A 144,179-nucleotide genomic window follows, 5' to 3' on the forward strand; every position below is an offset into this window, starting at 1 on the left:
AACCCAACACCCAGGGATGTGTTGCTAGAGGGTCACTCAACTGGAATAACTTTCTCTGTAGCATCACGGCAGTGGAGCGGCTGCTGGGAAAACTCCCAGCATGGGTCAGCCCGGAGTTAACTTTCCAGGCAAAGCTGTAGGAAATAAGAAGTGCTACGAGGGAGAGCGCAAAGGCTCGCGCGTTTCTGCTCTCCTGCATCCCAGAAGATCAAACAGACGGGGATTGTCCTGCGAGGCAGAGCAGTTTGGGGAAAAAAAACAAAAAGGAGATGCTTCTTTGCAGAATAGCTGCTCCAGAGATCATGGGTGACGTTTCCAGCAGGGCAAGGCATGCTACACAGTCATGTCCCAGCTAAAACAAGGAATACATGGGCTCGTTTCCAAGCGCTCTGGCTTTGGGCCAGTCGCTTAACTCTCAGCATCTCAGTTCCTTTAGCTGGAAAAGAGGCGAGCTGTTCTTCCCGGCCTCTCTGGCATCTCCTGGGATGTTCGGACTTTGGGAGGTGAGGATGGGCTGTATGCTCACAGCCCTACCGCAGCGAGCTGGCAGTAGCAGGGTGCGATGGACGCTGGTTTTCAGGAACCCGGTCCCATGCTCGCAGGTGCAAGCCTGTTTTCTACAAGGTCAGGTTCGGGAAGCACCATTTGAATGATTGATGGCCTGCTTTTTGGGGGGAGCTGTTTCCTCCTGTTGACCAAGCGCTGGAAGCTACCTGCTGCTAAGGCCAGGATGCTGGGAGCACTGGGGTGGCTCTGACGAAAGCCCTGCACTCCTGACTTGCCCTCTCCGAGGAAATTTGGCACCGGCAGTGAAGGTCAGCAAAAGGAGGCCTGAATGCAATGCCTTAAAAGAAGTCAGGAAGGGACATGTCTGTCTGTCTGTCTGTCTGTCTGTCCAAGCTATTTTGCAGCCAGCAGCTCCCTTCCTTAACTTAGAGACTGGTTCTGAAAGCATCGCGTTGCGAACAGGTCAGACGCCAAGTTCACCTGATCCAGAAGGGCGATCTCTTCGAGACCCCCTCGGGCATTTCCCAGGCTGCCCAGGCCCAACAATCCGCATGCAGGACGCGAATGGCACCGGCGGGCATCGGAACAGGATCGCCCAGCTTCTGGAAAACCATTTCTGGGACAGGAGAGCTACCAAAGACCCAAAGCACCTGAGAACCCAAAGCATCTTGCTGCTCCCACTGCTCTCCAGGACCCCCGTCCTCTCCTCCCAGGAGCTGGGATGTTTTAGAGCTCGCAGAGCCGATTCGCAAAGCTAACTGCAAACTAGAAAACCTTATGTCAGGAAGAAGTCACAAGGCATCCTAACCAGAAACATATTTGAGGAGTGAGTCAGTGGAGGGGGAAGCAAAAAGAAAGTTGCACCCTTTTTACTTGATGAAAAAAGCATATGGCAACAGCCAATATTGTGAACGACGTTCCCCGCTCCGGCAACCGAGCCAGAAAGAAAACTCATGACTCAACCGTTGCATTTCATCCAAATCTAAAGAAAAAGTCTCGTTCAGGAGGGGTATCTTCAGGGAGAGTCAGCAAGAACTGATTTAGCTGGTTAATTAACTAAATTGTTTGGAGAGGGGAAAATTATTTTTCAGAAGCTTTTAGGCCCATTTTAAAGCCCTGATTTAAACACAGCTTAGACTGTGGAGAAACAAGTGCACTCTGCAGACATATATCATGCACAGAATATATTCGTCCGTGCTCGCATACACACACGGTTTCTCCTGAGCACAGAATAAACTCGGGAGGACCTTAACGCTTACACAGAAACAGCTTGCATCCAGAGCTCCCCCTTCCCCCAGAAGGCTGTGAACATGTCACCATAAATCATAAATCCAAGGAGGCCAAAAATGCCATCACGATTATGAAATATAACTAGAAGTTGGCCAAACATTTACTGCAAAATCTGTACAACTCTGATTTTCGTTGGGTAGCTAGAATAAAAGGACGCATTGCAGAATGCAGGACCGGCACGGTCTGCAGAGGTTTCCAGGCACTGCCACTGGCTAAGGCTATCCAGAATCAAAATTCGCTGCAGAGAGAGGCAGTCAGAAGCAGCCAGTCCTCAGTAGTTTTTTTTTCCCAAGACTTTGTGGTTGCAGATGTCAAAGCTGTAACGCTCGGTCAGCCCAGTGACTTGGGCAAGAAAGTGAATAATCCCTAGAAAGCAGCCCGGCGGTGCTGGGGGGGGAGCTATCGCTTGCGGGAGGTCAGACAAGACACAGCGGTCCCTCCTGACCTGAGCCATCCATCAGCGTCCGAGGTTAGGTGGCTCTGGGTAGGGAAGTGAAGGCTCCCGTGGCCCTAGAACTGCAACCCAGCTGCTTCTGAAAGCACTGAAAACGGGCTGGAGACCATGAACCAGAGAAGCCCCAGCATCGGGACAGGCTCAGAAAGGGGTTTCAGTTCCCCTGCAGACACACGTGTACGCCCTGGGCTCCCTGCTCCAGTTCTGGAGACCCCACCTAAGCGGACAGGGCACGGGCTGCCTTGCAGGACTGTCCCCGGCCTGAGTGTGGTCACCGGAGCAATTAAATACCACCAGGAGAAGCTATAGCGATATTTTGGGTGAGCAGCAGCCCCTCAGTTCAGGTGTGCTCGCGGTGGGTAGGAAGGGATCACTCAGCCCTGAGGAATACGAGGGCGCTGGGGGCCGGAGAGGGCTGAGCCCCTCGGGGGAGGCAAGGGCCGCAGCTCCCGTCCCACTCGCTGCCATCCCCCTTGCGCCCACGTCTCCTGACGGGAGCATCAAGCTACAACATGTGTTTAACACGTGCTGGCTGATACGCATCAGGCTGTTCCACAACGCTGCCAAGCTTTGCCTTGATTTAATCAGCGCTTCTCCTGCCTGGTTTTATTTCCCCCTCCGTCCCCCAAACGCAGATGTGGTCTCTCCAACGCGAAGGAGATGGCAGGTTTCTTTCGTGACAGCACAGCACGCATCGTTGGAAGGAACATTTCTACCCTCTTCCCTTTTCTGCAACCACCACAAAGCGACCTCACCTCCCTCCCTTCCCCCTGCTGTTTTTTAATATTCCAGTTTATATGAAAATTAAAAACCTCCACACTCAATTGCATGCAAGGGGCAGTCTGGTAAGCATAAAGGAGAAAACCTGAGGAGCGTGCCCGGAGACATCGCCGTCCCATCCCAACAGCGTGCTTTGCAAACGCAGAACTGTCGTTTCAGCGTAAGCCCTTCCCGCAAAGTGCAGAAGACGAAACACCAGTGCCACATCCGAGCTGTTTAAAAATTCCTTTTCCAACACTCTCTCACCTTCTCCAAAGCACACAGATTAACCGAAGGACCCTTCACAGTCCAGTAGCGTTAAAACGAGGTGTGGAAATACCGGTGACAGGCAGCGGTGGCATGCCTGGAGCCCGCCCCGTGAGACACCAGCGGGGAGACAAATGGGGTTTGTTTGGGAAGCGGTCTGGCCTTCTTTGTAAATCAGTCTAACCATTTCCTTACTGAAAGCGCACCTAGCAATGCTGAAAGTACGTTATTTTTAAACATAAGTGTTGGTTACTTAAAAGTAATTATGAATATGAAAATAATTTCTGACAAATCCTGCAGTATTAAACATTCTGGGAAGTTATCGGAGCAGGACATCGGCATTTTTAGACTGAAAACCGCATGCTCCTCATGCGGCCCTTCGGTACAACGGAACGGGAGCGGGATGAAAAGGTGGAAAGATAAAACATTTGTGCACGTTTCGGAGGGCTCTTCTTGCAGAGCTTTTTGCCATTTTGCCTTTCCACGCCAATTCACAAGGGGAAACCCCTACCCTGGGAGCCGGTCCCCGCGACAAAGCGCAGGGCTTGCGGCGGCCCCGCGGCAAACGGCGGCGAGGGGGGAGCCCCGCTCCCTGTGCAGGCTGGGCTCGGCGGCACCGGCCAGCCCGGCACCCAGGTTCCACAAGATCCACCGCCCTGAGAGCACGGCCATTTGCACCAGCTCAGCCTTTGCCCGCCCCGCTCACTCACAATTGCCTTTTCCGCTGTTGAGGGTTAATCGAAATGGTCTTCGTCCCCAGCCTGCTGGGTCCTTACCCTGCAAAACCTGAATATTTGGAGTCCAAAAACCCCAGTGCGTGTTAGTGACTCAGTTCTGAAAACACAAGCTGTGAAAACACAGCACAGACGATGTGGTCCGTCAGCCTCTTTCCGGTGGTGGCACAAACTCGTTTCTCGTTTTGGGTAGGTGTGAGAGGCAGCAGTGGACGCAAAGATATCGCAAATTCCAAATCAGCAGAGCCGCCCTCCTTTCCCCCTTCCTGTGGCTTCGGTTTCCAACCAGCCTGGGCTTCGCAGGCAGAAGGATACGAACACCACAGAAAACCAGAATTCAACCACAGTGTGGTTTCTCTGCTCGAGAGATTCAAGGGGTCAGTGCTGGCCAACTGGCAACCGAAACGCCAAGGGCTTGTATTCCTCTCCCCCCTAATCCATATTATCCATATTCACCGAAGAAAAGGTAGGAAGAGCAACAAGCACTGAAGGCACACAGAATATGATCCCAAACTCGCTGAAGTCAAGGGAAGACCTTTGTTTCAGCGGGGTTGGGATCTGGCTGTGAGAGAAGCGGCATCAGCGGGACCACGTCGGTAGCTTGAGGTGGTCTGACACATCGCCAGCGATGTCAGATCAGAGGGAAAAAATCTGGATGCCTAAGGCACTGGATAAGATGAATTTCTACTTGAAACAGCTATTCTGAGTTCAAAACCCAAGCTAAAGGAGCCTTCTTATAAACTGAAGAAAGAAGTAAACCCCCCCCCAAATTGAGATGCTTTGGCAGAAACGTGCTTGAAAATCATGTTTTAAAATGGAAGTCAAGGATCTTGAAATGGTTAAGACCCTTTAAGTAGCTGCTCTTTGAGTACACAGTATGGGACCACTCTGAGAGGAGACACTGACTCTGAAGGAGATACTGAAAGAGCCATAAAACCAGCAAGAACAACAAACTGGACGTGGGGTCCTTGGAGCCCGAGGTCTGGGCAGGGCTGCAGCCTGCGGAGAAGCTTGCACTCCACCTCTCCCACGTCCATGCTTACGATCAATGAGGCACCAGGGAATGGGCAGAGTAGCTGCAAGAAATGGTATTTTATTTGAGAAACAAAGAGAGAAGTTAATCTGTGGCAGATGCCCGCAGAATTGTCAAATGAAAACCCTCTCTTTGGATAAACCAGCGAGGATTTCAAAACCACAAGAGATTGCTTCTGGGCCATCTCATGTTTGCAGGGGACTTTTCACTCTTGAAGGGAAAGGATTGGCCAAGGCCTGCTAGGCAAGAGCTGCAGCTGGGGAGCCAGGGCATTTTGAGGGGAAATGTTGGAATTTGCTTGCTAATGGGACCAGAGAGCACTGACCTCCGGGGCGATCTGAAACTTTCATAGCCAGGCATTTCTCTCCATGTATTAGGACTTCTCTTATTCCTTGGAAGAGGAGACCATGTCAACACACTGTCAGCATCAGGCGCTGTGCATGCAGTTTTAAGTGCTTCTGCGATGGCATGCAGAGAAACACAAAACATTGTGACATCCATAGCGAAGTGTGGGTCAAACGGGCCTCAAGGGATGGAGGAGAAACCCAAAGAGCAAGGAACCAGTCTTGGGAGAGGCCAGCCCAGATCCACTGCTCGCTACCACGCCAAAATTCATTGCCAGTGACAGCAAATGCTCGGTCCCAGAGTTAAGCTGACTGATGGCAGCGACCGGAGAAGACAAACGCAGTGAGAGAGAACAGGCAAACCCATCCTGAAAGCTAAACACTTCCAGCTGGGCTTTGCTGATGCTGAGCTTTCAGGAGAAGTTTCTGGGATCACGACGGTAATACTCTTGGGTTTCAAAGTCTCCACTTTAAGTCTTGAGGATGCACAGGTCATGCTCAAACAAGCAGAGTCCTGAAGCAAGCTTCAGTTCCAGTGGATGGAAACCAAAGCAGAAATGGAAGCCAAAGGCTTCAGAAGAGGCTTGAGTGCAACGGGCAGGAGAGAAGCTGTGCTAAAAAATACCTACAGAAGAGGGAGGGAAAAGCTAAACCAAGAGAAAGTTTGATTTTGTGGAAAATGATTATTAAATGCAGATCAAACATGGAATGCAAGAAAAATGTCAGGCTGAAGTCCATCCAATCAACCAGAAAATGGGGTTGTCACACAGGTGACATTTTAAAAAATAGATTTTTGAAGCTTTTTGCAAGATCAGCAAAGACAGTAGGCACGGCCTCTGGGGAAGCAATGAAAAGTGGTCGCTACAATTGCAGCTGGAGAGCAACCGGTATGATAATGCTTGGAAAACTGAAAATAACTCTGTACGTGTGGCAGTCTATTACTGCGTCTCGACGTGTAAAAGCTTACCGAACCCCTGACATTCACTGAAGACGTATGGCAGAGACGGGGGAGATGACCTGTAACACACCATGGGTCAATCACCCGCAGTCCAACTTCAGTAGAAAAATGATGTGCGGAGGCAGAAACCTAATCTCCAAGCTAGTAACGGGAAAATGGGAAACAACGGATTCCAAATAAACTTGCCGGGCAGAGGGCACACAAATATACATTAACTATCTAACTCAAACAGTTGACATAGTGATTCATGAACTCAACTTGAAAAAAAAATCAATCCCCACCGATTTAGCTCCGGGCAGAGTCAGCTGGACTGACAAGCGGCATGGGGAACGAGCACCAGGTCAACAGAAAACCACGAAGGAGGAAGAGGTGGCAACCATAAATACATATATGAGAATGGGAAACATGTTTCAGCTCAGCCTAATGATCCTAATTAGGAAAGGAGATAAAATAATTGAAGTTGGCCAGCTAGACTGTCACGGTAAAATAAACCAAGGGCCTCTAACTCCAGAAACACAGGCAATAAAAGCAGAGAGCGAGCACATTCAGGGGAAGGGAGGCTGTGGTAAAACCATGACAGAATAATTAGGAGCAAAGGGATGGAATTCAGTAAAAAGAGGAAAAAAAAAATTACAGCTGATTATCTGCAAAAATGACCTCGAGGCAAAAAAACTGTAAGCGTCAAATTTGGACAAAGTACTCAAGGACAAGTTTCAGAAAACAGCTCAGTATCAGTCAGAAGACCGACAACAGCCCAGTACATTTCCCTTATCTTGGTTTCTCAAGAAAAACCACCAGTCAACACAGCTTGTAAAGCTAAACATCATTCTTGCAGAAGAAAACAAGTCAGTAATTGGAAGCCAGGACATTCCAGCTCTATATTATGCCACGGACCATCTGACCAGAAAGTTTTAAGCGTGAAATTTAGACTCCAGCATGCAGAGACATGACCCTACTTGAATCTTTGTTATGCTGCAGAATAGAAACGGGGCAAGCCTTTTTCTAACAGCTTCAAAATTCAATGATCAAATAGTATTTCATCTTTGCAGGAGGGTAAGAGATCTTTTTTGAGGATTAAAAAGCTGAAAGTCTGCCCACAGCATGCTTAACAACTTTGCATACACTTTAGAATAACTCCCCATTTATTCTTTCGGGGTATGTTTTATCTTTGTAATTAAGCTTGGGGATTAGGAGATGCTCCATGAAGTTACAAATTAGAACAGAATCATACATACATACGTCCATTAACTCGGGAAAAACAGAAAGCGATGAACAGGCATTGGTCCTTATTATCCCTTCTCCTACCAGCAATATGGTTTACTTCCCAGTGCTATCTTCTCCCTGATTTACCAAGGGGTACGTACATAAAAGTAGGATCTCCTCCCTTATATGGAGAGCAATCAGCAAGTACCGGCATGTCCCGACGTGAGGGGAACAGCTAGTCCATAAATCTGAAACGCGTTCTGGACAACAGCAGTTTACGCAGACCACAAGAATTACAGGAATTAACCCCCTTTTGTTTCCAGCGTTTAAAAAGAGACCTAGTGTAGATCCAGTAGCGTAAAGGGATATCGCGGCGGCGGCGTGACCCAACTCAAAGTACTGAAACACAAACCATGCACATTTGGAAATGTTTTGCATGTTCTAAATAGAAAAGGAGATTCTCCTTTTATGTTTGAGTTCTCCTAATTAGGAAGAGCTGATTAAACAACTTATCTGGAAAGCCAGTAATGTAAACAAGAGGCTGTTTTCTGGAGCGGAGGTGTCGAGCTTCCTTCTCTTAGAGGGTTGATTTCAACTTTTTACGATTGTTCATCAACCAAGGTAAACATGTCGGGCAGAAGCGTTACAGTTCGCCGAGCCTAGATGGACTTTTCCAGAGATCCACACTGAAGCATGGTCTTTTACACTGTCCGAACATCTTTGTTATTGTTTATTGTATTTATACTAGTGCTGCTTCTGTCATCGTCTTCCCTTCCCATTCCCCTCCACTCCTCTCCTTCCTTTTTCTTTGCCTTGTTTTTTCCCCTTCGTAATTACCCCTAAATCCCTAACCCCCACACGCAAGCCTAGCTCCCAATTCCTTCCCCATTGGCACCATGGACTGGGGAAATAAGCAACAGCCCAAATAATATTATTTGGGAGGATAATATTCTCTCTCCCCCCAGAAGTTCAGGAAGGGGCACCTGGGTGGTTTCCACGTCTCCGAGCTGTTTGCTGGCGTGGGCTGATGGTTGTCACATCTCTTTACACTGAGAACACCGCTATTCGCCAACACCACAGCCTGAGGGTTGGTTTTTTTTTAAACAAAAGTTTAGATTCTGCAGCTTCTACATATGCCATACGGATCACAAATACCTCAGCCAGAGGCAGCCCAGACACTTCTACTCCGGAGTTTTAAAATCTCAGCAATGACCTTTTAGTGTTTCATTTGGAGATTACTCCCTTTCATCACAACACTTCTCTCTTGACTTCTCCTGAATTAGTTTCAGATACAAATCTAATCTAAGCTCTGGTATTCTTAGGCCTCACCGAGTTTATTTTATGCTGCTCTCTTTCCTCTTGATAGGTTCCTTGCACGTAAATATACATACACATACATTTTTATACAAACGCGCACACACATACGTACATTTAATAACGGTAAGCGAAAGACAGCTGGATCCTCTGCAAACCAAGCCTAACGTGAGGTCAAAACCTTCCTGTGCCTGAGAAACACTGGGGACCGAAAAAACAAAGGCGGTTACTTACCTTCGAGAAGAATGTGACTGATGTCATTTGTGTGAAACCACAAATATTTATTTTTAATGAAAAAATACTTAAAGTGTGCCACAGTGTCCATATATTCATTTGGATAGTAGTACAAAGATATGTATTTCTGAGAAAAAGTCTTAACACTGTAGAAAATAAACGTGGTTCTTAAATTATGTCAAAAGAAACCAGTAAAAAAGTAATGTTTTATACACCGGAATAAAATGAAACAATTAGAGAGAATAATAAATTATAATTACAGTATTTCAAATATTTGCTTCATGCTTTTTTCAGCATTAGTTTCTAAATGTGTCACGCATAATACGCCCTCAGAAGCCAGCAGTCAGAATGGTCTCTCAATGGTACTGTGGATAATAGCATGTGGAGCTGAATAAAGTCCTAGAAAAATGACACCACCGTTTGTTATTTACTGATACATAAAACATCAGAACATGGCAGTTTTAGGTTTGTATCTAACATATATTTTTGTTAATGGAAATTAATTTAGGTTTTTTTTTTGTTTTTAATCAACTAATCTTTTATACTTTAATGAACTAAACAGCAATTATGGTCATTAACAAGTATGTCACCCAAGCACACTGCACGACCGTGCTTACGGGATGCTACACGTTGTATTGGCTTTTTATACAGTCAAAGTTAACAAGAATTTGGAATCATTTCAGGTCTAATTAAGCACTGCAAAATGTTTAAAACCGTAAAGTGCTTTTAAATACAAATCATTTTTGCTCTTTAGAAATAGGAAAAAATCCAAACATGCACTTAAACCTGAAACCTCCATGCCATATATACTGCAGTTCAACAGTAAAAGATCAGTTTTGTGCCATTTGTTTTAAAATTTCCTTTCCCATCCCGCCCCATCCCCAGTCAAAAATTCAAATAGTGTCTAAACTGGATTTCTCGGTATCTTCTTGGTCGTGTTTGTACATGAAGGTCAGAAGGAAAAGAGCAATATCCAGCGATGACCAATAGGCAGTGTGTGATGTGACTGCGGACCAGTATCTGCTCTCCACAAGACCTTCCCTGAGCTCAAAATCGATCCTGTGCTCCAGTTCCACTAGAAATTGAAAAGAAAGAAAAACGCTGTTAGAATTGTACGTCAGCAGGAGAAAAAAACACCGGCATGTTTGTCCATCAGCTTTGGGTTCCGATTCTACTTGCTGTATATAAAATGCACATAGTATCTCTGTGTTTACATTTAACAGCACACTCACCTAAGTTAACTGTGATTTTTAATAATATGTACCTACATTTTTAGGCACATACATTTAGCACAAACCTGACCTAAGAGTGGCGCTTAGTTCAGGGGGAAAAAAACCTAAAACCTAAACCTAAATCTTGTTAAAAGCTGGCATTTTTTTAAGCAGCTTTTTTTCCTTATAGTAACTATATAAACACATTTATTTATGCTCCTTATGATAACTACACAGAAGTATCCAGCAAATGTTGAGGCCCCATTAGGAAACATTGACTTTTAGAAGGTGGATGCTCAGAACTTTCCGAAAGAAACGGACTCCTCGCATCTTTAGTGGCTATACAAGGAGACTACACCCAATATTATAAGCCCTTTCTGAAAACCAGCCGTCCCTACACAGCACTAGCCCTTTTCATTTCCAGATTATTCCAAATATATTTCAGCAGTTATCCTTTCATTTCAATGGCTGCTTTGATTAATACCACATTCAAAGCAATTTTCACTGCATGTTTAACTGGGCCAATGCCTAACTTATTGTTAAGGCACTTTAGCAGTTAGAAAACCTCTACAAGGAGCAATAGAATAAAAAGGACAAAACTAAAAGCCTGTTTAGCTACAAAAGCCAAAACCCCATATTGAGTAAAAAATGCAGCCATTTATCAAAGCCAGTTTCAAGGAATTTTAATTCTTGGCTCAAAGAGCGCATAAAGGGAGCATCGCACAAGCGCTGCCTCGGCAGTCGTGGCCCAGCAGCACTCGGGGAAGGACATGCCTCCGTCTTTTCACAGGAGCCTTGCACCGCTTTGCAGAGGCGGCAAGGAGAGGGAGTCAGAGCCTTCGAATACCAGGAGACAACCGCAGTCGTTTCCACTAAGACGTATATATTCAGAAAACCAGCTGCCCTGCAGGAAGGACGCCCCGAACGACTCCGTCTCCCTCTGACGAGAGGCCGTTACAGGAGCTTGGGAGGCAGCCAAACCCCACCACAAGCCGTGCGGCCGCCTTCTCAGAAGCCAATACTTAGGCGGCGGATTGCATCATTCGGCTTGCAGCCTCGCTGGCCTCCGCTCTACGTTCTCCTTCTATGGAGCAGGGACGGGTTTTCGGCAGAGAGGGATGCAGGAACCGTGCAGAAGGCCCTCGACGTGCCAACCCTCCCCCTGAAAGGACCTCAGCGGCAGCTCCACAATATTCGCTGTCATGCCACTCTGTTTTCTTTGTTTAAAACAAAGTCTCTGTCCTCAAATACTGACGCAGACAGGTTATCTGTTAAAACTAGCGGCGATGAACGGACGGCAATGTATCATGTGAATGCTATCACAAGATACAACATACTTGTGACTCCTTAGATTGCAAAAACCCCCGCCTTGCAACAGTGCCAATGAGAAGTTTAGAAATAAAATCAAGTATGAATTCCTGTAAAGGAACAACCTATAACTTTTCCAAAAAAACAGCTTCTAAAATTGCCCTTTCTGTTCTGGGTGGTTCAGACCAGGACAAGGGTGGCTTCTGTCTCCAGTCATACGTGCCTTTAAATCCAGATTGCTTCAGAATTGCAAATGTACGGGGAAATTTAAATAAGTCCATTTTATGATAAATTTAGCAATTATATTCCTTTTCTTAGTGGGAGTCTAGGAACTCCTGATATGCAGATCTCGTTAGCCAAAACTCATACAGGCGTATATATGTGTAAGTGGTGTACACGTATGTACAAACATATACCGATAAACCTCCTTTAAAAGAAAAAAGGATAAAAGGGAGAACAAAGAGTCAGTCCTTGGACAGCCTTAAGAGATACAAAAAGCAGGAATGGATTCAATATTTATCACTTCAGAGCAAACCAACAAAATCAAACAGCGGCCTGTGTTGTTACGGTATTTGCAGCCTCCCACAACATACAGATGCAGCCCGCTAAAGGTCGTGTTTCCACGGGGTTTGGAAGCTGGACTCCTCACTGACCTGCGGGTTCGAGAAAGCCCGAGCTGCTGTGCGGGAAAGGTGGCGTCCCAACGGTTGTGGCCTTCTTGTCATCCCCCTCGGCTCCCTCTTTTCCCGTCTCGAGTGTCTGGGGGGTGGTTGTACTAGATCGACCAAATCTCGAAAAAAGCATCCCGCCGAGGCCTTTCCCAATACTTGCAGCTCCTGCATTCAGCACGGAGGGAAAAAAAAACAACAAACCAAGCACAAGGGCAGCTAAATCAACCCGCAAATTAAATTCACTGTAGCACCCATCAATTAGAGTTGAGTGACAGATGAAGGAAAACACTATTCATGCTTTTCTAGGGTGGGAACAGCTTATCTGACTTCAGCGTACACTGTTTGTCGTGAGACTAATCTAGCGTATAAGCAAAGTCTGTAATTTGGAAACTGTAGTTAGGGGAACAGAAATACATGAGAACATTTCTGCAGCAAGAAATCTGGTACTTTTAAGGATAACTCCTCTTTCATGAAAAGTCTAAGATTAAGACAAAAATGCTTTATAAGAATGTTAGTACCTTCTGCACATAAAAATCCCATCAGGACATTTAAGACACTCCTCCCATTAAGGGTCCTTACGTTGGCATAAGCCTTACAGACATTTAGACTGCTATGTCATCCTTTCAAAGGACGATTTTGGTTGCTCAAGAAGAGGGGTGTAAAAGTTAGGAACAGATCTGGGATGTTTTCTCCCGACTTTGCTGCCACCTTATGGACATGACCTTAAAGTTACTATAGTAACACGGCAAAAAGCAACCCCGCTTTGAAATACTGCCTCTTTCCACTTAAGGACTAAACTGGTTTTATATCCTTTACGTATTTGATTGGGAAGATTCCTGGCACTAGGTCACATTAGCCTTCTTCCAAATCCCACACAGAGAGCTAAAGAAAAGCCTTGAGTCAACAAAAACTGCAAGTGCCTGCTCAAATATAAGCTCCAGTGAAAGTGAATTTAAGCTCAGTTAAACCAGGGCTTATTTTGAATCAGAAAGCCAGAAGGGGACAGACTTCATATTAAAACAGCCTGAATTTTCTACTGTAAAATCATGAGTTAAATGGAACTGTAATAGCTTACACTGGAGAAAAATCACTCTATTTGCCAATATCAGAAAATGTAGTCACAAAAAAAGCTTTAATTTCTTTTTTTTTTTTTTTTTTCCCCATGAAGTAGAGCGGAAACTATTAAATCACCAGGATGTTACTTCAATAAGGCAGACAACAATAAGGCAGCAATAGCATAAACTCCCTGACCCACATCCTTGACTCCAGTGTACGTAAACTGTCTTTTCTTCAAAGTAAGTGTCAGCTGGGATTAAAACAAGCCATACACCTATACAAAACAAACTGAAACAGCCAGGAATAGCTTGCTTATGGTTGCACCTCAAACAGCAAAGCTCTACAAGAAGGTCCTATATATATTAAAAAAAAAAGACATAAAGAACAATTACCTAATATACTCGCTTTGCCTATGTTTGTTATAGACTCCCCGTAGTGGCGTCGAACCATCACTGGTGAAGTAGTTGGGCTGGGTACAGTTGAAACACTTTCGCTATCAGTAACTGAGGTAGGTTCTTTTGTTGGGTTGAGAAAACTTGGCTTCATATGCTCATAAGGTAGAGGGTTTGCAGTGTTGTACCAGTGGATCTGGACAGGCGAAATGTTGCTGTAGTGTTTCAGAATTAAAGGTTCTAACCTATAGGCCTGCAAGAGTAATTCAGAAAAGAAAATCCTGAGTGTCAAGACTGAAAAATCACATTCCTTTCCCGTACAGAGTCCTCTCCAACCTCAAATCCAAAATATCTGTAACGAGAAAGTGACTGAATGGTGGCATTATGTTCTGGTTCACTTATTTTCCTGGAAGGTATATTAGCTGCCTAGCTGCTTGCGCACTCACATTTGCACATTTCTCTGCCACACTTCTACTACGCATTGTTACGAACACACAAGCTACTGTTAACAGATGTTATGCATCGACAGAGCAAACTTTATATACAATTAAACTGATTCTGCACAACACAACAGAGAGGGAGTAACTGGCTACATAAACATTTTGTTTGATGACTCTTCATTGATCCCTATGCAAACCATGAATTGGTGTACTTATTAAAAAAAATCATTTTCTATTGATTCTTTTCTTTGTTTACTTAGATGTATAAAAGCATTCTGCACTTCTTTATCTTAAAACCAAGTAAAGTTACTATTTGCAGAGCGGGACCACAGACTGCAGCCTGGCCAATCATCCTCGATGTCCCAGGAAAATCCTGGGTTTGAAGTAGCTGGAGCTGAACAAGATCTTGAGATGAGCAGAACCAGCAAGTTTGGACTGAAGTCTGAATACGCTCAGATTCAGGTAGAGTTTAAACACAAAATACTGGTCTACAGTAAGCATGAAATCCCAAATCCAGCTGGCATCAAAGAAGTTGCCAAGGTGATGCAGATCAAAGGTCCGGCATCCTGCCTTTGATAACAACGAACACTGGCTGCCTATGGAAGCGTATAAGGACAGGGCAAAGCTGTACCAAAACTGCCCTCCCAAGTACTACCCCACTCTAACAATCTGCTACTCGGACCCCTTGGGGAAAAACCAGTGTCTTTGTTTTTCTACAGTATCTGGTAAACTACTTGTGAAGGCTTTTTTAACAGCAGTAGTATCTTTGGACAGCTGATGTCTGATGGAAGCCAGCAAGTTAAACACAAGTTGGAACTTGACTGAGCAGGATCATATCTTACGTCTTTGCAAAAAAAATAAAAAGCAGAGCAATCTCAAACCTTATGCTTATTAGTATGAAAAGAGAAGCAAAGTATACGGTATTTAAGGCAATTATTTGTAGAAACTGTTATTCTACAGTTACAAAAACCAAGACATTGTCCAACAATCATCAGCAAATAGCCCTGTGCTGGAACACACTTGCATTGATTCACACGCTTTGAAGATCACACGTTATCACACAGCTGATGCTTAAAAATAGGGAAGGTAAAAGCTTGCAACTGCAATTAAAACTCACCACTGGATCTGTTGGATGAAAAATATTTAGTAAGCGGTTACAAATTGTTCTGGGCAGAATATGATCTTGACTACCGCTGTTTCCTGGACGGATGCCACGCAATGCCAAAAACACTGCTAATGGAGATCCCATACAGAAGAAATTCTCAACCTAAGGAGAGATTTCATCCACGTTAATCAGGATGGAAATAATGCTTTCTGACATGGCTGGATTTGATTTCTCTCTTTCAACTGATTTCTCAGATTCAGCTGAGGGACTTGTATAGTATTAGTAACTCAAAACGGGGAAGACTACTATAACACACATACTATAACATGAACGTTAAGTTTCCCATTTCCCTTTGCTGTGAGAAGAGAGTTACATGTTGTGGTGCTACATAGTTGGAAAACTGAAAAACAAGTCGGATATTTGAACTGAAAGAGGTCTACCAACACTGGAAAGGCTGGCACGAGAAGACTATGGAAGACGCTAAGGAAATGTGATGAGTTTCACAAGATTGAAGTCTCATTTCTCATGAAACTTCCCAAAGCTTACCACAGCTCCTTAATCTTACCCTAACCAAGTACTCCAGGAGTTGTTTTGCTACACACACCCTTTGATGAAGCAGAAACGCAAGCTACACCGAGTATTAAAGACAACTTAGAGAATACTTACAGTAGTCACACACACATACAGGCTGGTGTTATGTACAACCTGTTAACAGCACCTAGTGTTAAGTGAACAGAACACTGCTCGTCAAAAGTGCCACCACGTCGCACGTTAGGAACCACTACCTGGGACAGGCACAGCACACCGAGAGACTCTGCGGGCTACTCTCACACCGTCCAAAGCTACCGTGACTTTGCTCTAAAAGGACTGCCTCTAACACTGAGAGGCTACTGAGTAAACCTGAACTGCAACTGCTAGCCCATCTGGCAAAGGTCACTGAACATGCATCAGTGGTAACGACTTTTGGTCACTACCAACCTGGGCCGGGATTCAACAGTGACCTAGAGGTGAATGGCTTCGTATCCCATTACCAATCCTCAGACATCGTCTCCTAGAAACATCAAATGTAAAACTCTGTAGTCAAAAATATTTTCATAAGTCAAAATTACTTTTTAACCTTTAGAATATTTTCTGATAAGAAAAATTAATTTTACCATGATCAGACCTTCACTGCAACTTTCCCAATAGTGGTGCCCAGTTTGCAGGGGACCACAACTGAGCAACTCCTAGTGCTCTGCTACTTCTCCAGCAAGAGAAATTGCTGAATTCTTACTAAGTGCATGTGGAGGATGCTTGGATTGCCATGTGCCTTCTCTGTGTGTCAGCGCATGGAGCGAGGGTGTAGAAATAATGGTCCGTTTCATCTGTAAGATTCCAGCACTGCACAAAACATTCCTCCTCCTCTGACTTGGCACTGACACCCCACCTCTTCCTTCCAAAAGAATGCACAAGTCCCAATTCGATGAAAGAAAAAAATCTAGGTCTTCAGCAAAGCTATTCAATGTCATATGCTGCAAAGCATGGCTCTGTCATCTATATTGTTACTCTAGCCTAGTGCAAAGCTGCTCTCCTTTCTTATAATCAAGATTTACAGAGCCCCTTACATTTTTGCAGTTTGGACAAAAAGCTTTCTCATCTTCAAATACAATAGAAACAGATATTCACAGTGCAATCCTTTAAACTGACTAAGTAACCTTTAACCCTGTCCACCTGATATTCCTGTATCGGGTGCCTGGAGTACACAATTACAGGCTTTCTGCTTTAGAGAGAAATCAGAAAGTGACTGCCAGCTTACACTTGACGGCAGATGCTTAAAAGCTGTTTTCATGAATTCACCTTAGGCCACTACAGACTAGGCAAAAATCTCAAAATGTAAACAGTTTCAGTGGTTACGTGGTGCATGGCTTTTGTTCCATTGCTTCTCTTGATAAACACAGGATGAACAGTGTCTGCAGACAGATGCTTTCTTCTTGGAGGGCACTGTTCTTTGCTATGTATTTTCTTACAAGCACAAGACTTTCAACATGGTCTTCCAGCTCTGGAAATGCTTACAAAGACAAAGTACCAGGTGGTGGGTACCTTAACGGGTGGCACCAGGCTGATACCAAAGCAGTGAACACTAAAAATCAAAAGGAAGTCTTCCAAAAATAAAGTCGGTTAAATTGCAGCCGTTAGACTCTCGGTGCTGTTGCAAAGTGCCTGAAGAGAAGACTGCCATGGCATGAAACCTACTGGGAATAGAGGATTAAAATCTTTCTAGAAAACATTTAGTAATTTTGGTGTTTCTCCTAGAAGCAGGAGTGGGGCACTTCACATATACTCCTGTAAAAGTTTAACAACAGAGAAGAAATGTTTAAGAACATGACCTTCCAGGATAGCGCTTTTCTCCTGGGTATGATTCATAAACAGAAGACTTAATGAATTTATTTGTATTTTAAGCAGAAGCTGAGCCAAATAGTCATCCATTCAACTTAAGACTGCAGTATTTGCAGAATTTAAAAAAATAAAAAAGCTGAGCGAGCCAACAGAAGTGATGCAGCGCACTTCTTTTGCGCATAGGGAAGTGTGGGAGACAAATGAACGTGTTTAGTGGTGATGTTAAAACAGAAGACACTAAAGGCAATTACAATTTATGTTTCTGGACTGCCTTTCAGCCTGGAGGATCCCAAACGTCTCCCCAGAGTGGGGAAATACAGACCTCTGCAGCAGCCTCTACCTGTTCCTGCACCCAGGAACGTTCTGCAGCCTTAGCAGACAAAGGGAACAGAGACTTATACCAGTATTACATGGGAAATTTAACTGGGCGGTCGTGTGTGGAGCTACTACAGCACGTTTCTGCATTCAGTTTAAAGGCTTCCTCCTCTCAGATAAGGCTGAGCATCCCATTAAGCTCTCATAATTTCTGTACATGTGGTAAATCACTAGTATCTTATAAATAATTTGTGATGGTTGTTATCAACATTGACATCACTGTCAGACGATGCTACAGAGAAACCACAAGGTCAAGTACAAGCTGGAGCTTCTTCCAGAAGAGTTTCTGTAACCCTGGGTGAATGAGAGGTGCTGAGGAATCCTGAAGCACTTTGGGCCAGCACATTGACAAGCCCGGATTTAAATGAATTTCCATCTCAGTACTAGGGAGCAACCGAGCTGCTCTCCTCTTCCCTACTGTGATTGAAAATCATGCTACAACACGGTTATTTTCATGCACCACAGAGTCATAAAGAGGTAGATCTTGCACCATTCCCCATGTTTTTGTGTTCTTCAGCTCCTTTAGCCTTTAACTCCGATCCCTCTTACGTAGCTGGCAGGGAGAAGGCTGCGATTGTAAGCTTTACATTTACAACGGGGTGTTGGCTTTGCTTTTAACCCACGCAGGTCCTAATGATTTAGCGGTTTATTCAATTGTGCCATCTGAGGAGAAGTAGAGGAGAGTGCGCCATAAAGATACCTCATCCTCAAGTTCTCATTCTGATGTCTTGTCCAATACATTATTACAGTACAGGACACTCCATATCTTCAAGGTTTTTTTTCCTCTCCAACGGGTCAGTTAAACACAGATCATTTCTTCTAATATTAAATACCAGCCAAGTTAGCGGCTCTATTTATTCTTACACTTGTCTTGCCAAAAGCTACCTTTGTGCTTGCTCAATGTGAAGCAAGCTTAACTCTGCTTAATGCACGACTAGTGACTTTCTCTCATCCTGGGAAGCTTAATTTGTTTCAGTCCATAAAAGAGCCAACACATTGTACAGTGGCTAGCCTTTTTCATTACACCTGTACGTGCCCATTTCGTCATGTAATACAGCTCAGGGAGATCAGTGACCAAAGACTCCTGCGTCGCACAGACCAAAGTAACTTGTGGATCAAGCACTTGTAGTTAATAGCAGTGGAAAATCACCTAGCAGTAATTTGGATCGATACAGTCCTCTTTTCTTACCCCTTTCTTTTCCCCTCCTTTCCTGCTCCCTCTAAAAAGCATCTGTTCAAAAAATCTTCAGTTTAAACACAACTGAGTGAAGAATAATCTTTTGCAGAGCTGGAGGAGTATGAGCCTGACTCCAGCTTCCTTGATGGTAGAGATAATAGCACGATACACGCTTTTAAGCAGTGATGAAAAGGAGAAGGCTATGACAAATTGAATTATGGTTAGTTTCCTCTTTTTTATGGCTCAAGATTGACCTTGGCTTCTAGGAGTCCTTCTGAATTCAGAAGGAAAGAAAAATGGCAAGTTAAGAAACAATAATCTATTTTCTTCTCATCTATCATGTCACATTTTTATGGTTTAATATTTCAGGATATAATCAAGCAACTAGAAAGTGTTGCACATCCCACCAAGAAGCTAGAAAATGCCTTTTCCCAACGATATGAAATTGTAGCAATTTATACAGCTGATTAGCAAGCAATCTATTTCATGAGACTAAAAGTAACCTGTGCTAACTGTCAAACCAGTGTAATTTGGAAGGAAAATCCACCGCTGGAGGAAATTCAATTTGCCCAGAGATGTGACATGTTAGAAGTAGTCCCCAAGGAAAACGGATTAGTCAACAAAGCAGAAGTGAAATTGTGCGAGATACGTGATTGATGTAATTTGCCACACGGCTTTTACCTTCCCACATAGTTGTATGTGTGCGTGCAATATATTAACAATCTATATACAGGCTTATATATTTACAGATAAACATATATATTTGTAATAAATTGTAACATGTTTCCACACACGTACAGACACTTCAACCAATACATTAAAATCATTCTACCAACATCGTTTCTAGGGACGTGGGAAAAAAAATGTGAGTAGAGTAACTCATATTGCAGACGTATTTTTACAGCAAGTAGGACATTCAGTAAAAACCTCTTGAACATACATACCTTAAATTTTAAGACAGGTGGTTTTGATATGGTGGATGCCTTTAACCCATGTAACCTCTCTTCTATCTCTCTCAACCTAGAAAATAGAGATCTTTCTGAGATCCAATAAAAAATGTAGCCTTAACCTCTCTGATCCAAACAGGCATTCCTGTGGGGTCCAACAGTTTTGTCTGCTGGGAAGAGAGAGCGATGGCATCAGTATTTCTTAGAGGCAGTCCAACTGATTAAGAATCAACGTCTGCAAAATCCTGCTTCTCTGACCACAGAAGGAATCAATCAAGACATGACAGTTTCCTTGTTCACCACCCCAAGCATCTGCCCACCCTCCTTCCTCAGGAGTAGGTGACTCACCTCTGGTTTCCTTGGTGTTTTAGCAACCAAGTCACCTGTTTTGTTATGGTTTTTTTTTTTTGTTTTTTTTTTTTTTTTTTTTTTTTTTTTGTTAAAAAAAACAAAGCCATGGGAAACTCCATGCCCATGCATTATGGAGCTCTGTATCGTGGTGGAGTATCTGGAGGACAGCGTCCCACCCTTTCAACTATCATTAAAAGAAGTTGTTCCCCTGTTCTTCTAGTTAGCCTGAATTTAAAAAGCAGCTACAATAGAAAGTACCTCATATGGACTGGTAGGACTGTCCAGCCCCAGCACTATGCCCTCTTCAGAGCAGGAAAACACCATCTCCTCAAGTTCCACAAAAGCATTATGGAAACAAATACGTTAAGCTTAACCTCTGCCACCCTGGTTAAAAAGAAGCAAGCCTGGAGCTGAAACTTCCCAAAGAGCAGTACTTTCAAAAAAGTTTGCATGATTTAATAAGCATGATTCAGTCTTAAAAAAGAAGGCATGCAGAAGTCTTGAATCTTGTGAACTGTGGTCAAAGGGTTCCAATACACAACCTCACATGCTGTAGGTATGTTATTCTACAATGTAGAATATTTATATGTGCTACGACACAGCCTACTCAGGCATAAGCATTTCCAGAAATCCACTCTGTGTTTGCCATCCTCAAAACACCAGAAATCCAGAAGTTGTAGGATGTCAGTAGTATATTTTCTATTGAAAATTGACTGAATTGCACTAAGATGGCTCACGAACTGGAGAGCCACTCCAGCTATACAGAAGTGCCAGTGTCAAATGATACTCGGATTACTGTTGTTTGTAACCTGAAGCACTTCAGAGGATGCCTAAGGAGCTGGAGCGTGAGTGTGAAAATGGTAATTTTTCCCTGATCATACGCTAGTGATATGCCTGAAGAGTCATCCTACCACTGGACAACTTCATAAGGTTTCTTACGTCCCTTCTCTCAGGAAGACCGCACTTTATCCAGCCTTGCAGCTGATAGAGATGTCCTGTACCAATTCCTGATTACACACTGTCCTGGTTTTGGCTGGGATAGAGTTAATTTTCTTCCTAGTAGCTGCTATAGTGCTGTGATTTGGATTTAGCATGAGAATAATGTTGATAACATGCTGATGTTTTAGCTTTAGTTTTTAGTTTTGCTAAGCAGCGTTTATACTAAGTCAAGGACTTTTCAGCTTCGCATATTCTGCTAGCGAGGAGGTGCACAAGAAGCTGGGAGGGAGAATGGCTAGGACAGCTGACCCAAACTGGCCAAAGGGCTGTTCCATACCGCATGATGTTATGCCCAGTATATAAACTGGGAGGAGCTGGCTGGAGGGCAGCGATCGCTGCTCGGGGACGGGCTGGGCATTGGTCGGCAGGTGGTGAGCGGTTGCATCACTTGTTTTTCCTGGGTTTTGTTCCCCTCTCTCTCCCTGTTTTCCTTTTCATTACAATTTTAAAAAATTGTTATTATTATTGTTTTATTTTATTTCAATTATTAAACTGTTCTCAACCCACGAGTTTTCTTACTTTTGCTCTTCAGATTCTCTCCCCCATCCCACCGGGGCGGGGAGGGTGAGCGAGTGGCTGGGTGGGGCTTGGTTGCCAACTGGGATTAAACCACGACACACACATACTGATTTCAAGCACTGCAGGAGATCTGATGCTATATTAACGCTTCCAAAGTACCGCCAATAGTAAGACAGGTTTCAAGAAGGGGCCCAAAAGAACTGTGATCATGATTTATCCTCACCTCCCACTGGAATGATTGAAGCTTAAGCTACTATTATTAGATTCTCTATCTACGGGCTTCTCATAGCACCTCGATGCCCAGGTTAGAACAGGGAAGTCACCTGAACACTGTGGAGACATCACGATGATCTGCAACGTCCCCTAACACTGGGAATCCCTACCAGTGCTTGCAAGGTGCTGAAACCAAGACCCTGTTTGTCACAGTGGGCAGTGCTGCTTCGCACTCCCAACGGCACAAACATTTCTAGATGGCAGCAGGAAGAAGCTGGTAAATGATCTGCAGCAGAGTAGTAACCCCATAGACCCAATCACAGCAATTACAGCATCTGTATCCAGCTGGTGGAGCTCAATTTCCAAGCTGAGCCTAGGAGAAAACTTCTCATTTTCCTCTAGAAACGTAGGAATTTCACTGCTCAGGTTCTGCGCAGTATTACAGCTCACTGGCCACCTGCAAGCTACTTTGTTGTGTTTCTCCTCAAATATCTGGAAGGCTAATGGCCTCTGCTCCCAGCGATCAGTGAGCAGTAGCGGGTTGCTTGGTTCTGGTACAGCCCGTAGGACGTGGATTCAGAGCTCCTGTTAGCAGTGCTAACTCCCTGTGCCTGCTCAGTCCTGTGTTTAGCATTTACCACTGCCATTCAGCACCAGCAGAAGAACATCAGCCACGAAAGATAACAGCCATGGTGGGTTCTGGAAACACTCAAAGGGTGTCATCTAGGGATGTGGTTTTCTCCTTTAATAATGAGAAGCGGATGCATTACCGTTGTTTTGTTATGTAAAGTTCTTCAAGTAAACGTTGCTCCTCATAGCTCATCCAACGGTCTTCAAGCTCCTCCTCCTCATTCTGCAGCAACTGTTCATAAAGCCTAACCGGGTTCCAGCCAGTCATGATGTCGTAGGTGATGACGCAGCCCAGCGAGTGGGACACAATCGAGACTTTCCCTCCTTTCTCCTCAAACTCTGGATTCCGGGAACAGAAGAGTGTGTATAGCCGGTTCAGCTCCTGCTGCAGCCCTTTCACCAGCTGTTTCAAGAAGGTAAGGAAAGAAAGTTTAATATCAACATCTTATCACTCCTGTTCATGTTCATGCATGTTCACGTACTACACCGACCAGCTTCTCAAGCATGCATCTAGGATGAGCATGATAATCTGTTCACTTAGGCTGGGAAGATGAGCAAAATCTTATGGTCAGCAGCAACAGCTTGGTTGACGGTCGCTGACTCCAGTGGTTCATCTCTCCCCTCCAGACCCAGCAGCAACCACCACACCGGACACCCTAGAACTGCTACACTACACAGCCCAAGGCATTAAATTGAAATAAACCCTTAAACAAATGACAGGTATGCTTAAAGTGCTTAACAGCATCCTCTGAGGTGAGCAATAGCAAGGTACTTGGTTTTCACTAGCGGTCCATCAGCACAACAGCGACTATTAACACAGCTGTATTTCCCTTATTGCTTGTTTCTCTACCTTTTCACAGCTCAATGTTTCTCTCTGTCAGAGGTTCAGCTCCTTTTTTAACCTAAGGAAGCTGGCAGGAGCCCAAGCGACACACAATCTGGAATCAACTCACATCTCTGCCACAAGCTTGGCGCATAACCCTAGACAAGTCATACGCTCTCTTCTCCATTTCTCAAAGTGAGCAACAGCATTCCTACCTCATTGCAGGGGACTGGGGAGATAAATCCACTAAAATGGATACGCTCAGATACTACAGTGACAGCCTAAATGGGTTCTGGGAAAACATCCTCAAATTGCTTTTGGATCTTCATAAAGCATACCTGAACTCATCACATCTTTCATTATTCTGCCTGCTGCTTGGCTATAAGGAGATGCAGCTTTCTGTCCTACCTCCCTTCCTACCATACTGCGCCTATTGTAACTTCTTCCAAAGGAATCAGAATGAAATGATGCTGCTACAGAATAAAAAGCCTCATCTCAGGCAAAAGGAAGATATGGGAGGAGAAAAAGCACAAATCATAGAATACCAGGTTGGAAGGGACCTCAAGGATCACCTGGTCCAACCTTTCTAGGCAAGAAAATGAGACAGGCAGAGCCAGAACTTGAACATTTGATATAAACAATGCTATAAAAACCAGTTTTCTGGTTACAGGTTTCTAGGATGGGTTTGGGGGGAAAACCAGGAATGCAAGAGGGTTCTCAAACATCATAGGCTAATCCTATAGTACTACTGCGATAAATATATATGGTCCTATGCTAATTGAGTCTCTGAGAGACTTATCTGCTTCAAATCCTACACTAGGGTACACATGCACAAAAATGTTCAGATTCACAGAAAGTATTTTTTAGAGAGAAATGTTGAAAGCCATGAGATCTAGGAACCAGACGATACAAAAAAAGGCAGCTTTGCTTGTGAAACTCAGCAGGGTAACTGAGCGATGCTTCCAGGCTGCGGCGGAGAGGAGGACAAACAAGAAATTGCAAATCATTCCCTTGTTAGCAACAGGAAATTAAAGCTATAGAACATGTAATTTGAACATGATTTTTCAAGAGCCTGAATCATTACTGAATATAAATATGAATGGCACCAGGACTGTCAGTGTTCGACACACATTTTACTGAGCGAGAATCCACACATCAAACCCTATGCCTAAAGCACTGTGAAATGATTAACAAAGCCTTGCAACAGCTTGCAGAAATAAGTATCATCGTTCCCATTTTCAAGTCTTTTTGACTGTGACGCTGCCTATTCTTGCGTTTGGCTCTATCCAGACTTTGGGCACTATTTTCACACACGAACAAACAGGCAGAGGTTTTAGCAAGAGATGGAGCTGAAAACAGAAATCGGGACTAGCTTTGGCTGGCTGGCATTTTCTCCGTTTAAAAAGGTTTTGATTAAAACCCAAAACAAAATAGCAGAGATCTGCTGAAATCGAAGTGTTTTGGGATTCCTGCCAGGAGCTCAGTGAAATGAGGGAACGCTGATACCCAGCAGTTTGCGTGGCTGGCTGCCGTGGTACCCTCCAAGGGAGCCAAACCACATCACCCTGCCATCGGGGACCTCAGCAGGGAGCCCGGCACCCCCAGCCGTACAGCAGACCCTCTGGATGGAGCGCTGGCTTCACGTTTCAGAGCTGGCAGTGTAAAAAATGCCGAGCAAACTAGTGCTGGGCTCACCACAGCTTCCAGCAGCCCTGCCAGTACAGCAGGGAGATGAGTGATGCCATCTTGTTTTAAAAAATCCTAAATAAGCTGTATTAATATATCTCAGTGTCCTCAAATTTTTTCTCTGATGGGAGAAGTAAGGTGCACAACAACTCAACTGCTTCCCTTGGTTTCTTGTTGCATAAAAGTTATTGCTCCCAATGTCCTGCCCAATTTGCTCAACAGCCCAGTACCCTCCTCTCCTGTCCCCTGTTCCTGCACAGCCCATTTCCCTGGAAAAGCAGATATCCTCCAGGAAGAATGATATTATGTCAGCCTTCCCCAAAGCCCATAGGCCCAGAGCGAGTAACTAATCTTCTGGCATCACGGCATTTCATTACAAAGGTCTTGTTCTCTTGCAATCTGAGGGCATAAACCAGAATGTTCTTGGAAAGTCCTGGTCGGACACCGAGTCCAACCCTGTTTTTAACTGGCCTGCTCCTTAAAAACCTGCTGTTACTGAGAAGTTAGGCAAAAACATGGACAGCAACTAAGAAACTGTGCATCGATTTCCCAATAGCTGCATATTTGGAAGTTCGCAGACCAGAGTCCAAGCATTTAATTCAACTAAATCATCTGAGCGAGATTGTTTCTGAACTCCAAATCGCTGGTTCCCTAACTTAGTTGTAGAGTAGAAGGTCTGCTGTAGTGAAGCCTCCAGATTTTCAGGCACTACGAATGGTCTGGTTTGCTGCTACGACAAAAACAGAAGCCCTCCACCTGCAGTGAGCGCTTAGGGATGTTTCTATCTTGCCAACAGTTCTGCATCAGTACTAAGCTTAGAAATGGAATCTTTCGGTATATAGTAAGAAAAAAAAAAAAAAGAAAGAAAGGAAAAGAAAAAGCATATTCATTTTAAGCCCCAGCTAAAAAATTATTTGGTTAAGCAATATATGAAGTTAAGATAATATTCATTCCTGATTTACTTTCTTAGTCTTAAAAAGCATACAATATTCTAATTCATAAAAGAAAAGCTTGGTTTGAAAAGGGCTTTAGCCCAGCAAGTGTAACATGAAGTGCTTTCGAACCTCTTTTGTAGTTACAGCTTGATATATAACCTAACACTCTATATAAAAATACCTCCTAGAAACACCAATTGGCTTATATTTGTTAAAATCGGTGACTTTTTTCATTGAAATTAAACATGAAAAATATAACTACCTATCAAATTTTCTCTCCTAAACAGCATCACTGTAATTAAAACCAACTTTTTAAGAACTAATTTTTTTTTTTTATCCACAGCTTGTCTTTCTGCTCTCTCTAAAGGGTCTACGGGAGTCTGTTTAATTAAAAAAAAAAAGAAAAAAACCCAACAAAATAACAACTCGCCCTCAGCCTCCCAAAACCACAACACCCGAGTGGCTGCTCCACGGCTATACCTCCCCGTTGGGTGGTAAGCACAGGGTGCCTGACCCCGAGCTCGCTGGCAGTCTCTCCTGCTCTCGCTGCACCTACGACCCATGAATTCTGGATTAAGGGAGCCCTTTCCCCACGGGTTTCCCTTGTGCTTCTGCCAACCCCGAGCCTCACCGCCTGCCGGTCCGTGGGATCTATTATGTGCTTAGGAAGCACCTGCTGTTTCTGCCTGAAAACAGGAAAGCGGGAATCATCCAGGGGAAAAAAAAAAAAAAGTTTAATAGCGGAATGCAACATGACCAGACCCCTCTCTCTCTTTCCATCTCCCCTCTTGCCTCCTCCCTCCCAGTTCCCACCTCATTTTGGGGACCAGTGGGACTGAACATTCACAACGAGCCGTTTCTCCACCCCCCACAGCAGCGCTGTTCTTTGGCAGCCCCCCCAGAAGGGCTTTCACTAGGGCTTTCCCCACAAAAAGACTAGAGCTTCCTTGAATTTTTGCCCAACCCGTATTACCATCTCCTAAGGCTTCTCCCACAGACTAAACAAGCTCAAACATCTCACAAAAGAATAAATGTGGCAGCAGTTGATTGAGTTGATTTTTTTTTTTTCCTGTGCAGCTGCTCCCGCAAACGCTGCTTGCTGCTCTGACTGCTAATCCGCTGGCTGCTCTGCTCCGCTCCGTTACCCGCGGCTCTTCCAGGACCAGTGAAATGCGGCACGCTTCTGTGTCTGTTACCGAACAGATCAAACCACCGTAACAAAGGGAACATTTCCTACTTCTTCAAAAAATAGCTGTATCAAATCCCTTCCTCCCAGCTGACCTTTCTACCACAGCATTAGTTTAGCATCAGCCTGAGGACACTGCAGTATTTCGAAGAAAGGTACAGAAAGTTTTCCAGTATTCCTATTTTCTTCCCCAGAAAAGTCCTTCCTCCCTGTTCTGATTTTTAGGGAAACATTTCCTAAGCACTTTTTGCAGACCAGTTGGTTCAGTGCAAGAGTTTAGTGCAGGATTAAAATGCTGCAAGCCTTGTAGATGTACCACTGCAAATAGTCACAGATACCCACAGAAAATGAAACACAAATAAAGCAGGACTTTGAAGTGCCTGAAGCCTTTAATGCAATCAAATTTCCGAGCCTGATTTTATGGTAAGTCATAATCAGGCACATGAAGGACCCCACAATTCTCAGGCTGGGGAGAGAGCCCTGATGTACTATTAAATTTTCAGACCTGCTCCATGCCAGCAGAAGCACAGACACTCAAGACAGCCTTTGATACAGTTTGACAGAGCAGCATCCAAGAAATGGATGTGTTTCCTACGTGTTCTAGTCTGGTCCCAAAGGGCGAGAGGGAGACTTGATTTCCAGCAGTCAAAGATCTCAGCAAAAAAGGGGTGAATGGAGAAAAAATGCTACCGGACAGCTCAGCAGATGTGGTACGGTGCTGTTCCCCTGTGAAGCTCTTCTAAGAACGCGTTTCATTTTTGCTTCATGAAAAGGAGATTGATTACTAGTTGCCTGAAGCTCCCTTTATCAGCTGAAGTTTTGCCAATAAATCTTCCTTGCAAGGAAACTCAAGCCCGTAGGATTAAGTTGCTCAGAAGTCATCAGCTTATATTCTGACAAACTGAGGTTAAATGCTCCATGCCCTTCACAAACCAAATTAAGGCAGAGTAAGGAACGGTCTTTCTGCGCATTCATGGAGAGCCAGCGTGACAGCCGGGCAATTGGAGGGGAAGCCAAAAACCAGACCGTTGACCCAGGAACGGGTTGCCGGACCTGATCAGGCCAAAAATCCCCTCTGCTTTCCAGTTACATGCCTGCTTGGCATATGGCTTCCAAGAAGTCACAAAATAACAGCCCATTCCACCCATTCAGAAACCCTGGTGGCAAGGGCATGTGTTTTATAGAGACAAGACGGGAGTCTGAGTCAGATGAGAGACACCACTGTCATCTCAGGCAGAAGAAGGAGCTGTGGCAAGGCTGATAATAAGGGCAGAAGGATCGTGTCTAATCACCTCCTGGGCACTGGGTAAGCCTGAACCGCTGGATGATGATGGGGAGCAAGTAACTGTGTAAGCAGTGAAACATCCAGAGCTGCTGGCTGTCTCAGCTGAAGCCCTTTTGCGCAGAACATTAACAGCATCCTCTGCTGAGCTGGAAAAAAACAAACCTCTAAATCCCTGGCACCAGCATCCAAAACAGCTGTTCATTCCACCTCGGATGCAAAAGCAGCCTTGCAAAGCACCAGTGTAAATAAGCATGGCTGTTTCTTGCAAAGCAGAAGGCAGTCGGCTGTGTGGGTGGTGGACAAACACCTCCTGGACCTACACCAAGGAGATCTGGGCAGGAGGAAGAACTTCACCCCCTGCCCGTTCTAGTGGGCAGATCGGTGGGGTCAAAGGGGCTTTTCCGTGCACGCCAAAAGTACCAGGGTAGAAAATGACATTTTCGCCTCCACGAAATGAGTTTTTTCAAGCAAACAAGGAGCACACAACCCTCCTGGCACCCTGAGCACAGAAGTAACGCAGAGCTTGCGCTGCTCTTGCTCAAATCCTCAATGACCTGCTTGCTGCCAAAACTTGGCTACAGCACTCCAGTCCCAACCTCTTTGCTCTGTCAAAGCCAACAAAAACACTTGCTCTCCTCTTGGGCTCTGGTGATTGTCCTCTTCCGAGACTGCTCTCAGCTCTGACCACCCGCTTGCTGTAACTTTCTGAGGTCTTTTCTCTCTGCCGTCTCCACAGGACCCTCACCCACTGGACAGTCTTCTCACATGAACAGCTTGAAGCCCAAGAGAAAAAAAAAAAACAAAAAACAGACAGCTACATATGAAAAGGGAGGGCAGGAAACCTGACCTCTGCACCCCCTCCAGCTTGAATAGCATGAATGTTTTAGTAGGCTTCGTGGGAAAGGAATTTTAAGGAGATCCGAGGAACAGTGAGTTTTGCAAGCAGCTCCCTCTAAATGTCAAGAGAACTTCAGGAGAAAGTGCAAACTTGTTTGAAATTCAGCAAGCAGGCAATAAGAAGGTGTGCGAGCCAACTGGAGGTAGAAGAAGGTCCTTAAAGGCCAACGGAAGATCTGCAGCTCAAGGATGGATTGTGAAGGGCCACGAAAGCAAAGACAAGGAGTGTTTGCTTCAGGTGAACCAGGAGAACGTGCCAGCACACGGTGCAGAGATGGGGAGACTGCTGATCCTCCAGAATACAACAGTTGTCGTGCTCCCTGACGGCATCACTGATGGATGCCAGAAGATTGTCACAACAACAGATGAGAGGCCAGAACGAGCCTTAGCTGTGGGAACAGACAGGAATGGCTGCGTGTCTTAGTGACGTTATAGAAAAAGGATCTGCGGGACTGCCCAGACCCGAGTCTCTCTCTCGGTACCCCTCTTCCTGTTGAAAAGCTGAGTCTAACCCACTTCTAACCAAGCCACTGTGTTCAAGAGTAAGTTTAGGTTCAGGCAGATCCAGTAACATATCACTTTATAAAGTTGAGAATACGTTCAAGAACAGTCAAATGAATTAAGCAAGCCATGAAAGTGCTGCCAGGCAGCTCCTTTACTATTAGGTTCAACAGAATAAGCAAAACCAGTGTTGAAATAGTCTCCGTTAAATATTTCCTCCTTCACATCACTCTTGTTTTCAAACACACATAAACCAGTTGCCTTTTATTGCTGAAAGAAGCACGTAAGAGAAGGACATTTCCATTGCAAAACCTCATATCAAAGAGGGATGAAAGCTCTAGTCAAAGTTAATACTTGTCCCAGATTTCAAGAGCAGAGTCATTAATTCCCCTTTTTAATATGTGTATAATAGCAAACCATCAAGGCGTTTCAAGCCATCACGTCCCAGACCCTGGCTTCTTCGTTTCCTGACCTCAGCGGGTGAGAAACGCTTGATACCCACCGCGTTTCCCTGCTCTTCAGCTGCGGCGGAAGCAATCCATAAATATCTCCTCCTAATCTTCTGAGGCTGTTGCACTAAATCTTTAGAGATCTTGGGGTGACAGATGTAAATAATATTTATCCTGTACTAAAGGCATTTTCTGCCAAGACATATATCAATAATTTACAGAATTACAATTAGCCTGCAAGTAAGCACAGTGAAGATCAGTAAAATAAGCACTTACTCTAATGAAGGCGACAACACTAAATTTACTATGCATCAATTAGTCTTTTTAATCTCTGTTACAGCCATTTATTATTAAAGAAATATGAAGCTACAGTGACACGGATGTGAAACGAAGTCACCCACTGAAGACACTAAAACCCAAGGTTATGTTACCATAGATGGCACTAGCAAGGTCAGAATTAAGTGTGAAACGATTGTTCATTTAGAAATAGGCAGGTGTGCACCAAAATATCAGTTTAGTGCTTTTCTTTATTATCTGTGTAATGTTTAAAGAGGGATTCTGTTTTACTCATCATGGACCACTGTAGAGATGAGGACCTGCACAGCACAACTCGTTTGCAGCCATACACACCCACCACAGCTGAACCCGGTGGCTGCAGACACCCTCCGGGCTGAACTCCGAGCCCAGACTGTCTGAGATGTTCCTAGGGCTGTACTGAATTATTAATACCTGCCTGGTACCACATTACATGTCAGAAGTCAGAGGCACCTTTGGGATATCCTCCTACCACGCTGCAGAAGAAACAATACTTGAAATCAGAGAGGGGGTTATCCACCACGCTCCCGTAACGCTTAGCGGAGCAATCCAGCTACATCTGAGACAGCTCTCTGCTACCTCCCGAGAAAGCTGATATGACAAGGCTTCTTCTCCCCGAAAAAAGATAGCAGCTACCCTCTTGCAAATCCCTTAATGAGTTGTTTAAAGAGCGGTCAAAACCTTTAAAGAAGCAGTTGCGTTACTTCTAGATGTGGGGAAAATCCTTAGAAGTAGAAAGAAAATTCATATTAAAGTATTGTTGAGTGTTGTCAGGTGAATAGCAGCTTTAATCATAGAATCATAGAATACCAGGTTGGAAGGGACCTCAAGGACCATCTGGTCCAACCTTTCTAAGCAAGAAAGGTTTGCTTTACTCTTCTCTAGGCTCAATTTATTTCACAGGGGCACAACAAAGTTTAATTAGCTCCTTTTGAGATACCTTGAGGATTTCTGGATGGAAAGTGTTAGGAGTGCCCACAGTAGGCAAAGAACCGGGTCAGCGTTATGAAGTGGCGAGCAGAAATACTGATCCTGAGCAATGTGTGACCGCGTGAATACTTGAAGACAAGGCTCATTTCTGAGCTGGAACGAGCACTCGGAGCAAAGTGCCACAAAACGGCTCCACACCGAAGATGGGAAAAAACCCAACTGTTTTTCCAGAAGAATGCTCAGCTTGATACTACTGTGCTTAAACTCTGCAAAGTTAGGTCACAGAAAATAAAATGGGATAAGGCAGAGTAACCAAAAAAAACCCCGACCCCAAACCAAACCAAGTCTCCTTTCTGTAGGTAAAGGCAAAATAAAAGGTGAAAAAACATGCAAAAACTAATGACTATGAGCTTTACACAACTCCTAACCAAACGGGCAGAAGCAAACAAGAAGTCACGTCCCTGACAACCCCCTGGCAGAACACCAACTCTGGAGCTGCATGAACACCCAGAAAACCTGCATCCCAAACGTTTTGGCTGCAACACCAAGGACGCATTTCAGAAACCTGTTCTTCAAGGCTTTAACATTTCATTTGTAATAGCACTTTCTTTTTTTGGACAAATACTCGCAATTCAAATTGTACAGCTTTGAGAAAACTGTAAGATTTATCAATGCAGTCTGAACATGGTAAGGTGATGATCAACTTGTTGCAAACATTTCAAGAAAATTCACTTGCTTCAGTGATGAAAACAACTTAAGTCTTTTGTAATCAGATCTAAGCACAGCCACAGCACACTCATTTTATTTGTCAATTCTTGTCCTTGAGGGATGGTGATAAACCTGCAAAACTTCTGTTCTACTGAGCAATGAATTGAATTTTTCATGCATTGCTGGCCAGCATACCTGAACTTTACTCGCTAATCCATTTCCCATAAGATGCCCACAGACATGCCAAATCTCTAATACAGTTTAAAAATCTATTTTAGAGCTGCCGGAGAAGTTTTCATCGCTTGCCACAAAAGTTCACGCTGGCCTCTGTTCCACAACAGACAGAGAAACCTGATAGACAGCGGAGAACCCCGGAGCCCTGAAAAAATGAACTTTGGATCACTGAGCAACAAAAGGTGCAGCTTTGGGTACACCAATTGCTAGTGCTGGAAGCTTAAAAAGCTCATAGCGATCTCACCATCATTGCTGCCATCAGGAAAAGAAGTATTATTAGGTAGTTCAGGGTTTAAAATTATATTGCCAGTCTAAAGGACTTATACATATCTAATTTTGATGAAAGGTAGCATCAAATCCACAGGTGAACTTTGAAAGTCTCTCTCCCCCGCCCCAGCCTAACCATGCACAGAGCACCAAAGCTGCAAAAAAATTCCCATTGCTCCATCCATAACGTAATAAATACAGAAAAACCTAGAATTCCTACAGAAACTGATCCTAAAACATCCCCCCAGGGTCTTCCAGCAAGTGTGCCACAGGAACGATGCTACTGGAGGGTGATGCGCTGTATGTATTTTACAGACTATCACTAACGCAAGGCTTTTCCCCTCTGATTAACGGGGTCACGCTACAGCTACACGGACTAAAGCACACATGTGCCTACACAGATATGGCAAGGTAAGATGGGAGCTTCCACTATATGAACAGTCCCCTAACAAACAGGTAACTGAGGGCTGTCTTGCTTTTGCTGCGAGGAAAGTGTACACAAACGCATAAAAACTGGCTTGGGCGTGCGTACACATGCTGCCATCCCATCTGACACAAATGGAACACAAATGTCCACAGCTTTTGCAAGAGGTAAGAAGAATCCCGGCTCTACGGACTCCCATTGCTCTGAATATGCAGATGCATGATAACACTGTAAAAAACCTTCCCATTTCTAAGCTGCTGGTACAGACCCATTTTAGACTGCCATTTCTGCTCTAAACAAATGACACTGATTGTACTTTTTGCTGTTTCTCTACTCTCACTCTTAAAACTGTGTTTTGATTACTATTACTAATGGATGACCATTACATACCTGCAAAGTGTTAGTATTCTTTATGCAGGGTCTCTCAGAAGGAGACGTTGCTTACATTCCTAAGGCCAGTTTGTTTCAGCCTCTGCACCCTGCTCTAGTAAAACTAACATAAACCCACACTTACTTCATCTCTGTAAAGAGGACTTGTATAATACATGATATCCATCGCGCTACTGTTCAGCATGTCCCTTAAACCTCGTACTTTATCTGGAGTAATGGAGTCCACAGTGTCTGAAAAAAACCGAAAAGACTTCAGTTACATGCAGGAGAATGATAAAATCCAAAGCAGGCATGTGCAGAGAACACGGCATGAAACTTATGGGGACAATTTTGCAGACTGCAGCTACTGGAACAGCAAAAGAACCAAGTAATTACCTCCATCGAGGGTAAGTTTTGATCTCCATTCAACTGGAAGAAATTCAACGTGCGTTGCAAGATTGGAAAAATACTTTTCTTCTATTTTTCTTGCAGTATCTCGCATCCTATAAAAAAGAAAAAAAAGAAGATGTTCCGGTAAAGACTACTAGTGGTGCTCTTATCAAATAAAGCCAATGCATCCAGCAACAACACGTTTCTTGCATTACTACTTTTTGAGTATGCAACGCATGCTAACGAACACAGGTAATTACCGCACCTCGTGCTTTTGTTATAAAGTACTTAAATTCTCATACAATGAAAAAATTCTGCGCGTTACATGCTCAAAAAAAAGTTTAAAAAACTCTAAATGTATTATACTATGGCCTTAACATAAACCACCTAAACTGAATTAAAAGATATCAATACGTCTGGTGGGCTTGGGGTAGAATGCGATCTGAAAATTAAGAATTTTACCACTGCCTTGAAGTCCTGAATCCACTGAAATCAATCATTTAGACCAGTATGTAAGGAAGACAATTCAGTGCTTTTAAACACAAAGAAAACTATTAAAAATATTGCTTGAAAAGTCAGAATTTTATTTTAATTTCGCATCTCAAATTGGAAGGCTTGAGAGCTCTCAGAGGGAGAAACAGGACCATTTATTAGCATTTCAACTTGGAGTAGCAGATGGACAGGCTAACTGCCCTTTTAACAGACTTTTTATTTTTAAAGCGTATCTGAACATGAACATTGATGCACCTCTCCCAAGGGATGCGAGAAACTTAAAATACCTAAACCTCAAACTATATCTGACCCTCTCTGTTGTTTGGGGGTAAAGGGGAATAACGGTATGTTATATTCTTTTAAAAATGTTACTTTACTTGTGTCGTGTGAAAGACCCATTAGTAAAAAATGAAAACCAGCATGAAATTATACAAGATAGTAAAATATCCATGCATTCTATCAAAACCATTCAGCAACCAAACTGAGAAAGCAGTCTGTTTTCCTTTCTTTCCTTTACATGAGTCTTGGCTCCCAATGGCATTAGCGTTTTTGAAGATGAGCACAACAAACTAAATCCGACCAAGGGGCAGCAGTGCTGGGTTTCCAGCAGCTGGTTCCCAGTTCCAAGCATCAGATGATTTTTTATTTCTGAGGCAAAGCCCAGAGTTTCAACATTTTTTTTTTTTTCCTATTTTCAAAGCAAACCCCTTTTGATGATTGCTACAACCACAGGCATGATGACATTAATCATGATGACGTTAATCATCTGTACTTCTACCAGTCCAAACGTGGTTTAGTAAGTTTAACCCCCTAGCTGAGACACTTTCCTTGAATGTATTAATGCTCCTCCTCTCTCCTTCAATAGAAATGAGACAATTTAGTTTAAATCACCAACACCTGAGACTGTAATCGCTTAAGCTGCTCCATTTGATGAGCAAAACACTGTCTGCACCGACATGGCAATCCCTTATAGACAGCTCTGCCAAACTCCTGCCTTGAGTTTCAGCCCCCTTTAAAACCAAGGCAGCCGCACACAGCAGGTAGCTGCAAGACAAAGTCAGGAGCTGCCCAAATCTCCTCCACGAGGTTGCCAGAGGTGACAATACAGATAAAAAGGAAAAAGTATTTGCAGGACTTGTTCTTAATCTCCCAGTGTAGTTGTCGCATCATTAGGCCGCAGCTTGCTCGCGGGATTTAGGCTGAAGGTAGACGTGTCTGGTGGAACACAGAGGTGGATTGCAGCCATCACCTTCGGCTCCTGAGGGCTGCAGAGGGATGTCACGGTGGCTTTGGGCAAAAGACCTTCTACATTTTTACTTCAGCCTGATCAGCTGCACAGCAAGAGAGAAACACACTTCACTGAGGAAGGGGTATGAAAGCCAATGCCTTGCAAAAATATTTTCTACAAAGAGAATTAATTCTTCTTTAGCATGTTTTCCTCAGGAAAAGGAAAAGCACATTATGCTACTAAAAAAAGCAGATCAACGACGTACCAAATTTTTGAAGCAGGCAGTCAAAACACTTTTCCATAAATGACACCTACTTTCTGAGGAAGGAAAGGAAAGGATGAAAGGGGAGCATCCTTTACACGCTTTCTTCCAAAGCAGCCACCGATGGCCTGACCGAACAGCCAAGAAATGCAAGTAATCAGCATCTCTATTTTTAAAGCCTGGTTTGATTGCACTCCTAATCTCCTAGTCTCTAGTCCAACGAGATGGCAAAGGTTTAAGTAAAGCAGAATGTCCTTCCCATGATGAGAAAAAAAAAATTCAGCAAGAGGATCTGCTTAAATTGGGGTCGATTTAAGGCCTGAACTGACCTAGCCTTGCAAAGCACAAAACAACCCTCCCCACCCACCTCTAAGGACACTTGCTTGAGAGCCCAACTTCAGCCGCACGCAATTTCTAGATTATCAAGAAGATAAAAATTCAGTAAATACATTAACATTCCTGGAGTCCCTGAGCAACCAAAACAAAAGAGAAACACATCTGTCGGAGCAAAATCAGATGATTGCTGGCACAAGGAACTGTAGAAACCTAAAATCTAAATGAATATTCTTTGGAAATGCTACTAATTCTGTGGTATTGCCAAATCAGCTTAACTTTCTCTGCATGAAGGAGGATGGTGGCCAGCTAAGATGAATTCAGAAACAGTAAGTTTAGCAGGAAAGCAGCCAAGCAGCAGTCTAAAGCTGCTAAGCAGCTAAATCTAAATTAAAAGCAGTAAAAGCATAGAAACGTATGAATGAAGCACAGAATTCTACACAGCAGCAATTACTTAAATTGAAGAAACCGGTAAATAACCTGGTGCTCATAATGCAGGAAAAAACATCCAAGCTATTTACACATCAGTAGCAGCTGCAAACATGATGAAGAAATAGCTATTAGAGCTACTGACGTCCCCATCTTCAAATGGCAGCTACTGGGTTTCCTCCTGTTCAAAAGGGTCCAGGTCTTACTAAAGCTATTCAGGCCAACTGACCCAGAGGATTTTTTTTTTAACTAAAAGTCTCCTTTCTAAAGCTAGATATATGAGTTGGGAAAAAAACAGTGCAGCCTAGTAATTCTGCCAAAGCTTTTGGGAAAAGCTTCAAGTCTCCCTTCCTAAAAGCTGTGCCAGCTTTGTGTCCTTATCCAAGATTTTGTGAAATGCAAAACTTAATTTTATTCGGGTCTGGAGGGTTCCCCCCACGTCAGCTGAGGTTGTCTAGACACGGTCCAGCCTCCGGCAGAATAATCCCAAACTTCTGCTAGAACGGATTATGGACAAAAAAAAGCACTTGGGTCCATTAGAAAACCAAAACCCAACTCTGCGTGCATCTCCCGTAGGCCTGGCAAAATACGTTCTGATACAAGTGCACAAAAGGTCTGTTTCAACAAATTTTTGTTCACTGCCACCTCACCGCTGTCAAATCAAGTAAGCAGCAATTGCATTTCTCAGCGTTTCAAGGGTGCTCCTCCGCTACGATGCACTGCGTTGCACGCTAACCTTATGAAGCTGGTTAATATTACAAACTACTGACTGGAGTTTTGCAGATTACAAACGATGTAATTAGGAAAACATTTAATTTATTTTGCCTTCCACTAAACTTTCCGAGGCAATCCAATTCGGTGTTACTAGCCAAATACTGTCAGAGGTGCAATTAGTCTCTCCCTCTCATTATTTTACAGCAGCAATGTCACACCAATCTGCTGATCACAAGACTCATGGAGGCATTAAAACACACCAGCAGAACAATTCCCCGTGCAACACATCTCATTTACAGCAAATGGCAACTCTACAACATCTCCCACCGATCCTGATCAACGATTTTATATTATAAATTCTAATAAAAACTGCGGTGTAATTGCCAAGCAACGTGGCTACGCTCACATGCAAAACCCCAGAATATATACCTGCTATACACGTGCTTATCTGTTCTGCTAGAAAGTCTTTCTTTCCCTTCTTCTAGCTTTTTTAAAATAAATATTTTGAGCTATTTTATGAGATGGCAAGTCCCTGTACTCACTTGCTAAATTAACACCAACTGAAGTAATAAATCCTCATTTAAACAGGCAGAGAATTCTTCTCCTTTCCAATACAAATGGATGTTGAAATATTGACCCCAGAGCAACAATTACTTAAATCTATACATCAAAACACACGGTAACAACTAAAATTTATTATTTTTCTAAGCAAAAAAATCACTCGGGTGCAGATGCAACGCATACCTTAGAAAGCATTTTGACATACTGTTATTTTCATGCAAGAAGTAATGGCCTGAAAATACTTTCAGACTCACCATAAATACAACGTGCTTGGCTGCCTTTCTCTGATTAAAATAATAAATAGTAAACCCATATTTTCACAGATATACATCCTTGCTTAAGCAACTTTATTCCAGGGATATATTAACATAACTACAATTATTGCTGTGTTATGCTACTAATTTGACTCTTGTGGAGCATTCACAAATACTACACTAAAAACTGGAGAGCTACAAACAAGTTAGCTTCAGCTAGTTCACAATTTTTATAAAATGACCTTGATAGCTGGTAACAGAGCAAAATGCCTGAAGGCTTAAAGATGTTACTCATTTTATTCCCAAGTCATCTTTGCCGACTCTCTTCAGTCAGATGATCCACAGCCAAGAAAAAGGGAATGGTCTTTTAATTTAAAAAGCATTACACCAGCCATCCTCTTACTCTGAACTCTTGATTTAAGAGATAGGGCAATGGGATGTCCCCACAAAAAACCCTAAGCTCTTGCTACTGCCTGCAAAACCGTGTGGATCTACTCCTGGTTTTTGGTCACACAACTGGTCAATTATGCTCTAAAGCATTCCCCAGCTGCTTTCACCACTCTGCAGGTCCCTCAAGTGGAGGGCAGCACTCACTGCCTCCTTGAGGAAATAATACCACGAGTTATTGAGGAAACTCAGGGCTGGCGTAAGCTAAATTTGGTAAGTCGAAGTGAGAGTAGCAGGCATGAGTGATAAAAATTGAGATCTGTCCAAGCCAGGGGAAATGAAAGGGAGGCTGTTTTCAAAAGCTTAGCTGCACCGCAGAAATGCAAACTCAAGTCTTACTCTAGGTGGATTTCAAAGAGCAACTGCAAGACACAAGTCATCTTCTGCCACCGTTCTGCAGGGATTCATCTGCTCGCAGACCAGAGCACATTAAGACCGCTGCTCTAGGGCATCTGCAGACTCATTTTACTTCCAAAGAAAGGTGGAAATTCTAGGATGCAACCAAAGTAAGCATGATCGTGACTCACACTTCATCCTTGTCAAGAAGAATGGGAATTTGCATGATCAAAGGAACTCAAGATGCTTGGTTATTTGATTATGGGATCGCCCAGACAAGCCCATGGCGAGCCAGGTGCTTCAAGTGTGAAGTGTGAAGCTTCAAGCTTTCAACCACTGCTTTCCAAATGGTGGCAAGGTTGCCCCTTAGCGAGATGCTGGCTTTGACATAAAGCAGATTAGGCATTTTCTGTCCCCGTTGTCATCCACTGCCTCCTCACCACTCACTCCTCACTTTTCCTTGAGAAAAGGAGGCTTAGAGGTGATCGTGTCCCCATGTACCAGTGCTTAAAGGGTAGTCACAAAGCAGATGGAGGCTCCCTTTTTGCAAGGAGTCCCATGGTGAGGACAAGGGGTAACGGGTACAAGTTACTCCCAGGGAGATTCCGATGGGACACGAGAGGTAAATTTTTCAGAATGAGAACAGTCAACCATTGGAATAATCTCCCCAGGGAAGTGGTTGACTCCGCTACACTGAACACTTTTAAGACTCAGCTGGACAAGGTGCTGGGCCATCTCGTCTAGACTGTGCTCTTGCCAAGAAAGGTTGGACCAGATGATCCTTGAGGTTCCTTCCAACCTGATATTCTATGATTCCATGACACTCCGATCTTCCAGATGGGGTTCCAATTTTTTGGACCAACTGCAGTGATCCAGTTTACAATGGGACCGTACAGACAGTCGTGCTGGTGTGGGCAGGGAAAGGGCAGCACCAGGCAGAAATGAGGGCTGTAGGGAGGACAGGAACGAGAACAGATCTAGAAACACATCTAAGTCTTACACAGGCTGTTACAGCTTCCGTCCAATATGCAGTCATGTGTTAGATAATTAATAGATGCACACAAAACAAGCTCTTATGAAAGTATTTAATGCCCTTACTATCACCTTTTACCTCTTGGGCTGAACTTCTCATTTAGCTTGCAAGACAAGCTCAAGTTAAAACCTGTAAGACAATTTACTTACAATACTTAATTTCAGAATTATTACCAGCACCAAAGACTGGAAAACAAGCATGTGATATGTATTTAATGCAATACAAGCATTTAAATGGACACTAAGCAAAACTACCCAATATCTGAAAAGCTAAAAATTATAGGAAAAATTTTACAGGAAATCTTGATTTAAGATTCCAGCAGCACACATTTAATGCACTGAAAGGCCTCTGAGAGGCTCTGTAAGGGTTTGCATACCACTGGAAATTTACCAAAATAGCTATTCTGAAGTAATTATTATAATGATAATCCACAATTAAAATGCTTTCTAATGGGACTTGCAATAAAAATGTAATTGGTGATTATGGAACGCCAAGATGACGTTGCTTGTGCAGACAGCAATTTTTGCGCTACGAGCAGCAGCACAGGCAAATGTAATTTTCGAATCAAAACAGGAGATTCAGACAGAGGCAGCCAGACACCAGCTTTAGGGTAAAAGCAGCCAAGAAGCGTCACAACATTACAGCTATTATGGAAATACACAAAACATTTGCTTCATTCAATTTTCACGCACAGGAGCTGAGGAAATTTAGAGCGCCAGCCTAAAGGTCTGACCTTTACCTAAGTTAGGTAAAACAACAGGATTTTTTTTAAATGAGGTTGGAGACATGGATAGTAACGTTCCTAAACTCTAATACATGTAAGAAACCCCATCCCACCCCCTGCCATAATTTAGAAGCACAAGTTCAGCAAAATCAGAGACTAGGGTTCAGTGAAAAAAATATTCCAATTAACAGTATGAAAGTGTATACAATAAAATTAAAAGGCTATCCCAAAAAGATTTTTTTAAAAGTTAACATTGTACCTTATCAGAAACCTAGTAATGCCAGAATACGGCATCTGATGGCAAATAAAACCCCCTCCAATTATGCCATAATATCTTAATTTATATTTCACAGGAATACAGAATATAATATCTTCTTCCTTCAACAATCATCCCTATGCTACCGAAGCAGCTCACAGCACATTATTCTGTTCACGTCAGGCCAGCTGAATCACTGTTCCAGCCTGGAGGAGGTACTGTCTCTTCCCAGACGACTTCTGCAGTTAATATCAGCACTGACACGAGCAGCTTGTTGTACCAGCTGCCGTGCTACATTTAGCTAATAAATGTGTTTAACTATGCTGTGAAGAAAGAAAATCGTGTCACATCTACCCAAGACCTGTTCATTCGAGCATCAATAAAATGCACCTTTTCCATTTACCTACTTGCAGGACACCCTGCAACGATAGCATCTAACCACGCTAATGATTAGATTGAACTCCATTCCTTAATGAAATTAGCGCATATAATTTTAAATTACCCTGGAAGCAGAGCTCTGTTTTCACCTCTGTAACCAACAGGATCTGCCTAATGATGCAGATGCATCATGTGAGCTGCACCAATTTCTTCTCGAGGTGGTAACCTGAGGACGGAGCCTATCGAATGAGCTCTGGTAGGGTCTCACCGGCCTGGGTTACAGACAAAGTATTCCATGTCTGGGTTATAAGCTGTATTTTTGCACTTTTCTTTGTTTTTCTTTCTTCTAGGACCACTTCTTCGAGTGAGGCTCTGGTTTTGTGCTATGAACTGAAGTGTTGCTCTCACACAGGTTGAAATAAATACAAAAACTTTATCCCAGGGTAGACTGAACCCGCAAAGAAGCAACAATAACTGTACATGGCAAAGACAAAATGCACAAAGCAGCTTTTTGTGGATGGTAGAAAGGGAAGGCACCTGAACAAGTATTCCCTTTTGGAGATCCCAGAGTCCCTCCAAGCACCGTACCACAAAAATGCAAGGTGTCATGCAGATTGCCTCGTCCAACCTGCCTCGTCTCTGTTCTCTGCCCAGAGTCCACGGAGAGGGCTGGTGGCTCTCTGCAGAGGAACGTGTCCTGCCAGGTGTCCTGGGACCTAAACCAAAAGCAACTTTCCCTAAGGGACACACACACCACCGACCCCAAGGTTCCCACACCAGCACGGTATACCACAGGTGACATCCAAGTCCTTCAAAGCTGCCTGTAGCCCAAGACATGGTGAGCTCTGAGGACTGACAGTGCCTTCTACATCTGCTGGTGGTACCCAGCTATTGATGAGGGAAGAAAGGAGTGGTGACACTGATGGGCAGACCCATGGCTTAAGTTACAGATGGCTGCAACTACAGGTTTCCTACTGAAGAACACACATTTAAAAGGAAAAAAAAAAAAAAACCACTGAGGTCTTTTCTCCTTAGCTTCTACTTTAAAGTGTTAAGGGTCAAAAAATATTTCTCCTTATCTGCTTTCTCCTTTTTCAAAAGGCAACATTTGACTTCCTGTGTCCCTAATGCAAAAGAACATAAAAAAAAAAATTAAAAATACACACACATATCATGGATGAAAGTGCTAACAGAAAGTGCTAGTACGGCTTGTGAGAGCTGCCATTGCGCTGGCCTGGCAGACATTTCTTCTAAAATCTCTTCCTCGAACATATGGGATCTTCCTCACTGCTAAGTTTTAAGCTATTAAAAAAAGAAAAAAAAAAAGAAAAAAAAAGAAAAAAAAAAAAGAAAAAAGAGAGACTTCAATCTAAAATGATGCTTTCATTTGCAGATTTTGTACAGAACACACAATTTATGCCACTAATTATATCATTTTAAAAGGCTATGCAATACTGCCTGATATTTCTTGAGGATATGAGCGAGATTTACTGCAGCACAAAAAGTCGTGTTTCTCTTTTAGAGAAAAGATTTCACATAATGGGCTGCCAATTAAAGCAGGACTTCTTATGGAATGAACGCCTATGCACTGTGTCCTGAGCTGAAGTGAATCCACCCATACAACCCCCGTATGTATATTCAATGCAATATGGGGTAGGGAGAAAGAAAAAGCAGAAAACCTCAATGATTCCAAGGTGGAAGCTTTATTTCTCGTTGCTGTTAAAACAGCAACTTATATTTAGGGTATTTGCATTTCCAGTGTAATTGCCTCCTACAAAAATTTAAGTTTTTACATTTATTTTGGTGACGAATTTCAGCTTTTTATCAATGGCTGTGGATCCTTTTCTCTTTGGTTTTGATTGTTTGCTCTTAAACAACACGAATAAAAGAGCAGTGAAGTGCCAGAACAAGGGGGGCAGGGAGTAGCAAGTTGTTGCTTTGAGATGACAAACGACACAGCAGTGAAATCAAGAGGTCTACTCTACCACACCAGAGGACACTGGAGTGGAACAACAAGCTGAACGAACGCAAAAGCCTGCTGACACGATGCTACACACCACGGCGAGGGCACATAAGCACCGACCTACATTGCCATTCTGCATTTAAAGGGAGGTTTGCAAAGCTCTTACCACGAAACCAGCAATCCCAGCTCTACGCACACCTTCACTGGAGTCACTGGGTATGTCGCTATTTCTATCAACTCTGATGGAACGTGGAATGATTTGGGACGCGCATACTAAACCATCTGCGCAATACAGATCTGCAATTAACACTTTTTTAGCCTCTTCTTTCAGCTAATGAAGCATTCCTTAACACCACCTTGTCCCCTGCAAAGCTGTCATCACAACTTTACAATTTCTTTTAATATTCAAAAATCTTTTCAGGTACAGCATTCTCAACAGCTCAGGAGTTTCTCCTCCCATTCACCAGCACCCTAACTGGCCTTCTGAGTTAGCTCAGGTGTCAAACCAAAAGCCGTTTGCAAACCAGTCTTCACAAAAGACATGCAATGAAAAGATCCAGTAAGCTTTCAATAGCGTTTTACTTTTTAGCAGGCACCTATGCACAGACCTCGATGAGCAGACTCACAGCAATAGCTTCCAACTGTATGAAAGAACTCTGTCCTGTTAGCAATGCCAACATTCCCGCTGACTCCCCATTTCCCTTCTCTTACCAGTATGCACTTAGAATCACAGAATCGTTAAGGTTGGAAAAGACCCTTAAGATCATCAAGTCCAACCATCAACCTATCACTGCCAAGTCCGCCACTAAACCATGGCCCTCAGCACCACATCTCCCCGGCTTTTAAATACCTCCAGGGATGGGGACTCAGCCCCTGCCCTGGGCAGCCTGGGCCTGACAGCCCTTTCCGTGAAGAAGTTTTTCCCAATATCCAACCTAAACCTCCCCTGGTGCAGCTTGAGGCTGTTTCCTCTCGTCCTATCACTTGTTACTGGGGAGAAGAGACCGACCCCCACCTCGCTACAACCTCCTTTCAGGTAGTTGTAGAGAGCAATAAGGTCTCCCCTCAGCCTCCTCTTCTCCAGGCTAAACAACCCCAGCTCCCCCAGCCGCTCCTCATAAGACTTGTGCTCCAGACCCTCCACCAGCTTCGTTGCCCTTCTCTGGACACACTCCAGCACCTCAATGTCCTTCTTGGAGTGAGGGGCCCAAAACTGAACACAGTACTCGAGGTGCTTCATTCTTCCACTATTCTGGCAACCAGCAGGAACAACGGAGATTCCCCTTGATTTAGACCAAAGGAAAATCTCTCCCCGCTCAGCAAAGTCACTGACCACAGCTGCCAGAAACTCACAGGCCAGTCCCCTAAAGTCGCAAGTGTTGGTCATGAAAACAGAATATATCTTTGCTTTTCTTGCTCTTCTGGCTTGCAGCTGCTCTCACTGAGTCCATACATCTGAATTAACATATAAAGTAGTGTACCCGCGATATAAAGACTAATGACTGAGGGGAAGAGGAGGAGAAGGAAACGGGAAAAGATACAGCTTAAACCGAAGGGTCTGCCGTCATTTATAACGTCAGCCTTATATTCAGGCTAGAGTTGGTACTGCAAATATTACGAAGCACTCACATAGCTGTATTTTTGATGATCCTTCCTTGGTCCATTTTCTGCCCAATACCATGCACAACAAACACAATGTGACTAGTTTGTGGTGGCTTGTCTTCTAACGTAGCTTCTTCTACATAGCCTCTATGTAGCCTTGTCCCACTACTTGAAGCTGTAGAAAAAACATTATCCTAGATCAGTTACATTCTACGAAGTGCAACGGTCTTATATGTTGACAGAAGCTTGACTTGTCTCAGACCAATACATTAAAGTATTTTGAAAATAAGATTACACATAAAGGAATAGCATGTATTTTTAAATATCTGCGATTTTAAACTCCTGAGAGATTTGAGCAACTAGGTGATATTAATTGCATCAGTGTATTACTAGGCCATTTCCACTGTAAAGACAACTCATTTCAGAGATGTTTTGAAAAACACCTTTTTAAAAAACAGTTGTATAATTGTCCATCCACTTTTACAACACAATACCCTTCTTCTGTGCGTCTCAATCATTCAACTTCCCTACACCTCCACCTTCCTTCCACAGCATGGAAGGATCATGGAAGCGATCTGGCTGCAAAACTGAGAAGCGTTGTCATTCTTTCTCTGACCCAGTTAAGAGAGCTGGTTGAAAAGCTTTACAATTTTTCATTTCGATGGGGAAAACTTATGTTTTATTTCAAGCTGATCCAACCTCAAATTTCCCCACTCATTCTCCAGTTCAGTGGCCAAACCAAAAGCCAGTTACCCAGGGCAAACCCGGGTGTTGACTCAGTTCCCTGCTGATGGTGTGAGAAGCCCACCGGCACAGCGTGTCTCCATCCCCCTCCACTGACAGACCCACAGCGAGGACCACAGCCCTGCACCAGCGCTGGCTGCCCACGAACCCAGCAACCCCTGCGGATGGCCAGGCAGAGGAAGGCAGCATCATTCCCCACCACAAAAATTGAAACAGACAATTTGGTTTTGTTTTTAAGGAGGAGGATAACACTACAAAAATGCTAAGGGCAGTTTTTACACAGGACAGGTTCTGTTTACTAAGCAGGCTTCTATTTGATATTTCTCCCCCCAAATTGTTTAGGACAGATCTTACTTATTATTTATTACACACTATCCAAATAATGTTCTGGATACAGAATACTTCATTTCTTCTGGAACTGAGGCATTTCATCTGGAACGGAGGCATTGAATTATATTAATTCTTGGCAAATGTTAATTAAGTACCCACCCAACAGCCCTGTGGGGTAAGAGGGCATTAATTACAGAACAGAGGCATGGAGATTAAAGCCAAACCTTTTACCTGATTTTGCCTCTTCAGAAACCAAGGAACAAAACAGGTGTGTATGATCTTGTCCTTGTAGTTGTCGGGCAGTGCACAGGAGCACCACCACAGAGAGGACAAGTTCCAGTTTTCTAGGTTGGCAGAAATCTGCCTTTTGCTTGAGAGAGACCATCCTCTCTTCCAACCATCTCAGCCTTGCTGGCTTTATAGCTGGTAGTTTTGAGTTTAAATGAGCCTGGATTCCTACTGGAAACAATTTCTGCCTATATGCTTCACCCCTCCTCTCAGTTCATATGTCTGTTTAATGAACTGAAAAAAAGCAAGAGCTGGCAAGAGGAGAAGGTATGGTCGTGTATGTAAGGAATCCATCACAGCATGCAAGTACACAGCGGTGAAGTTAAGGTTGCAAAGGGAACTGTAATTCTTACATCGTAGCTGCGAGACTCTGCCACTGTAATATTTTCATATACTTATTATGTAATGCTAATTGCTGCATCCAAAATAGTAATAAAATATGTAACAAAAATAAGTCATAGCCTATTCACATCTAGTTACAATTACGTACAACCTAAGGACCCTGATATACTCTTCTGTAAAAACTGCAATGGCCAAAGCGGGCTTAGTCACATATTAAAACTTCAAACTTGAAATCTCCTTCTGGCGTTAAAGTAACAAACTTAAAATACTGGTATTTACAATATTCTTTACAAACTCTGAGAAATATTACCTTTGGAAAACCCCAACTTTTGTGTAACAGTTCTTGCAATTTTAGATGTTGTTGCATCACTGTAAAGATACACTTCATCCACACTGTGCCAGTCCACATGGTTGCGACTCAACTTTAGACTATGAATAGCTGCAGCAAAAAGGAACAACATTTAATTTAGATGGGTAAGAGGAAAAAAAAGCCTCTTCAAACACAGAGAGAGAAGAGTAATTTACACATAGGTTAAAAACTAGAGCTCCATTATACCTAAATCCATACTACTTCTTACCTTGAAGAAAAGTTTTTTACATTTAGGATTAATCTGACCAGGACAAGCAGCAGTTTGGAGACCACCTCTGAGGACATTTCACGTCATTCTCCTCCCACCCTCATTTTGGGATGGTAGGTTTCCAAAATACTCCCTTAGCTGAAAACAAAAAACGGGGTGGGCAGGGCAACGCATCCTGAAATACTGCCGGGTGGTGTGATGCCCAGGTGGCTGCCCCATGCACTCTCATCACTAGAAGAAGAGCAATTCCACTCCTGTCTTCTCTCTCCTGCGCCAGTGCAGTCAGATCCTTGGTTCTGACCGCACACTGCAGTAACACAGAGGCTTTCAAGGCTCCATTGCGTTTTATCCTTTCAGAAATATCTAGGAGCTGGAAATGCAGTTCAATGAGAAAGCCTCTGAATGAGTAATTTCTGGCACAGAACAGAATCTAGCTCTTTCAAAAGCCACTAAGAGCTCTAGTGGTTTTTTTTGTGCAGTTATTGTGTTCTCCAGATTTAGAACCGATTGAGCTCTGGGACCAACCTCATGACACACTGCCTGACTGTCGGGACTGAGCGCAGCAGGCATGTTGTAATGCAAGTCAGAACCTCTCATCTAAGGCTTAGAGCTTGCTTGAGCAAAGCGGTACCACAGCTGTGTTACTGGTAATTCGGATTTCACCTAAGTTTGGAAATCTGCTGCTTAGGTCCAGCCTAATGTGGGATATACAACATGTGGAGAGCTGACAACAGCAATAGCCCTGTGACAAAAAGAAGTGTTATTTAACTGTCATTGGCCTTGCTAAAAAGTCCAAAGTCATGGAAAACACCCAGAGGGATTGTTTTGGGTTTGGCTTTTTTCCATAACAAGTGGAGCTCTAACCTGTCCCCTACTTGAAGCCACTCAAATGAATTTTTTATAATCTTCTAAAAAACATTCTGAGAAAGCCTGAGCCATCACGATTTCATATTTTAACTCTGCTACAGCACAAACCAGTCACATTAAGCGAGATGTCCTGACCTTTCTCCTGTAGTATTTTTTGTTTCTTTGCCAAGGCAGATAGACCTAACATAGTCTGATGAAAAACTAAATGAAGTCTGGAAGAAACAAGGGGATTAGAAAAGGATTACCCTTTCTGTTATAGTAAACAGCTGATTCACAAGAAATAACTAGAACTATATTGCCATTTTACACTGACAGAGCAAGAACGGGAAAGGAAGTAAGCCTGGCTTTGAAGAGCAGACAGGTCAGCTTAGGCTAACGACTGGCCAGAGCAAGAAGCAATCTAGTGAGAACTCAATGAACATGCAAACTGATCTTTCATAAACATCCCTGCAGATGCAGATGTCCAGAAATCTCGACTTAGAACTGGCAAAGGAGAGGAAATTCCCAGCAAAACTTCCTCTTTCAGACTTGGAGACAATGCAACACAGACTGTGATGTCCCGAGACAGGCACGTACTCTAGTGGCAAAGGCAAGGGACCTCCTTGCAGATGTCTGCAATCTCCTCCATCCTCAAATCCAAGACAAATGCAGACTTTTTACGCATTGTCTAGCAGGTCTTTAGGAGCTGTTCCACCTGCATTCTATAAAATCTCTCAGATTATGTTCCTGGGAAAGCTGACAGAGGAGGGCTGGAAGATCTCTCTTGGGAGAGCATCGTGCTCAAGGTCCAAAGCACACAGAGGAAGAGACGGAGAGGTCCATGGCCGAGTCTCTTATTACCACTGGAAGAACAGAGTTTGGGGAGGAACGATCCTCAAACTCGTTCTGGAACCAAGTCCAGCCTCTCCATTGGAAAAAAAATATACAGAAAGAGGTAGGTTTTCCCCATGCTGCATGAATTATTCTCACTTGGGAAGAACAAATTCCTAACTCTTATAGTGTTCTTCAAAAACAGGTATGTTGAAGGACATACCAAAAAAAAAAAACTACAAGAGACATGCATGCACTGAGGAACTGCAAATGAAATACCCAGCACTACTTCTCTGCATATTTAGTAAGGCCTTCAAAAGGGAATTTGAAAAATTTGGTCTACTGTTAACATAAGCACGTGAAACCACCGGTAACCTTCACTAGGACCGCACTTCCTTGTCTCTTGGCAAGAGTGACTTACCTCTCTGAAATGTGTTGTTAACATACACATTGCATTCAAGCTCAGATATATTTTTTACAGCACTTGGACTATACACCCTTCCTTTCTACCCAGCACCCAGAATAAAAATTAAAAAATAAAAAAAAAAGTGTGTGTTTGTTCTTGCTTCTTAGTTTTCCTTCAACCACAAAATATCAGGAGTTTTTAGGGAAGTGGCAGGATCCAGAACATGCATATGGACAACGCTTTTCAGAGATTTTACCAATTTGCCAGTAAGATGATAAATTTTGCAATTTTAATTGATATATTTACATTTTGAGTCTTTTAGTAAGTTTTCTTTACCAACTCATTCACTGCTTTGCTTTTGAGTGCCTGTCCATGCGCACGCTCCAGAGCAAAGTCCAAACCAGCAGCAGAGAGACCCAATCACTGAAAACCAGTGGCTGCAGGACATTTCAAAGGCAGCCTGCACTCCAGTGCGGTATCTTGCAGAAGTCTGGATAACACTCCCAGGGTGTCTATCTTACCAACCAGGAGCAGACACATTCCTTTAGAAGTTAACAAGAGTCACCTGGGTCAAAACAAACTAAGCTGGGTGCTCCACGTTGGCACGCTGTTTTGGAATCCCATGGGATGCACTGTTTGAAAAGTGTGCCTGAGATTCAACAAGGCTCAGGGCCGGGTCCTGCACTTGGGGCACAACAACCCCATGCAAGGCTGCAGGCGTGGGGAGGAGCGGCTGGGAGCTGCCCGGCGGGAAAGGCCCTGGGGGTGTTGGCTGACAGCCGCTGACCATGAGCCAGCAGGGTGCCCAGGTGGCCAAGAGGGCCAATGGCATCCTGGCCTGTATCAGGAACAGTGTGGCCAGCAGGAGCAGGGAGGTGATGGTGCCCCTGCGCTGGGCACTGGTGAGGCCGCCCCTCGAATGCTGTGCTCAGCGCTGGGCCCCGCACCCCAAGGCGGCCATGGAGGGGCTGGAGCGTGGCCAGAGCAGGGCAGCGAGGCTGGGGCAGGGGCTGGAGCACAAGGCTGGGGAGGGGCGGCTGGGGGAGCTGGGGGGGCTCAGCCTGGAGAAGAGGAGGCTGAGGGGAGCCCTCATCGCTCTCTGCAACGGCCTGAAAGGAGGCTGGAGCCGGGGGGGTCGGTCTCTGCTCCCCAGGAACAAGCGATGGGACGAGAGGGAACGGCCTCAAGCTGTGCCAGGGCAGGTTTGGGTTGGGTATTGGGAAAAACTTCTTCACCGAAAGGGTGGTCAAGCATTGGAACAGGCTGCCCAGGGCAGTGGTTGAGTCTCCATCCCTGGAGGGATTCAAAGGACAGATAGACGAGGTGCTCGAGGACATGGTATAGTGATGGACTTGGCAGTGCTGGGTTAACGGTTGGACTCGATGATCTCAACGGTCTTTTCCAACCTTAACGATTCTATGATTCTATGATGATCAATGCACCCGTTCCACAAACCAACCCACCCTCTTACTGAGGTGGGGGCAGATTTTGTCTCCCTTTTTTTAATTTATATAAACATTGGGATGTCTGTTCATCCTCAGACCCTGAATGTGACATCCACCAGCGGAACAAAAATCCCCTAAAAAGGGATAATCTATCACCCTGAGCACCAGGCCCTCTTGGTGTGCAAGAGTACCCCTTCAGACTAGAAGTGACACCCCAACGGATGACTATGGTTGTGCGCTGTCTAACTAAGCATCTGCCCCAGTGATGACAATGTCTGGGGAGAGAAAAACTGTACACCCTTGCAGATTTGCACGGCAGAAACCCAACTGAGAGAAGAGCTGCCTAGCAGAGATCAGTCACAGGGATAAATGATCCACAAGCCCTGTGGGCATGCATATCTAGGCACAGACAGTGGTTCTCTCTGTCATTATGCACAGGAGATACTCTTTAGGTAGGAAAAAAAAAAAAAATACCTGCAGTAAGGTAGCTCTTCGTGAGGGCCAACACGGCACTGAGGACTGTGAAGAGATTCTCAAGACTCTCAAGAGCCCAACCAAAAGGAGCTTCTGCTGCCGACAGTCCCAGGGCGTGTTAATAGTGAGGCAGGGAACAAAAAAAAAAGTGTCTTTGGAGAGGATGTGATAGTAGTCTGAAAATAAGCACCCTAAAAAAAAAATAAATCAAAAAATGCAAACCGTGCTGTCCAGGTATGGGATAACAAGGGCTGCCATCGCTGGTTTGAAACTGAACACAAGGAAGAGAAAATTATGTTTTCCTGAAGGTGATGAGAGAACACGATTTACATTCTCTTTTCAGAACAAACGGTGACTGTCCTATAAACCTCTTGCATGCTGCAGAGGTGGTCAAATTGACAGCTCAGGAGCTGTTCATACCGAGATGTCACAGGGTGTCAGGAAGGCACCAAGGCATGACGTAGCGCGGCTGAGGGAGCAAAGTTGCAGAATTCAGATTAGGCAGTGGGTACGGCATAGGGGAATGCTCTTCGCGTTCATTCCTCTGCCTTCCGGGTCCTTCAGGAGCACGCTTTCTACATTTGCAGATTCCCTCCAGGGCACCAGACTAGGACGTTGCTGAGCTTCACTGAGATCTGACTGCGGCTACGGCACCTCTGAACGGCAGGCACAGAAGATGAAGGGTCTCCCGTAAAACCACGGGACAGGAATCTCCCTGTGGATCAGACTTCTTGCAGCTTTGTTTCCACATGAACTACTTCTCTGACACTGACCACATGCACAGCTTGCTTAGTAGGCATCTCCGTAGGTGCATCTTCCCCAGTTGCAGAAAACCCTAGGTATTCTGCACACTGCTTAGTTTTCTAGTTTGGGATTAATGGCCAAGCCCATAGAAATGAGACCAAGTTTTGGTTTCCTTTGTAGCCAGAAACTAGCAATGAAACACGTTTCAGGAATACCAATGACAACAGACACCTAGAGTACGAGTACGTGGAAGGCACAACCCCACTGCAGATGGAAGACAGCCTGGCGCTAGACAGCGGCAAGCAAGCCATGCAAAAACAAGGAGAGAAGCACAGGGGAAGCGGGAGGGATCAAGGACTTCTTTCAGCTGAAGAAATCAATGGTTACCATCACACAAACCTCCTGTTTCACCAAGACGGATGAACACAGAGGGAAAAAGCCCTCTAAAAAGTTTAAATATGAAAAATGAAGAGGTAAATATAAAATATAGAATACGTATTCTTAAAGCCTTGAAGAACCTCATCTCAACTAGACTGCAGAAACTCATCTTGAGTCAAAATAACTGGCGAATAACTGAGGAGGAGAAAGCCTGCACTATTTTTTATGCTCATAGCACAACACCTATGGAGAAGCTGGGGACGTGCACACTGCACGTGCACTGCTAGTGCAAACACCCTCCCAGCTCAAGTGCTTGAGGAGCTGAAACACCTCCAGGCCTAAGTGCAAACAGACAGGCACTTGAACATGGCATTTCACCCAGCCAACACTTTCAAATTAAATACCTTTTAAGATAAGCACCTGTTTTTTACTTGATCCTTTCATCCACCTGCCAAGACCAAAGCATGGGGTGATTCTGCTCTCCCAGAGTTTGACTATGCTCAAGTCAAAATCAATCTAGAGGAAAGCAGCTTTGAAGTGCTAAGAGCTGGTACTATCTCCATCTCCTCCACAAAGGCACTGTCATTCCCGTCAGGGCTAAAGACCAGAGCAGGGACACATCCTGTCTGAAAACCTTTTCTGCCTTCTTTTTTTCAGGGATTTCAAAATAAATCGGCAAGCAGCCGTTTCTGCACAAACCTCTGCCACATCATACACACAGCTGAGAGCATAATTTGGCCGCTGTCGTTCTTTCTTAAACAACTCTGAAGTTCTGCTATGTAAACCTGAGGTACAGCTGTAGATTTTAAAACCTTTTTTTATTTATTTAAAAAAACAAATGCAAAGCCATTAAAATGGCTATTGCTCTTAATTAAATTAGGCTGTTTCACATTGCTGTCATTTTTGTATTGCATTTCACCCCCTCTCAATTCATCAACGTCACCATTTGTTATAAAAGCATCTACTTTCAATTTTTTAATTCAAGCACATTCGTTACCACAACTGAACATGATTTGCAGAAAAAAATATACAAAATAATTTCAAAATTACAATCACACAATAAAAGGCAGAAGTCCTTTCTTACTGCTCCAGACAGTAGTTACACTTATTGAACTTTACCAGACTTGAGTTCCGCGTGGGAGAAGAGGCAGGAAAAAGTTTACTATTAAACATTTTGATTTCAGGCATTTTCATTTGGACCCAATTAGAGAAAAATATAATTAAAGGAAGTCAAAAGGCAAACATTTATGCACGTCAAAATAAATTCTCATACTTTACAATATCCCCAGGAGCTAAAAGAATATATGGAATGACAAGAATAACCCTAAACCTACCATGTGCATTTACATTTTAAATCGAGGGTGCAGTTTTCAGAAGTCTAGTTCCACAGTTACTGAAGTCAGTAAAAGTTTAATCACTACTGACTTTCATGCTGGCAGAGAAAGACCAGTGACAAGTACTTCTGAGCCTTCTGCAATCATTAATGGCTCCTGCAAGATCTACTCCCACTTTCTGAAACAAATTTGCACAATATCAGCCGCTGCAAAGTTCAAAGTTTTCTGCAACACAGCAGCCTTTATCACGTGTTCTATACAGCTTCCCCTTTTTATATGATATGTCAAAAGTCTCATTTCATTCCAGTACTCATACAAAAGCTGCAGTAAAAATAATGTTAAAGATGTATGCATTATCAAAAAAAAAGTGGCAAAAAAAATTTCCTTCTTTGACATAATTTATCTTATACCAGGCCTGCTGTGATTCTAAAAAAGTTGCTTTTAGTTTATTGAAAAAGCCAAACCATATATAAAGAGTGTAAGAAACCAATGTTTACAGTTTTTAATCACAATCACAAATAATTATAATAAGGATTACTGCATGTACTCTTAGCATCTACTTTTCTCTAAGATTCACAACACTTCTACTTTTCTTCTAAGATCTATGATGCTTTTTCCTTCCCTTTTGAAGGAAACGGCATGAATACAGCTCAAGAAATTGAAGCACGTAACTCTTAACACATTTAACTGATATAAGCAAACTAGAATTTAAAGCTTCCTAAGGCAGGAGCACTACAAAAAAAGAAATCTACAGTTACTGTACCTTGGGAACGCTTTCGCTTAAGACATGCGGCATCTGAATTCTCCTTATTTCCTCTCCATTTGAACAAAGAAGGGAGGGAGAAGGGAGGGAGGTAGTAGAGAACTAAAAGTAAAAACACTGAGCTTCAAAGTAAAATTTTTAAAAGGGGTGTCATTTTTTTCATTAGTATTACCATTTTTAGAAAAAAAAAAAAGTTGGCACATTTTTTGAAAAAGCATATACACTTAAAAAACTGGTTTTGTAGCAAAAGTGTCAGGTCACATTAGCCAAATTCAATTTCTTTGCTCTTCATAAACAGTTCCGACATCACGACAAAGCTAAAGGCATTAGTAACAGACAGCTGGAACAGAGTGTAATCAGACTAAGGGAGTGCTTTTGCATTTACATGTACAAAAGCATAAATGCTCTATTTGTATAGGGTACAACACAGTAACCCTTCGTAAGTATACACTAAACATTTGGGGAAAAAAAAAAACCCAAAACCAACTCCATTTTAAGCACAGCTCTATTATTTTCCCCAAAGAGTGTAAGAGGATCATTAAAAGTTAGATTAGACAAAATATCCTACTGTTACCCTGTTCTGTAAGTCCTCAAGAAGCTGCCTTCCATGGTGAAATGCAACAGCGTGCACACTTTGCCTCTATGAGACTTCCAACTGTGTTGTTTCACTCCTCGTGAGAATACCGAAATATTGCACAGCAGTCCAAAAGATTCTTTTTCAGGGACTTTGAGACTAGTGCTGTGTGATTATGGAAGAAATACTTTAAGGTAAGTGAAAGCTTACCTGCTAAGGCGCAGGTAAAGTTACGTGAGCAGGAAGAAGCTGCTCTTGGCACTTACACAACCGGAGACTTGTCTTCGCCGTTAACTCGGTTATCACGGATACCTTTTACCCTTCGGGGGCTCCTGAGCAAGGCTGAAAGGGAAGTCCTACAAATCTACGTCTTCTGTGTTACTGCTCTGTGGGCCCTCACTCATGCAAATAGTCTTAATTTCAAAACGGTTTAGCCTCAAAAACCTGATATATAGTCAAGAGAGTGTGTTTAAATCCAATGAGAAATCAAGAGGCTCCAGCCTGGCCTCTGAATCCACAAAGTCATTAAGCTGCTATTACTTGAAATCAGTTAGCCTGCTGGAGAGCGGGGAGAAATGCAACTGAATGCCATCTTCCCTTACGAACAGCAGGAACAGTTAATACTCTGCGATCCAGTAACTTATGCCAGTACAAGAGAGCGATATTCCACGCCTGAGCCAAGGGCTTCGACTGCCACAGTTAGGCTGGTCCAGGATCACACCTCTTCGCACCCCCAGCTAACAGCTCTCTCAGCAGATGCCTTAATACAGATGCAAGTGAAGTATATCACTGTTGCACGTCAGTATTCTAGAGGAGAGGGAAAATAGGCTCATAGCTACTGCACTGGGAACTCGATGGACTAATTTAGTCTACAGAATAGTTTACTGGCTGTGGCAACCCAAGAATATACACAGGAAATTCAAGGAACGTATAAGAAAGAAAAAAATATCTTTTTTTATGGTTAGGGTGATAAAACACTGGTATGGATTGCCCAGAGAGGTTGTGAAGTGTCCGTTGTTGGAGATATTCAAAACCCCACTGGAAATATCCTGAGCAAGCTGCTCTCGTTGACTCGGCAGCTTTGAGCAGGGAGGTTGGACTAGATCATCTCCAGAGATCCCTTCTGGTCTGCACGACTCTCTATGAATATGACTTTCCCACCTAAAGGTTAATTTAGCCAGCTGCAACAAAAAAATCATTGTTAATATAAATTTTTTATGAACAGAGGAAATTTTATTTGAAATCTAAGGCAAAACAAATCAACTATTCCAAACGCAACTTTTAACGTTTTTGTGGCATCTAACCATACGCTGAAAATCCGTAAGAAAACCCAATAAACTTACACAGTTTCACAATCAATGCATTTCAAAAATTCCTTCTGATTCTGACTCACCGGATTTTTTTCTACCTTTTGTAATCATCTATCACAGAATCATAGACTTGATCACAGAATAATTTCTGTTGAAGGGACTGCTGGGGGTCATCTGCTCCAATCCCTCACACAGAGCAGGATCAACTTTTAAGTCAGATCCAATTTCAAATTTGGATCAGGTTGCTCAGGTGATTTCCAGCTAAATTTTGAGCATCTCTCTGTAAATACAATGAACTATGTCTATTCCTATCTTACTATCACATATATTAAGTTTTCAGCTTCACTTCCTCGTAATTATATGAATGTACCTAAAAAAAGATGATGGAGCAACGGATGATAGGTACTCAACTGTATTTATGATAGTAACAGCTAACCAAGTATTCTTAAAGCAGAGATAGCAAACCTTAAAGCTGTTAGAGGATATTACTTGTACCAGGGACTAGTTTATGATGTACCCTTTGAACCACTGCTCAGTGGTCTCAGATAGAAGAATCAGAATTAGCCCTCGTGCTCGCCTAGAGCGGTGAAGTATCACCCGCCGCCACCTCCCCAGGAGCACGCTGAGCACTTGCCGCTCCCGCTCTGCTGTTTGGCACCCTCGCCGCCATAGAGAAGGCAAGCTACGGCACTTTTACCACGTACCAGGCAGCTGTGGGTCCCACAGATTGAACCTCCAGCTGAAAGTTGGTCTGCATGACAGAAGATGCTCGTCCATCCTTGACTGCCTCCCTGCACCTGAGGCGGTGGGCACCTGCCCACCAACAGCTCCTCTGGGCTCAAGGAACTCACAAGCAAGGGATACGTGAGCTTTGTCCCCAGAGTAAGAGAGACAAATCAACACTGAAGTAGCGACATTGACCCTCCATCAAGAAGTTCTTGGTCTGAACATCACTGCCTTTATTATGGTTAAATACTGTTAGCAAAATATCTAGTCTGAGAACCCTTAAGAACCTGCTATGATCGGAGTCCATGGTCTTGTTTTATCTTACAATGGCCTTCATATTACTGAAATCACTTGAGAACATTGCTCCTTTGATGGACTACTTTAGATAGGTCCTGAACTCACTGTCTGCCTAAGTATGCACAAAAAGCAGTTTCTAAATCTTATGTTATTCTGTACGTTTTAAGCTTATTGACTGCTAAAAAGATATTATGATACCCTTTTTATATTCCTTTCGAAATGGTTTCAGCTGCAATATTGCTTCAAAGAACAAGCGTTACAACCTAGGTCTTTCTCAGAAATATTTATAGGATTATTTTACAGTAGTAATATATTTAGGTGTAACCACTGGGTATACACAGTACAAGGAAGGTCAGGATTTCTGCACAAAGGCAGAGTTATAAAGCATTCTCAGTGTGATCCAATAAACCCAGGTATTTCCACATTTTAAGGGCTGAGGTTTGTATCATTTAAAATTTTGAACTTAAGAATTTAGATCAAAATGCCACCTTACATCTTGTGTTGATATTAATTTACATATGTTAAGTTTGAAGACTGAATCTTCCGTAAGAAGGACAAGCAAAGCCAATATACAAAAAAGCCTAATTTACCTGGATAAAAAAAGCCAAGTACCGGACAAATGAATTTGAGGGCCCCCAAAAACCCCAACATTGTGTACCTATCAACAGAGTGGCAGAACAACAAATCAGTCCTGGAAGCCCACGTATACTGTTACAGCAGTGCAGCATCTCATTTAGGGGTTTAAGGTGTCAGATTCGATCGTTTTTAGCAAAGACTTGAGTGACAAACGTCAAGCTCTACTCCTCAATACAACTACAAAATGACAATGTGATGACTCTCATTTTGCTCCAACAAAATTATGTCAAATTACCTAATGACAAGCCAGAAGATGCCTTTCTGAACCTGCTGATATGCAGATTTGCATTTGAGTAAATCTGTGATTTGCATTAACTGAAATCCAGGCTGCAGACATTCAGTTTCACAACAAAGCAGTCGAAATGCAGCCAAACCCCTAATTCCTCCTCCTAAGTGTGGTTTCCTCCTGTAGCCATATCGGTTACTCTGTCTTAAAAGACAGAATAGCAATGTCCTTTTCTGTATCTATCAACAATAAAGTGAACTATTTAAACTGAAAAATGTGTGTGGAATTTGGCCAGGATCAAAGCAGACTGAGGTGACGAGATGTGAAACAGAGTGCGGTCATGCTACGGAGGAGACGGGCGATGCCCTTGCAGGATTTGCGTGCACCAGGACTCCAGCAGCATTTGTCTGGCCTGGTTTTAGGCACCTCGAGAGGCAGAGCTCCCTGCGGAGCCGATGAAGAGAGGCATCCCTCCCTGCCATGCGTACCTTCTGCCTGGTCTGTGGCAGCCTGGGAGAGCCGGCTGGCACATGCCAACACCTCCTATGGATGCTGCAGTTCAGAGATCGCCAGTCAGGGCAGCTGGCCTTTTACAAGTGTTACAGATGCCAACACATCCAGAACCAAGTATCGCTCCAGAAATCTCAGAAATTTGACTCGCTCCTACAAGCAGCAGAGGTCTGGTACCTGGGAACCATATCTGTGAACTCCTACAGTCTCCTCTCGGAGACAAATCCAGGTCAACTGGATATGGCAAATCTAAAGGCCACATTAACCTGCGTGGACAGTCCTAGGAAAAAAAGCGCCTCATGTCTGTGTTCTGCCGTAACAAATAATTTACCTGAGAAAGTCATGCCACTGCTGAGACCAGCAGACCACTGAAGAGGATCAGAAACCAAGAGGAGTCAGCAACATCAGGCACCACAAACGCAGTTCATTTTGCAAGGCATGAAATTAAATACATTGTAAGGATGAAAATCAAAATACCACCCCAGTTTGCTCAGCAGAGGGATCTCCCGCCGAAGCAGTGGTCTCCAGGCTGCCCCATGGAAAACAGAACTTGAGAAATCGTTTACCTAAACGCCGTCATATGCTGTTGTGTTACCTTCAGCATTTACAGCTTGCTGCGGTCCCAGACAACACTGGAAGGTAGCATGGGTGTTATGTTACTTATAGGCCACAGGCTGGAGATCCCTATTCTGAAACATTTTGCACTTTTGGAGGAAGGTTTGCTTGGATTAACATTTTAATAATGGGGCGTGTATTCATCGACCGCCTACCATCAACAAAAGCCTTGGATAAACCTTAGTTATTTCCTTGTTAACATGCGACAGTCCAGGAGCAGAATTAATAAATCAAATCACTGGAGTGGGAAATGGTTTTTCTAGATGTAAGTGTGCTCTCCTAACGTGTATCCCAAAACTAAAGAGATGAGGAAGGGAGAGGGGCACTGCATGTGGAGCAGCTACCCTTCGCAGGTAACGTACGTGGTGCTCACTGTCAGTTTTTGCGAAGACGAACCCATCCGTCAGGGTGACCGCACGCGCGGACGGGCAGCAGCACCGCTTGCCCTGCGCTTAAAGAGGGCGATTCCATTGCCAGCAACGCACTGGGCAGGCTGCTCAAAAGCTGAGGGTGCGAAACACCTAGTAAACTTGCTTGCAATTCTGTTTTCTTCACGGAAAAATTTCAGAGAACAATAAAATAAAGATGATTAAACTGCAAATAAATTGTCAGCTGAACCTTGGATACTAAGTCCCAGGATATCGATATCGTATGTTGCCCCAAGTTAGCAGGCTGAATAGGAGAAAATTATCCAACAGGAGCAGCAAAGTGGAACCTGCTTATAACTCTTCAGCCTACTGCCACCGCTGAGAGCATGGCTGGGGCCAACAGGTTTGTCTACTGCATCTCAACAAGATGCTTGTTGACAAGCTATTTATGATGCAAACTGGCACGTTCATATAAAAAAAGTAATTATGGCTAAGTACTAAGAGACTGTTACAGCAGATTGTCTGAATTTTGCTGAGGAATTAGATAGGATTGCTGGTTTTTCATCATTTACAATGCTTTACCATAGCGTTGCGAATAGTTACTTTGCCTCTCAATGCTATTTACAGATCCATTCCAACTTTCACTCATCTTAAGTAACAGCTACCTGTAAACCTCGATGGGACCAAAATACGTTTCATACAGGATGCAATTACAACAAATTGTAGCAACAAATTGTAGCATTTAAGAAATTTATAAACTGAATTCAGCACTTCTCCAACTAATTACGATTACTTCATCAGCGATAATGCAAGTTGTAAAGCTTCTCCCAGTGCCACGTGCAGATGGCAATCATGGATGCCAGCTGATCAGAGATGTATTGAGAGGCATATTATAATGACAAAACCACTTGTCACGCTTACTGTTAGCTATAATTTTCCTGCAACTCTCCTATTACTAAAAAAAAAAAAAAAAATCCATTGAAAGTTATTGGTGACTTTACATGTATTCCATTTTGAAGTGACTGCATACACAGCTGGTTTTTTTTAACTTTAGTTTTAGAAAAGGCACTGGTAGCTGCATTTGGATTTTCTTTTTTCTGATCTTTTATGTTTTTGTGAATATCAGGCATTTTATCTTTCTCACCACTCTCCCCAATCTCTCCTACCTTAAATCTGAAAATTTCTGCTCCACAGACCAGACTTCTGAAAAAAAAAAAATGAACTCCCTTCCTCACTCGATAAGGAGAATCCAAGTACAACTGAAGCCATCCTTCCTTCCTTCCATCAACAGTTAAGCTACCAAAGGCTGGAAGCACTCAGCAGCCATAAAGATGTGCTCTCCAAGTAAAAGCATCCTACTTGGTTAACGGTTGGACTTGATGATCTTAAAGGTCTTTTCCAACCTAAACGATTCTATGATTCCACCCTACCACAAACAGCATTGCACTCACAGGGGGGGTGCAGCTGTACTAACAAAGCTGAGCTTTGTACCAGTACACGGGAACAATAAATCAGTACAAGCACACAGAAATACAGGTAAAAGTGCCTTTCAAAGGGGTGGTTGTACTGGCACAGTGCTGCGGCTCGCGGCTCACACCATTTTATGCGCCTGCCTGACAGAGCTGTTAAAGCAGAAGACTGTACTGCAGGCTGGGCCAGAGGAAAAGATCTTTTAAAGTGGTAAAAATAGAAAAAAAAAATATATTCACAAAGTCCTTGCTAGCCTTGAGGGGAGTTAGAAACTTAACTGCTCTCTGTACTGTTGAAAAATCTCCCTAAGTCAACAAACGATATTCTGGTTTTCCTTATAGTAATTACAGAAGTACCCTGAATACTGCCTTGCTTCTAGTTTATTAACAAGCTTTTACTTGTGTGGTCGTGTAGTTCACACATAAGAACTCCTCCATGCTCATGGCCATAACACAGCCACTCCTACATTCTGTAGCTGTTTTGTGCAAAGTTGTAGTTTAAACAGTTTAAAAATAAAGTTGAATTATAAAGAATACCACAACCAAGACCCTCCTAAAATATATTGTGAGGCCTCTGTACTTGCAGCTCTTGGTTTGTAGATTGTTCATCAAGTGACAACCAACAAAAAGTGAAGTGTGAAAGCCAAAACCACTGAACTTTCGCTGTGCTATACTTAGCCTGAGCAAACAATTCAACTGTGTACATTAAATAACGGATCAGTAACTTCAGAAGGTCATTCTTAAAAACGTTACCTGCATTCAACTGAGATCCCCAGGAACACTAACTCAATGTCCTCAGCCTGGTCATTAAAATATATGGACTTCCGTAACAGAACGAATGCCCAAGATTTACTATAGATAAAAACTACTCCAATAAAGTCACAGACTGAACTAGAATGGAAAATGAAATGTGACCTGTAAAACTGATGCTCTCTTTAGGTGGAATTAGGAATGCTGGCCAGAGAACTAATAGCCAGTCTGCATTCAGGCACTGACTCTTCTTGTCCCGTTAAGAGATTTTGGTTTGAAGTGAGATTTCAAACACACTTAAAACATATGAAACACGAAGCAAAATGGGAACAAGAAGTTTATCCATGAATATAATTTGTACAGCGTTCATCAAATGTGATGCAGCAGGAAATCCTACAATATCGAGATGCACTGAAAAATGGGAGAGCAAACTGATGCCTATAGTAATGTTCCCCACTATGTAGGATGGAAAACCATCACAGATCACATTCTTAAACTTAAGAAAAAACAGATCCCAACTGTCCAGAGAACATACTATAAAAATAGTGATCTAAACAATCTTACCCTCCTTCCCGTCAACAGGTTTTGATACTTCCATATCAAAGCTCTCTTGCAGCTGCTGGCCTTTGAAGCGGTTGAGATGCTCCTGTTCTATCAGGTTACTTTCCTCCTCTTCCAGAGGTTGCCACGTCCCATCAATGAACCACTGTCCACGCATCACAGGGATCTTTTCTGTTTCTGAAAATCAAAGGAGATTTTTTATTTCTTATGCAACAAATCACAAACTGACAGCAGACAAGAGGGAAAGGGAATTCTCTTTGATGTTTTGATGAAAAAGTTGCACTCCCGCTGCTGGGACCCCTAGCAAGGTAACCACAAATGCCTCGAGAAGCACCACCACCTTTTCCCATGGGGCTGAAAGGAGTGGTGAAAGCAGGGTTAATCTGCAAACAGCTGAGCGAACGAGGCCAAGTTTTCAGAGCGTGTGTGAGGATGCGAGAGAGATGGGCAGAAAGATGCAGATTCTGCAAAATTTATTAAGGGTTAAGTTCAAACAGGCCAACCTTAATGGGATATACTCCTCTCTACCCAGTTGCCCTGAATTTTCCAAAAATTAGGAACTTTGTGAGACTCCTGCTCCTCTGTAACTGATAACAACCAGAGGTTTCAAAGCTGTTAAGAGGCTGCAGAACGAGGAGGAGAGACAAAACCTCTCATGCTTACCCTGACTGCACAGAGCCTTGTTTCCTTTGGGAACTGCATTTACAATAACCCAAATTACACATCAATTAGAATAAAGGGTGATTTTTTTAAAGAGGAAAGGGTTTTTTTTTAATTAAAATCGGTCTTTCACTGCGGGCTGTTTTCGGTTGCTGTCATTCTAGTTTCGGTACTCCAAATGAGGAAGCTGGGTGCCCAGCAATTGCTGTCCACATGACAAAAAAGAAATCTCTATGAAAAATATATCCTGGTGCTTATTATTCACCAAACTGTGCATGATGCCCAAACTAACTACTGGGGCTGTAAGGAGCAAGAATTCTCCTCTTATACCCATCTCTGCAAGCCAGCTGAGACAATAATACCCATTGTAGCTGAGCTCAGAATTTCTCCTCCTATATCTGGAAAAATCAAGAAGGAGAAATACTGTGTGGGCCTGGGCTCCGCAAGCCTGTAAGACCCTGCAGCCTCGTGGGACCAGCACAGATGCGGCCCTGCTGAGACCCCAGAGCAATCAGACCACTGACCTCCAGCGCACGCTAATGCGCGCTGCTCTATACTGCTTAGGCATGGAGAGACTCGGCCAAACACAAACATCTCGCGTGCGTGCACATTAATGCACAAGTTTAGCTCTCCAAAGCAGCTCAGAACTCAAGCACAAAAGGAGACCATCCAAAAAAGGAGATGGGGGAAAAAATAGGCTTTACTACGCAAAGATCTTTTCCTACCTGGAAGGTGGGAAACAAAGCTGGTAAGGACAGCTTGGAAAAGAAACAACAGATGCAACGAAACAGAAAAGGAAAATTAGGTAAAAAAAACAAACAAGAAGCAATAGAGAGCATGGAGATTTCAGAGCAAAGGAAGGGACCTATCTGATGTATCACCAGCCCAACACAAACGCAGCTGGGCGAGGCGACCCAGCCAAGGGCAGCGGTTTTAGCCCGGCCACGCGGCTGCGTTAGCACGGCCGTTAGCTCAGGCCACGCAAGCACCGGCTGCGCAGAGCGCCGCGCCGGCGCCGGGCACGTCCCCCTGAGCTCGAGGGCACTTCCGACGTCTCTGCACTGCCCTCCGTTCCAGACACGCCGCTAGCGCTTGTTGTGCCCCTGGACACTAGCGTACACCAGAAGTATTTTTCAGACTAACTGCTTGCAGATGAGAATGTAGCAGAGAATTGCAAGCACCTCCATAATTTACTTGGAACCTCTAAACTACTCCAAATTCTTCATCCCTCAGACCACTGCACCTACAAGCTGTGCAAGTAGAAGGAAAATCTCCTTAAAATAACCTCCCCACAGGGCAAGTAACACTCAAACTGGTGCCAAAGCCAGTTTTGAAACCTTTCCCACAACAGATTTAGAGGAAAGCACTGTTTCTACAGTACTAGAAATGACGATAATCTCTTAACACCCCACCTTGGTAACAGAAGGAGGGCACATCACATCACACCACACGTGCGGGCGATGGCATCCTTAAGTTGGTCCGGCAGCGCTCAGCAAGGAAAAGCGAGCAGCAGGAAAGCTCAAGGCGGGGAGGGAAGCGGACGCTGGAGGCAGAAGATGTGGAGCCAGGAGCCCAGGTTACCACTGAACTTCCCTCACTTGGCGCCAGCACACGTGCTCTCCCAGTTACCCAAGCGTTCCAGTGACTGGGAAACCTGCAGGCAACCCCATAAAACAGCCCCTCTGCGCACACGTGGCACAACGCGGAGAGTGAATTTCCCAAACAAATGGCTCCGAGCGCCGCCAGCCTCTCCCGTCCCAGCTTCCCACAGATCCCGGTTTTCTTTGGCAGGCATCGAGCACGTTGGTTCATCCTTCCCAAGTCCCAAAGCCTCATTCAAACTCTCCGATTCCCCTGCACCCTCAGCTCTGCCTATATCGAACAGAGATGACTCTGGGCTCAAACTTTTGGTTGGCCTGACCAAAAGGCAGACAGAAATAGCACAGGACCTGGTTCTGCCATTCAACTTCTGTTTGCACAGCTGAAATAACTATTCCAGAGAGGAGCCAATTGTTACGCGCTGAATTTCTAACATTTCGGATGCTGATGATCCATCAGATGACTAAAGAGATTGGGGTGTTCGAAGGGCATGGTTATTTCATGAAAATGAATCCCAACATATCAGAAGAACAAGAGGTCTGAGTGGCTTTAAACTGCCGAAGTTAACAGTCACTACAAATGACACAGAAAATTCAATTGTCTATGAAAATTTAAACTAATTTTGGAGCCTACATCCCATTAACGAAGTGTGAAACACGAGTATTTAGTTTTCATGAAATGAAAGTTAACCACAGCAATGTCAGTTGTCACCATAAACAGCAGCTTCTCGTCACGCACTTGGCTTCACCTTTGCTGTATTCCCCTACATTTTACACCTGTCAGATATCCGCATTTTTCCGTAGAGCTAAGACACACAGACCCAGTTAGGCTGCCCTTACAAACAAAGCACTCTCTGTAGGAAAAAAAAAAAATGAAATGCACATAATATGTGAGCATAGATAAAGGATCCCATTGTTGCTGAAGCAATGACACCACTACGTCAGATGTTAATCCTTACTGGGAAAATCTGTAAGCAATTCCTTAATTCTTGACCAAGCATTCTGACGAGGCTCCATTCATTGAATCCATAAAAAGATTTTTTTTTTTTTAAATAATAATCATATGAATACTATTTTGTACTCCAAACCAGATGAATACAAGACACCTCTTTTTCAGTTCTGAAGGGCTTTGAGTTTTTCACATGGGAATTTCCACCTACAGATTTCTAAAATTCTAAACATAAAGCATTAAAATAAACATTTTCAGGCTCTTTTTCCCCGAGAGAAACTTTCCCATAGTGGTTCTTCACAAGAGTAGGCTGCAGCACTCAACGGCAGCTCTCAAACATAAGATGGGCAGTGCCTTTTCCAGAAAGGCTCTGCCAGGAATAATTGGCATGTTTGAAATAAGAAAACTTTTATTGTAAAATCTTTACAGGATAGTTTAGTTTGGGAATAGACTAATATATCTGGCTCTGGAGAGGGTATTTATATGGAAAGATAAATCACTTTCAGATCCAAAGACAGATTATTATGGAGCTTTGTTTTCAGACCAGGGCTTTAAAACCCGAGTGAGGCAATTCTGTTTTCCAAAGTTCAGTTGGATTTTAGAGGGACCCAGGAGTTGCCTTTTTTTTTTTTTCCCCCTCCCCTCCTTTAAACCATTGCACACTATGCATGCACCCACAGCACCCTAAACTACAAGCTTCCCTTATTTCACGTCATAGAATCATTCAGGTTAGAAAAGATCTTTTAAGATCATCAAGTCCAACCGTTGTATAAATAAACCATGCGACCGTGAAAGAGTCCAACATCTCCAGCTGGATGGCAGGTTTGATCACTGCGCTACTGGGACACCTCAAGAGCAAACCGCCTGGGAGAGGAAGCGAGTAAAGGACGTTTTCCTTCCATCAGAGGCACAGTTTGGTTTTGAGAAAACTGAACACAGTCTTTCAGAACCAAACCAACCAAATTTGTGATCACAGCTGACAATAAAACCATTTCATCTTACTTCTCATTAGAGAGGAGGCTTGGTAAAGTGGGAAAGAACAACTGCCCGTTAACATCTGTGTTTTCAAAACTGAATAACGATGGCATCACGTTGTGTGCAATGCTGGATTTCAGTCCGAGTCAAAGTCTAACTCCAGCCACGACGATGATGACAACCTATTGATGCTAAAAGTCACCAATTCCAACAGCTAATGGCATTTCAGTTATGAAGACAGAGAGGTATGTTAACAGTAATTACCCCGAATACTCTGGATTGGGTGGGGAAACAAGGCAACTGCAACACAACAGGAGATTTTTCAGTATAATCTGTGGGAAAGAGTAAAGGCATGCCTTGACAAACATAATTCCTCTGTTTAATCTTGGGCAGGTGCAGTTATTTAAAGACTTCTCTGTGATTCATCCAGAGAACTTGATGCAAGCTATTACAGTAATCACCATTAAAAAGTGATGAACCAAAATTGCCATTTTAGCACCCAATTTCACTCACTCCTATCCACCTTCAATAAATTCATTCATGTCTTGGGTATTCAGATGATTTTAGAAAGCTTAAACTACGTTCTTCCAGTTATTTTTGGTTTATGGGAAAAAGTAAATACAAGGATATTTACCTCATGTTGTAACTTAACTTCTTTTTTTGCCAATATAGAATTCCAAATCTATAATATGAAGTGTTATTTCTTTTTGTCCTGACAATCTTGATCCCTAGGAAAGGATTTGCCTTGATTTCTTCACTGCCTTAAGTCTTACGCCATATAATCTGCAGTTGGCAGTGCTTCAAACTGAAAGACACCAATATATTTGGCTGGTTATACACTTGCATGGCTTATTTATACAAGAATTTCTAAATAAATTTGAATGGCAGAGATTACAAGCTGATGAAAGGCACTTTATTTTAATTAGTCATACATATTTTACCACTTTTAGAGGAAAATAGTTTAAGAGATCTAGACTGCAACAAAGGATTTATTTTTACATAAAAAGGTCATCCTGAAAATTCAGAGAATAAAAGAATACAAGTGCTGATGTGAAGGAACAAGAACATGAGAGATTTGCGTTATGATAATCACCTAAATCCTCTGAAGAACAAAATTTATGTTAAAAAAATCGTATGCAACATGTAGTGCACATATGCAGTAATTTATATATGTATACCCCAGCTACTGCTTTTTTTGTGGAGATCTTTAAACCATGTGGTCACATGCATTGAGGTCTCAAGAAACCTCAGTGAACATAAATTGCCTGAAAAAGCTACATAATCTGTCAGAATACAGTATGAAAAGTCATAATGCAGCAGAATTTGCCTCCATTTTTCTTTTTGTACTATGACACGAACACTATAATTTGTTTCCTGCCACCACATTGTTTGAAATGGTGTGTACCGAAATTTAAATATTGTATAGCTCAAACCGTGGCTCACGTAAGCCTCTCACCTTACTTGATTCAGAACCAGCAAACTGTTGCAAAGATGCTACAGAGATAATAACTAAAAGTTAATAAACAGAGCTTAAACAAGAAGCCAAAAGGAGGTCCGTTTCGGAAATACCAACACAAACTCGCATGCAACCTGAAAGATAGACAGAATAAAATTATAAGAGAGGAAGATTGGGTAAACTTCTCTTTTATTGCTTCAAAGCTGAGGTCCTGCTCAGATGGCTTGACGGCAAAGTGAAGGCACTTCTGGCACTAGTCACTCATCAGTCTCAAGACAGCCGTAACAATTTACCCACAAATGAGATCTAAAAGGTTAATATAATATTCAAAGGCTCAGAAATTTAAATTAAAGCTTGCGTTTTGCTGAATTGGCAATCCCAATTTCCCAGCTCTCTGAGCCCAAAGCCAAGAGACTGGACAAGAAACACAAGCTCATTAAGCGCAGTCAGCTCAAGATGCTTTTCAGTGTAGTAATTCCAGATTCCTGTTTTTCAGTGTAGTAATTTCTGTTCCTTAAGTTTTACTTCCTTATTACTACGGTTGCAAACAATTTGCAGTGCATGAGGGTAACATCTGCACAAGCTGAAGGTAACTGTGAGGCTACCATATGTGACATCTCAAGCTGAAAGGTATTTAAATAACAAAGAGAAGTGCCCACACATTTACCAAGGGAAAAAAGAAACCTGGGCAGAATGGTCTTCCCCCTGCCCCCTTTCTTTTTCTTTTTTTCTTTCTCTACAAAGGCCTGCTAGAAGTGCTGCAGGTCATACACCTTGGAGCACAGCACTCCTAGCATTTGTAATACACACAAGAACCTGAATGTTGACATGAGCCACCGAAATAAATGTACTCCAGAATAACACCAAGGATTCTGTCGGAGACTTCTTAAAATTTCCATCCATTCCTCTTGCATCCTATCTGTATACCTAAAATTATATTTTGGGTATATTAACTACTGCACAGCCCGTAAGACTTTTTGCTAGTGCAAACAGTTAAGCGTAAGGACAGGTATTGCTCGACCTCTGCATCAGCGTGCATCCTACCCAGCCGGCAGCCACGGCCACTGCTGCCTCTACAGCAAGAACCATTTGCAGGCTCTATTTTTGCCAATGCAAACGCAGAGAGCGCAGTTTGCGGGACAAGATCTGTTCCTCTTACTTAGTTCCCACACCGCTGGGTTTGTAGAGTCTCGTGAAGGAAAAAAAAAAGAAAAACTCAGGAGGACAGGAGGCTTTATGATGAGAATAGATGGTTATAGAGACCAATCGTGAGATTGATGACTCTGACATTTGCCGTCAGTGACATGGTCATGCATGCCGGCTGAACAAACAGATGCTATAATAAATAATAAAATTTCATTATTTCATGTTTGCTAGGAAACATAACAGACTTTTTTTTTTTTTTTAATAGCTTCGCGTTCTACTGCTTTCTAGCTATTCCCCAACATATTATTTCAGAATAGAGCAGGTCACTGACATTCGAATAAACAGATCCACTCATTTAATCACAGCCCGGGTGACCTTCCTTTGTCCAACCCCAAACACAGGCAATCTGGTCTGCTCTCTCAAAAGTAACAAGGTAACCTGAAGAGGAGTTCAAGGGTGAAATCCTGGCCTCAGAAAACTTCACAGAGCTACATGAATTTACAGAGTCAGACTTTTATTTTTTATTCGGTGTCTGAGATTAAGAGAGATTTAATTCACCACACAGTAAAGGATATTATTTTGCTGGTCCATCAAGCAATTCTAAATTGCTTTATTGAAGCAATTTCAAAACTACAGGTGGAAGTTACTTTTGAGTTTCACAGAGACTAAGCACATTAAGAGCAATCTGATTGGCATAGATGGGATTTTCTTTCCAGACTCCGATCGACAGAGCAGCTACACGTGCGAGCCTCCGCGTTTGCTTCAACGCGAGATGCAGCAAGGGCGGAACACGCTGGTTGCTCGACTGCAGATGTGAAACTGCCTCTGTTGTACCAAGACCGCCTGAAGTATTCAAGCAACAGCTTGTAACTTTTTCCCTGAACCATTTTTAATCAGTTTACACTATGAACTGAGCAATCCAAAACAATAACGAAAGGCTAATCTTTGGGGCTGGTTCGAACGTCAAACGCAGAAGGAACCCGTCAAAAAGATGAATGCCCCCAGAGTCATCTCTCAACTGCTGTATATCACCCCAAAATATAGTGTGCATCATGTATTTCAAGAAGGATTTTTCTGGTTTAAGTTAGTAGTTTAATTAACATCTCTACAATTACTCTTTACACAGACCTGACCCCTATAGTCCAAATCAAAATCCTAAAGCCCACCCTACTAGCCGTGTCAACGATGAGCAGGAAACACTCATCAAAAAAACTTGGACTGTTGAAACATGAAACGGGGCCACAGTTTTAAGTTTAGAGCTTTATTTTTATTGAATCCTTATCAATTAAAGTAGTTTACCAAATTTCAATACTAGTACTCTGAAGTGAAGCACTTCCACCACCAGCATTTGCTGCTGGAGTAGGTAAGCTGTAGGAGCTAGCCCCTTATCAGCTCTTTTCTCAGCCAGAGAAGCTTGCCTTTTTTGAAATAGCATTAGTTGAAAGCTAAATCAGCCCACAAAAGAATGACTGTGCCACATGCCAAACACGTGAGTACCTCCTAAAATGTAAGCATGTGCTCGGGTCCCACTGGAAGCCACGGGACTTTTGCACAATCGCACCCCCAGCTCTAAGCGCGCGTGCTCTCCTGGCAGGCGCTCCTCAATCCGTCTTTGTTAGCGAGCTCTCACCAGCACCGAGCAGCACTGATCACGTACGTGGTTTGAACAAGTAGGTTCCTACACAGGAATATCTTTTTTAAAAAAAAAAAAAGAAAGAACCAGATTTTTCCTGTGCATACCTCAGACCTACCACTAACGAACAAGATGAAGATATTGAAGGGCACATTAACCATTGCTCTCAACTCCTCCTCTCTTCTCCTCTGCAGGGATTTTTTTTCTGCACTCTCCTCCTAACTTCATTTATGTTTTCTGTCTACTCCACCCCAACTCCAGATTTCCCTACAATTTCATCCCCAGATTTCACTTTTTCCTTCAATTTTTTTTACCCTACAGTTTCCCCCTGCCTTGAAAACCAGCATGATTTTAGTTTCTTTCATCTTAAATATCACTGCCCAGGACCCCACTTGCACCTCGTACTCCCTTCATCCCAGCGCTCACCAACCACGCTATTTACAACACCTACAATCTCTGGAGCTTCTCCTCTCCAGTTCCACACCCCAGTGTAGCTTCAGCTACTTGCAACCCACTCAAACAGATCATACCACCCTAGTGACCTTTTCTCTGGCCAGCACTCGAAACCACATCTTCAGCCTCACTTTTTTCAACCTTACAGATAACACTGACAGAACCGCTCGTGACTCTTATTTTAATTTCTTGCTCTTTTGCAAATTTTTCTTCCATCTAGTCCTTCTGCTTAGTGACTTACACAGCGTCAGCTCTTCCAGATTCTTCTCATGCCCCTCTCAGGGCAAAAAGGAGCTCTGCCCAAGGTCTCTCTTTGCCTTCGGTATTGGTTTTTCCCTAGACAGCACCTCCCTCTCACAGGCATACATGCAGAAATTCAGCTGTCATCTATCTTTAATCCAGCCCTGTCATCTCCACATTAAATCCCATCCTATTTCTTTGATATCACCACAGTCGAATCAGTATTCAAGCCTGAATTAAGTCAGAACAGAACTCCTGATTCTTCTCATCCCACAAACATTTTCTACAGCAGAACATACCCTTCTGCCTGTCACCCACAACTTGTATCCCACCTCTGCCTTCTTCCTTGGTGACCACATCCAGCAGGAAAAGTGCTGGACTACATCGGAGGGCAAAGCACAACTCGCTGTCTAAGCTGAGCCCATCCTTAGCTACCCTGCCGTAGCTGACACCATCCGCCGGAGAGCAATTCTGTGATTTCGGTATCATTTACAGGAGTGAGATACAGATTCACTTTGCTTAAATAATGCTTGTACATCCCAAATATAAAAGCTGAGGGCACAGAAGAAACTTGCCCTCAAAGACACATCCAAGCAAAGTGCAGACATCTCCCACATGTTCTAGTAAAAGCATCTACAAAGTTCTCTCTACTGAAAGAAGGAAAGGTACCAGAGACCATAAACATGAACAGAACATACATACAAACGAGAGTAATTTGTGATTTAATACACAGAGCACTGCAAATCTAAAAATTGTTTCATCTGTGTGTGTTAGGCCCTCTGGTCAGCAAGAAGCTGGCCACAACTAAGCTACAAGATACTTTTGGAAGGAGGGTATGGTAAGAACAGAGGCAAAAAAGTAAAAACCAGGAGAGACTTTGAGTAGCAAAAGTAACGCTTTACCTTGCCATGTAAGCTATCAGTATTTTATTTGCAAAAGAATAACATACCTGGAGAGAAAAGCAAGAAAATAGTATTCAGGAATTCAGCCTTCGATCAAAAGGTCCTTTACCTAAAGGAAAATTTATCAGCCAAGTTCAAAGACTGTCCAACACACCAAAAGCAATGTTCTAAGCATGCTGTAAAGCAACTAAAAATGTGTTCTGCTGCTAAGAACAGACTGAAACAAATGCAAGCCACAAGCATACTGATAAACTCTTGATTCCAAACCCTTAATTTTCATCTTGCCTCATGAATCTGTTTTAATACTACTTCTGTTTCAGAACACAAACCAAAACCCATAAACTAAACACGCAGCCTCAGAAGAAATACCAGACATTGATTAAAGCAGCCAGGCAAAAGGTCTAGCGGGGCCTCAAGATGGGTTTAGGGTTGCCAGTCTGTAAAGAGTCAACATGGAAATTTATGCTGCCAGGTCTAGGGAAGGCACAAGCCCCCAGCGCTCCTGCACAAAGCAGACAGCAGAGAAGCACCTTACAGCTCTGAAATGTTGATTTTTAGTCTTGACATGCGGCCCAAAGAACCACCAGTGGTTGAGGTACAAAAGGCTTCGTATCTTACTGCTAACATCTACCTGCTACATCAAAAGAAGCACATGATAAAAAAAATCCACCAAGAAAATAGCCTTTTGTAATCATCTGGTGCCAAGCATCAACTACCGTACTCCAAGACTTCTCAGTAATCTTGACCGACTGTAGGTTCAGAGGGCAGATAAGACTGCCCTGGCATTCACATCTCATTTTGCAAAAGCTCAACCTGCAGAGGCTTTTCACAAGGTGCTAATTGCTGCCTCTTCTTCCAGTTTACAAAGCAGCTCGTAGAGAGCTTACAAAAGAAAATATAGGGTCTTGGATATTTCTTTCAGTCCAAGGTTAAAGGCAACTCAAAGTTTTTAAAAGCTGCCCAATTCCAGCCTGAGCATACAAATTTTAAAATTAAGACCCAGTGGTCCACTCTGTATTCACAGGTATTTCCAGGCTAAGGTCAGTAAAGTATCAGTACAGCAGAAGTTACTCTTACCTCTTCACTCAGAGACGGTCCTAGTGAACTTTTTTTGTAAATACAAGAGGTATTTTACCTAATAGACTTCTGCAACTATTAAGTACAAAAACATACATGTTAAAAAAACCAAACCCTTACCAAACCTGTGTGGGGCAGTGGAGTATTTTATCCTTCCCTAAAAGACAATGCTCCACGGACTCCCCAAATGGCTGTAGAAATACATATTTTTGTTGTTGCTTCTCTCCACATACCACCAGATTTTACAGAAGTCCTACTCCAATTTTAAAAACCAGCGTTGCCAGACAAATGTCAGCTGAGGTGACGAGTGTCCCCAACACACAATCAGAATTCAAACTGGAGAACATGCTGGGACGAAGACGACTACCTGGAGAGTGAAAGTGGACCGATTTATAAGAAAACACTGCAAGAAGTAAGTACAGGCAACTTGACAACGTAACCATCAAAAAGCAAGGGAAAAGCAAATACCAGACAGGGCAACAGTTGCGTGGGGCAAACTCACAAGCCAAGGAACAGGAGAGAGTCACCCAGAAGTCCACAGGCTGCAGATTTAACAGACTCGCCCAGGACTAGAAAACTAGACTGAGTAACTCTGTAGGAAAAATGGTTGTAAAGCAGCCCTATTCAACAGGGAGGGCAGAAAAGGGCTGGATAATTTAAGAAGATTCAAACAGAAGAACCTTGTACAAAATATCACTCGTTGTTATGTCCACAGAAGACAAGAAGCAGCCCAGCTCCAAGTTATTCACTTATCTGGAAGCCTATTCTAATAATTTTAGTCCTCTTGTGCTGTCTTTGCTAGTTCTACAATACTAATTAAATAAATCCCAGAGGTCACAAGGTAAGGATAAAATTCTCAGTAATTAATCTGCTCAAATTGTAACTCAGTCCGATATTCCTGATGTTACAAACGAATCCCGTGATGAGCTTAAAATTTCTGAAGACGTGGATGGGGAAAAAATATTTCAGCACATGCCAAGCTATAATCAACATTTCCCTGCCATTAAGATGGCACAACAGCTGAAGAACCATCGGCGCGTTCAGCATTGTAGCTGCGAGATAGCAGCCTTCCCTGAAGTACGGCACATCCGTGAAACAGAACAACAAAACAGGCAAGAACAAAGATAAAAGCTTTTGACCTTTGCTCTGAACTGAAAACGTGAATCAGCAAAACCAGATAGCAGTTTCTGTACTCTTTAACGTGCATCTCAGCATCTTTTAAGTCAGTTGTACTCATTATACTCCATGCTCGTGGGATTAGAGAGTGAGATTCTCCTCCCTTACTCATGGGCTTCACCCGTGTGAGATCTGGTTTGCCACCACCGGCTCCCTCCCACACTACGGTGAACCAACGCAGTAGCTACCCTTTGGATCCAAAATTCCACGCACACTACCAACTGGGAATAATCTGGGAATAACAGCTACACTGAGGCCTTCAAAAGCACAGATGAGACTGAGTCCTTAGGGTCTGGCCTTGCTGTTTTCTCAGGTCTGGATGCAGCAGTTGGGAGGAAAGAATGGGAGAAAGGCAAGAGCGCTCATGTACACAGGGAACAGAGGCAAGGAACCATGCAAGGAAGGAGGAGTTAGACCAGAAGACACTGACAGACCCTTGAAACGGCAAAAGTTTATCTTAGTCTCGTGAAGGAGTGGACTTGCTAATAAGAAAAAGGACTTAAGCACTCTCCTTAATCAGCTTTCTGAGGACTAAAAAACATCCCCGTCTTTAGCCTTCTCAGGACCACACGTTTATTTCTCCCCTGCCTAGCACCGCTTCTGGTGCTAACCTCTGGGAATCTCTCCTTCCAAGCATCAGAAATCGCCTCTGCACAGCGTATGTTGTCCTTTGAAACATCTGCTCCTCAGGCTTAGTGAGACTGAATCAGCTTCCAAACTGGACAAGGCACAGAGTCAAGAAATTAAACCTTTAAGCTGCTGATGAGCACAGCCTTGTGCTCCCATTACCGGGAGCAATCCTGCCTCACCTGACAGCTCTGCTCACTCGTTCCCCTCTCTCCCTACGGCACAGCTACAAGAGGGATGGCAGCAGTTTCCTCATCCCTTGGGTGACCTGCCTCATCTCCTTCCAGTAACCACGTGGCAGATGCATCAAGTACCAACAGCAGCGGTGTCAGGGTGGTGACAGGGAGAACCACCTCCACTTTCTGCTCAAGGAGCTGGGCCCAGGCTCCTCTAACTCCAAACACATGTGGACCGAGACCTCAGCTCGCTCCTCGAGCTCAGTGTCTGCCTGCTGGGGCAATGATTTGAAACACAAATTGTCACGCCACAAGTGAATTGTACCACCTGGTATTGTCATTTATGGATCTCCTTCACATAAAGATGCTGATAAAGAAGAGGGGAAACGACCAAAAGCCCTGGTTTTCATATCTGAAACAGTTCTGCTGTTCCTCTGTGATCCCCACCGGAGTCTCAAAAATATGCAGAGGAGACAAGCTCTGCCCCTCTCCCAGGTCCATGCCAGGACAGTGCCTATCGCTCGGCTGCTCTGCATCTCTCACTCTACTCCGTAACATTTCCCTTGTCCTTGAAGGAATGCAATTGGAAAGCAAGTCCTCAGGGACAGAGGGTGAGCAGTGGCGCGGCTTGTCTGCTCCAGGAGAGCAGATGCCCACTTGTCCAGCGAGACGCTGGGAGACATTCCCTCCAAAGGAAGAGGCAGAAGAGCTGAGGTGCCTGCTCTTCTTTCATCTCTGTTCCCCAAGCTCCCCTCTCCTCCAGCAAAGCACAAACGAATGCAAAGGGAAGGGTGGGAAAGGGAGTGCGTCACCACCTCATTTTGAAGTTGAGGGAGTGAAGCAAACTCCCCTCTATTGGAAGGGTAGAGAAGTAAGGACTGTATGCGTATCCGATATGCCTGTTGCAACCCCTTCAACAGAAAGGAGAAGTCCCGTTTCATGCCCCCTACCAGTGGACAGGCGATGAGGAAGGAAAGATGAAGCACAATATCATCATTTTCCTAGCGGAGAGGACAAGGGTAGCAGAGGGGAAGCCAGCTATCGGCCCTCTCTTCCATGATTCCTCACTGAAAAAGAGGGATCAGAAGCGTGCGTGTGGCAGGGAGGCAGTGGACAAACAATTGCTGTTTCTACCCTGCTCCTTCCAAAGGAAGGGTGTGCATATTGAGGGAAGGGGGAAGAGCTGAAGGCAAACCTCCACCCTCCCTCACCCTTTGTCTAGGAAATGGGAAGCATAAGCAAGAAGGCTCTCAGACACCTTCCCTCCCACTTTCTTCTGCATGTACTGAGAAATGAGAAGATGCCCAGGCCTCCCTTTCCCATGTCTCTGTACGCCAGGGTGTGAATGCCCAGATCCCCCTTTCCTCCAGGTGCAGGTGCACAGGGGGGCAAGAGGGAAAGACACCCAGTTCCTTTTGCAACTGGAAGTGGGTGAAGAGGTGCCCAGTACGCCCTTGACCATGACCCTGTATGGTGGGCGAGGGTTACCCAGAGCCCCTCATCCTCCGGGGGGGGTCCAGTGCCCCCTCTCTCAAGTGCACAGATGCCCACACCGCTTCCCTTATGAGCGTGCCTGGCAGGGTGGGATGCCCAGTGCCACGTTCCCCACCCCGTATCCGAGATTCGGAAGGGGAATTGCCAGTCCCTCCTCGCTCAGGTGTGTGTTAGAGATGGGCACCCAGGGTCCCCCCTCTCTGCAGAGCATTGTGTCCTGTATCCCTCATCCCCAAGTGTGAGGGGCAGCAAGCGGTGCCCAGTCCCCTTGGCCGGGCTGGTGCCACGGGGAGGGCTCAGACCCCCATTTACCTACGGGGGTGCGCTGGAGGGGCACGAAGGGCCCACGGGGGCGGGAACCCGGTGCAGGGTCTCTGTGCACACGGGGGATGCCCGGCCTCCCTCCCCGCGGAGAGCGGGAGGCGGGGGCGGCCCGGCCACCCCCAGGGGCTCGGTGCCGGGATCCCGGGATGCCCCGGTCCCCGGGGGAGGGGAAGGGGAGCTCCCCGGTCCCCGGGGGAGGGAGGGCGGCACTCACGGTTCCAGTAGACGGGGTAGCTCTCCGCGCTGGCCACGTCCACCTCGTAGAGCCCGCTCCGCACGCACACCGGCTCCACCGCCGCCGCCTCGCCCTCCCGGGGCTCGGTCGGGCCGCCGGGTCCGAGGGCGCGGTAGGCCAACTCGATCCGTAGCGAGTCGTAACCGATGAAGGGTTTCCAGGTTTTCCGGTCCTCCCGGTAGAACCAGCGCACCTCCTCGGCGCCCAGCTCCCGCACCACCTCATAGCGGGGCCGGCCGCCGCCCGGCCGCCTCCTCTCCGGCAGCGCGGTCGCCGCCAGGGAGAAGCCGCTGCCGCCGCTCTCGCTGCTCGCCAGCCCCGCTCCCTCGCCCTCGCTGCCCTCGCCGCCCGTCCCCGTGGAGTAGCGCAGCGAGGCGCCGGACTCGGCCGAGTCAAAATCGCCGCCGCCGCCGGCCTCGTCGCTCAGGCTGGGCTCCCGCGGCGGAGCGGCCGCCGCCGTCGCCTCCGCTTCCCCCTCGGAGGAGGAGGTGGAGAGCGCGGCGCGGAGCAGCGGCGCGGAGCGCTGCTGGGGGCGGCGGGGCGGGCGGGCGAGGGGACGCTGCACGCCGCGGCTCGCCGCCGCCTCCTCTGCCGCCGCTTCTTCCTCCTCCTCGCCGCGGGCCGGCCCCTCGTAGCAGCCGCCCCCGTAGCCGCTGGCTTCCCCCGCCAGGTCCCAGGCGCCCTGAGGCGAGGGGGGCTCGGGGTAATCCATGCCGCAGCGCGCCCGGCCCGGCGGAGCCGCCTCACCTCGCCCGCCCCCGCGCCGCCCCGCTCCCGCCCGGCCCGCGGCTGCCGCAGCCGCCGCCGGCTCCGTCCGGGCGGGGGCGGCGCCGCATCGTCACGTGCGCCGCGCCGCGCCGCGGCCGGGGGCGGGGCGGGGCGGGGCGGTGGCACGCGGCGGGGGGGGGGGCGGACGTGAGGGGCGTCTGGGCACGGCGGGGGGGGGCGGGGGTGTGTGAGAGAGACCTGTCCGTGTGTGTGACAGCCTGCAGCCCCGTCCGTGTGAGGCACCCTCACACACAGCCTGCAGCCCCGTCCGTGTGTGTGACAGCCTGCAGCCCGTCCGTGTGTGACACCCTCACACACAGCCTGCAGCCCTGTCCGTGTGTGTGACAGCCTGCAGCCCCGTCCGCGTGTGACACCCTCACACACAGCCTGCAGCCCCGTCCGCGTGTGTGACACCCTCACACACAGCCTGCAGCCCCAGCTCTGCGTGTGAGGCACCCTCACACACAGCCTGCAGCCCCGTCCGTGTGTGTGACAGCCTGCAGCCCTGTCTGTGTGTGACACCCTCAAACGCAGCCTGCAGCCCTGTCCATGTGTGTGAGGCACTCTCGGACATAACCTTCAGCTCCAACTTCGTGTGTGAGGCACTCTCAGACACAGCCTGCAGCCCTGTCCATGTGTGACACCCTCAAACGCAGCCTGCAGCCCTGTCCATGTGTGTGAGGCACTCTCGGACATAACCTTCAGCTCCAACTTCGTGTGTGAGGCACTCTCAGACACAGCCTGCAGCCCTGTCCATGTGTGACACCCTCAAGCACAGCCTGCAGCCCCAGCTCTGTGTGTGAGACGCCCTCAAACACGGCCTGCAGCCCCGTTGGTGTGTGTGAAGCACCCTCAGACACCGCCTGTAGCCCTGTCCATGTGTGAGGCACCCTCAGACACCGCCTGCAGCCCCAGCTCCATGCATGTGAGAGACCCAGCTCTGTGTGTGAGACACCGTGAAACACAGCCTGCAGCCCCGTCTGCGTGTGAGACACCCTCAGACACAGCTGGCAGCCCCAGCTCTGTGTGCGTGAGATCCCCTCAAACACAGCCTACAGCCCTGTCTTGTGTGAGACACCCTCAAATGCAGCCTACAGCCCCAGATCTGTGTGTGAGGCACCCTCAGACACCGCCTGCAGCCCCAACTGCGTGTGTGAGGCACCCTCAGGCACAGCCTGTAGCCCTGTCCATGTGTGAAGCACCCTCAGACACCGCCTGCAGCCCCAACTGCGTGTGTGAGGCACCCTCAGATACAGCCTGCAGCCCCAGCTCTGCATGTGAGACACCCGCAAACACAGCTAACAGCCCCATCTGCATGTGCGAGATGCCCTCAAGCACAACCCCGGCTCCGTGTCTCCATGTGAGGCACCCCCAAACACAGCCCTGGCTCTGTGTGTGACAGGCACCTTGAACTACAAGCTGTGTATGAGACCCCTCGAACCCAGCCTGCTGCCCCGTGGCCATGAGTGACACCCGCCAACACAGCCTGCAGCCCTCCGTGTGCGTGAAGCACCCTAACACGCAGACAGGGACCCTAAAGCACAACCTGCAGCCTCACAGGTGGGCGAGACACCCTGACACACGTCCTGGGGCCTACACAACCACGGCTTGGTGTGCTTATGGCAAGCACGCCTAAAACAACCCTCTGTGAGCATGGCCAGCATCCCCAAGACACGAACTACGGCCCCATGTGGGTGACAGACGCTCTTAAAGCACATCTTGCACTCTCGTCTGTGCGTGTATGTGAGACAACAGACGTCCTGCTGCCCCGCAGGGAAATGGTGTCTGTGCATGAGACACCCCCAGCACTCATCCTGCTGCCTTGTGGGGGGTACTTGGCACCCCTGGCACCCATCCTCCTGCCTGATGGGGGTCTTGGTGTTGGTCTGTGTGTGCATGTGTGTCGCTCCCTGCAGCCTGCCAGGGGTCACTGAGATTTGGCCTGTGGGTGTGGGTGTCAGGCCCAACGCACACCTGACAACAGGGCAAGGGGGATACACGCGTATGCAAGAGAGACAACGCCAGCCAACACCCTGCAGTGTGCCAGGAAGTACTGGGGTTCACGTGGGGGGAAAGTGGACCCTTCATCACACCCCCAACACCCAGTGGGGGGGTAACCTGTTCATCTCCATGTGCACTGGGGATGTCACACCCTGCGACTACAAGAGTGCAACAGGGACCCCTCCTGTGTGCGTGACACCCTAACCCCTACACCAAGGAAGCCCTACAGGCTACAGGCTGACAATCGTGCACAGGCTGACACTGTGTCTGAGATGTTCTCCCCCAGCTAAACACACCGGCAGCCTGGCAGGGAGGGGTGGTCAGGTTTGATCTCTGCTTGTTGGTGTGACACCCCTTTTCCCTTCAGCCAGGCATTTCTCGGTTGTGTAGGGCGGTGTGTGAGACAGGCATACCCCAAACACACACTCTGACAACTAACGGGGGGTCAGAAACCTGGGGTCAGCCTTGTGCAAGGGAGACCCCACTCCTCCAAACAATAGCTATGCCCCCCAAAACTGGAGGAGCTGGGGTTTACCTGTGCTTGTTTGTGAGTGAGAACCACCCGCCTCCATCCCCAATACACACCTCATAATCAATAGGAGGGGGTGTTGAGATGCGTATCTATGTGATAAAACACCTGGCAGCCCATAGCACGAAGAAGGATGAGGGAGGGTGCTTGGGTTTTACACCTGTGTGAGACAACTCCCTGTCCAACATACACCCTATTGCCAAGAAAGGAGCAGTGATGGATCACCTCTGCGTTGCCAGTCCCCCCCTGCAATCCTTTCTCATGGGTTGAGGGTTGTTGTGTGTGTGGGAAAGAGAGAGACTCCCAGAAACACACCCTGGCTTACTGGGGTGGGGTCACCTGTTTATGAGACACCCTCACTTTTCGCAACATGCCCAGGAGGAAGGAGATGGTGAGAGGGTATGTGAGTGATACTCCTATCTCAGTTACACCTCGAAGGGCGAGGGAGCTGATACCTGCGCCTTTGTCACCTCTGTGCGTACAACGTCCCCGCTGCCTTACTCACACACACATCACAGCCGGCGGGTCAGGGTGCTGGTCTGCAACTTCTAGCCATTAACACCCTGCAGCTGGACCGGGGGATGTGGCTGTGCGTGGGTTGTACCCCCAACCCAACCTTCATACACACGCGTGCGCACTCGCACACTTTTTCCTAAGCTAAGAACAGGGGAAGGGGGGACAACTGGATGTCACCTCTGAATGCGAATAACCCAAAACACCCAACTGCCTGTGGTGGATGGCTGGGTTTTACCCCACCTAAAAGGGGCGGCTAGTGTGCGTGTGTGTGTGTACAGTCAGAATGCAGGAAGGAAAGTAGTTGGTTGAGCATCATATACATTTGTGTGCCCCCACCCCTAAATGTCTGTGTGTCATTCTCCTTGATTTACAGCAAAACCCCTCTCACAGCCCTGTACATCAGTTGGGAGAAAAAAAAAAACCAGGGTATGATGTATGTGTTCCCTGACTCCCCCATCTCCTACACATTCTGCTTGTCTCCATCCTACCGTCTCCTGCAGCAAGGGGACTTCTATGTATTGCATGACGTTGTATGTCCAAAAATAGGTTTGTGCCCTACCTCCTATGTCCGCTTTCAGCCGGGGAATCCTGCTAATGGAGTGTGTTAAAACACAGAGAGAGGCCAGATTAAGTTCAGGCTGGAAGGGTAGGGGAAGCTTTTAAAAATGTTCACTGCTGGTGTGTTGTTTCCCTGAGTCATTAAAATCATGCTGAAAGACTGCACGCCGGTCCTCGAATGCATCGGCAACATTTTTCAATCCTAAAAGCTCCAAGAACTTTGTTAGCGTTCAGGAGCCCCCACCGCAGGAGCTTTGTGCATGCTCGTTCTACCTTTTCAAATGGAGAAAGAGAGGAAAAAGAGAGGAGAGAAACAAGGCACAAGCAAGAAGCCAGGGGAGGAGGCTGCGCGAGGGCGTTTGACCACGGTGCTCTAGCAACAGGGACAGGATCTTTTTATTTAGCTTCCCCTTTGCGTTTCGAATGAAGTCCACAAGGTGATCACTCCGTGAAGCCTGTCCCAGATTCTTCTCCACAGTGGGGAAGAAAAAGGGAATGTTATGTACCTTGTAGATTGTTTTGAAGACATAGATTGTATTATTCTCGCTTTTTATCATAATTTCCATCAACGCCAGGGGGATTTCACCATCTTTTCTCATTCAACAAGTGTTTCACCCTTCTTCACATCACCCTACTCAAATTCTCCCTCCTTTTGCTCCTTGTCTGAGATCAAGGAAAGATTGTCCAAATGAACAAGGGGCACTTTAAATGTTCTTTACCTTTTTTATATATTCTTTCAGATGATTTGATTTATTTCTTGATGTGCGTTTCTGGGAGTATATGTCTGCTCTCCATATGCGGACGCTACATTCTTGTGCTCAGCCTCTCTGTAGACAATAGGCAGAAAGACTGAGCACTAGTGGTTCATCGTCATCAAGCTGAACCACATCACGGAGAGTTGCAATGTGACTGTTCTTCATTACAGCCATCTTGGAGACCTACGGAGACACATGGCCTGAAAATTGGTTTGTTAAAGGCGAAGAGAAAGGAACTCCAGAGCCTGGAGCCCTTCCCAAAAGAGTCATAGAATCATGGAATTGTTAAGGTTGGAAAAGACCCTTAAGATCATCAAGTCCAACCGTTAACCCAGCACTGCCAAGCCCACCACTAAACCATGGCCCTCAGCACCACATCTCCCCGGCTTTTAAATCCCTCCAGGGATGGGGACTCAGCCCCTGCCCTGGGCAGCCTGGGCCAGGGCCTGACAGCCCTTTCGGGGAAGAAGCTTTCCTAATATCCAACCCAAACCTGCCGTGGCGCAGCTTGAGGCCGTTCCCTCTCGTCCCATCGCTTGTTCCTGGGGAGCAGAGACCGACCCCCCCGGCTCCAGCCTCCTTTCAGGCCGTTGCAGAGAGTGATGAGGGCTCCCCTCAGCCTCCTCTTCTCCAGTGGCTTTCACGTTGATTTCGTGAGGAAGGTCTTTGCTGAGGTGGACTGCTATGAATGAAGTTGAGACCCCAGACCTCTCTCATTTGAGCTCAAAAAAGGAGTATTTTCCCCTTTCTACTGTTTCTGAGCTCACAGGTGTGGAGTAGCTTGAAAGTTTCTGGCATGACACAGGACTCAAGTTCCATCACCGCAGAGTTACATGAAATGAAACATAAGACCAAACGCATAAACTTCATTTCCCATCAGAGAAGAAAAGTTTCCTTAAAGTGGAATAAATGTGGAAGAATGCAAATGTCTATATGGTAGTTCTAAGGCAAAGCTGTCTTTATTTTGAGATGTCATTTATATAGCACCGCAAATTTTCCTGCAGACTAAGAGCAGTGGATGCTGTGATCCTTCTATCACGAGACCTTCACAGAAGACTTCCACAGCCATATAGGTATACATGTTTCCTTTTTACAGAGTTAATACAGTTGGGAATTTCCTGGAAAAGAGGTAAGGAGGTACCAGGAGGAGCTCCCAAGGACCTCCCTTTGTCCAAGAGAAAAAGAGGTACCATGAAGGTAGGGAGTATGTGTGTAACTGAATGTAAAATGCACTGCAAATCATCTCTGAATATCCTCCAGTTTTGAACATTACTTAAAAGAAAAATGTGCGCACAAGAAACAGACTCTGAATTTCTGCAGCAACTTCACCAAAAATGAAACCCAGCCGTGCCTCCTATTTATCCTATTCAGTTGCCCAAGGTTGCTGTTAGCTCCAGTGGCCACGGCATTGCGCTGGAGACAGCTTGCTACAACTGTCCCTGAAGCACAGGTTGCCACAGTGCGCTCCGCTGCTTTCCAGGGTATGGCAAGATCGTAATATAACCAAAAGGCACTTCTGCATTTAGAGATTGTGTCTATATGACCCTTCGCTGTGCTGGATATTTATTCCTAAGTGTAGGATTTGCACTTGCCTGTCCTAAGACTTCCTTTAACTAAGCTCATTTTACCAAGTTCTCCTAATTATCCTCATCCCAGCAGTCTTTGTCTGCAAGAGAAGCTACTCCCATTAGTGCAATTTTCAATAGTGTAGTCAGTTTTGAAACTCTCTCTCACAGTTCACAAACGATGCAATCATCTTGTATTTTCTTGCAGATCCTAAACAAAATACAATGAATAGCGCAAGTGCAAGTGCTTGCAAGAGTCCATTAGAAACAGTCTTTATTCGTTGATGAATCCTTTATAACAAAGCCATTTTAAAATCTTTCCATTAGCTATTTTTAAACCATTTATTATGCACTTATATTGATTTTGTATATTTTTTTTTTCCTCAGATCTGGATACTGTGCAACACTGAGTCAACACAGTTACTGCTATCAACCGTACCCGTGATTTTATTAAAGAACAAGATGAAGTTTGTTCTTTGACAGGAACCATTTCCCACGAAAACTGCTGATTGCTGTTTCATTACATCCCCATTCTCCACCTCCTTATTAATTGGTACAAACCACCTCATTATACCTAGGTCAGGAGCGATGTTGGACCAGCCAGCCTGAAATTACATGGGCTTACCTCAGTCACACTTCTCAAATATTGACAGAACACCATTTTTCTTCTTAGAAATGGTCTCCTGGACCGTTTCTAAACTCTCAAATTCCCACCTTATGTGAGAACAGTTGTCTGAAGAACCAGCTCTTAAAATGCCGACACGCACGTTCCCTAGACCCGCCGCTTTTAAAATGTTAGTTGTGCTGTTTGATGTTCTTTTTTAAGTTGCTTGGATAGGAAGCCTTTCATCATCATTATATAATGTGGAAATGGCATTCAACTTTGTCCCAAATGCAGGCAGAAAATATTTATCAAACACTTCTGCTTTTTCAGTTTCACAGCTATCCAAATATATTTGGATACACTGAGAGTATTAGTAATTGGACTCCGCACTAAAATATTGTTCATCAAATTAAGCAGGGTTCCAAAAAATCTTTGCTTACAACATGATATTTTCTGCACGGGGAACATTAACTCTCTGGCTCTTTCAGAAGGAACGTTGGTCAACTGGGTTTAAAATCCCCCTTGCCAGTGTTTTACCCTGCTGTCAGACAGGGGAGGCTCGTCCGTTTGTTTATGTTTTTCTTTTCCTTGAACACTAGTACAGCTTCTATGCCAAGGTCAAAAGTGCCTTTCATTAGATCTGAAATGTTCTTCCAAAGCCACAGCTCCACGTTGCTTTACCCCTGCTGCAAGCAGCAGCAGAATATGCCCCTCGCTCTAAAAGACAAGGATTAGGGGGCAAGGAGAGGGTCACTTCTGTAATATCAGATACTGCCTCTCTCAATGCAGCATTGTTAAATTGTACAGGCTTCCCCCCCTTCCCCCCCCTTTTTTCTTTTCTTTTCCCATTCTTCCAGGGCAAACAAAGGAAGAAAGCAAAGAAATGATCCCCGGCAGATATATTTGCCCTTTCAGACTTTGATCTGGTGAAGTCCTCGTGTTCACCTATGTGTCGGTGAGGCTCACAGACAGACATGCACAGGCAGATTGCTGGCAGCGCTTGCAAAGAAAAGGCTGAACTGGAGCCGTGCTGCTGGTGTGGGCTCAGCCACCACATCTCCTCCTGGCCCCTCCTTGTCTCTTTCTGGATCTCCGGGGGTACGGATTTTGCACTTCTTGTGAGAGTGAATGAGAATGGGGTAAGTGGTTCAACACGACAAAGTGGGATTGATAGGACTAAGGGAAGAGTTTCTGATGGTGAGTCTGTCTGTTAGCATGCAAACTAATATTGTCATAGAGATGTTGGACATGAATTATTGCTCGCTCTTCCTCTAAAAAAAATCCTGGCCCTGCACTTGCCCCCCCGGTAAAGAAGGGGGCAAAGATGTGAAAGATGTAAAGGCACTTCTCCTCACAGGGCATTGACGTAGCCCACCTCCAAGGATGCCAACAGCCGCGCTGTGTACACACTGTCCCGTAAGTGATGCCATCTCATTTCTAGGATCTTTCCCTTCCTTCCAGAATACTCTTCCAAGAGAGTTTTGTCACATGTCCCTTGCCTCTGGGATTGGGGCAGTTCCCAGTATTAGAGGGGTTGCTATCATTGATTTCCTTTTTTCCTTGCTAGAGCTGGTGAGCACATGGATGAAAATAATGTAGAAAAGGTAATTCTTGTGGTGTTTTTTCCCCCAAGTTGCAACAGGATTCAGAAGGTGCCTGAAGTTCCACTTTCTCCAGGTCTTTCATTTAGCCAAAGCCATTAAAATATAATCTGAGAGCAAACATATTTCTTCCCATGGTTGTTTTGTGTTTTTTTTTCTTCCTGATGAGATACTACAAGTGTGGGCACATGGGAGGCAAATGAGTTTTGTAGATCCTACAACGTTCTGGTAAGTGTTGATTGTGGACTTGACCAGATCAAGGTTGAAAACAAGGGCTCTGTATTCATACTGTGCCAACCCCTAAGCCAAGAGATGAAGCACAAAGACCTTCCAAGAGGAAACCATCAGGGACCTTTGGGAAAATGGAAACCTTGTTCCTTTCTGTAGGCACTGAAGTGAAGAGCAGGAGGCCACTGTCTCTCCCCCACACCTTGCGGTTGGCTGTCTGAAAGGATACGATACACAGCACGAGCTGGAAGTGCCAGAAGAAAAAGAAAAAAGCCTTTATCCTGCACAAAAACTGCCTGCCTGGCAAGTGGCTGAAAAGCCAAGAACAAGAGGTGGTTACAAGTTGTCCAAAACTCCTGCACATAGGGATTATAAAGGAACAAACCAAAAATATTCCCTCATTCACTGGGGAGAGGGGTGGTGTACACAGGGCCAGGGTAAGCAGGGTTTTGTAGCAGCATGGGGCTGTGCTAGAGTTCACAGCTAAGGGTCTTAGGAGCGGGGTCAGATGGGGAAAGAAGACATTTTAAAGCCCTCTGTGCCAGAGTCACAAGGTCTGGAGGGTTACGCACAAATGTTTCGTCTCATAGCACCCGAAAGCATTGCTGGAGTTGCAGGACCTTGGCACCACTTGGCACTAAAAGTGACTTTGAGGTCACTGTCAGTGTGATCGTGTGTGAAATCCTGGCTTTACTGAGACCGATGTGAGTATTGCCATTGATTTCAGCAGGCTTAGAAATTCACCCCCTCTCCGTGGTTCATCCTTTCCCCTCCCAAGCGTTTGTTGTTGTCAATTGATCACAATCCACTGGATGTATTTCTGGCTCAAACTCGAGATAACTGTTACTCATGATGAATCATAAGAGAGACAAAATATATTACCTAGTCCTCGCAGTACATGCTGTTCTGGGAAAGCAGCGTAGCAGTGCTCGTCATTGCATCCTTGATGGAAGTACTAAGGGACATACTTAACTTCAAGCATGAGAGCAGTAATGGAAATACTCAGGTAAAGTCAGGTACTGTCTTAAATATCTTACTGAAATAAGGTCTGATTGAGAAGACCTTTAAGCCTGCACATATCTGCAGAGATGCAAATGTTACCTCTCGGTAAGATGACATCTGATAGTAGGTGAGTGACCTTGGACCATCTAACGCCGTCATATTGCCCTGAGGGAATGTCCTTATGACTTGTGTGTTAGGAGGCAGAATGGGATCTTTGCTGCTTGTGACTGTAGCACGTGTGAAAATGTGCAGGAGGGCTGTGAAAAGCTGCTATGGTAGCATGCAGTCAAAGACACTGTGCTGTCATCTGGCTGGAGTTGTCTGTCGGTCAGGTGACAGCTAGGACTAGATTCCAGCTATAAATATATCAGATTTTATTCATTATGTGGAAGCGCTTTCATCAAAAGCTTCCAATTCCTATGGGCCTCAGGACACTCCGGTTTTGCTCTTTGCTGAATATTCCAGCTACTTTGTTCTGCCTCTGTTGCCAGATTTATTCACTTCTCCTCTAATGTACTGTTAAAAGGTCTCCTCTTTTATGTCATGTCTGGCAGATGGATTGAACTGTAGTTTTGCAAGCCTGAGAGGGACTGAAGGCCAACTGTTCCTACAGCCAGTGGTGCAGGCAGGAGATCTCCTTTCTATTTATGGTGGAAGTACTGTTAGAGCAAGTAGTAAAGGGCCTGGAAAGGAAAGTCAGGAGAGGGTCCTCAGAGAGTGCGGTCTTTCCAGTTAAAACTTATTTAGCCTTCACGTTATCCAAGATTGCTGCTGTCTTACGGGCTGAAATGAGACAGTCTGTGCTCATATGGCACATGGGGATCAAAAAAAAAAAAAAGAAAGAACAAGCATCTGATGTGGAAAATCTTCCCGTGGTAGAAAATGTGACTGTGGTAGAAAATCTGACTGTGGTGGCAATCTTCCAAGGACTCAGATTATTTAAAAGGCCACATGAAGAAATTTCTTCCCCATTTCTTTGCAGAGGTAGACAACCATCTGACTGTGAAATACACCTTTTACTCCCCAACGATTTGCATTCTTTTACATCAACCTCCCATCCCAAAATTTCCCATTTATGTAATGGATAATGACATCTAAGAGCATTTCCAGCACCTCCTGCCCGGGCGGTGTGGATGGGGACACTGTGTGGCTGCACGGGGGACTGGATTCCTCCTGCTTCTGACCTGTGGATCTGTCCCTGGACTGGCATAAATGCAGTAATTGAAACCTTTCAGAATATTTTCCCTTCTTCAGCAGTGAATCATAGCCCTTTCCAGAGTGTTCTTGCTTTCTAAAGCCTTCCCAGGAAAAGGCTCAATGGCTGTTTAAGTCCTGGGTCACTGTAGTCCTCTCACCCCAGGTGAACTATGTGAGTTAGAAGCTTACCGTCATGTAAACCGTGTTTGTAAAGCAAGCTGTAATGGGTGGATCTGCAAAACAGCGGTGTCTTTAATGATCCTGTTCCCCAAACAGGTACTTGCACTGGGAAACAAGTGCCTGCCCTCTCGAATTGGCTCAGCACAGGTACGGCATTTTAGGTGGGTGAGGGATGAGCAAATGTTTTGTGTCAGTCACTCTCACTGCATCTGATTTCATGCCCTTATCTGAGGGTTTGTTTTCCCTATGGGACTTTATCACTTGGATATGACATGGGATTTGTACTTCATAAGGGAGATTCTGGTAATAGAGTCACATATCCAAAGCTGGCGTCAGCACTGCATTTGGCTTGCTGAGCAGCACGAGTAATGGCAGGTTTAATGCTGTGAACATCCGTATTCAGACAGTAATGTCCCATGCCTCGTTCTCTTTTTACAGTGATTTTAAGTCAGCAGTTCCTGATGGGAGGGGAGTAAAATCAGAACCACGTTCTGCATTCTCACCCCTCCTGGCCTGAGCGGGTGGCCAGCATTGCAGATCATGACTTGGGAAGGTAACGCACGATCAGCCAAAGAGGATTGGCTGCAATTAGACCTCTCCGGGCAGGTGGTCTATTTGTCCATCATTTTCTGTTCAGGTCCTTAAGAAAATGGAGAGAAGAACATTTCTGGGGGGAGGTATTTGGGTGGCAATGAGTAGGCTTTATCATTGTGGCTTCCATCTCCATGAAGTTCTGGGCCCCTAGCAAGTATCAAGATGCTCGTATGGGACCTTTCATTGCCTTGTATCTGAAACAGATCCCAGTAAGAGCAGCCCAGAAGAGTGTCTGTCCTCTCCACTGCCTTTTACTGTGCCCTGAACATTGCTTAAAACGAGAGACACAGCCTCCCCTCTTGCTACTATTCTTGTGAGGTTTTTTTTTAATTCTCCATCAGTTGCGTGTGCTTTCCTTCTTTCCTTTCCGAAGGCCTAGCAGAGCCAGCCAAGAATCCACATTTTGCAACTGTTGTAACTGTTGTAACTGTTTCTGATGTTGGAAAAGCAATATCCAAGGAAAGAGGCCAAAGCCAGCAAAAATGTGTCAGGTTTCAGGGCTGCTGCTAAGATGGGGAAATGTCTGTTTCCCCAGCAGCCAAATCACAAATGGCAGTTGAAATCAAGCAGTGATTTCTATTTTTATTCATCTTTTCTCTCTACTTTACCTTGCATTCGTCATATCTTTTTGTAAAAAGAAAGCAAGAGCCTATTGCTTATATTGCCTGGGGAAAGCCAGGGATCAGGGCTTTTTTTTTTGCGGAGCCTCTGTCCCTTTGTGGGACCAAGAACAGAAGCAAGGACATAGCCTTCCCTAGGGATTACATGGCAGACTCAATGCCTACAACACAGACTAACTCTGACAATCTGATTTTGGTAGGATTTGGTTAAGTCTCACATGATCACTTCACCTGGATCAAAATATTAGATCATTTTTTTCCCTTGTGGCTCTGATCATTAAACATCCATGCTTTGATAGGAGTCTGAGCACCTTCACCATGTGCTTTTAGGCCAAGGATTGCAAAAACCTCTGAGCAGTGGGCTCATGGCCACAGTTTTGGGTACAGCTACGCAAGCAAAACCAGGTACTGCAAACATGCTATCCCTCCTCCTTTATCAGTCACTTCATGGCAATCACTGGTGCAAAAAGCCTTCGCCAAGTAGTTTTTCCTTATTTTTGTGGTCTGCTCAAGCTTATTTATTCCATCTAAATTAACAGTAATGCTTTGCTTAGACAAAACAACCCTCTGCCTTGTGACTTTCTCTTATCTCCCTTTCTCTTCCATCCAGCTTTTTCTCTTTATGTGGCTTGCGGATGCTTCGGCTCATGGACGTGCCGGTGAACAATACCCCACTCTGTGTCTGTGCTCAGCATGAACAAAACACTCCCTCCATACAGCTCAGCTCCCACTGGGGTAGACTGCTGCTTGTGTTTTTGGTGGTGCCTTCTTCCTCTGACAAGAAGCTTGCCCCCTTCGTGGGTTCACTCCATCAGCTCAGCTTGAAATCGCTTTGCTCAGAGCAGCCAGGAGAAGCTCCTCGTTTTCACCTCCGGATGCTGGTCCCTGTTACAAATCAGTGGATAGTGCTCAAGGGAAAGGATTCTTTGACTTGATGTGAATTCATTACTGAGCTTCTCTAAGGGTTTGATTCAGTCAAGGCAGCAGAAGCCTTTCCAGGAGCTTCTGTGTGCTTCAGGACAAGCCCCTCTTGGTTTATTTATTTTACTCAACTGTTGGCACCTGAGGCACCTCTAGCAGCTGCTCTCTCCACCCTGAAGATGACATGGGGTCTTTTCTCCCTCCTTCACCCTACCTTGCTGTGGGTTTTCCTCCAGCCGTGCTGCAAAAATCAGAGCGGGCCCTTTGCAGCCATCCCCCATCCAGCACCCTGGAGGCATGAAACTGGTGGAGTAAGGGTTGCCCCACACTGAGCACCCAGCCCTCTCACCACCTCCGCTCTTGTGAGTGAGACAAGGGAGCCCAGGAGGAGGGAGGGCTCCCCTGGGAGCTGGCAGGCACCAAGGTGGTCCTCAGTGCCAGGGGACGGCGGGACAGGGCAATGCAAAGAGCAAATTTGCCAGGTCCTGCACTTGGGGCACAACAACCCCATGCAAGGCTGCAGGCGTGGGGAGGAGCGGCTGGGAGCTGCCCGGCGGGAAAGGGCCTGGGGGTGTTGGTCGACAGCTGCCTGAACACGAGCCAGCAGTGTGCCCAGGTGGCCAAGAGGGCCAATGGCATCCTGGCTTGTATCAGGAACGGTGTGGCCAGCAGGAGCAGGGAGGTGATGGTGCCCCTGCGCTGGGCACTGGTGAGGCCGCCCCTTGAATGCTGTGCTCAGCGCTGGGCCCCGCACCCCAAGGCGGCCATGGAGGGGCTGGAGCGTGGCCAGAGCAGGGCAGCGAGGCTGGGGCAGGGGCTGGAGCACAAGGCTGGGGAGGGGCGGCTGGGGGAGCTGGGGGGGCTCAGCCTGGAGAAGAGGAGGCTGAGGGGAGCCCTCATCGCTCTCTGCAACGGCCTGAAAGGAGGCTGGAGCCGGGGGGGTCGGTCTCTGCTCCCCAGGAACAAGCGATGGGACGAGAGGGAACGGCCTCAAGCTGCGCCAGGGCAGGGTTGGGTTGGGTATTGGGAAAAACTTCTTCACCGAAAGGGCTGTCAGGCCCTGGCCCAGGCTGCCCAGGGCAGGGGCTGAGTCCCCATCCCTGGGGGGATTTAAAAGCCGGGGAGATGTGGTGCTGAGGGCCATGGTTTAGTGGTGGGCTTGGCAGTGCTGGGTTAACGGTTGGACTTGATGATCTTAAGGGTCTTTTCCAACCTTGACGATTCTGTGATTCTATGATAAATACACCCACCATGAAAACAAACCTCGTTATTCCATGGATCAGCACAGATCATGAAAACCATCTCCATACAGACTGTTCCTTCCTTAACCTCACAGCAACCCATCAGAGACTACCTTAGCGTATGTAGGAAGATGACTCTAGGCAGCAAATTTGGGGAATTCAAGCTTCCTTCTGGGTTGATTTCAGCCAGGCAGGTGAAGCGCTGCTTGGTTAATTGTTCTTTAGGCTCTGAAATGGCTTTTGTATCACAATTTGATTTGCACATGATGATGCTCATTTATTTCGGATCATACTTTCCCCCCTTTTAAAGACATAGCTAGAAATGCCTGGCATAGCTAGAAATGACATCCAGAAATGCCTGGTCAAGTTGGAACATATCCAGCTTGTCCAGGGGGCTTTAATAGCTCTTAATAAATATGATTATGAATGATTTAAAGGCCTTAACCAAAACAGAGTACCATTGTGCTGGGTGTGGTGCCAAAGAGAGAGGTGCAACCATGTTTGTGCCCCAAAACGTGCAAGCTTTAAGGAGAAACTGAAAAAACCAAGCAAAAGGAAGTATTTTAACATGGTGTTGGCGCAGAGTAAAGCGAGGCTTTGCATGATTGAATGGTTTGTGGGAGGGCACAGGGGGCTCTTGCGGAGTCTGGATGTGAATCCAGATCAGAAGGTATCTAGCTGCTCTCCAAGCCTGCTGGCAGCACGAACTTCGCACAAATAACAGCTGTTCCCTCTCTCGCATCTGTCTTTAGGGCTCTTCTTAAAGAAGGAGTGGGGGAAAACGTCCGTGATGGAAACAGCACTGCAAGAAAGGGCTGAGGGAAAGGGCTCCTGTCTCCTGCAGCCCCACTTCTGGCCCATCCTTCTCCCCTCTTGGCAGGAGGAGAACATTAATGCTGGGGAGAGAGGAGATGAATGCGCAGACCTTGCAACCAGCTCAGGGAAGGCACAACTGTGGCCGTGCTCCGCAAAAGACAAATTCAGACATGTGTAAGTACAGCTAAGCTGGCTGCATTTCTGTGTTAGATATATACTGATTGGTAAAAAACTGCCAAGTGTTTAAATAACTGGCTTAGGAGTCTTTTTTTTTCTCCTGGAGTTTGCTAGTTTTTCTGCAGTGAGACCATCCCAAGCATTTGGAACCCATCTGCAGCGACCGTGCATCCAACGTTGTCCAAAAGGACATGATGGAGGGATCAGAGATTTAAACTTCCCGTCCCCTGTGGCTCCTTACAAGCATCATTAAAAGCAGTCTTTTCAAACTTAGGCTGTGATGATGAGACACTGCTTTTTTCCCATCCCGTCTCCACATTTTCATTTCCAGATTTGCCCACCAGCGGAGAGAACCGCTCGTGGAAACACAGCCCTTCATCACTGTTGGTAAAATGTTGATTTTTTTCATGTCATGTGGCTTCAGTGAAACACCACCAGGAAATAATACAGCGAGTGCCTTTAGAAATACATGTAGAAATTTTAGTAATAGGTGCAATTACAAAAAAGCAGTACTTATCTGAGCCGCACACATGAAATCTGTGCTTTTCAGATGTACGTTTTGTCTCTGTAGGAATCTGACTGTTTAAATGAAAGAAAAGAAATATATAAGCAATTAGAACCATTCTTCTTGTGAGATGTTTTCTTCCTAAGATGATGAATGTCCTAAAGACATCCTCTGCAGCGTATAATAATGAGAAATACATAGTAGTCCTGAGGAATTGGAACCGCACCCGAATCCTTGCTCTGCACACAACATATAGCTTACTTTCAGTGCAAAAATTGTATTATATGGAATTTCTTGAAGGGCCGTAGATTGAAATTTTCTTATTAGGCAATGTTAATCAGATTGAGGCTGATCTAATCAAAGATGTGAGGAGCCGCTTCAGCTCTGCTTGGCAGCACGAAGCCTGCTAATCCAAGTGCCACAGATGCTGAGACATTCCTTCACAGGGTGTGAGCCAAGTCCTGCAAACTGCCAAGTGCTTCCTCTGAAATTCATGGGAACCGGGAGTGTGTGGCACCTGGCAAGACCAAGCCTGCTACAAAAACCCTTTGGAAAGGACAGGGTTTGCATACCGGAGCCTGGTTTAGTAAACTGACTGTGGCCCCAGTTTTGCCGTTTGCCAGCACGAGCCGAGAGCAGGATCGTGGTGTAGGAAAGCTTGTAAAGCAGGGTGGGGAGTCTGCAGCCCGAGCATTTACAGGCTGGAATTTCATTCATACAGCCCCGATCACATGGCTCATTCTTCCACCGTTTTACAATAAAATCTTGGCTAATGTGTTAGTAAAGCCTATTTTGCCCTGAGAAAGGAAGAGGTTCCCCACCATCGTTGCTGAAAAACATCAGATCCATTGCACAACTCTGCTGGGAAACTTGCAGAGGCGCTCAGCATCTACTTAGCCAGCCTGTGCCTAGACTTGGCATTGATTTTGTAAGCACCACAAGAGGCCTGAACTTGATTAAACCTTCACACCAAATCCAGACAAAGCACAGAAAAAAGGCAGAGTTTCCCTCTTCCACTTGTGAGTGCCAACTTCTTAAGCTCCACAGCCCAGATGCACAAAGCCAAACACGTGCTGATGAGATGTGCACCCGCATCTTAAGAGAAGGTCCTCACAGCACCTCAGCTCTGCAGAAGGGTGGCTCAGATATTGCTGGAGTTGTGGCAGTGGCTAGGAATCACCAGGTGAGGATGAGATCTCATGGCCAAGGCCAACAGCAGAACAAAAGAACCAAAGGGCAGAATTGCCCTGCCAAACCTTTCTGCTGACGTTTTGTGTTTTGAAGCTTTAGGTGTTGTCCTGAAGCTAAGTTCACTGGTGTTGTCACGAGGGTTCTTTTCATGATCCCTGCAGCACAGTGCTGCTGCAAACCTAGCTTACCTGGCAGCTGGCATCTTTTCTTACTGGTGATTCTTATCTCCAAGTTGAGCAAAGCACATGAAATATGCTTTCATCTGATCTGGAAGCAGGCTGAGCTAAGAAGGAACTGGTTGGCCAGTGTGAGATGCAACGGAGATTACAGGAACCTTGCATCAGCCCTCCACAAACAGCAAGCTGGCTGATTGAGCCTGTGAGAAGCAATAACCAGGGCTCACCCCAAAATGTTTGCTGCAGCTGGTTTGCTGGGGATGTGACTAAACCTCTGGCGCAGAGGTGGTTATGAGCTTTGGCACAGATCCCTGGCTATTCTTCCTCCAGCGCCCACCTGGGTCCTGGCGTGGGCAGCCGTGCTCACATGGCGCTCAGCCCAGGATTGTCCGCTCCGGGCGCTCTGTTGGGGGGACCCTGCTCCTGCAGCAGAAAGCAGATATTTTTGGGTGGTTCCTCATGGAGTCAGAGTGGATGCACACAGTGGGCCCTGTGTTACTTGAATTTTTCCCTTATCTCACCTACTCCAGCCCCCATGAGCTGGACAATGAAATTTGACCTAATACTGAAGACAAGTAACAGAGTCTAAATCTCTGGGGTGTGAGAAGTCAGTTCAAATGGCCTCTTCTCTCCATACACATTTACTGCCCTATTCCAGCCTGTAGGTCCCATTAACTTTGCTGTTTGCAGATCCCAGTCTTTCAGGGGAAGACTTTTGGATTTTATTGTTATCATATGATGTGAAGGTTTGATCCAAAATCTACTCCAAATGAGAAAAGTGTGTAAAAGGAAAATGGCCTCTTCTGATATATAAGGACCTTACACAACACAGCCATGAACATTTTGTAGTAACGGCTGGTCCAAGGGTCCTACTGGGACATGATCCTTGCTTTGCTTTTGAGACACTCAAAATAAAAGTGCTCTTTTGAGGATTTTTTGTAGGCCTGGATTGACTGCCAGGCGATGCAGGTCTAGAACTTAAATTTGATGCCAGCCCTTAGCCCTTGACATCAGAGATGAGTCTTGTCCCAGGAATTAAGTGGCACTTGGGCAAGTGTTACATGACTGGCCATGCACCACCATTTAGTTGTACGTAACGAAGCAATGGTTAAAAATGGCACGTGCTTGCTGGACATTGCCTGACAGCTAGAGACGCGGTGAGCCACGTCAATATAGAGTGTACCCGTGGACAAGCTCTTCCTCATTGGCCTTACCTCTCTAAGACGAGACACAAACACCCCGTCTTGGATTGTTTGTTGAGTTACTAGCATGCCACACCTATGTCAGTGTAGTCAGCTAAGGCAGGCCCTTCTTTAGACATCCATAAAGTAGTATTGCAAGCAGGCTTCCTTTCCTCTGCACTGAAGAAGGTTAATAGAGCTAATGTGTAGATTTTAAGTTCAAAAATAAATATTTTGACAGTTTAATCTGGTGGTACCCAAGCTTCTTGCCGGACTTCAGGTTTTGTCAGTGCTGGGGAAAGACCTACTGCTCAAGTTTAATTTCTCTGTAGAAAACCCAACATGTCTGGTAACTCTGGATCAACTCGGCATGTTCTGTTCTCAATGCTGCCCCAGGGAAGACATGATTTAGAGCAACCTGCTACCTCTAGGACTACTCAGGTACCTGGCATCGGACACCAGCTTTGCCACCGGACTGGTACAGATCTACAGCTGACAGACCAGCGATAGCCAGGAGATGATGGTGGGAAGCAGGGTACATGAACTTCTGTAGGAGTGATGGACCATGCACAGGACTTGTGTTCACTTTGCAGTTGCCTCCAGAAAGCACCAGCTGAAGAAAGTGTCTTGGTGGGCCATCAGCTATTTTTTAGATTGTACCAAACACATCTCATGTCAATGCAGAGGTATCATGGACTTATTCGGTGTACACAGTGTCTGAGGAACCCAGGGCTTTACAATGGTGACAATACAGATGTCATTAAGCACGAGATTTTGGTCAGGTGGTTGCTGGCCATGATGACATGCAGCAGGGCAAGGGAGCAGGGTACGACATGGTGGTTATACACATCAGCTAACAGCTAGACCAGAGCAGCTTTGGGAATGTATCTTTATGCACAGAGTAAGCCCATGAGCATCTGTAAGTCCCACGGACACTCTGAATCACATTGAAAGATTCTAGAAAAGAGAACAGGGACAAAAGCTTGGTCCTGTTGAAAAAAACCAGCCAAACTCCTATCAGCTTCGCCGGAGCCAGGACGTTACCCTGGGACTCTCTGTACTGCAAGCTGCTCTGTGCAGATGGACCGCTGATTTTGTTCAAAGCTTCGCTGGTTTTCCTGGGGCTGCAGATGGCTCTGAGCTCTGCTGCATGGAGCAGGGCTGGAGCAAATGCTCAGAGGAAGGAGCCAACGAGCAGTGTCTCCAGCGTGGAGGGGCTGCAGCGTGCCGTAGCTTGGCCCGCTGGCTTTGCAGACCCTACAGCCTTCTGAAGCCGCCCTGCCGGGGGTGGCTGGGCCAGAGAGTATTAACCAGGAGTCAGGGGAAGAGAGCAGCAAAGTTCAAACCTGAGTGTATTGCTGACCACTGCTTGAAATTCCCTGGAGCTTTCAAGGATGACAAACAATATTAAACACCCTTAGTGTCCACCTTTTTCAAATGTGACTTGGTGGAAAATAAAGTATCCTCTCTAATGCGTGGTGAAAAGGTCAAAACCACTGTAATTTGGGAATATGATGCTTCTAACCAGGGCTTTCCTGGGGAAAACATTTCCCAGAAATTTTTGACATTACCAATCCTGGAAAAGTACTGCTGGAGCCATGACTGGTGGTAGATCAGAAGGAAAAAAAAATAGGAGGATGTCTCATTCGACCACGAGATGGCAGCTGGAGTCTGGGAAGTGTTTTGCAGACACAGTAGCTCCCATGGAAAACTGAGTCATTTTCCAACCCAGTTTTAAATCGCACAAGACAAGAGTCTGCATTTGGGAATATGCACCTGCACCGCTTTGGCTTTGAACATTTTGCATGTGCGCTCAGAGCAGGCGAGCTCCGGAATATCTGATTACCCCTTCCATTTCCCAGCTCCTCTGAGCCTTCCTCGATTAGTCAGTATCAAATAAATGGTTTAGCCAATGTAATCCCTGTTGATAGGAAAACAGCAGTGCATCTGGTTTAACACTGCTGTTATGATCTAGTCTGCTCCAACACCTAATTCAACAGAGATCTGCAGCCAGATGCTCTGCCTGCCTCATGCCACAACCACTTCTGTCTGCAATTTCTCCTGGAGCTGTACTCTTTCACTCGCCGCTTGAAATGGCCGATTGTGTGTGTTGTTAATTGGTGATTGTGTTTCATTCCAGAAGAGACCACGTTTCAGCAGCAGTTTAAGCAAGCCCTCAGATGCCCTCCGTCTCTGCAATTCGATTCTGTTGGGCTCTGGCTCTGCAAAGGTCCGTCGTGCGGAGCTGCTCTCACGAGTGCCGCCCTCGCCGAGGGTGGGGGGATGATTCACGCGCAGAGTTAAACACCTCTCGATGCAGGCTGTGTGAGGCCTGAGATTTCTCAGCCTTGTTAAGATCCTCAGGGAGGCCAGAGAACTGAAAAGCAGAGTTTTAGGGCAAAAATTAATTGCCCTGGTAGAACAAAGGAATGAGCATTTACATAGATGGATTTTAAGGCCATAGAAAAAGCACAAGCGGTGGTCAAGGTAGTAATTTGGAAGTCCTGCTGTAAAGCCATTTGGTCTGGAGCCAGCATACATGAAAAGTGTCAATGCATTTGGCTGCTTTCCCCAGCAGTGACAGCATGGTACGCTCAATCCCCGCCTTTCGCAGCTGCTCAGCATATGCCAATGCTGCACGGGAATCCTGTCCTTTGCATAATGGAAAATATGCTAATATTTCCATATTTCTGCCTGTGGAAGATCTCCGCATGATGTGCAGCTATCTTCACTCCATTGCAGCTCTGTATTTCCCCATCGAGCCGTTGTTTTCCCAGTTGGGATGGTGATAACCATGACACAGACTGCTGCAGCACCGAACAATTTCTCAGCTGAGCCAGGTAACGGCACCTGCCACTTCAGAACCACCTTAAAAAAGCAAAATAAAAAGGTATTCAGTTTATGATTTGTGTTATTGTGGCACTCTGAGGTGCTGGTTGACACAACTGGAGCGAGAGGAAGGTGGAATGATTCACCCACACCCCAAGCTAGGACAGACCTGACCCCCTAAAGCCTGGTACTCCCCCAAGACGGCCACGTTGCCCATATCTCCTGCCAGAAGAAAACGTACCTGCTCCTCCTCCCCGTACCATCTTGCTTTTACATGCCATGAGCAGATAGTTCCTAGGAGCTGTCATGCTTCTTGCAGGAGCGGGAGGGATTTCTTGGCAATCGGGAGACGGTAGGAAACAGTCGCAGTGGGAATGCTGAACAGAACAAGGAGGAAATTGTTATCGGCCGCAGAAAAAGGTGAAGAATCGTTGCAGGGATTTCTGCGCTTCTTGAATGGTTTGGTTTGCGGAATGGAAACTACCACTGCTCTGGGTGAATTTCTTTAGTGAGCTTTCCTCTTTCTTAAGAGTGAAAGCTTATTTTATAGGACAGGGGAACACAGCCAGATATGAGCTGTTAGCTTCTTTTTTCCCTGACCTATCGTGAGTTATTTACAAAGGTTTAGACCGAGTTAAAGCAAAGATGAATTTCTGAGCCTGCTGGTTAATATCTTGCAGATGCTCTTCTGAGGCCTGATCCAAAGACCAGTAACGTTACCAGGCACCTTCCTTCTGACACTGGGGGGCATTAGGATGGGATTTATGCATTTGGCAGCGGTTTTCTAATAATTTATTTAAACACTGAAGAGAGCAGCAGTGATTCGAGTCAGGTTGAGAGTTCATGATTAGAGCTCTCTTGAGGGCCAAGTCTTGTGGGTTTGCATGTTGTTTGCAAATGGGGCGCTAACCTTGTGAATAATATGGTCCTCATGAGAAAGGGAAAATTCCTGCCCCTCTCTCCCCTCATCTTCAAAGCTGTTGTATCCTGATGACGTCCCCCCTGCTGTCCCTGGGGCTCTGCGGGCTCTCAGGAGCCAGGTAGTAGAGCTCATGTGCTGATGGATTCACACTGCTCCTGTCCACTTGCTTTCTGAGCATTATCTATCACCAGCAAGCTAACTGTCCATGGATGCAGGCAAACATCAGCTTCTCGAGATGATTCACCTGTGCAATCTGATGCATTGGGTCTGTGTGTGTCGATATGAAACTGGTTCTGCAACCAGGAGCTAAAATACTAACGATGTACCATGCAGAAGAGAACAGGAAAGCCATCCTGTAGATCGCATTAGGGATGGTGAACCACAAAGCTTGAAAGCCAGGAGGTGCTTAAGTAAGATACAGAAGCAACGGATTCAATGGACAGGAGATAATGGAGGTTTGGGTTATGTGAAGATTAATGGAGACATTGAGAAAAGTTGACCAACATCATCTCTTGGCCATTGTAGAGGGCAGTATCTCCCTGCAGCACAGCTGTTTGCAGGCTGCAGTGATGACCCTGGGAGCGCAGCTCTACTGCTTGCTGTGAGATGGGACACTGGCGAAGGAGTTTTGCTCTGCTAAAACATACAGATCTTCTGAGGCTTTTGGGTCCCCCCCAGTGTCCCCTAAGCCCCCATCTCCTGCTGCTCAGTACAAGGCAGACACATGGTGACTCATGCACGTGTTCGATCGCAGCAGTGCACGTAGGTGTGAGCTCACAGATGCAGAGGGAGCTCTGAGCGCAGCGAAACTGGCCCAGCTCTGCTCCCACAGTGCAGATGCAGTGAGCAGGACAGCGGGAAGAGCCGTTGGCTGTAATGTCCCGATTACACCTGGTGCTGGAGAGGACCCAGCGTGAGGCCGATGGAGTTCTTTTTGCCTTCACATCCTGATAGGACCTGAGCTGAGGGTCCCTGAGCAAGCATGAACCTGGTGCAGAAGCGGTCGTCTCCTTCACAGAAACAGCGTATGCACATGAGCCCTTTCCCCCCATGCAAAACTGCAAGAACTGTATGTGACTTTATCCATTGAGCATGGATTTGGCAAAGCAATGGGCGAAAGACTGGAGGACCTCCTGGTTTTAAGACCCTTGAGCATGCAAAGAGCAGTTCCTTCATGCAACGTGCTCTGTCGAAGCTGTTGGAGCAGCGGGGTGCTTTTCAGCCACTATCAGCAGTCTTTTGTTGGGATGTCCCTTCTGCAGACTGGCTAAGGGAAGCGCTTGCAGAACTGCTAGCCCATCCTTTGGCCCGGTGCGCAGAAGCTGGGCTGCTATGCGTCCTGCCTAACCAGAGGTGGGCCTGCAGCTATGCCCCAGTTGTGTAGAGGCCTCAGGACCATAACCAGAGCTGAAAACTGGGACATCCCTGAGGGTTTGTTTCTATAGTCATCCCTAGCCATAAATGCCAGGGCTATGATTTCTCAATCACAGCCTCCAGATTTCTTTCTGGCGGATATTCGGGTCCTTTTCTCATTGCACTCTTTCAGTTTCTCAGTGCCCGTTCACAAATTCCTGTGCACAGCACGGGATAAGCGTGTAGACCCAGGGTCTGCAGTCAGTGGGGTTGTGTCACCCAAAGCAGTTTAGAGGGGCTGAAAGCAAGAGGAGCAAACGGAGCCATTCCCAGCCTCTCTTGGAAACTGGTATCAGTCGATTTCTTCTTTGAAGATGTGCCCTTTCCAGCGGCAATAAATAGAAAGATAAATCAGTGTTTTCTCAGCAGTGCCCATAGCTGGAGCGAAGTTGCCGGTGCAGAAATGGCACCGGTGTCGTGGTCCCTTCGGCCATCGGAGGAGAGTGCACTCCTGCCACCTCATGGACATCTCGGAGAACAAGGAGGAATTTCTCAACAGGAAGAGGGGATTATGATGAATTTTTCTTCAAATCTATTTCAACAGTTGAGAATTTAGCTAAGTATTAAATAGATTAATTTTTTTTTTTGCCTTTATGCAGGCTTTTGATTATGCAGTTGTCGTAATGAACTCAATGTGGTTGTTTCCGATTTGGCCCTGTAGCATCTGGCAGGGAGCCTCCGTCTGAATGCGAGTCTTGCTGCATCCAGATTTGATTCCTTTTCCTTGGCACGGCTTTCCCTCCTGCTGATGGAAGCTTTAAAGAAAAAAAAATACCATGACATCTGAAACACTGCCAAAAAACATCAACATGCTTTCTGGCTGCCATCTATTGTGCAATGCAAACCTCTTAAGATTTAATATTTCTAAAACTGCGGTGCACCTGCTTGCAAGAAAAACTACCTTGTCACATGATGACATGTTTTGTTAAATCACTTTTTTTATTTATTAGCTTCAGAATGTGGGTTTCTTCCCTCTCTCCCCTTTTTTTTCCTCCTCCACCCCAAGATTTCTCCATGAAATAATGCTTCCTCCTAGAATTGTAATCTGTAATTATATGATGCGTTTCCCACCCTCTGATTTTGACAGATCCTTGTCTTCTGTCTATGGTGAGAGCTTTGATGACTGGGTTCATTTGGTTGTGTCCTGAAGGCACTGCTGCCTGCTATACCCAAGCACCAGATAAACCCCAGCTTGGCCCAACTGGGAGATTGCCAGTGCCTGCAAGGTCACGTTGGTTCAACCATTTCTTCACTACCCGCCGCTGGACTGAAGAGGGCTCTGCTGTCTGGCCAAAGCAAGCTCTGCTGGCTGCCACAAAAGAAAATTTCTTCTCCTGTTTGATTTTTTTCTGTTGTTTTTCAAGGTAGATTTCAGCTCCGCAGGTGCTTTGCTGGGGTGGGAATCTGAGACAAAGCTGGATGTTGCAGGTGGGCTCAGGCAGGCCAGGAGAGCTCGGAGCAGAGAAGTCTCCTGAGAAACATGTGGGATCCCTTCATTTTGCTCCCACCTGGTAGATCAAAGTATTGCTCAGCGATAGCGTCGAGCAAGTCGCCTTCCAGGTGTCACAGAGATAAGGTGCTTTGCTCAGGTTACACTTACCTGTTGCTAGTGCTTGCTGTCACTACAGCAAGCACAAACAACGTATATTCGCTTTCGGGATCATTCTTGAAAGACCTTTTCCTAGTTTTCAGAGGGGTGGCAGCATGGTCTCACCTCCATCTCCCTTTCTCTAATTGTTTTTTGAGCCCTTTCATGCTCCTTCTGCCCTCAGAAGGTAACATAGAGGCAAGAGTTCTCCATAAATAATCAAAAAGCCATGTTGTTTTGCTTCTCCTGATATCTGGCAACCTGGCCCATGAGAGAGTTGGGACTGTGGAGTCTATTGAGTTACAGCTCCTAGGGATCCCCATCACCTTTGTTTTTCGTTGCATTTGCCTGTTGCACAATGGCAACGAGCAGAACCCCCCTGAGGGACAAACACAGCCGCTTTTCTTGCATATTTGGGCCCGTTCTGGGGTGTTTAAACAGTCAAGACCATGGTGGGAGACTCTCAGGGGAGTGTAGGAGCTCTGGGCATCTGGCCCATGGCCGCTGAGCTCCTGGCTTACTCTGGCCTGTCAGCTCCTTCCTCCCACAACCCACAAGCTGCTTTTGATTCTCCACAACTAGAAAGGCAAAAGTGCTTATTCAGGTTTCTTCCCCTCTCTGGCTCCCTGACCTTTGGGAGAAGGATTGTGGGGAGCTTTTGGGTTCAATGCCTCTAGCTGCTCCGTCTGGAAAAAAAAAAAGGTTCCCCGTTGCTCTGAGGTGCTCCAGAGAGAGGGTCTCAGCAGCTAAACGTGGTGACTGCGGGTTCATTTGGATCAGTCAGAAATAGCAGTCTTTCCTCCACTCATTTTACAGGTGAGGAGCTGAGACACAGAAGGCCAAGGAGACCTGCCCAAAGTCCTGCAAGAACCCGGCAGCAAAATTCGGTGCTGCAGTCCCTTCTGTGTAAGTGTTAGCAGCTTCCAGTGTCTGATCTCTAGCAGCAAACTGAGGCAAGAAGGAGTTCACACTGCTGCTCTGAGCCTTGTGTCTGTGTTACCGGCCCCTGTGATATTTAATTAGAAGAAGAGGACATGGGCAACCTCTTCCTTGCTCTTGGCTGTGAGCTGTCGTAGGGGTGGGTGGCATCTTGCGGTGACAGACAGATGCACCAGGCTACCAAACCACCTGGTGCTTTCAGCAGCTGCCGAATAAATGGATACCCTTGCAAAGTTTGTCAATATTTATCCTTTCTGCATATAGCAGATGAGTGTTAGCTAATTACAGGCTGTACCACCACAGACAGGCAGGCTCTGGTTGCGCGGAGCCAGGCTTGCCAAGTGTCCTCATTGATGTCGCCTTCATCAGCTGTGCTTGCTAGTAAATCAGCCACTTCAGCTCACTGTTTGCCTCTGAGGGGCTGGGAATTACCTCGAATCGCTGCAGACGTTCTCATACAATCCAGCATGGTGTGGTGATATGGAGGTCGCTGTAGGAGGATGGATGCAGTGGTCTGAAAAAAATCCTCTGGAGAAATGCAAAGCCTACCCTTGTTCATGAGGCCATTTCTTTGAGTTGGCCAAATTCTCTTCTACAGGCTGAACCTGACTGGTTTTGTCCCAAGCCAGTCCTTCTTGTTCTCTCCTCCATAAAAGTAGAAAGGTTCTGCCTAGGTCTACGCTCAAAGAATGGATGTTTGGTGTCTGGAGATAACGTATGCCCAGACAAAACTAAAGCACCCGCTTTCCCCATGACCAACTTTGGTCCCCCCAAAAGACCTCCCAGCTTCTCCCTTCCCTCTACTTGTGAAGACCATGTTCTGCTGCTGCTGCTGGTGTTGGGACAGGTTGGTGGATGCTCTCCCTTGCCATTCCATGGGCATAAGCCTGACTCCTCTCTCTACGCTCACTGTCCCTGAATCAGTGCCTTCAAACGCTGGTGAGCAAAAGGGAAGATCTCCCCTCCTGCCTTTTCCATCCTGCACTTGAGCAGACACAACATTTCTCTTCGTTTGCCACGGAACAGCACAGGTCCCGGTTCCCATATTGTGAAGCCCTCTGCCATAAATCAGGCTGATAGGTTTATTCTCTACGTAATGGGAAATTATGACAAATGCAGCTGTATAATCTAGTTAGTAACTCACCATAATGACTACTTCTGGGGTGATTTATGGGTTTTGTCATATGTGAGCTTTCAGAACATTAGAGATTACATTTTTCACACTTTTTGTTGGAATCTCAGTTTATTAGACTTTACTGCAGCATTAATCACTTGCAGTACAACCCCGGACTTCACAAATGTATCAGATCAGCATGAAAAAGGCAGAGAAAACAAGAACTGTTGTGAATTAATGAGCCGGCTAACACATGTCTCACAACCCGTGATGAAACAACCTGTGTTCTTCCTCAAGCCGCAACAGAAAGCCCTGAAGTCTGTGATTTTTTTCACGTGACGCCAGCAGCAGCAAAGAACCAAACCACCAAAGCCAGGCTTGAAACCTGAAAGATCTGCAAGGCTGAGTCTATTCTAATTAATGGTAAAATGATGCGTGAACCTGTCCTAAACATTCAAATAAAGAAGATTGATTCCCAGTTATAATATGGCTTATAAGCAAAACACTAGGATTATATAGGAGAAATGCATGTGTCACGAAACAACCGATAAATCAGAGAGACAGTTCCAAGGTCTGGGAAACTTTCAGAGTTGCCATCTATGGAGTTTGGTGCAGGATAAACCAAACCAAAAGGCCATCCTTATCCAAATTGCTTTGGTTTATGCTGGGTTTTTTGCAAGAGGCCCATTCAGATAATACTTTTTAATACTCCAGGAAATATGTTGAAAAGGTCACCGCGATCCATCAGAAACAAGCAGAGGGGAAGGTGATGCAACATGTTCCCTGCACTGGGAGGGCGGACAGAGGGAAGGCCTGTTTGGGGGTAGATCAGCAGGGTTCAGGGGGGCATCTCACACCCCAGCTCAAACCTTGGCTGGCAAAAGCCTTGGCATGTACTGATGGGCAGCGGCACCCAGCTGGCTCTGGTTTTTGGTGGGTGGGTAAGATGATCCGCAGGTGGTGAGGAGTATCTCTGTTCCCTGAGCACCTGGAGAACTGCAGACACTGATAACTGATAACGGCATCAGCCAGGGAGGTGACCTGGGGTTGGTGAACTGGTGTCTCCTTTCTACTGCTGCTTTCTGCTAAAGATAACAGCCTGTTACCAAGCTCTTCTTGCTGAGGCAATAAATGACCGGGGAGATTCAATGCTGCATGTCCCTGGTTTTGCCTGCACTTCTATGCTCAACGCCGGGAAGGACTGGGCCAGAATGGAGGGATTTGGGGTCTCAGAGCTGGAGCTGAGATGGACAGCCAGGCAGAGCAGCTGGAGCTGTCACAAACCCTCTGCCAAAATACAGCCCTTCTCCGTTAATGCAAGAAGGGGATACTGAGCCGCACCGTGAACGTACTGATATCAATGGGATACCACAGCACTCAGGACAATGTGTCTTCAGAGGAAAGGTCCTGCCCTGGGTTGAGCTTCTTTGGATACTCAGGGAGCAGCTCAGGCACAAACTTTTGCATCTTCTGTGAGCCAGGGCTGCTTTCTTAGCCCCTGTCCCCTTTACTACAGAAGTACCAGAGACATGGGACTACACAGTCCTTCATCCCTCCATAAGACTGCTAGTCCCATTGTAGGTCATGGTAACCCTCCATGGCTGCTGACTCCATGGATGTTGTGGTGTTGGGTCTTTGCTGGGAGAAGAGAAGGCATAAAATGAAGCTCCTGAGACTGGGAGGTGTCCTGGAAGCTGGCCAGGCCCCACCGAACTGCGCGGTGCTTGCTTGGCCGGCTGAGCTCATGACAACGTATTGGGCTGGGCATGGACAGTCATCTGTGGAAATGTAGACATGCGAACAACCATTGATGGGCACAAAATGCAGCCTTGTACTAGCAACGGCTGGGCTGAGCCTTCTTTAAAACAAGCCCCAGGTGTGAGCCTTTGCTCTCAGGAGCAACAGACTCTATTAAACCAGAGCCCTTTTTTTTTTTTTTTTTATTCTGAGAAGCAGAAAGGACCATTCTTGTTTATTTTATTAGCATTTTTAATTTGTCTTGTTTTGATAGCACACAACACCCATTGCATGAGAAGCGTGAAACGTTAGATATTGCCAGTGTGGCTTCTGCAATTAGACGTAAACATCGTTGAATCTCCTTTTGGAGATGTGGGAGTCAGAGGCTCAGGTCCTCCAGTGACCGGCAGCAGACAGGAGACGGGCACCGCACAGCCGCAGAAGGTGCCATATACCATGGCCAGATCTTCCCCAGCAGGTAAAAGCAACTTCGCTTGTACATGTCGTTTCAATTTTAAAAACAGAAAAGGAAACAAAAATGTGCTCCTGTGCTTCCATCTTCAGCTCGATACAGGCTGGGAAAGACTTCTGTGAGTTTGATACACCCGTTCCAGGCTTCAGGCACTGATGCTGGTCCTGAGCAGATATAACCCTGCCTCGCAGGAGGCCTCGCCAGCTCGGGTGCAATTCGGTGCTGCCTGTGCAGAAGGGCATGGTTTTGGGCTGCCTGCAGAGGGGATGGGGAGAGGCAGCCAGGCAGCCAAGGGCATGTAGGGAGGGCTGGGAGCATTGCTTGTGTCCTGCTGGGAAGGAACAAGAGCGTGAAGGCAAGTAAGGAAACAAATCCAGCTTTTGGTGGCTTTTCAGCCATCCGGACTGAAGTGGTCAATGTGGTGAGTGTGAAAAAGTGGAGACTTCAATGGATAAATCCCAGCAAGTCGCATTGTCTGCAGGTCTAGGATGATGTCAGCAGTTCTCCATGGAAATCCAGGGATGAGACAAGCAAGAAGAACATCCCAGTGACTGCACAGTTGCAGGTGCTCACTCCAGGACCACCTTGAACCCGGGGGACCAGACTGCCTGCCCCTCAATGGTGCCTGCCCCTCTGCGCAGTACTCCACATGGCCAGAAGAAGGACAAAGTCCTGCACCAGCTCAGCCCTCCTGTGTCTGCACCAGCTGTACCAGGCCATCAATATGGCTAAATCCCAGGCTCAGCCTATGTGATGTGGGAGAGATTTTAGCCTTGATCAACACAAGCACACGATGGCCCGTTGGCTGTGGGGTTACTCATCCTCTGAGAGGCTGTAGGCTTTGCATCCAGAAGCGAGCTATGGATGGAGGATGCAGGACATGGACACAGGAGAAAACCCTAAAAAGCACCTTGCAACATCAGACCTTTAAGTCTAAGCAGTATGGCAGGGGTCAAACCCAGCTCAGAGCTTTTCAACCTGTGTCCATTCGTCGTCAGGAGGAGAATTGGGGCAAAGATGAGGAGTGGGAGAAGTTCTCAATGTGCTGCTCTGGTTGCTGCTGGTGCAGGCAGCCGTGCATGCACCTCCCCAGCTCTCCCTTGGTGGCAGGAGCCCACCGGTCTTGCAGCACTCTGGCACAGGCAGGGAGGCCTGGGCTGCTTTGGGCAGCTGCCTGATTTGCCTGTGCCTCAAGCTGGCCCGGCTGGATGCTCTCAGCTCCGATGTGGTCCGGAGGAGAGAAAACAAGAGGCATTCCTGCCGCGTGAGGGGGAGCGCAGGGAGCGGAGCCGTCACACAGCGCCGTACGTCATGTCCCGCTGACAGATACTGGCTGCGGCAAAGAGGCTATAAACCAAAAATAGCCCCTTCCTGCACACATGAAATAAATGGATGGGAAGGCGTACGTGCGCCCAAATCTCCGTGTCCTGTGCTGTGCGGTGCCCCGGCAGAGAAGCTCAGCATCGGGAAGGGGTGTGCACCCACCTGCCCCCCAGGAACGGGGTGGAGGTGGCATGGCTGGTGCAAAGGTGCCAGCCTGGCCTGATCCTACATCTCCATACCATGTGTCCCAGCTTGGTGTAGGCCAGCTCTTGGTCTGCAGTACCACGTGCATCTCCCATCTTCTACCACCTCTGGGGCCTGTCCCCATCATCTCAGACAGCTTCTCCTCCTGGAAGGTATTGCTAATAAGTCCTATGCAATGTTTTACCTCTATTTTCTATGCAGCACAGAGCAAAATGTCCCCGTTAGGCTTGCTGGCATCTTGCTGTTGCTCTACTGAAAGCCTCTTTCTCCCTTGCTTCTTCCCCTCACCTTTCTTGGGGGAAAATTGTCTTTTGTTTCCAGCTAGGACAAATGGAGACCACTCCTCATCCCCAGCCCTGAACACCGGGGAGTACAACACAGGTGGTGGTCTGATGCCATTAAAATTGCTTTCTCCCCATGCTCGTGGCTCCACGTCTCCGTCTGCTGCCAGCCCAGGGGTGCGGGGTTGCCTCCTGGGGAGCATTGCACAAAGAGTGGAAAATGAGGGGTGAACTGGTGATAAGGCTGCATTGGAGCTCAAGTTGATGGATCTGCTCCGAGGTCAAGGAACTGCCGCTTTTGCCAGCAGAAAGAGCCCAGATGTTTTTCAATTTACACAGGCAAGCTCGCCGAATGCAAGTTAGCACTATCAAACTGCACGTTTGCAATGGTAAGGACCCCCTCTTTGCAAAGTCCCCGGCATAAAATATACGCTGTGAAACGGGAGGTCGGAGTGCTGAAGTGATTTAAGAGCCTTTGCTCCGACTCAAGGATTTTGAAGGGGTCTTCATGTTTGTTGTGTTTCTGGGTTCTAATATCAATGAGAGAATTAAATCATTATATTAAAACATCAAAACACTAATGCTTTGTTTTCATTGGCATGAACCAAAATGATCTAACTCAAAAGCCATGAAATATCAGCCTTTTTTTTTTTGCCGATGAATAATAAGATCTCTGGCTGCTTGTGATAGTAAATTTAATAATGTCAGTGATTTGAAAGGTTTGAATCCTAAACGTGAAGAAATGTGTTCTTCCCACTCCACCCTCTGCCTTTTTCTCCCCCCCTCTACTACTGTCGGGAAGTTTTGTGGCAAATAAACCAAAATGCATAGATCAGAGCCCATCGGTCTCATGTACCAGGTGAGTGCCAAACTCTACATACCCACTGCAAACCTCCATCTCCCAGGTGGTCTGAATTTGCTTATAGCTGGGTCCTGTAAGCAGATTTAATATTTCATAAGCACTGCTCCATCTCATGCCTATATTATTGACACCACATGGAAGTCAGGAAATTGGTTCTTTCTGGGAACAGTTTGCAGAAATATGCAGCCTGTCAGCTCCTTTCTCATGGGGTGCATTAACAGAGGGGCTCGCAATTACAAGTAATGAACCTTCTCCAGATGTCTGCAGTGACTCAGCTCCAACTTTATCTTCGACGTACGAGATGGACTTGACAAGATGGATTATTTGTGGATATAATATAATAACTTTGCAAAACGTGGAATTCCCAATTATTGCAAGGCAGGCGAAGTATTTGGTAGGAGAGGGAACGCCAAGGTTTATCCGCTGGATAAACAACAACCACCAAAAAGGAAATAAGCTGTGCCATTTCCCCCTCTTGAAACTACAAATGTTCCCATGCTGTTTTAATTCTTCCTCTTTACGATACCGTTTATGTTACACACATTAAAGTTAAGTCATGTCTTTAATAAGATGGAAACTGGAAGTGAGATTTTGAAGGAAAAGGAGTTCGGCATCCTAAATTTACTCTGCGCTTGGAGAGCGCAGAAAAACAACAGAAAGGATGGGATATACCAAAGAAAGCAATTTTAATTGTCATCTTCCATGGAAAATTGAATCCAGTCATTCCCCACCGCTGAGAGTGCCAACGTACTGTGCTATATATGGCTGGGTGCTTATTTTAGCAGTTCAGCTGTACAGAAAAAGTGTAACCAAAGAGAAATTTCTTGGGTAAAGTTCTGGCTGCAAATGATGCACAGGGTTTCTTGGGTTATAAATTTAAAAATGGGTATTTCAAGGCCTGCATCAAATAATTAGGACAAATCTGTTTTACTTCGGGTTTGATTAAGAGTGATAATTTCATGCTAATGCCCTCTGAAGGCATACTTGTCAGGCGTGGATAAAGAGATGCTGAATTATCTTTCTTTTAAATCACAAGTCTCCTGGTACCCAAGTTGTAAGACTGGGGTCTCCTTGGGGAAGTATTTGTATATCTTCTTGGGCTGAGCTGCAGGTTTGTTTGATGTGGATCTTCAAGATAAAATTACTGCGCTCCAGATGTTACAGTTTAAATGTTTGTACATAGGGATTTCCTTGGTTGTTGAAGAAAGGAGACTCAAAACAGACTCGATCATTCATGCATCTATTTCTAGCACATGCTTTGCTATGTTTGAGGAGGCGAATGTTGAGAGGAGCTTTTATAAACAGGCCGTTCTTTCTCAGAGCACAGCTTGTTTACCAGGTAACGTGAGGAGCAGGCTTCTTCAGCGCTAACAGCAAACTGTTGATTTAAACTATCACGCCTCTCCCACCAGCTCCAAAAATCTTCCTTTCTGGTCAGGATGAGAAAATAAAGGGGGATATTCTGCTCCCCACCTGGTGCCTGCCAAGGGTGAGATGTGCTCTGCCTGCATCCCCGCCGGCTGCCATCGCAGCTTCTGCAGTGGCTTTTTTCAGGCGTGGGAAAGGCTGAGCTCTGGGGATGTGCGACCCTGCCCGCTGCCGGGTTGTGTTCATCTGAGAAACCCTGCTCCCACCCCTGGTGCGACCAGGCTCTTTTTGCTCCCCTCGGGGTCTCCTCGTGCTCCCCCCATGCCCTGCCACTCTGCCAGCCCCGTGCCATGTGCTGCGGGTCACCGGGGTGGGGTGGGGACCTGGATGGGAACGAGCGCAGCTGCGTACGCGTTTGCTGGCTGCATCCTCTGCATTGCGTCAGTCTTAGCATTGCAAAACGAAATATTTTTGGACATCGATATTTCGGACATCAATATTTCGGGACATCAAATTTAAAAATGCCAAACACCACGCCATCAGCCAGCTGATAGGCGGGAAAGACAGACGTTAAAGGGTTTCTCTACAAGAAGAGCTCGCTCAATATCATACCTGCAGGAGACGAGCACTGCTGGCACTTTTTGGGAAACTAGCACCTGTTTGGGAAGGAGCAGAGACCTTTCCCGTGTGGTTTTGGGCCAGGGAGGAGGTAGCGGGGCCACTTTGCTACCGTGACTCTCCATGGGTGTCCTCAGTAATTTGGGACAAAAATGTGTCTCAAAGCAGCAGCAAACATGTGTGGAGACACAACTGACTTCAAAGGGAACAAAAGCACATCGGCGTGGTTGATAATTATCAAAAGGAAAAAACAGGCCTTTGTAAATAAAAAAAAAAAAAAAAGCCCACTGCAGGATGGGGTCTGTCCTGACGCCAGTTTTGGTGGCATTGCATGCAGCAGTGGGGGAGCAGGGCTGGGTCCCCTCTCTTGGACGTCTGTAGAAGTCAACGTAAGGGGCTGTGCTGCTTATGCGGGGACTGAGGGAGCCTGGGGCTAGCTCAGCAGTCGTTATTCTCATCTGGTCATTTGGCGTGGCCTTGGTGTCCCAAATGATGGCTTTGTCAGCATGGAGATGCAGAGGAGGAGTTTAATTCTTCACTTCCATGTATCTACAAACCCTGCTTTTGACAATAATTCAGAAATTTGGGGAAGAATAGACAACCCTATTAAACAGTGGGGCAGAGAAGAGGCAGGGGCAGGGGGATGAGGAACACGGTGGTGGGAAGGAGACCTGCCCTGAAGTCTGTCCCAGTCCTCTCTGCCCCACAGCAAGGTGGGGAAGGGTCTGTAAAGCCCTGTTTGAGGTGAAAGCACAAAGCAACCACGCTTCTCCCCATCTTCCCAGGAAAGAAGGAAGGCATCCGGGTATGAGCACCACATGGAGCGGCAAAACACATCCCCGCAGCAACCCACTCCTCTCTCCCTCTTTTTCCATGCATGCAGCCGAGCAGCTCCGAGCTGGTACCGGCGGCCGCAGACGAGGTGAGCCTGCGGCGTGCAGCCACCTGCGCCTGGCACAGGCGGCGATTTCCAGCCAGAGCATCTGGGGCTCAGGCTGTCTCTTTCCGGGCACCTCATCCCTCTCCGTCTATGGTGGTGGTCTCAGATGAGCCTGCGGCTCCGCGGCGCAGCATCTGCTGGCGAGCAGGACCCGTGCTGCCGGCCCCGGGGTGCGAGCGGGCGGCCTCGTCGGATGTTTCCCAAGCGGCTTGAGGCGTTTGTAGTGAGAAAGGAATGTTCTTCCTGTCCCGCCCCATCCCCTTTCAAAGCTCTGGTTTCCCAGCCAGCCATATGACTCCCTTCCCAATATATTCTTCCCTTCAGCTGTATTTTACTTTTTTAGGGTTTTCGTTAGCCCATAGTAATATAGGCAGCCTTTATACTGTGCTCAAGAGAAACATTTCCCTGCAAAACCCTGCGGAGGAGAGCTCACCTCCTGCCACCTGGCCCAGGAGAGGGATTCACCTGCAAAGCTCATGCAGGGACCTCCGTGGCATTTTCGGATACAGCCCTCGATTCGCCCCCCACTCAGGCAGGTCCAGGTGGGCATCTGAGAGTTGGGCTTTCATACAGCCATTTCCCACCGGAGTGGCAAAAAATTTGGTGGTTTGACGGTCTTTTAAATGACGCTGCAAACTAGGCACAGCAGTCTTCCTCCTGAGGAGGAAGAAAAGTCAAGACTGTTTGGTTTTGTTGTTACTATTGCAAAAGTTCGCATCCTCGTTCTTTGCAGCCAGAAGAAGACACATGTCCCCTGGTCGAGGGGACAGCATGGAAAGCAAGGAGAGCAGCTGCGTGCTTGTGACCATCCTCTGCAAGGTGACCTGGTGTGCGTGGTGACCGTGTGCCAGTCCCAGCAAGCCGGTGCCTGGAGAGCTGGTCTGGCCATTGCTACGAGCTCCTGGGGTTTGGTCCAAGGTTTGTTGCAGTGCTATAGATGTCAAGTCCTGGCTGGCCAGAGAATGTGCTTGGTAAACTGAAGGCCTGAGGAGAGTAACAGGCCAACAAAGAAGAAATAAGAAGCACAAGGAGGGCTGTAGCCCAGGGACGTGAGCTTTCCAAAGCTGGGCAAGGAAAGCCTGTTGACGCTGCAGGGTCTTAAACTTACCTGTGGATGACAACAAGAGACATTTCTGTTTGGTCAAATTCTGCCTTTTGCTTTCAGCTTGTGATGATTTTTAAAGCAAAAATATGCAAGACACTGAGCCGCACTTTTGCTATTCTGCAGAGGCTCCCCCAAAAATCCTCCCTACAACATCACCCTGAGGTTCTCGGTATTACAGTTTTGGGCACAGAAGTATTTGGTGCGTGCAGGTGCTGACAAAAACAGTAGGATAGTCACAACCTATACTCCAAAACTTGAAAGCTCTGTTTTACGGTGGTTACGGTGACCTTACACGTGTGAGAGAGAGGAGGTTTGAACCCCTTCACAATATCCGCTCTAATGTGACTGCGGTTTGCCAAAGAGCAAAATCTTCCTTGAGAGACTCCCACAGGGTGAAAGATTCCCCGACTGCAGCCAAGGGCAGGGGTTGTATTTAAATGGGAGGGTAAGGAGCAGATTCACTCAGCTGTCCCAGGTGCATGAAAAGCAGCTTCGCTACAGACCTCCTTGACTTGATTTTTCAGCAGCTGCACGTGGCCGTGCAATTGCTGGATGTGTTTTTGTGACCACCCCACCCAGAGCACTCATCTCCAACCACGCTCTGGAGGCAGTTTGCACGAGGGCTGCGAGCTCTTTGCTCACTGGCAGGAAGACTGAGTGGCCAAAATAATCTGGAGGACGTTCAGGGTGAGCTTTGAGAGCAAAGACCTCATGCACGCACACAAAATCGGTGCCTGCCAGTGAAAACCTTGGGATTTTTCGGATGGGAAAATCTGAAATTTCCTGTCTCAGGAATTCCTCCTTCCCACAGCCTGAGTGGTGCACCCAGATCAGACCCAGCATGCACCGGAGAAATGCAGGTGAGTACTTTGAAGAGAATGGACTTTGCAGCATTTTTTACACCTCCCAAAGCACATATAGAGAATTGCCTGGAGTATATACCCCTCCTGGCTCCATCCATACCAACTGCTCAGTCACACCAGGCATTGCCACATCTTACCTTGGCTAAGAATGACTTTCTGCAGCTTGTTGGTCCCTAAGAGGACTCCATGGCTGGGTTTTCTCTGCTGAGTGGATTATTTGGTTCAGTCCTGAGGTGAAAACTGGCATACATGCAAAATGGACGGCAAAGAGGCAAAATTGTTTAGAGGGTGAAATCAGCCAGGGAACAATGGGGTGGAAAAATGGGAAAAATAGGGAGAAAAGCAGCCTGGCAGTATAAACGTAATTCTTAGGGCTAAGAACCAGCATGGGACAACCAGGTGGAATTTTTCTGGGATAAAAGGAGCTGTGCCACTTCAAATAGGGTAAAAAAATTGCCTGCAGTTGTGCGGGCTCCCTTGCAGCGCAGCGCTCTGCAGCTCTGCCTTTAAGCCATCAGCATGGGAGACCAACACCACACCGCAGCATGAAGGATCGTCCCAGGTGGCCACGTGGCTTGTGTCACTGTCCTTGGCCCGCCGGCGGTCCCCTTTGTTCCCCGGCACGTGGCACCGGAGGAGCAGACCTCGGCACAGCCGCACAGCCGGAGCAGCAGGACTCCCACCGTCCCGTCCCAGAACACTTTGTCCTTGGATGCTGCTCACGGTGCGGCTGCGAGGACAAAGACCTACGAGCCAACATAAATCATTGTTTGAAGTCTGCAATGACAACATGGAGAAACATTAATGGGATCGTTTAATAAAATCCACATTGTTTCCATTGGGAAGCTGTATAAACAGCACTATCAGAGGCTGCCTAAGCTAGCCCTTGAAGGCTGCGAGTGCGTGCCGTTCAGCTCATGCTCGTTATATGCGGAGGGAGGCAGGGAGCTGGATCGAACGATTGATTAATCAAACAGTAGTTTGGCTCCGGGGCAGATCGCATGGGAGCTGGGATGCTGCACTAACACACCCTTCCCTTCAGTGGCAAGCTGGCCACCTCCTCCTCGAGCCCAGCTGTAGGTGAGGGATGCACAGAAGAATGCATGACGCCTCTTGCTTGCGTTCACCCTCTCATCCACCCAGCACCCATGGGTCCCCCCTGCAGCTGGTCCTGGCTGAGAGATCCCCCTCGCTGCTCTTTCTGGGAAAAACAGCTCAGTTAATCAATGCCAGCTTCATCTCTTCCTGCCCACTGTCATTTAGGGACTGTGACCCTCCTGTCCCAACGCGCCATGCTTGGAGTAAGGCTGGGTGTGGATACGTTCGTGCATTTTGGCCTCAAGCCCGCACTTGAATTCATTGCAGCTTAATTAATCTGACCACGAGATGTATAACCATCCAGGGTGATCAAGGAGGTCTCAAAGCCTACCTGTGTCAGACATCATCCAGGACAATGGACTCACCTCTGCCAAAATTCCCTTCAGGACCATTTTCTCCGTGCAAGATGCACAAGCTGGCACAAGGTTCTTGCTGGAGGTTTTGCTGATGCCGATGGGCCAACTGCTGCCTTGGCAGAGAGTGTTTTCCCACGGAGGAGTGCCAGCTGGAGGAAGCATGGGCTGTCTTGTCCATATTTTGCAGAGGGATGAAGCATTTTCCTGCATTGGCTCAGGGCACTTGAGGAGTGCTTTGATTTTTCTGATATTTTTAGGAAGTGCAGATCTGAACTTGATTGCTCTGAGCAAAACCTAAAGATAGGCAGGGCTGCCAACTCACAGGATTTTGTTGCAAGCTCTGTGGTATTTCCTAAGTCCCAGGTCTTGGAGTCATGTGACTAAGTGAGAATTTCAGTGTTTGTTTAAAAAGTTTTTCCAAATAAGGTGTGAAACCTGAGATCACCTTCAAGACTCAGAAAATATAAAGACCAGAAAATGGGCTTTTAAAAAAAATTGGGATTTGAGTGAGTGTCACGGGTTCAGGGAGCTGGACTTGATTTTAAATATGGTAGGTTATGCTGAGAAAGTGTAATTTTAGCAGCACAGTAACATCTGTGGTGAGAGGGCAACACGGGGCATGGTGGAGCAGGAGCACAAAAGGCCATCCCTGGGAAGAGAGGCCCTGCTGGCTTTTTCCTGCCCTGAACTTGTCTCCTACCACTCAACATGGGTCCCTCTCACTTGTAGGAGAGGAAAAGCCCTGGAAAGGGCAATATGGGCCACCCCCAAACCCGTGGCACTGCACCAAGCCTGGGTGCCCTCTGCGACACACCTTTCCTCTGCTCCTGGACATGGACCAGCATCCATGAAGGTCTAGCTGCGTCCCATCACACTTTAGGTGCCTCCAGATGATCCGGTCCTCTCAGGCTCCCTATGGAGTTGGTGGGCAGAAATAGGTGCTCCCAGGGCCCCATCCACCCAACATCTTCTCCTGCAAAAGGGGAAAAGGGCACCTTCGATTTGCCCATTTCTCTCTGATGGTTATAAAGGGAGCCTGTGAGGACCACCACAAACGCAGGTCAGAGATACTTGTGCCAGGTCAGAAAGGTGACCGTCCTGGCCTGATAGAAGTGACAGCGTGGTCCCCCTCGCTGGCAGGACACTGCTTACAGGTGTCAGGGTACCCTGTAAGGCAGGCGACTGCAGAGCTATGTCACAAGTGTGGCTAGCAGGAGATAAAAAGATAGCCAAGTCATTTCATATCTGCAAGAGGTGCAAGTCTGAGAGGCGGGACAGACCTCAGCCTTGTATCCATCTAAGAAGAACCCTCAGACATTATTGGGCCAAGTTTCTAGACCCCCATTGCTACACCTGCTGCCATAAAACCTGGGGAGTCCCTAGCCCCATCAGTGCCAGCCCTTCGCTTCTTCTGAAGACATCTTCCCTCCCTTTCCTCCTTTCCCATCTTAAAGCAACAGCAGAGGGAGCTGGAGCCAGTGCTGCTGTTGCCATCACCGCTCCTGGAATTTCCTTGGCAAGGCTGGTTTCTCTCCCCTTTCTGCTCCCTGCTGACTGCGTCTTTTCAGCTCCTCTCCTACCTCTGGAGGTCTTGGTGGACTCCATTCTCCAAAACCTCAACTTGCCTTTCAGGAAATCTAGTGTTTCTTCCTGTGAGTCCTCAGGTGAAACCTTGTGGCCATTGGCCACCTTTCAGCGAGACCAAGAAGCTCTGTTTATGTAGCTTCTACTTGTTCCTGCCTCCTGTAATTAGTTTATCTTACGTGGATGACGACCATCCATGCTGAGTTATGGATCTAGCACGGTTAGCTATTGCTGTGACGTTCAGTGTATAAAGCAACTCACCAGTTCCCGCAGGGCCTCTTGACTTTTGTCAGCATTTGGCTTCGGGCTCCGTGCTGGTGCAGTTTGCGATCAGATTCGTGGCTTTGCTGGAGTCAGTCACGGGTATGGACACCTCAAGGTGGATTCCTTCTCTGCTCTCTGGTCTTCTGTAGCTTCCTGGCCATCTCCAAGCCCAAGAAAATTGCTCTGCGTTAATCTTCTTTTTATGTGTTGTTTTTCATTTCCGTGGCAGCAACTTGCTGGGTTTTCTGCTAAAGCTGTGCATTGCGCTCCCGGATGTCTTTCATCAGCCAAGGCAAAACACTTAGGTGTTTTTGTTTTCTTCGAACTTCGCTTTTCTCCTGAATAGAGAGTGCAGCCATGCTTGCTTAAGAGGCTTTCTTGTGACAGTACCACTTTCCTTCCTAGCTTATGGACAACGTTTTTTCTGTTAATTGCCACCGGCGTGAAACCTTGGTCTGGCAGAGCCAGGTGATTCCTGCATTTGGATCCAGTGGGAGTGGGATTTCTAGCTCCATACTTCTTGGACTCCTGTGTTATGTTGTGATCCATTTTTTTGTGCCAAAGTGTGTTACTGAAAAAAAAACCCAAACCAAACCAAGCCGTTCACCAGCAATCCTGCACTGCCATAGCCGCAGTTTTCCTCGGTCTATCATTAAGCCCAGACACAGTCCTGGGGGACTGGGCAACGCTGACAGCAAGCTGAAGGCAGCTTCTGCCCCTGCTACACCTCCCCGGTGCGCGGGGAACAACACATGGCACAATAAGATGATCTTTCTGAGACTTTGCTGGCTAGTTGGTTAACTGTTTGGCAGCCTTCACCCACCCAAAATGACACAGTAACTTTAAAGAGCATAAAGGAAAACAGAAGAGAGAAAGAAAAATCTTTGCTGAATCTAATTAGTTGAATCTAATCAAGGGCTACAAACATAACCATGCTTGAATTATAACTGAGTCATTATTTCTTGACTGTAGGGCAGAGTTAAAGAAAGAATATCCTGAATGAACACACCCTGGACTGGTTTCGATTTCTTTCCTGTTTCAATTTAATTCTGATTTTTCTGACCTTAGCTCCTGGGGCTTGGGATGAGTCCAACATCTCTGTAATGGTGTTACTCCACCTGCAGCCTCCACTTCAGCCTGAATGTCTGTTTGAGACTGCATATTTTTTGAAACTGCAGCAATATCTGAAGACCCCCTCCAGGACCAGACCTCGTTGTGCAAGAACTTGCACCAACGCCTACCAACGAGGTGGCTTCAGCTCAAAAGGCATGCAGCTGCATTTGAGGGGGAGGTCCCACGCTTTAGCTGAGATTCACCTGCTGCCTTCAGTGTGCTCTTTGCTTCATCCTCCTGCTAACACAGCGACTTGGATGCTACTGCACCATTTCCTTTCCAATTTGTCACTAAATCCCACTTCGTGAGTATGCTCTGGACAAAAGGGGCAGCAGAAGGGTCAGTAAAGCTATAACTAAGATCCTAGGATTGGTTTAGGTCTGTGTCTAGGTCTTAGGATTGGGACAAATGCACAGAGAGAAAATGCCAGGTGTGATCTGTGAGTATAATTTCTGGATATAAAGAAAAATGTTTTTGTGATGAGGACAGCCAGCCATGGGAGCAGGTGACCCGAAGAGGCTGTGCAGTCTCCATCCTTGGAGGTTTTCGAGGCTGAACTGGATAAAGCTCTGAGCAGCCTGGGCTGAGCTCAGAGGTTGTTTTAGGCACCTCCTGATGCTCCTTCCAACCTGAGTTATGCTGTGATCCTATAACATTTGTTTTTACGAGATCATTTTCTAGACCATGCGGTCACCTACAGCTGATGCACCCTGTCACACCTTCACCTCGGTCCCTAGACGTGATGCAGTCTGGCACGGGGAGTGCATGAACCGCATCTCGTCTCCTGGTCCCAGCCCAGCCATGTGCTGGGAACTTGCTTGGTATCTGGGCCTGGAGATCAGGGTGCCCACTCACTGGTGGCCATCCCATCGCTTCTTCTTCCTCTGTTCTTCTTCTACCCTTCACTGCTGTCTAAGGCAAGGACAGGCGTGCAAAGAAGGGCAAGGCAGGGTCTAAGGGTCTTCACATCCCAGGGCAGAAGACAGCTTTTAAGATGTGTTGGTGTGGTATGGAAACCTTGGGCTGGATGAGCATGACCTCAAAAATCAAGTCAGCATAGCATCCATAGCATCTCTGTGGGATTAGGGTGCAGCTGCACCAGGGAAGGAAACAAATCCTGGGAGATATCCTACCTTCTTGGGATAAAACCTTTCAGGCTCTGAAGAAAAGCAGGGGCGTGAGTGAATTAATGACAATATGTTTAAAGAGCTATAGTCTGTCCTCCTTCCCTCAGCAGAAACACGGCCCCGGGGCACTCAAACCTCAAGGGATTGCTTCTACATTGCTAAAATTGCCAAAACTCAGCATGAGCAGCAAAAAGAGTTGTAAAGCAAAGCCAAAAAAACTTCAGTCAGAGAGGACTTTGCTGATAAGGAGAGACCCTGTCTGGGTCTCTGGTGCATTTGGGGAGGGCATAGTGTATCACAGGCTGAAGAGGAGTCAGCAGTGCTCTGCCTTTTGCGAGCAAAACAGACATTAGACTCGCAGCGCTGCGCGGAAGACGTGCAAAGTTATCCATCTGCTCCGCACAGCCCCAGGAAGACCTTGGCTGGATATTGAATCCAGCTTTTGGCACTACACTTGAGAAAAGATGCGGACTCCTTGGAGAGGGTCCAGAGAAGAAGAACAAAGAGGAACAGAGCTCTAGAAAACATGACCTGCAAGGAGACACTGAAAAAATTGGGGTTGTTTAGTCTAGAGAGGAGAAAACTGAGGGAAAACATGATAACAGCCTTCAAGTATTTCGAATTTCCCCACTGGATAGGAGATAGGAAGCAGTCCTCTGTGTCTGCTGGGGCTTGCATATAAAGTGAACAGGCTAAGGGCAAGGGTGACTGAGGTCAGACTTTAGGAAACATTTTCCAAGGGCGAGAACCGGGATTCCTTGAGTGGGAGGTGGTGGAAACTCCATCGCCGGAGGCTTTCAAGAGCAAGGTATTTAGCTATGTGTCAGGACAGACTAGGTGGATGAGAAGACCTGCAAGGATTAGGAGACCTCTTGAGGTCTCTCCAGCACCCCTGTCCTGTGTGAATTCACAAGCTGAGCTACTCTAGCTTTATCCATATGGACTTTTAAAAGTGCTAGGGGATCATCCTGTCTGCTGGAAATCTCATCCATGGCTTCTTCCAATTCTCACGCAAGTGCTGCCCCAGCAGCTCTGAAGAAGGAGCAAGGACAGGGCTTCCCAAAGCCCCGGTCCTTGGGCTGCCTGCAGTCTATGGCTCCACGTGGGAACACTGAGGCACACAGAGAAGCTGGATGTTGCTGCTGCGGAGCGGGGTGTTGGAGGAAAACAGTTGTGTTGGGGGCGGGAGGTACTGTGGGTGGTTTCATTGTAGTTGTTTTTGTAATTTATGGCTGGTGAGCCTGGAGTCTGGGAGGAGTGTTCCTTTTTATGCTCTTTTGTATAAATCCAAATAAATAAATTCAGGGAGAATCTCTTAGGCAACCACGGCCCGGCCAGCATATAGCTGTTAAGATTAATATCTGCCTCTTGAACTGCGCCAGAAGACCAGAGAGGGAGCTGGCAGAGATCTCAAAGCACTTTGTAGGTTCTGAGTCTTTTGGAAAGTCTGGCGAGTTATATGGTGCTCCGGTGGGAACTGAGTCGTTGGGCAAAACCGATCCCAGCGGAGGGTGAAATACGGGACGTTCCAGCCCAAAGTGTTTACCTTGAGCAAAAGCTATGAGTCTTTCTAGAAGGAGGGGAAATCCCAGCTCTGGAAACCATGCTGTTTTGCTCAGCCCTGAAAATGCTGCTGGTATGTGGGATGGGGGGGTATCACACTTCTCTGTCCCCTCGGATGTGCTGGGAAGGGGAGCGAGAGCAAAGCCCACCCCAGAAGATAAGCCAGGCAGCCCCAGGATCACTACATCCCCACCATGGTTTTAGCAGACGGAGGAGGACAGCAAGGGAGCGGCGCGTTGGTTTATTAGGAGAACAGCCAGAAGGCCAACTTCTTTTTGAGGGGAACAGGGTGCCGCCAGTAAAATGTCACCGCCCAGTTGAAGCAGCGACAGGATAATGGATAGGGGTGAGCCCCGAGGAAATTTTGGATCCTGAATGCTCTCAGACGCTGCGTTCAATAATTTTATGACACGGGTGTTCAGGGGAGTTTCTCCCGGAAACATTTGTTTTATAAATGGCTCATTTTCTAATTACATTCTGCAGGGCTGAGCAGCAACAAGAAAAACGAAGGGAAAAAAAGAAAAAAAAAAAAAAAAGGGAGGGCCACGAGACTTGCCAAAGCTGACTTGACGCACGCTTGCTGCAGCTTCCACTTTGATGTGAATCAGAAACATCCACCGAACGCAAGGGATAGCCCTTGCGGGAGATCTCCCACACGGGGAACCCTGCACCTGTGGGACCAGGAGCGGTGGGGTGGCCGAGATGACTTTAACAGGGAGTGCCCAGGGTAGGGGGTCCTCTGCTGCGGGCGGTTGTGGCCGTTCTCCCCAGGCTTCCCACCGAGCCCCGTTTCCCTCCCACGCAAGCCAGATCTGCAGCCTGCTTGCTCTTGATTGAAGAGTGCGTTTGCAAATGAATCCCATCGTGGGGCAGTGAAGGAAGAGTTAACCACTTCCTTCCAAAAAAACACAGAAAAAGGCCACCGTTTCCTGACATTGGGCAAGATGAGCCGAGCAGCGGGGGCTCGCGGGGTGACCCTCGTCCGTTCCCTTCAAAGAGGGGCAGGGAGAGGTTAGAGCATTGCTGGCTGGCCCCAACCATCTCCTTTCAGCATGTGCCCTTATTTACAGGACTTTTTTGGCTCGGCGCTGCGAGGCCAGGTATCCCGCGAAGCCGGGCAAGAGCGACTTTAAAGCATCGCCCATAACAGGGGAAAGGGGAGTTAAAGGATGTGGCCCATCTTCATGCTGGAAGGGAATCTGGTGGCCACATGTATCTACGTCCTCTGACTTGATGATGATGATGAAAGATGTCATGCTAGGAAACTCTGGAGATCAGAGACACGCGGACCACATACCGGCATTTCAACACGAGAACACAGCTTCCAGCGTCTGCCGAACCTCGGAATTTGCACCTTGTAACACTAGAAATGGACATCTGTAGACGAAAGAAAAACCCTTGTGTACACACGGATTTTATGAAGCAAGGGGGGGGCTCTTTCATCCCTCCAACACTGCGAGGGCAGCCCTGCTGCCAGCTCTTCCCTTTTGGATGTGAAATGCAAGTTTAGCAGCACTGGTGTGTGTGTGTGCGTGCCTACGTGCATGGGTGCACGCATGTGTTATTCTGGGATTAGAAATCTTTTCCAGGCTCAACAACAAAGGGTGGCACATGGCAGCTATTGTCCCCGCTCAGCCAGGGTGAAGTCGGGGGAGGTCACAGATGTCCTGACCATATTTAGCTCTCAGAACAGGATTAGTTTAGTTTAGCTTAATTTTTTTTTCTTCTTTTCTTCTTTTTTTTTTTCCTCTCTAAGGAAGAAATTGCTGGCTGGCTGGCAGGAATGCAAGTCACAAGTTTCAGGACCAGTAAAGTTGGTACTCATCCTGGAGAAAGTCTCAGAAAAAGGTTATTTTTCAGGGGAAGGGCAAGATCCTGGTGCCCTCCGGAGCCAGGGTCCTGGCAGTCCAGCTCACCAGTCACCTTTGATAATCAGGGAGCTGTTTCATACAAAATCGGGAATTTTGGCTGGACCCTTTCCGAGCAAGCCTGGCTATCTTCTCCTGACCCTCTCCCCTGCAGCCGTTAATGTGGGGGGACAACGTTCCCCCGAGCAATTCCTTCTACCAGCTGTTTGCAAGTCTGCCCCCTTAATGAAAATAAGAGGGAGAAAAAAAAGCCCCAACCCAGTGACCCTCCTTCTTCTTTCCAGATGAGCTGTTCCTCAAAAACACCTGTCTGGTAAATTAGAGTGGGAATTGTAAACGCCAAGCACAGCATATTTTCCTTCGCCACTAATATATTGAAGTTGCATATGGTGCCCTAGGGGAAAGATGATTGTTTCAAGTCAGATTTTCAAATCGTGAGCAAATCCTAGGGAGAGAGATTCGCTGATTTACAGTGGATCTTGAGAACATATCACCATCCCATGCCTCAGGTAAGGAAAACAGAGCAGGAGCTGGGGGTATTTACCAGGACCACCTTTCTGGCCTGGTCGATGCAGAGGAGGACGGTATCACACTCACGGAAGCTGGAAGCAGAACCCGGGTGATTTCCAACTAAAACACAGACGTGAATTTTAACCATTATAAATTAAAAACCAGGAGGGGTCCCCTCTGCATTCAGATGTTCAGGCTAAGGCCAGGGAAACACTTTAGCAGCACACAAATTGCCAGCCCCGGTGCAAAGGAAAGAGAAATAGCAGAGGGAAACCAAGGGGCACGTGGGGCGGTTTTATGTCCCCTTTTATGTCCCCTTTTTCATGTCCCCATAAGCGATGAGTCTGATTAACCCCACCGCCCCAGAGACGGGAATTCCCACGCAGGAGCCATGCTCGAACCCTGAGCATAGATACGCGTCAAGGCAAAGTGACCGAGGCTTTCAGATCGTTTCTGAATAAATGTTAATGCAAATAAAAAGCATTTAGGTAAGTGTTTTGTCGTTTGGTCCCTTCATAGCTGGAATAAGTGATTGTTTCAGATTTATGCGCTACGTGTTGTTTTTCTTGGCAGTTTGTGGAGCGCCGTGGTCTCCAAAGGCTGGCAATTTTAGAGATACTTTCTGATATTTAAAGAGAGCATTTTGGCTGAAGTCCACACACTGCCTATAGTCACAGATACTAAAACTTCTTCCCAGTGACTGCCACTAATCATGCAACACTTTTCTGCTTAACATCTTGCCCTCGAGTTGACCCAGGGACTAACGGATCCCCATTCCTGCGTGCTGAGGTTGCGGCTTTCCCAAAAAACGGGGTGTGGATAAGTCCAGCGAGGGCGGAGCAGCCTGGAAAGCTGCTGCCTCTAACAGGTACTGGTTGCAGGAGTTCAATAAAAAAAAATAAAATACAGATATAGGTGGTTCAGTGAAAAAAAGAGAAAAAATAATATATGTATATATGCTGGTTGTTCCTGGCACTGTGCAAATGTTGACACACAGCAGAGGTACGAGCTAGTAAAGAGCCAGTGAGGAGAAAATGAGGTTTTTTTCTGAGCATGGGACATCGGTGGGGTTCAGCTAGTAGTGGAAGGGAATAAACGAAAGGCAACATGGTAATAATAATAGTAAAGTAGAGAGGAACGGGGGGCAGGACAGGTGTTTTTCAATGTTATTACCAAAACCAGTCCAACAGATTATTTTTAAAATTTCAGTTTATTAAAAAAAGGACTAACACTTTGTATGTCAAGTATGTCAAGCCATTTATATCCCAGTTAAAGCCACAAAGGAGAAGGAGAAAACGTGGATGCTGTTCCCACCTGTCCCCTGCCCTGGGGAAGCGGGGCCGTGCCACGCTGCTTCATACGTTCATTACCAATCCTGCTAATTTTACTTCTGATTATTTATGTTTTTTCATGAGCGGCCATTAAATGTTCATTTGTTAAAGGCTTAACACATTCCATTACACCACAAAATTTATATTTGTAACAAAACGATGTCTCAGAGTGATTCAGAATTAAATTAATGTGACACGGACTATTTATCAATATGGCAGCTTGGCTGCTCAGGAACAAGGGATGATTTAGTGGCGTGTATGTGTGCAAACCTATGGGCTCTGCCCTGGTATTTCTCTCGCACTGCAAAGGAACTGATAAAATAATCCTCCAAAGTACCTCAACACATGGTTTAGATCATCAAAGAGAAAAATACTTGTAAAAGCACAAAGAAGGAAACCAATAACCGTGTACATCTTACCAGTTAACTCCCTTTGTAGGAAATGTAAACCATGAAGGATGGTGGGTTTTGAGTCAAATTCTGTCATTTGTGTATTTTTTTAATTACAGTAACATGCTGACTTAAATTACAGCGTGTCCAGTCAAACAATGGCAGTGCAGGAAGGAGGCAGAAGCTGGTGCAGATCAGCAGCGCTGCACCGATTTACCCCAGCGAAAGACTGAGCCCGTTTCGGTGGCCACCCCTCTGAACCTGCGTGGGTTTGTCACTCTTCCAGGCCTCAATGGGTTGTTTTTACCAAAAGAAGAAATGTGTGATATAGTGCTAAGTATTGCACCCTTTTTTTTGAAGAAGCATGGCTTCCTTGTACGTAAGATTTAACATTTCTTTTTAGAGAGGAGCAAGGCTAAATTAAACATATGTTTTGGCAGATTCACATCAACACTTACCACGAATTTTACCAATTTCATATTTTTTAAGGAAGTCTCCATTGCAAATCTTCATATATTTGGGATTTGCTCAACCATATACCAGAGTTTATGCAGCGATATAGTACTCAGACTAAACATATTGAGATTGTTTTTTAAAAATACATACACTTTTGCTACATGGCATTTAGACAGCAACCTATTTTCAAGCATGCAATTAAGTAAAAATAAAACTCTCCTTGCATTTGCTTGTAATCCAGCGTTAAAATAAAGCAGTCAGTGTCTGAAGTGAAGGACATCCAGACAACTGAGGCACTACTATCAGAGCACCTGAATTATTAATTTCCTGAATTTTCCAAAATAAATTGGATGATTGTTGAACACTTACTTACCAAATTTAAAGTGTCGGATAGTACTCACAATAGCAGACGAGTTCAGGAAAGGGCGAATCTTTCCTTTGATGGAGTTCTCTTTATTTTCCCATATCTTTTTAGCCACGTGGAAATTAATCTCATTTTTTGAATTTCCAGTAATGTATTGGAAGATCTGCTCTGACATTGTGTTTCAAATACTTTCAAGATCTACTCTTTTGAAAGAGTATCTAGTGTTCTTCACGGGTAAATCAGCCATTTCCCAACCAATTTCTCTGGATTCTTTTATATTTTGTTGTGTCAAGCTTTGTGGTTATAGCAGTGCAGGAGTTATTTATTGCTTCCTTGAACATCCTCCATTTCCTAGAAGACATTGTCTGTCACCTGCAGTAACTTTAGGGAAATTTATGAAGCGCATCAATAGCTCCATTTGGGATGATGTCACTCTCTTTAAAGGGAATGACTCCTCCACTTACTGTCAATATTTCAAATTGAAAGTACCAAACTTAACCTTAAATGGATTCCACTTGGATTTCTTTCTCATCGATCACACAGATAAGCTCCATCATTTTGTTATCCCACAGTTATCTCAGTCTTCTGAAATAATGCCATCGGCTTTCCTCCGGGTCCCTTTTGCACAGCTCACCCCGAGCTGAGCCAAGAAACCCCTCCTGCGTGCCCCTCCATTGCACCCCGAAGCCCAGCACGGATCCAGGACGCGAGCCCAGTCCTCACATGGACCCCGCAACGCATCTCGTCTGCTCGTTTTGCAACAGGTTTCGTCGCATCTGGTAGCTAAACATGCTATTTTCAGGTCATCCTCATCGTCGGTCTTTAATGTGAAACCTGCTGGTCTCTGAAGGAGATGGGAAATTCTTGGCAATGAAAGAAAATATAACTGAAAAAGATTTTTAGCAGGAATTTACATATTTGCCATCAAATCTACTGAAAAACACACAGCTGTCCTAAGGCAGCTTTTATTTACCCGGAATAACACCTACCAAAAGACCCCAAATTGAGGCATATAAAGGTCTCAGAGTTTAGAAGCACAGTTTCTGCATTTACTGATTTCACACCAAAATGAGGAAAATACATTAGCAGCTGGAAATCCTCCTGACCCAGGAGTTTCACCTACAATTAGAGAAAACCGACAACTGTGTTAACCATCTGCTATTTCTTTTCTGAAGACGATCAAACACTTGAGAAAAATGCTCCTTTGTCAAGTGTTGTCGGGGGAACAAGTGCATGACGTGGGTCCATATTTATCTAGGAAAGCAAATAAACCACTTGTCTCGCAAAGGGAATTAAATGGAAACTCCTGAGGACACAGATCACGTGTGAAGTCAGCCGCAAGACCTGTTTCGGGATATTCATGGCCTCAGTGTGTTTCTGTTGTGTTTTTCTTCACTGCACACCTAATGTGACTAACGTGCTTCAAATGCTCTGCAGTTGCTTGCTCTCCAGCCAGGCCACCACGTCAATATGTGCACCTTGAAGTCTTTAAACCCTCAGTCCCTTTTCATGTTTTTACTTTTGCTTTGTGCAATAATCCTGTGACAACGTCTTTTTGCAGCCTATCTTTCTGAACAAAATCCACGCTTTCCGGCGCCATTCAGTGATGTCAACATTTAACATGCACCTGATCAGCTGAAGACCATGGTGCTGTAAGAAAACTGATTAACGTTTGCTGGAAGAAAAAGGGTAGCATGTATTTTTGCACCCAAACACCAGATTTTTCATAAATTCTTTCTTTTTCTTTTTTTTTTTTTAATTGAAGATATTTTTTTATTCTTTGGGGGCTTGCTCTCCTTCCCTCCAGGACCATGCCCAGTGCTTTGCCCTTTTCTCCCAGCTGCCCTCACCTGCCTGATGCTCCAGAAAACCCCAGCTCCAAATGACGCGGTTGTGCAGCCTTCGCATCTTCAGTGGGCAATTGAAAATTTTTCAGTTTTTCAATTTTTTTTTTTTTTCAATTGAGGGAGCCCATGTGATGGTGTCTGAGGTCATTCTGGCTCGTGCTTTCATGAGATGAGGGCTTTGGGCTGGGGTTTCTATTGTCTCAGCTCCTTTCTTCTGCCAAGGAGCTGAGCACCTTCCCTGGGGTCAAGGATGGAAGGTGGTTGCTCTGGCCTTAGCTTTGGAATGGGGCTGATTTCTGTCAAACATGAGCCTTCAGCAAGGAGGTCTTGCCATGCAGGCTGGTGTTTTGCAGCTACACTGTAGGTAGCAAGGGCAAGAGATCATCTCTCCAGCCCCCTGAAAATGCTTGAGCAGTGGGTATCTGTCTACCAGCTGCTCGAACTCCAGCTGTCTTCATGGTGTATCACACCTCCTCAAAGAAGGACCCTACAGCCCGGGCATGTCCCACCTTGGCTGTATGGGCAAACATGAGAGCAGCTGGGGTGCAGGGCAGTGCTGGACAGGCGGATGCCATGGGCGTGTGGCCAAGGGGCACCCATGGCACCCCAGCTGCGTCCACACCACGTGGAGGTGAGTCTGGGTGTGTGTCTGGCCAAGCCAGAGGAGAGCAGATGAAACCTCTTTCCAATACATAATAAAAGGAGAGTGAAGCCAGCTGGAATATCCTGTACATTAAGTGTGATGACTAACTATAGCAGATGTTGGTGCATTTGTTAAAGTTTCCACCAGAGAAGGAGGGACTGGAATATGAGCATTTGAAAATCAAAGGTAGCCCATGAGTTAGGGAGGAGATACGGGAGTTGAAAGGGAATGGAGCTGTGGGGAGGGAAGGCGGCTGCTGGGTTGGCGAGAAGGATGACGGGGGAAATTGTGGCCTGGGGTAAGGGACCAGGGGAGGTTTGCAAGGCCTGGGCAGGGGGTGTGCGTAGGGCTCCTTCGTCAGGAGGGAAGGGCTGTGGAGCCTTCTGCAGCAAAAGGTTAAATGGCTTCATTGCCAAGGGTGAAAGGGATGGAAAATAACACGTACAGCTTTCGGCAGACACGGAAACCAGCGCTGGGAGCTGTGCATGCATCTCCCACCCTGAGCCACCACCAGAGGAAATTTTGAGGTCCCTTATCACAGCTCGACCCCAGCTGTGCACTGGAAACCAAGAACCTTTCTGCCAAGGCATCTCCTTTACCTGTTGTGGAAATATTAGGTCTTCCTCCTTACCTGGTATTTTTCATCTTGACTGATCTCCCTTTCTAACAAAAAAGAAAAGAAGTGGATTGTATAGTTGCTCAAAAAAAAGTAAAATGTATTTTAAAAAAGGGTTAGAAAACATTTTTTGTGGCTTAAAAAAGACCTACATTACACTGTTTTATCTGTTTTGTTTTTTCCCCAACACTGTCAAGATTAGGTTGGAGTATGTTGTTTACAGAAAAAATTATATATTACAGAAAACATAGCTTCCAGTGAGCAAAATTAGCCATACAAAGAAAATCACAATTTTATGGAGAGATTAGCAAACTCTTTATTTCTTCAAATTCTGTAAATAACTTGGTGCGTTTTTAAAAATGCAAACTAAAGAGCATTACTATCATTTGACTTTTGCCTTCTCTTTCACCAGTCAAATATTTTGCAAGCATAGGTCTGTTGGCCAATACTTCAGCAAAACTCAAAGAGAAATCTTATCGCCTGAAAAAAGGCTAATGCAAATGGAATAGAAAGCACACAAAAATAATTTATTAATACAGCCGCACATCTATCCATATTGATTTTTCTCCTTTTAATGTTAAAATAATTATAACATGATGTATCAGCTGATGTATAAAGCAATCTCCCTCAATATTTAGTAATTGCCTGCTGCGGGTCTGATGTAACAGGTTCTCAGATTTATTCAGCCAAATGTTTCTCTCTGCACAGGGCAACACAACTCAAAGTTTAAATTCCTTATACACAAAATTATAAACGGTAGCGACCAGAGAATACTTGTAACTGATCTAAGTGTTCCTGAAAAAAATACCTTCTAGTTATTCCACACAAAATAGTAATTTGTCTGTGTTACGTGACACTGCTGGTGTATATATATGGGTAGTTTCAGCAATACCAAAAAACCCAAAAGCCTCAATTTAATTGTTGTGTTTTTTTTTTTCCAGAAACTAGACTGTGCCAGCAGTTTAAGTTAGTGACTTAGGTTTCTTTCACTGTCATTGTTATCAAAGTTAAAAGGCAAAGCAGATTATCAGCTCTGGTTAAGACAAGTTCTTCTTTTAGCCCAGTTGGCTACTCTAATAAAATAATTTTCACTTTGGTTATAATGCAATATTGCCTTAGCCTTTCCTTGGCAAATGAGATGAACATCGGGGCAGGGGGGAGGAAAGGCACCAAGATTCAGCTTGGAAAAATGGAAGTTCTGGAAGAAAGATTAAAATAAATGAAATATCACTGGCTTGGCTAGCAGCAACTGGGGGAGAATGAAACAAATATTGGAATGACATAAATCCTGAGGAATTACAGAGTTATAAGGAAGGGCTGAAAGTGAAGAAGGTAAAGTTTTGGCTGTCTAGCCACAAAAGTTTCCTGGTGCAGATATCCATTAGCGAAGTGGTCTTACGAGGAAATGGTGAAGGATATATAACGTATGACATTTATAACTAGACTAAACAAAAACTACACAGTCCTTCCTTCACAGACAAGTGCCCCGAAAATCCCCTCCTACAACCCATGCGATCCCATGCACTTCGTGAGCAGCCATGTCCCGCAGGAGGCACAACCCGTTGGAGCAGTGACTTTTTTTCTTGAACCACAGCCCAGCCAAACCTGGGCTTTGAATGATGCTGAACTCTGACCGGAATGGCTTGAGCTAGAGCTTCAGTCACAGCCAGCCTCGAAGCAAAATATCACCTGGCTCAACTCCTGATACCAAGATAGACTTTGGCAAGAGGTAAAAACCTGCCGATAATGGAGCAAAGGTGCTTCCACCCTTCCTGGTACTTCTCTGTCCCAAAGGTCTTCAATGACTTGTTGGGATGACCTTGGGTTTGGGCCATGCTGGAAAGCCCTGAAAGTCTTGGTATCTGCTAATCGGTTGGCCTTTCACAACAGCAAATATGACTTCAAGCCTGCCTTTAACCTCTGTATTTAACCACCTGCTTCCTCTCTCTTGCTAAGGTACAGGTTCTGCTTGGTTTAGGGTCTCGTTATACCCCACCAGTACCAGACCTGAGCATCCTCATTGGTACCACCTCTCTTGTGTGACCTTCCTTTCTCCATTTCCTAGTGGGGTGAGTAAGTGCATTTGCTGGTGTGAAACCATTTGCGATGTGAAGGTGAAGATAGGACCTTTCCCCTGCAGCAGAAGGTTAGAAATTTCCTTAATTCAGACATATCGTTGTTTTTTCCACTGTTCAAGGCCTGGAGGAGGATTTATCCAAGGTGACCAACTGAACTGTGATGTCCTCCTCAACACTGTAGGTGGTGTAACAATGAGATCAGCTGGAAGAGGTTTCTGCAAAGATAAGCTCAACTCTCAGGCTTACAACCGTGGTGCTGGTGCTCTTATTCCACAAGCCTGCTCCCTGTTAAAGATACTGCAACAGCTTTTATTGTACCTCAAGGCCTGAAGTTTCTTTTTGTCCAGACTTTGGAAGTAACTCTCTCCTCATTTTATCCTGCTTCTTGAAGGTTTTTTTGACATCAGAAACCAGAGACAACACTTTCTGAGGAGGATCAGGCTCTTTGGAGCTATTTTTCTCAGCAGTTTTTCTGGCCTGTATTAAGAAAACTTGGCAAAATACTGAAGGGCAACGTGCATGGTGAGGCCATTTGAGAGTGGGATGCAAGTGCGCACGCAGCTGAAATGGCTCATGTGAGACTGTATCTGAATGCCAGGACAGTTTCTTCTTCCCAGTCGTTGTGCAAGGTCCTTGACCAAGACTGAAACAGTGGGAAGCAGAAACATGCAAAGCACTTCGTCGGTCAGCTGCAGCTTCATTTCCTTCCTGCTTTGTCAATGAATTTTCCATGACAGATAGAGAAACTATGTCACTCCAATAACCAAAACAGATAAGCACACAGATCTCCGTTAACCCGGCAGTACAGCAAGCTGGCCATCATGAATTGGTTTTGTTGATGGCTAAAGTGAGATTTCAGCTTCCAAAATCATCTTTGAACACAAAGCAGAGGAGAGATCAGCTTTCTGTGACACTGCCAGTTCAGTGTGCAGCAAGAAAAGCCTCACATATCTACCACACATGTCTCCTGAAAGCGAGGAGGGACAACGAGGCCCGTCTGCCTATTGTCTTGCAGTTGCTCAGGATTTTTTTTCCAGCCCAAAAAGAATTGCATTTAGTATGATGACTCCTCTGTATCCCAAGGGGCAGCAGTGGGAGAAATGTTCTCATTCCTGGAATACTGTTTTACTGAGGTTCCCGCTGTAGCGTGTACTCATAAGCTGGTGGGACATCTCTCCATGATGCTGGCAATTACACCCCATTCAAGAATGGATGGGAAAAGATCTGTGCTACTCATCTCCACAGGATTGCTGTTAAATAAGAGTTAAATACAGACCCAGGCTTGCTGGCATCTGGAGGAAACTCTGAGGATAGCTTTCAGACATCAGATGTGTTTCACATTCTGTCTGTGTGATGGGGTCCTCAAACAACATCTCTTAAAACTGATGGGGACAGCTAAGTGGTGTTATTTGGTTGAATCCAGTTTCTGTGCTCAGGAAGGCTCCCCATGAAGTGACTATGACAAAATCAGTAAGCGTTCATGTAGAGAAAAAGTGTTTGTATTAAGGTAGGAGATATCTCAAGTAAAATGCCAGTGGAAGATCTCCTGCTCTCCTTAGTTAGCCACGCAAGCTGGAACTGGTGAGTTTGTCTTGCCTCTTGCTCCTACTCCAAAATGTCCTACTTTGGGATCTCTTGCCACCACTTGAGCAGTCGTCACCAGTACTAGGGCTGCTAGTACAAAATGTAACCCCCAGCTGGGCTGCTAGCCACCTCCCCCAAAAGCCAGTCTACTGGAGGCCCTGGGTGTCATTACCAAGTTCCAGTCCTTCCAGGATGGAGAGTCCTAGGAAGAAAAGCATATCCCCCTGTGGACACTGCCCAAGAGAGATTTAATCTGGGGCCATGGTGTTCTCATAAACATGAAAAACAGATCATCCTAAAATTTATGGCCTTCTGACAATTTGAGTTGGCCTCTCTGAGCCAAGTGGCCACCAGCCTAAAGGTAAATATTGGGATAAGAGTTAATGCCTGTCCCAGGCAGAAGCCTCTGCTGTCAGGGTTGCCAGGTGATTTGTTTAATGGGTAACCATTTTGTTTCTTAAAGCTTTCCTTCAGCATGACAAAGAATTGCAAAGAACTAATGCCAGTGTTTGTCAGAGATGAGTCAAAGGAAATTGTTATCATCTCCGTTACCGCTGTTGTTAGTGTTAGTATTGTGGCATGATCCTGCTCATCTGGGGAGTCCAGGGCAGAATGGGTCCTACCCGGCAAAGCCTCCAAAACCACCTTCTTAACACCAAGTATTTCATCCATATCTACAAATTAGCTTTTGCTATGGGGTTGGTGCCACTATTGCCCTCCACCGCAGGGAGAGGGCAGCATCCTGCGCCGTGGCATTGGCGGGGGTGCAGAGGGACAGGGCATTTAGCTATTAGCATGGTTGGAGTGACAAGCCCTTCCCTGGTTTCATTAAGCATCCAAATTGCTGACATTCCTGTCAAATGCTAAGTGGGGACCTTTTCAAGAGTGGCAGCTGGGTCAAGATGTGCGAGCTTAATGAGTTAATGCAATTTAGTCCGCGGCAAGGAAATTACTTTTCAGTGGGGAGGTCTCCAGTGTGAGGAATGCTTTGGGATGTTCCTCCAGCAAGGGGGGGATGGACCCGAGTGTGTGGGGCAAGCACGGGAAGAGCACGAGGGAGCTGAAACACAATCTCCTATGGCCATAGTGTGTCACCTTCCTGAAAGGAGATGGCTGGGCATAGGGGGAAAAAAACAGTGACCCTTTGATGGCAGACATGGGGGTCTATGTGGTCCTCATGCAGTGGATGGAGGAGTTGGGTGAAAAATGAAAAGGTTAGAAGCAGATGGGGGAGGCAGTTTTCAGGCGGACTTTTGCAGTTGCAGCTAAAAAGCAGAGTCGCAGCTTGGACCCCCGTGTTACGGCGGGGTGGCTCTGGGGCACGGTGATGCCACAGCTGGCATGCAGGCCAGGTGAAAGCCTCTGATGATTTTCATCATTGTTTCAACAGTTGGAATATTTGCTTTGGGGGTTTTGCTTTTTTTTTCTCTCTCTTGACAATATAAATACCTCTTAAGAGCAAAGCACTCTCCCTCCCTGCTTACCTCTCCTCGTAGGAATAGATTCAGCAAGGGCTAGAGAGGCAGAGGGGAGCAGCTCCCAGATGACTTTCAGGGATGCAAGAGGTGACAGCAGCTCAGGTGTTGGTGGCAGAGAGGTCTTAGATGTGGCACTGGGTGTCCTGGCAGACAACACAAAAACATTGCACTGAGTATCTGCATAGCTGTGGCATGAATAGAAAAGAAGGAATAACATACTGAATCCCTTCGTTATCATTGCTTTCCTATGGGAAACGCAGGAGGATAGCTCCGATGTCTCCAAAGCCTCAGCTAACCCCCGTGTCAACTGAGACACGGGGTAACAGTGAGGGGGTAACGGTGAGGAGGTTTGCGTTTTTTCCACCATCCTCTGGACTGGGACCTGGAAGGGTAGAGCTTAACAGGAGAGTTTTAAAAGGCTCTAAACCCCAGGATTTATGCTGCAATAGCAATAAAACCCACTGGGGTATATGTTATAGAGGCAGCTAATACACACCTCGGGTGGTGAGATGCATTAAGGCCATTGCTGTGTGGATTAATGTCCCCATAAAACACGTCCCGTTGTGCGACATTGTTGTGAGGAGAATGAAGCAATAACTCTGAGACGCGCCGGGCGAGTGCCCGCCCCAGCTCCGTGCTCACAGATGGATCCCCAGCCCGGGGCTGGAGGCTTTCAGGGCTAATACAAAACATTTGTTATAAAGCTGCCCCTCTCCTCCCGTCCAATGCCAAATGGCACAGCCCAGGGCCCCTTCCCTGCCAGCTCCCCCTCCTTCCATGCCTGCCACACCACCGACATCGCCTGCTCCCTTGTCCCTGTCCGGGGCTGCGTGCGTGGCCAGCTCAAGGCAATCCTTCGGCAGCCGGGTATGCCTCTGGGCAAGCCCAGGCGATGGCAAACAACAGGTTTGGCAGGGCTGAGGGTGTAAATAAAAGAGCAGCCAGGGCTGCTGAGCGGACGCCACCGAGTGCCTTGAAAACTGGAAAGTATTATATCATTTATTAATAGGCATTTCTGTTACACTCCCCACCAGAGTGTGCGTGTCCCTGATGACAGAAGTGCTTACTAGTGCTAATGAGGCAGAACGGAGAGGAAAAAATGGCCCTGTGGGTCGGGGACTGGCCGGGGAGCCGGGAGATGTGAGCTCAGCTTCTGGCTCTGCCGCCGCCTCCGCCACCGACCTTCAACGGGCTGCTGAGCCTCGGCCAGTGCCTCGCGTCCCTCCCTGCCGGCTGCGGCGGACGGGGCTGCTCTGCCTTCACCTGTGGGTTTCAGGCAGGTAACGACTCCATAATTAACAAGAGGGAATGATCACGGGGGATTTGCCCACAAGGTACGTCTTCTTCCCCCTCACTTCTCCTGCAAGCATTTCCAGGACCAATGTCCTCTCCATCTCCCTCCTTTTGCTTTGCACCATCACAGAAAGAGTTTTTCTGTGAAGGTGCAAATGCAAAATGCAAAGCGGAGATACATGAACAGGGGTTGCAACAAGGCATACACTGTCCCTCGGCCATCCAGGGCTAAAGACACCCTCTCAGTGCTCCCAACTAACACATTTCAAGGGTGTACCCCAGGGGTTTGTCTTCGCCTTCTGGGCATGGTTTGAGAGATGAGACACTGAAATATCCCCTAGAAATATCCATCACCACTTCAGGGCTACAGGCCTGAACTGTGCCTAGGATGTGTCTGAAACACGCCAAGGAGCACTGACTCATGCACCCGGCGAGCCAGGAGGGAGTAATTGTTTTTCGGATGGGATTACAGATGCTTACAGGGTATTTGTGGGTGCTATTTTAAGGCCTAATCCCAAGGCAACTTTAGAGTCAACAGAGAGCCCCTCTGCTGACTCGGGTGGCCGTTAGCAGGCTGGGATGAGATACGGCACATTGTTTGGAAAAGCAGTGGCCTGGGTTGTGTTTATCTTACAACCGCTGCTTGAACAGGCTCCAGCAGCGTGGGGATGCACGCCGCCTTGGGAAGGGATGGTCCGGGGCACCCGCTTCGGTCCACCCCAGGGCCCCGACCGCTCTTTCTTCTCTATCCCTCTCCACCACAGCTTCCCGGTGGTGGGTGCCGACTGTTTGGGGTTGTGACAGAGGACCCGGTGCGAGGTGGTACTTTCCAAGGACAAAATTCATGTGCAGTGCCCTGGGCGAAGGTTACAAGTGATGCTTAGCTGATGAAGGCTCCTAAAGGACCACAACACAGCAGCTTTGTGTTGACCCTCCTTGATCTGAGCACCAGAACCACAGGACAAGAGGTGAGGGCTTGTGTTATAACCACTGGAGACATCCAGAAGCCAGGCTGGCACAGGCACGCATGAAACTCATGTACTACATGCTGGGAAAGGCAAATAATGAGCAGGCTGCAGTGAATTTCTACATCTTTCATTTTCTCCCCTTCCTCAGAGTGGCAATGTCTGCTCAGCACATCTTGTGAGCAAAAAGCAGCTGAAGTAGAGCAAAAATAAACTGGATAGCTGAAACAGGAGAAGAGAGCACAGCTACAGCACAGTTTTGTGTAAAACCTCATTCCTTACTGGTAGTAAATAAAAATAGTTTTGTTTTTTTTTTCTCAGTGACTCACAGCACAGACATTGCATGGAAAGGGCAGTAGAATCAACAGCCAGAGGAAAAAAAATACAGAAATGGAAAAATGATCATCACAGTGCATTTTTCCCATTCCCCTTTCATCTCTTACACCTGTGTTTGACTTCAGCCAACCTTACGTAAATCCTTTAAACATCTGTCTAAGTCACTTATGAAATAAGCTGAAATGGTCTCAGCCAGGCTAACAGTTCATTCTGCTGGATATCTCTATGTTTAAATCCAAACAGGTTCGAGGAGGTTGCCAAGCCAGTCGGGCAGCGGGCTTCCCATCAAACCCCGCTCATTCAAAATGTTAAAAACTGTTTGTGCCAGAACTTCGGCAGGCGCCACCTTATGAAAGACCCTATTTATAGCTGTGAACTTAAGACAGAGGCAGCAAAAGTTTGCCTGAGTGTAATGCCTGACTCTTATAAAATCACGCTCTGCAGAAGACCATTTTGCAGGCTGAATGTACCTAGCAGGGGATGAGTGCCATGGTGGGGGGGAAACAGGAGTTTGGGATAATCTTGGAAAGATGCAGTCCTGCCTGAGGGGTAGAGCATTAGTGTCAATGGTCACATCCTCCGAGTGGCAGAGGGTGGGATGGATGTGGCCCTTTCCTACGTGAGGTCAGGGCACATGGCTGTGACCATGGTCATGACCTTGTGTTAATACAAGGCAGGCTTCTGCTATCGCTGTTCCCCTTCTGCATTTTGTTGGTGATTATTTCAGGTGATTATATCTGAAAACCTCTTTTCAGCCACCAGCTCTGCTGCCTGGAGAAATTCATTACATCTGCAAAGATGATTCCCTTCCATGCCACCTTCCCAGCACTCCAGTGAGTGAGTCTCCACCGAGGAAGGCAAGAAGTAACAGGGTGGTTTGGGTCTGGGTTTTGTGTCTTGACTGATCTTTTAGGCTCCTTGAATTGAGAGAACTTCTCTTCTGGCATGGAGCTAGCTCTGCAACTGGTCTGGCCCTATCCAGCTCCATGCCAGGGTCTGAGGGTGTCACAGTCTATCGTGGAACTGATTTTATATCAAAATACTTTGAAATCTGCTGCTGGGCAAGGTAAGTCCTTGGCTTGTGGGTGCTGGTTCTGCCCTGCTGGAGTCAGTGGGACCATAGGCAGTGATAGCTGTGGGATGCACGCAGTGCCATGATGAGCACCCTGCACGGGGAGAGAGGCTCCTGGGCATGCCACCCACTTCGGGACCTCGGTAAGCAGCCTGCCTCCTCAAAGTGCCTCTGCATTGTATGGCCCACGTTCAGCGCTCGTCCTGCTGCTTTGCAAAAGCACAGGCCCCCGAAAAGCTTAGACTTCCTTTCAGCTTAGCAAAGCGAATGAAGGCTAGCAGCCACAAAGCTGAGGTCTCCGGCTCTTCTTGATTTACTAGTGAGTTTAGAAGTCAACTTAAGATTTTTCTTTTGAAGGCAAAATATATTTTTCCCTTGACACAGTCAGAAATAGCAAGAGGGATTTGTTTAAACACATCTGATAGAAGTCTTCCTTGGGTTGTGATCAAGGCAGGTCAACCTCTGCATTGGGTTTATCTCGGCTCGTGAATTTAGGCTGTCTGCTTGCCTATGAATTGGTTTCTGTTTCTGCAGAAGTACCTGCTGTTCATCAGTATTTATTGGATGTTTGTCATGTGGGTTTTGTTGACCTCTTTGCTTTATTGTGTGTATTCACAGTAATGATTCTTCAAAATCTAAGAATGTTTCTCTTTCCCTGAGACAAGATGCTTTCTTGACCCACAATCCTAACATGTGAGTACCTCACACACATTAACTATCTCAAAACAGCTCCATAAAATTATAGAAATCTTATTCTAGAAATCAGAAATTAGGAAGAATTCAAATCGCTTGCTTGATGTCTTGGAGGAAAAGCTGCCAGACAGCCACTGAAGGTCAATGTATTGTTGTATTCAAAAGACCTTCAGCAAACAAGGAGAGCTGCAACAAGAGCCACTGGCAGAAGAAGATACTTTTCAGCACATGTTAAAGTGGTAAGCCCTCGCTCTTCCCACCATGACTGACGGGTAGATACCCCGTTCCTCTGGACACTGCTGTGTGAGATTGCCCCTCTGAGCAAACAGAATCCATAGCAGTAGCTGTTGTGTTTGAAACTCCTGTCCCAGTGCTTCAGCCTACTTGGTATTTCATGAAGTGCCAACAAAAGAGATTTTTCTTTTGTGGAATAAGAGGATGCTTCCTAGGGAACCTGCAGTATAAGACACATCTCTAAATAATACATATATCTCCATTTCTTTTGCAAGTGGGACATACCCCATCTTCTCTCTTGGTTGATTTGAGCGCAGAATAACCTTTGTGGTTGTTGTTCAACACTCTTTTCATGTTGAACTTCTGTAGTGTCATTCCTTCCAGGTAGTCACACAGTATCTCCTCTTGTTTCAGGCTTCACTAGCCTTTGGCATGCTCTCCAGTGATATGGTATCACCTCCTGAAAGTTTGGGTATTCTTATGTGTCTTCTTCAGGACTGGGTTTTCCTAAGTTTTGCATGTGAAATACCACAGCAGAAGGTGAGGTGGAGACCAGAGTCTGCAGGCAGGGGGTTTGCTTATTGATAAGGTCAACCTGAGCTCAGGCTAATAAATCTGCGTGTACTCCCTCCTTAAGACAACAGCATCTGTTCTCTGTCTTCTTCTGTAGAAGATGATTTAGCATTGCATGTTTTCTCTTGAGATTGAAGGCTCTGCTCAGGTCTTCTGTGCTCCCAGACAAGTGGGAGGGCTGGGTTGCACCAGCAATGGAGTCAACTGCCAGACTTTTACTGGCAGGATGTTTCACTTTGCAGAATACTGGCATGTAAGGCATACCTTCCCTGGGTGGGCAGAGATGATAGGAATCTGACCATTACAAAAACACAGAAAGTCTCAGTGTCCTGATTCCTTGCACACAGTGAAAATGAAAAGCACTTTGGCCCAAAGCTACCCAAAATCACTTGAACTGAGGCGCCTACATTAGTTGAATTAAGCTCTGTCTCTGATGAAACGCAAGCAAGAGTGCTTTCTCCAGGGGCAGTTCAGATCTTCACTCCTGGCAGGTTCTAGCATCTCTGCTTTGATGAAAGTGGGTGCTCGAGGCAACTCAGCTATTGCTCCAGATCTCAGTTCAGTGCCCACATGGAAGGAACCCAGGTCTCAGTGACTACTGCCAGTAGCTATGGGCACGTAAGGTAATGAAAATCAACAATGATTTTTTTTTCTATGACAGTCAGAGGAGCCAGTAACTACTTTTCAGTCTTATGTGTCTAAATGATACATGCCTGTACTCACTGTCACAGTCACCTGAGATGCAATAAGTGTTAGTGGGGTTCAACGAAGGAAAAAAATGTACCTAATGAAGTCAGACATCAACAGATCCGGAATACTACACAGATGAAAAGAAGGCAGGAAGCACCTATGATATTGCATTCAGGCACCTACACAACACTAAATGGGAGTTGGAATGGCAAAAATACCAGACAGACTAGTTATTCCTCAGGTATTTTATCATACTTTCCTTGGGAGCACTATGATTACAAGTCGCTACTAGAGATGCGACAGTGCAGGTGAAGGACTAGTGCACAGGCGTGTGTGGCTGTTCCTGCAGGAGTGTGTGGAGATTGGATGATCAGAAAGAGCACAAAGCTGAAAATCTGCAGTGTTGGATAAGAAGCTGCAAAACCAGGATAAAAAATAGACTTGCTTTGTTTTGAGGAAACATTCAAGGCCAGGCTGGATGGGGCTCTGAGCAACCTGATCTGGTTGTAGATGTCCCTGCCCATGGCAGGGGGTTGGACTAGGTGGCCTTTAAAGGTCCCTTCCATCCCAAAGCATTCTGTGATTCTATGAATAACGTCGCTGTGAAACACTGGCTGTTCCGGCTTTGCTAAGAACACCCTGGTCTCCTTGTTCTCCCAAGCAGCATGTTCCCAGTGGCTTATCCATGTTGTGCTTCTAAGAAGGATGTTGCATTCCTGGGAGATGAGATAGCTCCAGGACTGGTCCAAGGGAAAGGGCTTTGTAGATGGAGGATGCAGAAGTTCAGAGATGTTTTGCTCTCAAGCCCTGGAGCAGCCCAAGTTGAGTCACCACATCCTTCTGGACCTTGCCTTTCCTTGGTAGACCAGAGATAACCTTTCTTTGGTTTCTCTAAGGTTGTTTTTTGTGCTGCATTTTGCATAACGGAGAGCTTGATTATAGATGAGAGCATAGTAAATAAAAGAGTGGAACAAGGAGCTCGTAGCGGAAAGAGGGAAATTTAGCCAGTATGACTTTGGGCACTTATAGTTAACATACTAGACTAAAGATTTTCAAACTGACATCATTATCAAAAGCAATAATGGTAACAAAAGCTCAGATTTGTAATGATTTCTTTTATTCTTGAATTAGCTGGGACTGATGGAATGTGCCATAAAATTAGACAGGATAGAAACCTGCAGTGCCACCAAGTGTGAACTATAGTTTTGCACTGCATTGAACAGGTCAGTTTAACATGTCTGTGCTGGTTGGGTGTGTCGAAAAAATCAAACCTCTAGCCAACAAATAATGGGCAAAACCCCTGGTGCAGAATCACTTTCGCTGCCAAAACATCCCATCCCTATGAGGCAACACGGTGGGTAAGACAGCTGCTCCCCCTGTGCCAGCTTCTGCTGGGGTGCAGGAGAAGACTGGAGCAGCCTGTGACAGCCACATAAGCTTTGCAGGGGACGTGCACATTAGGAACAGGGAGGTGGACCCGTTTGCCCCATGCAGTCAGCTGGGCCCCAGACAAGACAGCCCTCTGGAAAAACTCTGTGAATGAACATCCTCTACCTTGATTTAAAAATATGCTTCTCAGCCCATCTATATCACAAAGTGATTTTTCAGCTCATCTGTTTAGTGATTAGGCATTGCTGCTGATACAAAGGGCGCTGCCAAAAACATGAACGGAGTGCTGTGGTGTGGACAGACCTTTTCTGTATTCCACCACAATTTCCTTCTGTCCTGATGCTCTCTTGACTGAATTATTTTGTGGTTTCAGTCCTGCAGCTCGTGAAGGTGCAGCCTGCATTACAGCATCACCAGGCACGAGTCCTCACGGTGTTGTATAGCTAGGCAGGCTCTGGGGAGGCCAAAACCATTCATCTCCTCGTGGGCTGTCCCCATTCACAGCAGAGACCACCATCAAGGTACCGCTGGAGCGAGTAGGAGAGGGTAGTATTCAGTCTCAGGACAAGTGGCAGGGATGATGCTGCAGTGCGTGGGCGTTTACAGAGGAGCTTTTCTTTAGATGGCAGGTCTTAAATTCTGTTTATGCCCCAAAATCCACGTACACAGAACTTTTGGTACGTGGGTGCTTCTGAGGCACTTTGATGGCTGAAGATGTTCAGGGCTGCGTGCAGCTGAGATGTGGTTAAAGGGACCCCTTCCCAGGGCAAAGCTGGGTGCTGTACTGAGCTGTGCTGATGCAGGAGCCGAGGTGGGACGCCCTGCTCGGTGTCCCCAGCTTCATCTGGATCTTGCCGAAGTTGGTGGGAGAATGATCTCCCTTAGACATCAGCCAGGTACCAGGTTGCCTTCACTGTGTCCTGCTGCACAGGCGAATGGACCACACTGCTCTCTTGTCCTTGGCGTCGTGCTTGTTTTCAGGGAGGAAAGGGAATGAAGCATCTCCTGAGGGAGGACCAGCAGATTGCCCAGAGACACTCCCTGAATGGGTTCAGCTGACAACTCAATATGCTCTACTCAGCATGGCCTCTCCCCATAGGAAAAGTTTTTCTTGTGTTGTGAGGATACCTGTTTAGGTGCAAACAGTTAATAACAAAGCGGCAGTAGCTTACATCCACAGATCCTGGGTTTTGTAGCATGAAGAGCACTTCATTCCC

At 46.0% G+C, this 144,179-nt stretch overlaps 1 protein-coding gene across 1 annotated transcript; it reads right to left on the reverse strand.

Annotated features, from left to right (window-relative positions):
* Positions 1–9,990: 9,990 nt before the first annotated feature.
* Positions 9,991–78,656, reverse strand: DDHD1 (DDHD domain containing 1; the record flags this gene model as incomplete). The annotated part of the gene is made up of 12 exons (XM_082318678.1): positions 9,991–10,172; positions 12,270–12,452; positions 13,736–13,988; positions 15,293–15,442; positions 20,153–20,228; positions 23,008–23,270; positions 34,022–34,128; positions 34,273–34,379; positions 45,306–45,453; positions 47,293–47,421; positions 62,827–63,000; positions 77,924–78,656. 12 exons carry the CDS (start codon positions 78,654–78,656, stop codon positions 9,991–9,993), a joined length of 2,505 nt encoding a protein of 834 aa, XP_082174804.1.
* Between the last annotated feature and the right edge of the window lie 65,523 nt (positions 78,657–144,179).

Source organism: Platalea leucorodia, assembly GCF_965183815.1.
Source record: "Platalea leucorodia genome assembly, chromosome: 7".
Lineage (NCBI taxonomy): Eukaryota > Metazoa > Chordata > Aves > Pelecaniformes > Threskiornithidae > Platalea > Platalea leucorodia.